The following is a 144,179-nucleotide window of genomic DNA, read 5'->3' as shown; positions in this document are numbered from 1 at the left end:
ATTTTATTTGGGTAAAGGATTATTTTTCTTCAAGGTCCACTTAATCTTGTTGTCCTTTTTCATCATGTCATTAAGTGGTTTCACAACTTTGGTGAATCTTGTGATGAATCGTCAGATGAAGTTTATCTTCCCAAAGAAAGACTTAATTTCCTTTTTGTTCTTGGGCATCTAGAGGTTCATTAGACCCTCCACTCTCTTTGCGTCAATAGAAATACCCTTTTCAGAGATAATATGTCCTAGAAATTTCCCCTCAACCTTGAATGTGCACTTCTTGGGGTTTAAGGATATGTCGTATTGATGATATTATTCGCAATCCTTAGCAAGGTGGATGGGATGCTCACACATGTCCTAGGAAAAAAATGTCAAATCATCCATGTAGATAATTATACATTTATCAACCAAACCTTCAAAGAAGATGTCCATTTCCTTTTGAGATGTGGTTGTTACATTAATTAACCTAAAGGGGATTCATCTATAGGAAAATGCTCCTCACTTAGTAGACAATGTAGTTTTGATTTGGCTGTCGTACTTTACCATGGTCTGCTTCAAACCTGAGCACCTATCTAAGAAATAAATCATTTGAGATCCATTCATTATTTGTAGTACCTTGGAAAATGAAGGAAAAGGATGGTTATCTTTCATTGAATCTTTGTTTAGGTTTTTAAAGTCTACACACAACCTAATTTCCCTACTCATCTTTTGAACTAGGACTAGGATGGCTACCCACAAATTATGCTAGACCAAAAAGATTATTCTTTGGGACAAAAACTTTGAGCCTCTTGGTAAATTATGGGTTTGATTAGTAGATTTACTAGTCCTTTCTTCTATTAAAAGGGCTTGGCATATGGCTTGGGGGGTATAGTGTGGGTCATTACAAATGTGTCAGTCATCAAATCCTTGTACCCCCATATAATGACATCAATGTATTCTCTTAGAACCACGAGAATCCTTTCCTTTTCTTTGGGAGAGTGGGAGGTTCTAATAAGAACATTTTTATCCTTAGTGTATGTTATGAGTTTGACCTTTTCATATTTTCATCCTTCTTTGAGGGAGGGGGTCTATCTTTAACCCAAGGCTCTGAGCCAAAGATGCATTCAAGAGCTATCATTCCCTAGGGAATAGTGTTGGTAGGGATATCTAAGATCTCTTCCACATCATTCTCCTCTTGTCCCATATCATCATGTTCTCCTATCTTCCAGAATTTGGTGTTCAAATACACTGGTGTTGACTAGGAAAGCTAGGATATGTATATCACCTTCAAAGACTAAGAAGTGTCTTATATTGTCAAGGAAGGAAGGAGTTGAGATACCAAAAAATGTTGGAGGCACAAACTTTTCATGGGCTCAAGAGTGCTGGAAAATACAACCAAGGAATTCAAGATATAATTGCACTTTTGTAGGATATAACACCAAAAGCATCAAATTCTTGGATTTGGTTCCAAACCCGATTGTGGTAAGCCAACAACCATTTATCGTGGCATGTGTAATGACTCCAAATGTTGTTTGATAGTAAGTTCAAGTAGCCTAGGTCATGAAGGCAAGTGACTCCCTTTCGTAGGGAAAACAAAAGGTCTAAGACTAAAGCTTTGTATTTAGCTACAATATTTGTGCACTCAAACTATAGTCCATAGAAGGTGAGGAATATTCTTGCTTGTAGGCTAATCAATTTTTCTCTAGCTCCAAACTGGAGTTGCGCTTAGGATCCATCCAACTTCAGGGTCCATAGGCTAGCATCTATTTGTGAGGGTTTTGGGAGTGGGGTAATAGGTGACACTTTTTTAGGTGAAGGCAATTCTGACCTATCTTCTAAGATGGGTGACACAAGAGTTGAAGTTACCTCTAGAGTAAATACTAGGATGGTGTTGGTGAATAGATTTGTCTTTTAAATTAAAGAAAAAGAAAAAAAATATGTTATTCCCAAGTTCATAAGACAAATACAATTTCCCAACAGTTGAAGAATTTTCACATTCACAATTCCTCTCTAAATTTTAGTAAGGTTCAGCTTCCTTGTTAGATTTTCAATCAAAACACTTTGCAGAAGAAGATTACTTTTAATCCAAAAGTAATAAGGCTTCCCATCTATTCTTGGATAGGGGGAACAATCTAATTAATAACAGTATAATAAAAATAAATGCATACAAAGCAGATAACACATAGTTTCTCTATCGCCTATATTCCAAAAAATAAACAAACTTTAAAGATGATCACCACAAGGAAAGAAATATCAAGCACATAAGGAATCATTAAATACTAATTCAATACTAAATCATTATATACTAATTCAAAGCATATATCTTTGAACATTCAACCATTTCCTTTCAAAAGAATAATATTGTTCAAATATAATACTGGAAAAACTTAGAAAATCTACATAAACATAAAGTTTTAAGTAAATAGGTCACACCATGATATCCATCAAAAATTGCCAACCCTTAGCACTACCAAGTTTCAAACTTAAATAGCAAGCTATTTGAGAATCTCCTTGAAAACCTAATTCTCATATAGTTAAAAGTAGTTATGAAAACCAACATTAAAATAGGGTACGTAGACCCAGAGTTTAACTATTAAAAACCATAACTAAAAAATTTTGTAAGTAATTTAATAGAAAACATAAAATATCCATTAATCGGTCAAGAAATTTCCTCTTCCTCCTCATCTTTAGCATCTTTGGCATCACCTTTCCCACATGCCAATTTCCATGTCCTAAATGCATTCATGAATTTAGTCATGGGGATCGTGTTTAGATTCTTGATGCTTTGAATGCATTTTTTCCAAATGTCCTTGTCCAACTTCATTTTGTTCACAATGTCCAGGTAACTTGGTAGTCACAGGGTGCAAGTTCCTAACATCACTTCACTTTTGGCCACTTTGAAGAAGTCGAACAATGTGAGATCAATTTTTTCTTTTACAAACTTCATGTGTTCTTCATGTTGCTTAACCATTGCCTCTACATCAAAGCCTTCTTTAAGGGGATTAGACAAAGGTGAACTAATAGACTAGAAATCCCTACCTACCTGCTCCAGTAACATCTTGAAATCCCTTCCACATGATTTTATTCATGAAATTGCAAAAGTATAGTTGGATACTCTCTAGGCTATGTTTTTCCTTAGAACCTAAATTAGACCTACATCTACATGTTGCAATGGTTCTATTGGAGGAATTTTTCTAGTGCAAACTCTTCTACTTCCACTAGTTGAGGCACTATAGCTAATAGTTTTTCAACTTCTATTTTCCATGTCTCATATTGAACACAAGATTCATCAAGAGAAATCCTTGTTAGGAAAATAATCTCATGCAAATTCTGCATGAGTTTGGCAACTTGACTCATTACCAAGTTGATCCAACTCGATACTACAAACGTCATCATTTTTCCTCTTTTTAAATCTTCTAATAGCTGGTCATTTTCAAGGGCATTGGAATCAAAGGCATTTTGTGACTGATTCTCAGGCCTGAGCTTTGTCTCTTTAATGAATTTATGTATTTAGGCATTTTTTTTTCCAGGTTTTAGCCTTTTCTTCTCAATTCCATCTTTCAGTGATTGCAGCACAATTTGTTTTGTGGATGCCTCTACCTAGTGCTATTTTGTCTCATAGTTCATTACCCCTAAATCTATTTGTGTAATTTCAAAGTTTCTCAAGTCCAATTTGTTAGCTCCCTCTTTATGGTTATAAGTGGCTACTTTGGCAATGCTCCTTACAGTTGCACTGTCAAAAGTTATCCTAGGAGTGCTTTTGGTTCTTTTGGGTTTTGGAGCCTTATTAGTGTATTTACTCACAATATCATCAACAGGGAAAGAAACTAGAACCAGACTCCTTTCCTTATTCATCGAGGCCACAAGCCAATTAGGAGTGACAGCATCCTGTTGTGACTCAGTAGCCCTCTTCGGAGTAGCTGCAGTCTGAACCCTTGGAGGAGATGAACCCATGGTCATTTGAACTCTCTAGTTATTATCAATGAGTTCTCCACCTTGATCTTTGTCTTGTTTGCTATCAACTTGAATAACCTAGTGAGGACTTTCTAGAGTTGATATTTTAGTTGTCTTCCTGCTAGAATGGGTTTTATGCACAAGGGGAGGGTTGTGAACCTTTTTCTCAGAAATTCTTGATGACCTTCTACTAGCTATAATGGGGAGACTAACATTAGAAACAAAATCAACCTTGACATTAGCACGGGTGCCCTTTTTCAATTTCAACCAAGACTTTGTCTTTTTAATCACATTTCTCATTTTTCAATAATATCATCTTCCTCTTTAGAATCCCAATCTATGACAAGGTTTATATGTTTGATTTCCTAGGAAGTTGGAACGTTGGTCCCATCCACCTCTATGTTTGTAATATATATTCCCAACTTCAATTGAAATAGGATAATTTGGGAAATGGTAAGTCTGGATAACCCTCTTCTCTTCACTTCTAATTAATCTGTACAAGCTTCTTTAGCTGAGAATTTATTTATCATAGAGATTAATTGTCGTGCTACTTCTACTAAGATGAAACAATCAAAGGAAAATCTAGGAAGACACATAGGTTCTTCATCAAAACCTTGTACTCTCAAATAATTGAACCTTGGGATTGAATATGTAGGCTACCAAAAGATTGGACAAGTCTTTGAGACTCAGGCAAAAATCTATGTTGCAAAGAACTTTTCATCTCAAAACACAATTTTCTAGAGAAAACATCATGAACCCTTCTAAAATCATCTAGGACTTTATTCTTATGTAATAAAGGACAATAATTATATATGGTGATATCTTCATTCCAGGGTTCATTTGGAAAATGTTGCAAATCTTGAGTGGTAGCTAACATGTACATTAAATAAGATGACATGAAGAAATATTTATTCAGATTTAAAGTGCCTTTCAACTAATCTCTAAGAGAACTAGCAATTAATTTTGCCCAATCTAGATATTGTGAGCTTGTTAACACAATTTGAATATAGAAGTACATTCAATTTTCAAAAATAGAGACATCAGGGAAACCACAAATTCTATGTAAAAGAACCATTATGTCTTGGACCTGAGTAGTCATTAGGCTTTTCTTAAAAAATTTAGAAACCTTGAACCACACTTATAGAAATATTTTGTCCAACTTCTTTCTATGACATTATTATAATCACTTTCCTTCTCAAAAAATCTAGTTGCAAATAAGGTCAAGGTAAGATCAGCAAATTATTGTTCTTCTAGTTGAAATAAGCTAGACATGGTCTCTCTATTGACATCCAACAAAACACTTCCATATTTCTTCAATATATGGCCTTTAGATACATTGTACATATGTATGCACTCTTGAATTAACTCTGGACAAGGAAAAGCTGGAGGTAAAGTGGAAGCCATGAGCAAGTTTTTGTCTAACACTTTATTGGAAAAAGGTTGGGCTAGTATTTCACAAAATCTTTCTGAAACCCCTCCCAAATCAACCCCTAGCAAGTTTGTATTAGCTATTATGGGGGACCTATATTGCAGACTATGAGTGTTTCTAAATATGTGTAATGTGGATTTCATGATTTTAGGAGTTCTATTTTGAATGCAAAAGCAAGGAAACAACCACAAATATGATTCACTCCACGTGCAAGAGGAAAAGATAACTAGAAGATAAAAAGATTACCTAGAAGATGATGACCATTTCAACTATGAAAGAAGGCTAGTTTTCTCTATTTCTCTCATGTGACTGCTTGATTTGAGCAAAAAAAGAAACTGAATGTCTTTCTTTTTAAACTAGAAAACTTTCCTTTAAATGCATTTTGAAAAGGAGGACATGATCATTAATTGTGTAGAGAGTGGAAGTAATTTTCTGGCATACCATGAAGGAAAGATGATAGGGCAGAATGGCTACTAGCATTAAATTAGGAGCCAAGTACTTTAAATGATTACTCCTCTCTATACATGCCAAATTCTTGCTTTTGCACCCTTAAATCAAAACTTTGATGCAACTATTAATGATAATTTTACTTAACCATTGATTGCTTGTACTCACTTTTCATATCATGATGTCACCTATAACCATGTTAATCATGACGAGGCAACCAGTTGTTGTGTGTCTTGTGTGCCACGTGTGCATGCAGCATGTCAAGTGTGTCCTCCAAGGAAAGTTGCTTTAAGGAATGAAAGAAACATTGAACTCATGAACTAGTTCCTTTGGTACAAAATGTTTAATGCAGTTTAGCACTCTTTGAACTTGGTACAAAGGGTACAAAAGGTTCAAGGAGTACAAGAAAACTTGTCAATTATACCAAGATGCCTTTTGAACCACAACAAGATGATATTTCAAAATAAAATGACTTCGATTAAAGATGGGTGTAAGGGAGGACATGGTCAACAATTTAGCTTGAGGGGAAGGTTGGTCAAAAATAAAGTTGAATGGATGTGAAAATTTTAATACAACTTCATTTTTTAATTTGAAAATTGACAAAACCAATGGTTCAAACTAAAAACATGAAAAAAAGAGTGAACCAAAAAATAACAAGTAAAAATGGTGACTCTAAAAAATATGAACTAATAGATGGGTCCCTCAATAGTCATCCCTTTAGATATAATCGTTGGTGGGTTATTTGGTGCAAAAACCTCCTCCTTGTGCTCCTTTTTAATGTTGTTTAGAAGGGAAGTGGATGCTAGGTTAGCATAGGGCTGGCATTCTAACTCAAAATGCCCTTCACAATGAACCCTACATTAGTCCTTAGACATGAGACTAGATAGGGAGGCGTGGTCATGCTAAAGGGTGATATCATGTTTTAACCTAACAATGAGGTCTCGAATCAATTTTTCAACAACTAGGTACTCATCAAGGAACATTCCACCTATGATGAAATCTAGGGTCAAAGTCTCCCTGGTCTAATAAAGGTCGGGTTCAATTTGAACATAGGCTACTTCACTTACCTAACCAAACTTAATAAGAGCTCATGTCATTTGAGGTTCACTGTTAACCTTTACTTAATTTGATTCCCCTCTCCAGGGAAGCCACAAGTGAGAAGAAATAGTAGAGATATACCCATTAAGGGCCTTAACTAATTTTGACTTAATAACATCTTGTAGGTTTTAGGAATGTCTACCCCACTAATATGTTAATGACATTGGACATTCGTGGTTCATGGACGAGCTGGATCTGAATATGTTTTAGCTTGCCTACCATCTTGATGGTATTCTTATCAAGTTGGACTATCATGTCCTAGAATGGTGTAGGGGCCAATCTGATCTTCTTAGAAATGGATAAAGGCATGATGTTACCATAAGCTTTGGAGTCGACTAGGTAGTTGTGCAATTCTTCCCATAGATTTAAAAATTGAGCAAGAAAGGATGGTCCTTAATATTACCCCAAAAAATGGGTGCATCAACATCATTAAAGGTCATGCTCTTTGTGATGACAAGATGCACTTTTGGGGCCTCAACTTGTTGTATGAGGGCCTTTCATTATTTAGGATAGCTTAATAATACATCCATCAAAGACATGGTGGTGTTGGTATTTTTTTATTACCCTTTGAATGTCAAACTTTACTCCCATGGATCCTATTCCTTTCATCATGGATTCATAAGCCTCGGGTGCTAGTCCCTGTGGGGGAGGTGGGTTTATATTAGCATAGGGATCAAGAGCAATACTTGTGGTTTTTGGCAAAGTCAATGAAGTGAAAGGGACCTTGTTGGACTAGTCCCTCATGTTGTAAGCAGCTGGTGATTAGCCTCAAAGGATGAGATAGAATCATCAAGAAAACCCTAGAGGATGGGCTCTCCCTCATCCCCTTCATCCTCTTCATAAAGGATGGTTTCACAAATGAAGGTAAAATTATGAGGCTTCACCAAAGACTTTGAAGATGTTTTCTCAAACTGAGCTTGTTGGTTTGAGTGCGAGATCTGAATTATTTTCTCCAAAGTGGCACATGTGGCTCTAAATGCATTCTCATATCATGTAACCAACACCAATTAGTCAAGGATGAAATTCTACAAGATGTACATAATGACTGGGTCTCATGCTCCCCTAAGCATCAAACTATTTAAGAGAGCACCCTTGCTATTTGGTATGTTGTTCCATTTCCAATTACCTAGTTGTTGGTTGTAATTTCCATTATTGACACCATTTGGACTAGAATTAAATGAATTTTTTTGACCCAAAAATACATTCCACATTTCCTTGGTGAGAGGGTCTGAGTTGTTGGTTTTTTGTTGCTACCTTATCTAATTTCAACTAACTTATGTCACTAGCCATACCGGTCATAATCCTCACTAAGGCTTCCATCTTGACAAAAAAATGTGTAACTTGGTCACAAGACAATGATTACTATGTCTACATACCTATTTTAATGACTGGGGTTGTATAATTCTCCCCACTTGATCTAGCTCCAAGAAAGGCGGGAACTTCGTGATTTGATCCAACCTTTAGGGATGAGTAGGGTAGAAAATTTTAGGGTAATGGAGGTACTACTTTTAGTGGGCCCCAAAGGGGGTATTCAAGAGTCGAGAAAGTGGAAGTGTGTGATGGATAAGCATAGTGGGAGGTCAAGAAAGGCTAAAGTCCTACAATAGCATTCGTGTTGTAACTTTCTAGGTGAGTGGCTCATCCATTCTGAGGTTGGCATGGCAAAAATTTCCACACATCCAATAGACATTGGGTAAGTTCTCCATAAATTTATAATTTCATGGCATTAACCATGGCTAGCGTATCCTAGTCTTGTGTAGGCATTGTCCATATAATGAATACTAAGACAACTTGATCGAACACATCTAGTTATGTCTAAAGGGAAAGGTTTGGTGCAGGTGTGAAGGCATCTAAACATTGTCTAAGGGCACACTAGAAATGATTATTAAAGGTAGGAAGCAGTTCATTTGGTTCTTTTTGAACCCCAATGAAATTACAATGACATAAGGTGGGATCCTCTTGGGATCAAAATGCTAACAAGAAAGCATTTTCAATGTTGCTCCACCCAGCAATGCAGTTAGTTAGAAGATTCAGATACCAATTGAGTTCATTAGGGTTGAGGGTCAACGGAGAAAGGTGACAAGCTACATCTTCATGTTTAATAAAATTTCTAACCAGGAAAACTTTGAATGCCTAGATGTGTTCTTCCATCATTCGAGGACCCAAATGTTGAAACATCGATCATAAGTTCTCGAGGTTGGTTGGCATATTCAGCATTGCCACTAAAGGCATCATGGGTAATCGTTACAACCCAAAGAAATAAAGTGGGTCGGCCAAGGTCCTGATAGGAGCTTGAGACACAAGTATACTCTAAATAGTGATAGGTTGAAATGCAAATGTTTGACCCTTGTTCTTTCATTTTTTTTCTTAGCTTGAACAAGAGGTTGAAGCTCTTCAAGCTCTTTAGGAATTGTAGTTGAACATAGCTTCCTAAGGCAAGCCACAAAAAAGGAGTCAAGTTGATACAGAGTCTAGGGACTAATTTATTCACTAAAAAACCATTCAAGTAGAGCCGTTCAGGGTCCTCCAGTGTAAATCCAAAGGGTGGCTGAGTCGGTGAACTCAAACTTCCCTATGCTAGTTTTTATATAGCACAAAACTGAACAATATCAGAATTCACCAGAAAGCACAAAAGAAATGTTTGAAGGTATCAAGCCCTCCTTTAAGCGTCATTTATTTGTTGATCAGATTTTGTTTTACATTTTGCTAGCAAAGTAATAAATGTCACCCAAAACTAGATGTTTGGCTAATATCACTTGAAAGAGTAGGGTAAAAGGATTCCCACTCCCAAGCTCATGTAAATCGGGTCACGCAATGAAGGAAATAGAAAAGTTGGATGAGAATGTGATGGGCTTATAATAAGGTGGTTTGTCAATCATACGCTTATGTTTAAACTTAGCTATTTATAGGGTCACTGAACATGGCAAAGTGAATATCTTAGGGGGGACCAAGGGTACAAGGAAGTAAAGAACATGAAAGAAAAGAACCTAAAAGGGTTTAGAGATTTAATCTACCTATAGTCTACCTTTTACACCATTTTTATCAATAATACATGTTTGGATGGGGGACTATTTAAACATGTGCTCAATCAATCAATTTAACACAAATAATTGTTGCAAATGAAACTAGTTTTTGTATTTTGACACATTACAGGTTTCAAACTACCTCGATGAGAACAAGACACTTCTAGGGGTAGCTAACTCCCATTTTCAACATGTCATTTCAGACATCGAGCCAACTATAAGGCTTGACCTTTCTTCTACTTCAAGCTCTACAAAACCTAGGCGAGTAGACCTCAGATTCAACTATATAGTACCAGTACAAAAACATATTCCTGAATCTATTAAGCAGATTTAATCCTTAATTCTCCTAATACTTATGTAATAACATAGATCTATAGTAGAAAATAGCAATTCTATGATATTCACAAGCTGAGTGAGGGCGTTCTTTTCAGCTCTTCAACATGAAAGGGAAATACATTTGATTAATGATGTTGAATATCATTAAAACTTCAAATATGCAGCAATATGAACAAGTGATACTATAATTGATCAGTGCCTTATCTATTGGAAAATTTTATGAATCAAATACATACATCTATGATATCCAAGACATATTTCACACACCCAGACATCAAATCTATCCTATCGCTTTGTGAATTAGACATCAATGTTCATTAAGACCTCATTCTCATCAGATATCCTTCTCAAAATAACCAGCAACCCTGTCAAACACATCAAGCATTTACTTGGCCCTTTGTTCCAACAGAAAAACATATATGGCATTCAACTTTAAAGGGATGCAAATGGGGCTCAGCTCTTTGTTCCTAGACCACATAAGACTGTATTATCTTTCCTATTGTTATTCATACAAGAGAAATTGTTGAAAGAATGGTGTCTCAATAGTGAGTAATTTTTCTCCTCAAAACTAGAAACAACACAATGAGAAAGAAAGAGAATGATATAGACAAGAAGAGAATTCCCAGATCTAATCTGAAGATGACATGTGTCCACTTGAAATTCCCTCCTTTGCAATGAAAAGAATCTCTCTAATCTCTCTCTACAACTAATAAATCAAATCCTTGATCATTTTATTTTTCTAATTGAAAATTGGAGCCAAATTATACTAGAATGGCATAATATCCTACAAATTAATCCAATAGACCTTTTTCCAAGTGTTTTTACCAAGCTTATAACTGCATTTCCAACTTTCACTCATTTCAATGAGAAGGCTCAAATTTTACATTTCTACCTATAACATGAACTAGTGAATTCCTATGCAAAAATAAACTCCATAATCAGAAAGTTTATTTTCTCTCGATTTCGGCGATATATAATATGCCTATATTTGCCTCTCAGAAACCTCCTAAAAATTGTTTTCAAAAATGTACCCCCTACTGAAACTATCTGGTTTGCATTTTTTTTTCAAATTTTTCAAAAAATAAAAAATTCTAAAGTGTAAACTTTAGAATAAACCAATCTTCAATTTAAAACTTACACATACCCCATTTGAAAAGATAATTAAAAATTATTTTTTACGATTTTCAAATTTCCCTTTGCATCTCGAGTCAACAACCTGCTCTGACCTTTGTGTCAGGTGGCAGCCTCTTATTCGTCGATCTCTACCACCAAGAGCCATGTGGCACCTCCTGATTTGTCTGCTCATTGTTTCCACATGGTAGCTCCTTACTGGCTCACAAACTACCCAGTCATTGCTTAGTCAACACCTACCTCATCAACACCACATCATCACCAGCCCAGGCCCACTACCACATGGCACCCGGGTGCATTCTTGCATTCCTTAACTTCCTTGCATCTTTATTTTGTAGGAAAGTGCCCACCGCAAGATTAGGACACATGTCATCATCCTGTGTGTTTGGTTGGGAATCATTATTTTGGTGCCACATCATCATGACATCATCCTTGGTCAAAATTTGCTTACATCATCTTCCAACCTGGCCACAAGTAGGGCCCCTATACATGAACCTTGCCTTCTAAAAGCTTGTGTCTTATAGACATTAAGTATAATGTAATGGATATTATTTAAACAATACAAAATACCATGCATAGACAATGTGGGACAAAAACCCCTTTACCATTCTTCCTGCGGCTCTTCCATTCTCCATTTTTTTGTGGCTGACAATGTAATTTATTCTCTTCACTATGGGCTTTCTTCTATATGTGTTGCCCTTTATCCTATTGTAGAGCTCCCCTACCACAGGCTGATCCTTGTGTCATGTTTTCTCACGTGCTCTTCCACTGTTCAACGCATGGACTTCCCCCTTTTTCGTTGTGGCTTCTCCTTCGACCAGCACTATGGTTCCCTTTCAATACTGTTTCTACCTGACCACATAGGGATATCACTGTTTCCCATAGTTCCAAGAATCACGGCGATTCATGCGATTCACGCGATTCGGCGATTCGATTCAAGCCAAACGATTTTTTGTGAATCGGTGAATCGAATCAGCGATAAAGGGTTTATGAAATAAGTTACTCACTAAATTTCAAGGGTTTTTTAAATTTTCCGATTCATGGCCGATTCAATTCCGATTCATGGCCGATTCACGATTTGATTCGGCCTTGCCGATTCCGATCCGATTCCGATTCTTGTTACTTTGCTGTTTCCAATGAATGACACCTTTTATTGTGCACTTAAAAAGGTCACTTGTCATTTTCTTTGTTTCTCATGGCTTTTGCTTCCTCTTATGGGTCTATGATCTTCATTTCTTGGCGGCTCCACTCTTTTAAAACATGAACCAACTGCTCTCCTCCTGCATTGATCACATGCCATGTCCCATTCTTCACTTGGGGCATTCTTCATGTTTAGGAGGCCTCTTTCTTCTTCCCATGGGGTTTCCTTCCTAATGTCTACTGCTTGCTCTGTTTTGTTTTGCCTTCATGTGTATTCCACTAATTTGTTGTAAACATATACAATATAATAATTTAAGTGCACACGATCTTTCATAAAAATCATGTTTCCTGGAAGGTGACAACCATGTTTGTTTGCCTTGTACTCACTAACTCTTCCATGCATAGAATAATACAAATGAGCCTAAATATTTCATGGGATGTTTAGATTCTTTAGCCAATTTACTAAGCCACAGTAGTACGTGGGCAGTTACCAATAGAGTCACAACCAAGAATGTCTTTGTATTCTCTTGTAATCAAAAAAACTGTCATATACTTTTCCATCTAAGCATTTTTTCTATACTCAAGTAGCAATGAAGAATGGTTAAAAGCTATTAGCTTCACAAAACCAAAATCTTGATCTTTAAAATGCTCCAAGAGGTTTCTAAAGTTGTGTAATTAGAAAGATAACTTCCTCCACCACCTACAATGTCATGAATTGTTGCATTGAAAGTCCCCAAATAATGTGTCTTTTCTTCACTGACGTAGAAATTTTCATAAACAAGGTATGATCATTCGTAGTTATGAACATGGCCAAAGAAAGCAATATAAACCTTATATTTCTGCCAAAGTTCTTGGTATGTTTATCTTCCCATTGGCTCTTCGAATAGTCCTTGCAAGGCATGCCATGAATTTGACGAATAACCAAGAACTTGATGTGCAAAAAAAATGAGCCATGGTTGTTTTTGTCTATCTGTTGATGCTAAGCATTTCTCAATAAATTCATATTGCTCAGTTCCCTTATGCCAGTCAAGTTCTAAATCCATAATGCAGAAATGAAACATGCCATAGTCTGTGGAATACCATATCTTAGCATCATTGTTTGTTGGCACATAAAATGTGGTTTTAGCGAGCATCTCACACTCTCCTCTAACCTAACTGTGAATAACTTTTCAATTTTAAAACATCCTCTATTTGCTTTGAAACTTGTCAATCTTGGATGAATTAGTCGGGCCCCAAAAGTGGGTCTAGCTAAAAAAAAATTTGTTTCCAAACAACCGAATCCTCAAATTGATCCATTGCACTTAAGTTACCGAATGAAGTCAAGTTGCACCACAGAAAAAAATTTACAACTCACTTTTACACCTATCTACAAACTATCAACTTTGTGTCAGGAGGTCCTTTGGCTAGCCTAAAAAACTGAACCAAATGGATAACTGGGCTCTAGGAACTGACACACTAATTCTTTGTTCTGCATATTTGCACCTTATCAAATCTCATCTCATGAAAAATTCTCAGTCAAAAGATATTCATTGTCAAAGTTTCCCTCTTAGAACTACCTGCAAACAAACATGTCAGAAAATCATAAAACACATTGGGAATTGGCTTTGAAAGCTGGGCAAACGAACACTTGGGGAAACAAAAACTGAGGTGTTGGTTCACTCTCACAGGGAGAGTATCAATCTATGATTTGGGCTCATGACAAAAAACTATGCACAAACGGAAAGTGATCAAAGTGGGCTACTCGAAATTGTAGATTGGAAACACTTGACAAAAAAGTGGTTTTTTGCAAATGGAATTGACTTGGTAAAGTGTGTAGATGGATTCGTCAAGCCTTAAAAATTGGCACACTTAAAGTATTTTTAGAGTAAAATGTAGTGGTACAATCCATTTGATCTCATGTATCATGGATTTTGAGATATTATGTCACAAACAGGGGTTCTAAAAAATTTGCACTTCTTGACACTAGCAAAAAGTTAGAAATTCCATTTGGAATTGCGTTTGAAAATTGATCAAACGGATTCGTCATAAGCTCAAAATTGAAACGTAGTAATTCTCTGACCTCTAAAATGCAACACAAAAAGAAAATTAGCATTTTGGTCAACTAGGTAAAAGTTATAACAAGTTAAATAGGGCTTCCCATAATTCAGAATAAATTGCATCAGCATGACAACAATAAATGACCAACTTTGAGGGATTCAAAACCTAGTCAAACAGATTCAAAATGAACCAAAATCTAAAACATAGGCTCTTTGATATGGACAATAAACACTCCCAAATCAAAAATTTATGAAACATTATTGGGTGCGAGATATTCAATTGCAAACACAAGCTCCTATTGCTATTTGACACTTAGGCAAAAATGCAGATCTAATGATTGCTCAAAATAGGACTTCATGAAATGGCTCGGAATGACAATTTAACTTTATGAAACATGTAGATGCATTGAATACAAGGTGTTAGAAACATTAAACACCTCATGGGCCTCAAATGGACAGTCGAGTACATGTGCACTTAAAAGCATTTATAGGGCTTGATTTCTCAATGGTACTCAAAATTTGGGCTTCAATTTTGAGTCCCAACAATGGCTCTGTCTGGAGATGCATGTCCCTTGTGGGCATGGCAAGGATTAAAATCTCTTGAAGAAGCAAACCACACAAAAACTTATGTTGAACAACTTTATTGAAAGTAAGAAAACTACTCCTACTATGTACAAAATGATGACCTCGGGCCACTCGAAAGTTTTCAAAACTTCTTACCTCTGTCATAAATCTGATTTTCATCTACACCTTCATGAGGTAAGTTGAAAACATCTCTCTTAATTTTACCAATTAGATTAGCATCTTGAATCACATCGCTTGGCAAAATGAAATATCTTTCTTCATTCTCATAGTGCATATACAAATTAGCATTAACTTCTACCCCGTGCTCACTATGAGAAAACAAATCAGCATGCTCATGTAAACTAGGATCAAGTTGAGAACCATCAACCACATATAATTGATGCATGCTCTCAACCAGAAACACAAATGATTCATATTCTACCTTGTTCAAAAAGTTGCATATGTCAAAACTTTGCAAGTCTCCTTGTGTAACCGGATCTGAAGAGTATGTAAAATCTTATCAATGCTTACTTGTAGTCATGTTACTCATTAAATCAGATTTATCTTCCATTGAAACCTCTTCACACTCAAAAAACTAATTAGTCACCAAATATGAAAACTTATTGTGAAAGTACTGATCTAAACTATGCTAATCACAATCATTTTCTTCATCTAATTAAATGTCAGAATGAATCTTGAACTTATCTCTACAAGAACTATCAACACAAAGAAAATCCATATTTGGATTGACAACATTCACTGTTTTCCTCTTCATCACATGAAACATCAAAAAATATTGCAGCATAACCAACATGAGAAGAATCTGAAACAGCATTAAACTTTCCTTCGCTAACATGCTCTGCATCCAACAAATCATCATGTGCAAAAACATTTGAGGTACTGTTATATACACCTCCAAAGTCTAAAAAAGATTGTTCAAATTCTACCTCTCTTTCCACATCAAACTTTGGGGAATCGATTTAACTGAATGAGAAAGCATTATGAGGGAAAATATGAGGATCATTAGAAACACTTACATGCTTGTCAAAATCACTAGCCAACAAATCTGAGATTTCATCAGAGCTCAAGAAGATTGCCTCACAAATCTTCTCCCAGTTGTGATTATCATCCGGATGACATGAAGAACTTACAACAACAAGATCATTAGTATAATAATCTGGAAAATCAACATTATTATGACATTCGTTCTTATCATGGCAATCACTACCCTTATTGTTGTTACATAATTCCTCAACTTCATATTACTATAACCAAGTTTATTTTCACTTTCATATCCATCTTCCTTATGTTGATTGCAATTACCTAATTCATTTGCATTTGAATCCTTCTCTTCACATTCAGAAAACAGATTATCTTTCTCTACGGATTCATTATATTCATTATTACCTTGATTTTTAGCACACTCATTATCATTAGAAGACATAACATGAAATCTATAATCATCATTTTCCATGTCCTCAATGGATCTTTCAATTTGCAAAAAATTTTGTAATCTTATAGGTGCTGGCCAATTGATTGAATCAAGCACTAGAACATCAAGGAAAACACTAGGCAAAGAAGATTCCTCAAGTCTACAATGATAAGGCATCTCATCAATTACTAATTTAAGCCTTAAATAACATTTTTTGACACTTAAGCCTTGAGCACTTCCTACCTCAATTCTCATAAGACTAACAATCCTTTTGTAGATCAGTTTATTTAAAAGAGCAATGTTATTAGCCATAGTTTCTAAACTTTTAGAATTTGGAAAACTAATCTCAGATCTAAGATCTGACTCCATCAAGTAAAACTTCTACCTCTTCCTTCTAGTGCTGAAAATCACTGAATAGAGGCAATCATGTTTTTAACATTTGACTTCCATAAAAAGAAAACATGAAAACCAAAATACATCAAGTGTTGATGCTAAACTTCGATATGCTATTTTGGCACAGGTGCAAGACTGAAATTCCTTCACACCACTAGTCAAATATTTGTAGAGCCACCACCTCCTTGCTAGAGGATAAAGAAATCACTATTGTGATTCACTTTTACAATTCACTTTCTTATAACAAAATGCTACAAACAAGACTTTAAAACTTATCAATAATTTCAAATTCATTTTCAAAACACTATCAAAACCTCTAGATCTGCCCATACATCTAAGATTCCTTCAACATTTCGCAATGAAATCAACTAAGAACAAATTGGTATAGAGATTTGAGAGTCGTCACTCACTCATGTGAGAAATAAAACATAATTTTTCACTTGACAAATCTAAACCAGACCTTCTACAACTTTTTTATGCACTTCTTCTATTGTATTGAATCTCTTATTTTAAATTCTCAAGGTTTTTCTACCATTCAAATTCAATACACTCCCCAGCAGAGTTGCCATTTTGTTGGTGTTTTGAAATGTTGCAGGTTTCAAATTACCCCGATGAGAAAAAGACACATCTAGGGGAAACTAACTCCCATTTTCAACATGTCATTTTAGACAGTGGGCCAACTATAAGGCTTGGCACTTCTACTTCAGGCTCTGCAAAACCTAGGCGGGTGGATCTCAAATTCAACTATATGGTACTAGTACAAAAACATATTCCTAAATCTATTACACATATTTAACCCTTAATTCTCCTAATACTTATGTAATAACATAGATCTGCAGTAGAAAATAGCAATTCTATGATATTCACAAGCTGAGTGAGGGCATTCTTTTCAGCTCTTCAACATGAAAGGGAAATACATTTGATTAATGATGTTGAATATCATTAAAACCTCAAATATGCAGCAATATGAACAAGTGATACTATAACTGATCAGTGCCTTATCTATTGGGAAATTTCATGAATCAAATACATACATCTGTGATATCCAAGACATATTTCACACACCCAGACATCAGATCTATCCTATCACTTTGTGAATTAGACATCGGTGTTCATTAAGACCTCATTCTAATGAGATATCTTTCTCAAAATAACCAACAACCCTATCAAAAACATCAAGCATTTTCTTGGCCCTTTGTTCCAACAACAAAACATATATAATATACAACTTTAAAGGGATGCAAATGCGTCTCAGCTCTTTGTTCCTAGACCACATAAGATTGTAGATTACTAAGATAGCAGATGAGAATTAGAATGAAACTAAAGAATTTTTCGCTCATTTGTATTCATTTCCTTGAAACTATACATTAAGATACATGAAATCAAAACATAAAAATATCTAACACATCATAACTAGCTATATTATCTTTCCTACTGCTATTCATACAAGAGAAAATGCTGAAAGAATGGTGTCTCAGTAGTGAGTAATTTTTCTCCTCAAAACTGGAACCAACACAATGAGAAAGAAAGAGAATGATATAGACAAGAAGTGAATTCTTGGATCTACTCTGAAGACAACATGTGTCCACTTGAAATTCTCTCCTTTGTAGTGAAAAAAATCTCTCTAATCTCTCTTTGCAACTGATAAATCAAATCCTTGATTATTATTTTTTCTAACTGAAAATTCGAGCCAAATTATACTAGAATGGCATAATATCCTCAAAATTAATCCAATAGACCTTATACCAAGTGTTTTTACCAAACCTATAACTGCATTTCCAACTTTCACTCATTTCACTGAGCAGGCCCAAATTTTACATTTCTACCTATAATGTGAACTAGTGAATTCATGTGCAAAAAAAAACTCCATAATCAAAAAGTGCATCTTCTTTCGATTCTGGCGATATACAATATGCCTATATTCACCTCTCAAAAACCCCTTGAAAACCAATTTGAAATAAGTACCCCTGCTGAAACTATCTGGTTTGCACTTTTTTTTTAATTTTTCAAAAATTTAAAAATTCTAAAGTGCAAACTTTGGAATAAACCAATTTTCAATTTAAAACTTGCACGTACCCCTTTAGAAAAGATAATTAAAATTTATTTTTTAAAATTTTCAAATTTCCCTTTGCATCTCGGGTCAACAACCTACTCTGACCCTTGTGCCACGTGGCATCCTCTTATTGGTCGACCTCTGCCACTAGGTGCCACATAGCACCTCCTAATTTGCCCACTCAATGCTACCACATGGTAGCTCCTTACTGGCTCACGAACTGCCCAATCATTGCTTAGTCAACACCTACCTTGTCACCACCACGTCATCACCAGCACAGGCCCACTGCCATGTGGCACTCGGGTGCATTTTTGCATTCCTTAACTTCCTCGTATCTTTATTTTATGGGCAAGCACCCATCACAAGATTAGGACACGTGTCATCATCATGTGCATTTTGTCGGGAAACGTTATTTTTGCACCACATCATCATGACATCATCCTTGGTCAAAATTTGCTTACATCATCTTCCAACCGGGCTATAGATAGGGCCCTTGTGCATGAACCTTGCCTTCTAAAAGGTTGTGTCTTATAGACATTAAGTATAATGTAAGGGATAATATTTAAACAATACAAAATACCACGCATAGACAATGTGGGACAAAAACCCCTTTTCCATTATTCCTGTGGCTCTTCCATTCTCTATTTTTTTGTGGCCGACCACGTATTTTATTCTCTTCACTACAGGCTTTCTTTTGTATGTGTTTCCCTTTATCCTATTGCGTAGAGCTCCCCTGTCATAGGCTGACCCTTGTGTCATGTCTTCTCACATGCTCTTCCACTATGCAATGCATGGACTTCCCCTTTGTCTTTGCAGCTTCTCCTTTGACCAACACTGTGCCACCCTTTCAATACTATTTCTACCTGACAACATAGGGATGTCACTATTTCCAGTGAATGACAACTTTTCTTGTGCACTTTAAAAGGTCACCTGCCATTTTCTTTTTTGCTCATGGCTTTTGCTTCCTATTACAAGTTTGTGGTCTTCATTTCTTAGTGGATCCACTTTTTTAAAACATGAGCTAGTCGCTCTCCTCCTGTGTTGATCACATGCCACCTTCCATTCTTCACTTGGGGCATTCTTCATGTGTGGCCGGCCTCTTTCTTCTTCACATGGAGTTCTCTTCCTAACATCTGTTGCTTGCTCTATTTTTTTCTACCTTCATGCATATTCCATTAATTTGTTGAAAACATATATAATATAACAATTTAAATGCATACGATCTTTCATAAAAATTGTGTTTCCTGGAAGATGAAAACCATATTTATTTGCCTTGTACTCACTAACTCTTCCATGCAGAGAATAATACAGATGAGCATAAATATTTCATGGGATGTTTAGATTCTTTAGCTAATTTATTGAGCCAAGGTAGTACGTGGGCAATTACCAATAGAGTCACAACCAAGAATGTCTCTGTATTCTCTTGTGATCCAAAAACTGTCATATACTTTTCCATCTGAGCCTTTTTTTTGTACTCAAATAGCAATGAAGAATGGTTAAAAGTTGTTAGCTTCACAAAACCAAAACCTTGATCTTTAAAATTCTCCAAGAGGTTTCTAAAGTGGTGTAATCAGAAAGATGACTTCCTCCACCACTTGCAATGACATGAATTGTTGCATTGAAAGTGCCCAAATAATGTGTCTTTTCTTCACTGACATAGAAATTTTCATAAACAAGGTATGATCATTCATAGTTATGAACATGGCCAAAGAAAGCAATGTCAACCTTATATTTCTACCAAAGTTCTTGGTATGTTTCTCTTCCCATCGACTCTTCAAATGCTCCTTGCAAGGCAAGCTATGAATTTGACGAATAACCAAGAACTCGATGTGCAAAAAAGATGAGCCATGGTTGTTTTTGTCTATCTGTTGATGCTAAGCATTTCTCAATAAATTCATATTGACCAGTTCCCTTCTGCCAGTCAAGTTATGAATCCATAATGCAGAAATGAAACATGCAATAGTCTCTAGAATACCATATCTTAGCATCATTGTTTGTTGGCACATAAAATGTGGTTTTAGTCGGCACCCCACACTCTTCTCTAACCTAACTGTGAATAAATTTTCAATTTTAAAACATCCTCTATTTGCCTTGAAACCTGTCAATCCTGGATGAATTAGTCGGGCCCCAAAAGTGGGTCTGGCTAAAAAAAAAAATTGTTTTCAAACAAGTGAATCCTCAAATTGATCCACTACACTCAAGTTACTAAATGAATTCAATTTGCATCACAGAAAAAAATTTACAACTCACTTTTACAACTGTCTGCAAACTATCAACTTCGTGCTAGAAGGTCCTTTGACTGGCCCAAAAAATTGACCCAAACGGATAACCAAGCTCTGGGAACTAACACACTGATTCTTTGTTCCACATATTTGCACCCTATGGAATCTCGTCTCATGATGAATTCTCGGTCAAAAGATATTGACTGTCAAAGTTGCCCTCTTAGAACTACCTACAAACAAACATGTCAGAAAACCATAAAACACGTTCCGAATTGGCTTTGAAAGCTAAGCAAACAGACACCTAGGGAAACAAAAACTGAGGCATTGGTTCACTGTCATAGGAAGAGTATAAATATATGATTTGGGCTCATGACGAAAAGTTGGGCGCAAATACCAAGCGGACAAAGTGGGCTACTCAGAATTGCAAATTGGAAACACTTGACAGAAAAGCAATTTTTTGCAAATGGAATTGACCTAAAAAAGTGTGCAGATGGATTCGTCAAGGCTTGAAAGTTGGCACACTTAAAGTATTTTCAAAGTACAATGCATTAGTACAATCCATTTAATATCACCTATCACAAATTTTGTGATATGACATCACAAACAGGGGTTCTAACAAATCTGCACTTCTTAACACCAGCAAAAGGTTAGAAATTGCTTTTGGAATCGCCTTTGAAAACTAATCAAACGGATTCATCATAAGCTCAAAATTGAAACGTGGTAAGTCTCTGACTTTTAAAATGCAACACAAAAAACATTTTAGCATTTTGATCAATTGGGTCAAAGTTATAACAAGTTAAACAGGGCTTCCTAGAATTCAGAATAAATTGCATTAGCATGACAACAATAAATGACCAACTTTGAGAAATTCAAAACCTAGTCAAACGGATTCGAAATGACTCAAAATCTGAAACATAGACTCTCTAGTATGGACACTAAACACTCCCAAAGCATAAAGTCATGACACATTACTTGGTGCAAGATATTCAATTGCAAACATAGGTCCCTGTCTCTGTTTGACACTTAGGCAAAAATGTAGATTTGACGATTGCTCAAAACAGGACTTCACAAAATGGCTCAGAATGACAATTTAACTTTATAAAACATATAGATACACTGAATGCAAGGTGTTAGAAACATTAAACACCTCATGGGCCTCAAATTGACAGTCGAGTACATGTGCATTTAAAAGCGTTTATAAGGCTTGATTTCTCAATAGTACTCAAACTTCGAGCTTCAATTTTGAGTCCCAACAACTAGTACCAAAGTAAAAAAATTGTTCAATATTATCCAACCAAAGGAAGATAAAAATAAAAAAGAAGAAAACATCTCAGTGCTTTTGAAACAAAATGAATCCAATAAAAAGCACTCGAAGATTCTTCTACTCAATACATATCTTAATAATACCAACAATCACTAGGTGAAACCATGATTCTTCCAAGGGAAAATGTTACTTTTATTTCTTCTAAAAATTGTATTAGAATAAGGTAATGTTTACATAATCATCAATTTTACCAACCCTTTAGAAGTTGACCTTCTTTCAGTTTATAGACAAACACTAGAACCTCATAGGGTAGGAAAATATCCCTAACCATAATCTACCAACCTACCATCATAATTAGAGACATTTAAAACCACCTACATAGAGGCACCTATGAAATATAATGCAATTATTTTACAACTGTGAAAAGTACATAAAGAGATGGGGAAAGCAAAAGGGGAAGTTCTCATGAAAAATATGATCCTAAATACCTGTTAGAGAAAAAGGTTTATTTTATTTTATTAATTAACTTACTATTTCTCCCTTTTTAACATTTCACTTTATGCACTTATGCATTCTCATTTAATAATTAATTAGTAATTATTAAATAGCATTTACCTTTTAGGTTATCCTTGTACCTTTTAGGTTACACTTTTTGGGTTTTGATCTCCTACTATAAGGATAGATCATTTGTAATTATTTTGTATCTTTTTTTTTTTAAGAATACATTTGCATATTTTTCAAAATAAACCCTTTCCTCCTGTGTTTTTTCTCTTTGTGACAAGTTTTTTAATGTAGGTATTCAAGGGCTTTGTGGATTTGTTTTACATATTGTTCAAATCATTCATGGTATCAAAGACATATCTATTGTAACTTGTTCAGTATTTGGAGAAAAAGGAGAAAGAGGGTTTGACATAATAGATCTAATATTTTTTGGGCATTTTTCTTTGATTTTTGGAGGTCTGATGGTGACAATTTAGAAAAAATAATTACATAGGTGATTTTCAAACAACAATATCTCACTCATACGGACTCCTTTTTCCAAGCAATATTTTTTGTTTTGGAGTAGAATTTCATGATCTACACATTGGTGCAAGTTGTTTGTGATCTTTGCTTCTAAATTTTTATGAGAACCACAAATCTTAATTTTTGCAACTTCAAACGCTTCGTTCAAGCTCATATGGATAGATATTTAGGTGCTAATTTTTTTTAACTCCATGATTCATTGTCTACTTTCCAAATCTAGTATTAGTTTGAAATAATATTGAGTAGAAATTGTACTTTCAACATTTGGTGATATTTTGGCCTACAAAAAATAGGTATTTATGATTCATATCTAAAGCATTTTTGCTCTTTTCTCATTTACACATTCTTTCTAATAGTTGGGGTTCAGTGTTTTGCATTATGGGGGGTGTTTTGTCATATTGTTTATATTATTTACTTATGTAAACTAGAACTAAATTCAAAAACAATTCAAGACCTTCTAAAATAATGACTAAGACCTCTTCTTATCGAGAACTTCTGACCCCTAATAATTATCACACATAGAAAACCTTGATGACACGTCTTCTCCAGTCAAAAGGGTCGTGGTCTTGTTTAGATGCATTACAACCATTTTTACAAAGGCCTTTTGAGGTCATGCAACACAAGAACAAGGTGGATGAGGCAATAGGATTGATTTATTTATAGGGTCTCTAACAGTCTATAGTTCTATCTTGATGGGTACAACACCCTTCTAGATATGTGGACCAAGCTTGAAGGCTTGTTTGGTATAGTGAAGGAGTTTAGGGAACTTTAGATTGAGGAAGACCTTACCTTACTTATACTAGATTTTTTTTCCTTCGTTGAGGACTTCTTGATGAAATTCAAGAAACTGAGATCTTTATTGCAGGGTTGTGGGAAAACGAAGACTGACACTAAGTGTATCTACTTGATTCTTTCTAAGCTTTGTGGAAACTTTTAAATTTTTTCTTCTACCTTCTATTCCACCAAAGATGCTTTGGGTAATAGATTTACCATACCATCTTTTGAAGTTTTTTGTAATCGGTTGACTCGAGAGCAAGCTAAGCTTTTTCAGTTGGATTCTCTCACAAGCTCGTAGAGTCATGCATTGGTAGCTCAATCATCTTCAAGGATGAAGGAGAAGAATCAAAAATCTCATTTTATAGAGTCTCAAATTGATTTCAGCACTCATAGTTCATCTAGGCCACCTCCTCGTAAAGGGGGTAAATCAAAGCTAGAAATAGAGAAATGTGCTTATTGTAATAAGCCTAATCATGATGAGTCACATTGTTATGAGAAAAAGTCAGATGGCTATGCCAAATAGGTTTTAGATTTGATAGCTCTCCTTTAGAAGAGCAACAATGATATTCCTTCTTGTCACAGACCCTCATCATCATCTTCATTTCATTCAGATGGTAAAGATATGGGAAAGGGTCATGCATTATGTGCAACTACTATCCCTCATTTTTTTGGTTGGTTACTAGATTCAGGTGCTTCACACCATATGGCATCTTCTTAGGATTTATTCTCTTCTTCTAAGGCTTCTCTTATTCCACACCTTTTGATGGGGAATAACATTGTTATGACTGTATGCAAGAAAGGTTCTATTCACATTGATAATGGTACATTTCATGATGTACTTTGTGTTCCATCTTTGTCCTCTATCCTTCTCTCTATTTATCAGATTACACATAGTGGGATAGGGAAGACAGTTGAGTTTGTACAGGATTTAGTACATATTAGAGATAGTGAGATAGGCAATATTATTACTACAGGTACTATTGATCATGCTTCCCGCCTATATTCCTTCTCACATTTTGGTTCACCATCTCCACTATTAGAGACTCGCTCTCTTTTTTCAAGAGAGTCTACTAAGGTGAAGTCAGGTCACTTGAACTTATGTGTTGCTCCTAAGACTAGTGGTGTGACCTCTACACCTCCACCTACTATTCAAATTCCATCTCTTGGACAGGATTACCCTTCACAATTACCTATTATTGTAGCTCCATTCATTGAGCCATCTACTATAGTTATTGAGGATATATCAGAGGACACATGTCTCCTCTCAAATGACAGATTCAACACACTTGTTATTCCACCTCCATTCGAGATTCTATTTTAGGATTCTCATGCTTTCTTTTTTGAGCATCAACTAGGACTTCCAGCTGCACCTTACATACATGTGTTTCATCATCATTGTCCATTGCCTTTCTTTCCTTCAAATTGGAGCCACATTGGTATGTTCATTGACAAAGGAATTCTGCCATTTTGGGGGGCTATGGAGTCTCAAGATTCTATTATGGAGGCTTTCATTGTACTTATGAATTTGAGAGATTCTCTTGAGATATTTCATTTGTGCATTCTTTTCTATCTCTTTTTGGAGTAGATTTTTTTCCACTTGGTTTTCTCTATTTCTCCATTTCATAGAAATTTGATTGTGATTTGGTACCTCATCAAGCCTTGTTGTCGGGACCCAAGGTTTCTTTCTTCATTGCATTGAAGTTTCATTGCTCTTTCTACATTGTTTGTAATTGCATTATTACTCATCTTAAGAGGGGTGTTAGAGAAAAAGGTTAATTTAATTTCATTAATTAAATGCATCAACTTGCTTGCTCCAATGTGTCTATGTCGTCATGTTTTTTTTTCTACCTATAGAATGGTAGTACCTTTCCTCCCTTCTTAAGATTTCACTTTATGCACTTATACATTCTCATTTAATAATTAATTATTAATTATAAAATAGCATTTACCTTTTAGATTACCATTTTACCTTTTAGGTTACCCTTTTCGGATTTCAATCTCCTACCATAAGGATAGATCGTTTGTAATTATCTTCCATCTTTTCTTTTCTTGAGAATACATTTGCATGTTTCTCAAAGCAAACCCTTGCCTCCTCTTATCTTTTTCTTCTTTGTGATAGAGTTTTGACATGCAAGTATTTGAGGGCTTTGTGGATTTGTTTTGCATATTGCTCAAATCCTTCACGACCATCTTCACATGATGATTCTCTCATAATTAGTCAATTTTCACTTTGGGACGTCTACCAAATGAGAGTAATTCATTCTTCTAATGATATCAAATGTATTACAAGTAAACAAGGAATGTACAGGTAAAAATGGGTTTTTTTCATCATCATTTGCTGCCCATGTGTGATGTTCAGAGAGTGACACCTATCACAAATAGATTGATAAATATATAACCATTAAATTTTATGTGTTAAAAATTTGGGTGAGCCCACAATAGTGGGTTACACTTTTTTGCCTAAACTAACATTGAACTCTAAATTTTTAAGAAAACTTTCACTTTCAAATGCAAATTCTCGTTTAACAGTTAGGAATTTGAAGATGAAGTAAACTAGAGTCTTTTAAAATTTTGTGTCTAGATTCTAAATATATTTATTTTAATTTTTTTTAAATTAAATTTATTGAATTATTTTTTCTCCTACGAAAATGGGTATGATATCAAAAACCTGATTTTTAAAAAGTGACACTGTTTTTGACACACAACTTTTTTCTACAATAGATATCAACGTGATTCTTTTGAATTTAGTTTGTTAACATTAATACCTAAACCGTAGATTTGGTCTTATATCTTTATCGTTAGTATTTCATATTTTATTTTAGTTTAAAGTTGACATAACACTAATTTAGACATATGTGGCTTTTGACACATGTAACTTATTATATATTTACCCAATTTCAAAAAAAAAATTAATTGAAAGGTGACTCAAATACGGAGACCGTACTTATTTTTCAAAAAAATTATTTTTTTATTTACTATTTTTCCATGAGCGCCGAATATCTCAATTTATTTTTTATAATAAACCTATATTCAATTCACGTTAAAAAATATATACCTAAAAATTTTGAAAAGCACCAAATTCATAGTCATTAGAAAGCTAGTTCAGAGTACTCCAATCATGCAAAATTTTAGGTCTTCAGTGCTCCATTTGAACGTGGTAATTTAGATCCGAAGAAAGGAAATCACTGAAAAAACTTCAAACTATTCATATAACCTTCTATAAAAAATACTTCCAAACTTTCGATAGAAACTAAATCACTTAGCTTCTATCGAAACTATGGGCGATTTAACCGCATGGTTAACAAACCTTCCATAGTTTTGATCGAAAGTACTCTGGTAGTTTCGATCGAAAGTACTCTAGTAATTTGGATCAAAACTAGGGAAAGATAGTGTGGGATCTTGCCAATTCTAATCTAAGCCATTTATATTTATTTGAAAGGAAACTAGAAATGAAACCTATGCTGATAAATTAACAAAGAGATAGATAAGGATTCGGATTTCATACATATAACTGAAATAACTATCATTGTGTTGATCAATCATTGGCTTTCGGAGAAGAGGAGAAGCATTGACATATGCTTAACCTCCCAACCACAGACCTTATATTATCCCCACACAATTTTTAAACAAGAAAGGCCCTCCCTACCCCGGTTAAGCTTGGGGCACTATAGTCCAATCATCCAAGCTTACAGTATACACTCAGCAATAGGAAAGGTTGAGGATATTCCTCCTCCAACCATTGTTCTATTAGTTGGCACCACTAACCTCTTTGTGATAAAAAAAAATAGGCAAGCATGCCTCTAATCAACCTTGGCCAAGGATTTAAATGGGCATCAATTAACCCAATCACCACCGCTCGACTTGACAATAGAGTATAACTTTGGACATTCATGAGATGACTCTTTTTAATTGCTTTCATTTCAAGAAAAATTTGCGAACTATGGAAGTTTTGATCATTTTGTATTTCTTTTATTTATTGAAGGAAACCTCTCCTCTTCACCCATTAACCAAGGCTTTACTAGCCTTTGTGAATCCCTAGAGATTTATCAAACTCTTTGAGATCCTTTCACATGGTCTCATAGATTAATAAGAAATCCATATCAAAACCACATCTTACACCCACATGTACATTGGTATATTGCACATAATGTTCAGAATTTATAACAGAACTCTCACAAGTTAGGATCAAGAAAATGGATCTGATCATAAGCATAAATCTTTCATGGCCATAGGATCGGCCTGCTAGTCTAAGACTCTAAAATATTTGCATATTTGCCAATCACATATAATTGTGTCATATAAGGAATAATAACAATGCAGTTCAATGATCAAGGAAATAGTAATCATAACATGAACATATAGCTGAGAAAACAAATAGGCCCAAGCTCCACTCACATGAGAAGATTACTAGTCATGAGGTGTTGTGTATAGAATTTTTGGAAGAACAAAGAAAGAAAGTTGAGGAGCAAGAAATGCTTTTTCCATGGTCTACTTGTGCAGGATGAAGTTTGAATGAATGGCTCACCCACACCCGTGGTGAGATATAGCTCAAGTCTTATGATTAGTTATCGAGATCGTCAATTCATAAAGATTACTTGGATTATTTTTTATAATCTCATCGGTTATAAGAAATGAACGTCAATTTGCATTAGTCACCAAATTAATGAGAAGGCAAGAATAATATGAAGCTATTTAGTTCATGGTTTCACTTTAAAAAATTAATATTATATATATACCTCAATCGAGAACCCAAAAGAAATAAACCTAATATGTTACAAAGTTTACTAAACTATTTTTTTTAAGTTTAAACAACATCAAAGTAACAATAATGTAGAAGCAATATATACATACACATCAAGAACACATAATCAATTACAAATATAGTTTCAATTCCTCAAGGGTTCTTTCACGTTGAGTCATATTTTTAAAAAAATAATCAATAAATTTAAGTCTCAATTACAACGTCCATAATCATAAAATGAATAAACACATACATAATCATATAAGAAAATGCATAAGTACAACTAATAATATGAAAGCACATCTAATGAATAACATCCACTGCACATGTCACAGAGTATGTGAAAATAGATACAAGTACATCAATATACAATACAATAGCCCGTAGGATCTCAAAATACATGATACATAATACATCAAATGAATAGAAGTCTTCAAGATAAGATGAAAAATGATAATGGTACTATTGTATCAAGGAGCATCCAACAACTAGCAATGTAAGGGGAACCCAAATGGTAAGAAGACACTACCTTCCGACCGCATGATCACCTAATCAAGCTTCCACTCCCATCATGTAAGAGAGATAATGTATGATTCACACATAGGTAATCAAATCATAAAACATCCTAAGCAAGGAATCCTGATAGCCAAATCTACCTCAAGGGTACACAAACTACTAAAGAAGAAAGAGAAACACTCATCCAATACTAACATCTTATACCAAGTCAACATCCAGATACCAAATATAAATCAAATATCGAAGTCCAAAATGATACAACCACCTCCAAACAATGTCAAATGTCACAAACACTAACCAACAGATAACAACAGTCATGAATAAAAGTAAACCACCAATCACTAACTTCAACAATAAAAACACCACAAATGAATAATTGATCATTTATTAATAAAAGTCAATTGTGAACAATAAAAGAAATCCAATCAATGAATAACTCACAATAAATACATCATCAAAACTAACATCCAACAAGTACAGTATTAGAGGCAAAAAAAAATTTTAAAAGTCATGAAAGAGACTCAGGCTACATACTATGAAATGTCATCACATGAGCCAACTCTAAGGTTACTCTGGTGGTCTCTCAAGACCCTGGCCCCTTAATGACTCTATGTGGAACCAAAATACCCTCTCATGATGACGAGGAAACTAGTCATATCTTTTACTAGGTATCATCTCATTCCCATCCTTGGCATGTACAAGCACTCAAGACATGGGTGAGGCAAACATTGCTAACTTATTTTTTTAGTGCATCTTAAGAAAAATGACTAGACAAGATATTTTAATTACTATATTATCACTTGTTACACAACTTACAATGAGTTATCCTGGCAGTCACTTTGGGCCCTAGCCCCCATAACAAGTCACTCTCATAGACATGCACCTAGACTAACTTCCCAAAAATCACAAACCACAATTGTGTCTCATACCATAAGAGTAATATTGATTGAATTTGATTCCATAATAGGCAACCCAAAAATAACATTGGTTCTCAAAACTCAAGTTCTCATAAATGCTCAATAGCATAATGCTCATAAAACATAAATCTCAATTCAAGTCATAAAATTCATCATGACATCCAGTCAAATAATCATAAAAGAAATCTCAAAAACGTCTCTAATTCACATCCTAACTTGGCCAACTAAACAACTCACAAAAAAAAACCATCATAAAAATAAACATCACAACATATAAATAGAATATTAGCAAACACATAATTTTTAACCGCATGATTTAATTTCATCAATTTCTCTTGCTTAGTTTGAGTCATAAGAATGTATTTAGAAATAAAGAAAGAATATACATGTTAATATAAATTGTTGTGCTAATATACTTATTTAAATCAATAAGTATTTAAATATCCAATCTCTTTGTGCATATAAAATATCATGCAATATTATCATGTTATTAATTTAAATAATCTTAAATCATAAATGATTTAATCAATAACATAAATATATATTATTAGATTAAATATTAATATCAATTTCATTTCTAAAATATTAATTTGACTTCTATTTAAGTTCAATATTGACATTTTTGTTTCCTTTAATTCATAATACAACTAGAGATAAAATTATAAATTAAATTAAATTATTTATAATTTCTCTCATAAAGTCAAATAGTTATTAACTAAATGAATACAAAGTGAACTATACCACAACTTCTCTTAAAATATAATAAATTATAAGTGTGTATTTATTAACTTCCCTCTTGCATTAATAATTGTAAAATCATTTATATGGAACTAAGAGTTTAACTAAACTTAAAGAATCACTAATACTAACATTCACTTTTTAACTAAATGACTAGTATTAATTTAAATTTTTAATTTAATTTATTATTATTATTATTCTAAAGATATTTTTATTTTTATTTTTTTAATTTTCAAAATTAATAATTAATTTTTTTTTTTTTTAAATATAAAATAGATCTAAAAATTAAATTTATTTTTTATAAAATTAAAATAAACATGCAATTAGTACTTTCACATGTCTTTGATCTCTCAAATCATACAAGTATGCTACACTTAGTTTTTTAATTTTAACATATTTATTTTTACATGCATGTATAAGTTTAGTTATAACATGTTTTCCTCCCAACTAATCTTTTGCTTTTTTCAATAAATTTTGCAACCAATTCATTTTAGATATAAGAAGAATATTTATCTATATTTAGAGAATTTATGATAATCACATGGTTCTAATGACAAATTTAAAGTTGAAACCCTAACTGTTCAATTTATTATTATTTTTCCAATTTTGAATAATCGAATTTTCGTTATATTAAAACAAGTTTATAAGAATACAATCATAATAATTTTCTTCAATTTTTCTATTATTTTGTTCAGTCAAATTTTTTTTATTAATAAGTTTTCCTTTTCAAAATCTACAACATAATTATTTATTTAACAATCAATACAGTAAATTAATAAGCAATATGCAAACACTCAAGAAGACATGAAGTACAAAAATCTTTCTATAAAATTCTACAATGGGTTTTCAAACCTACCTCAAACAACTAAAATCTTAAACAATTTGTGAACGCATGCAAATCTAGACCCCTTGAAACTTTTAACATTTCTTTTGATCTAATTCCAGATTTTGCTCCCCAAAACCTCTGTGTGTAGAAATGAGCTCAAAACTCTTAATAAAGAGTTTAACTCTACTTATGATTTCTGATTTTTGAATATGCAAAGGCCTCTCCTTACAATAAACTTTTATTATTTAACCCTTTCATGCACATTTATAGAACTTTTCTATTAAAATTTTCTTTTCTTTTCTTGTCTTCCATTTTATTAATTAGAACAAGCACTATTTAAAGCGTAGTCTATTATTTAAATTAATACTAATAATCAAAGCTCATTGTTTAAATGCAACTCTAATTTAATTATTATTAAATTAACAATTATAATAAAGCATTATTATATCTTCAATATTTAAATTATTTTTTAAAAAATTGGTCAAACTACTTAAATTTGACTTTTAAATTAAATCTTTTAAACTAAAGTACATAATTAATTTATAATTAATAAATATCATCATATTCTAATTTCTCTTTAACCAATTTTTTAAATTTAGACTTTTAAATTAAAACACATATTTAATTAGTATTTTAATCAATTAAATATTCTCCCACTTCAATTTTTTTTTTTAATAAAATGATATTTAATAATTCTCAATATTATGTGATTAATCCAAATATTATAATTAAACCATTTACCAAATAAATCACATAGCAAAATCCACATAAAAGACACATTACCAAAACAAACCAAAACTCAAAATCAAACAACATAGACAAAGAGAAACTCGCAAGTGGACATTATCTCCCCATTCTTACCATTGAGTTATTGCGATAGAGCACGCTCATTCTGACAATTCAAAGAAGTCGATGTCTGGTACCTGTAATCCTGCATAAAATCTAAACATACATACATACATACATACATACATACATACATACATACATACATACATACATACATACATACATACATACATATATATATATATAAACTAAACGAGCAATGGCAGGGAGTGGTACATTATGTAGATTCTAAATAGCAGGTGACTACGACTCTCTCCTTTAACCACATCAGACATGTTAGAAAAGTAAAACAAACACACACATCATACACATGCAAGTATGGGGTAAGTACTATAATAAGTCTTGAGTACAAATCATCAAATATTCAAACATAGAAAACTCATCATTAATATCATTTAGAAAACGATCATATTTACTAACTAAAAACTATTAAAACATCATTAATGCGCTAATAATCATAATCATCAATCAACATGTGAAATATAATCAAGTAATTCTTTATTTATATACATGCAATCCAAGTCATGAAATAATCTCATAATTATAAATCCAATACCCTTGAAACTAACACATGCATGAAATAGACATAAAAAGAGTTTGGTAAATATAATGCTAAAGCAAACTATGGGTAGTATGTATATAAGGAGTCAACATGTTACTTGATTATACCTACAATCATACCTATATGTATACGTACATCTATATACGTATGTGATTCGAAGAGAACATATGATTTATCATTTTCCTCTATATGTGCATGTAGGTGGGTGTATCATCGACGTAGCAAGGTGATCACACACACACGCACGTGTGTGTGTGTGTGTGTGTGGGGGGGGGGGGGGGTTAAGTACTATAATAAGTCTTGAGTACAAATCATCAAATATTCAAACATAGAAAACTCATCATTAACATCATTTAGAAAACGATCATATTTAAAAACTATTAAAACATCATTAATGCGCTAATAATCATAATCATCAATCAACATGTGAAATATAATCAAGTAATTCTTTATTTATATACATGTAATCCAAGTCATGAAATAATCTCATAATTATAAATCCAATACCCTTGAAACTAACACATGCATGAAATAGACATAAAAAGAGTTTGGTAAATATAATGCTAAAGCAAACTATGGGTAGTATGTATATAAGGAGTCAACATGTTACTTGATTATACCTACAATCATACCTATATGTATACGTACATCTATATACGTATGTGATTCGAAGAGAACATATGATTTATCATTTTCCTCTATATGTGCATGTAGGTGGGTGTATCATCGACGTAGCAAGGTGATCACACACACACGCACATGTGTGTGTGTGTGTGTGTGGGGGGGGGGGGGGGGGGGGGGTAAGTACTATAATAAGTCTTGAGTACAAATCATCACATATTCAAACATAGAAAACTCATCATTAATATCATTTAGAAAACGATCATATACAAAGAGAAACTCGCAAGTGGACATTATCTCCCCATTCTTGCCATTGAGTTATTGCGATAGAGCGCGCTCATCCTGACAATTCAAAGAAGTCGATGTCTGGTACCTGTAATCCTGCATAAAATCTGAACATACATATATATATATATATATATATATATATATATATATATATATATATATATATATATATATATATATATATATATATATATATAAACTAAACGAGCAATGGCAGGGAGTGGTACATTATGTAGATTCTAAGTAGCAGGTGACTACGACTCTCTCCTTTAACCACATCAGACATGTTAGAAAAGTAAAACAAACACACACATCATACACATGCAAGTATGGGGTAAGTACTATAATAAGTCTTGAGTACAAATCATCACATATTCAAACATAGAAAACTCATCATTAATATCATTTAGAAAATGATCATATTTACTAACTAAAAACTATTAAAACATCATTAATGCGCTAATAATCATAATCATCAATCAACATGTGAAATATAATCAAGTAATTCTTTATTTATATACATGCAATCCAAGTCATGAAATAATCTCATAATTATAAATCCAATACCCTTGAAACTAACACATGCATGAAATAGACATAAAAAGAGTTTGGTAAATATAATGTTAAAGCAAACAATGGGTAGTATGTATATAAGGAGTCAACATGTTACTTGATTATACCTACAATCATACCTATATGTATACGTACATCTATATACGTATGTGATTCGAAGAGAACATATGATTTATCATTTTCCTCTATATGTGCATGTAGGTGGGTGTATCATCGACGTAGCAAGGTGATCACACACACACGCACGTGTGTGTGTGTGTGTGTGTGTGTGTGTGTGTGTGTGTGTGTGTGTGTGTGTGTGTGTGTGTATTCTCATTCCTTGAATCTCGTTTAGCAATGATTTCTTTCCTTCGTCTGCTCCTACAACCACCAGTGCAACATTTTCACAATAATAACAAGTTCCTTCATTTAAATCAAAAATTAGAATATATTAATTGATAAATGTAACAACGGCTAACTACCATTATCAATAAATAAGTAAACATGATAAATAGTTAATCAATTAGCAATACACAAGATTTTAACAAATCAATTTCACATGAAATAAATGGTTAACTATAATTTCTCTTTTCACAAGACCATGACATTTGATAGTTTTAACCAATCATTGCAACGACTATAAACTTATTTTAATTAGGTCAAAATTTGGTATGTAATATACCCTCCCCCTTATGTTTTCATCGTCCTCAATGAACTTTTACAAATAAAATTTAAAAAGTACTTATGTAATCACATAATGTTTTAATTTGAGTTGAGTAATAGAAATCCACAAAGTCCAAAGAATACATGCATGCAAGAACCGGTCACAGAGAAGAAAAAAACAAAGAAGAGACAAAGGTTTTGCTCTAAAAATATGCAAATTATATTATCAAACTGAATATCATAAGAGATGCTTCCAAAAGATCAATCATTTTAGGAGATCAAAAACCTAAAAAGGAAACACTGGGAGATAAATGATATTTAATAATTACTATTTAATTATTAAATGGGAATGTAAAGTGCATAAAGTGAAATCTTAAGAAGGGAGTAAAATTAATTTAATAAATTAAATTAAATTAATTCTTTACTTTAACATCCCCCTAAGATGAACAACAATGCAACTGCAAACAATGCTAAAAGAGCAAAGAAACTCCAATGCAATGCTAAAAGCAAACTTGGGTCCTGGCAACAAGACCTGATGTGATACCCAATCACAACCAAATCTCTATGAAATGGAGAAATAAAGAAAACCTAGTGGAAAAAATCTCTACTCCAAAAAAAGATAGCAAGAACTTGAAAAAAATGGAGTAGGAAATGACATAAGATCACTATATATCAACTCCAGTGGTGCCTTAGCACGTGTGGATCTACCTGTCACAAAAGGATCTTTGTGATGTTTTCCAAGTGGACAAACTTGACAGACATTGTCAGTACAAGAAATCTGAGGTAGCTCAATCACTAACTCATGTGTACTCATCTGTTGTAGATATCTATAGTTGACATGGCTAAAACGCTCATGCCAAAGTTTGCTCAATGTGTTTGCAAGAGCAATAAGAGAAAAACCTATAGAATCGGAGCTCTCAAAGCCATCAAATTGATGTGAGGTTGAAGATCAACACTCTCAGTAGCAACAACCAAGTCAAGATCATGGACATCTCAAATAACCACATCATGTGGGGAGAACACAATTGTCTTTCCAGAGCCAGAATGACAAATATGAAAGATAGACAGGAGGTTTGTAGAAATGGTAGAAACCAACATAACATCCTGTAGTGAACCACCTTCTAGAGAGATAGTTCTTCAACCTATGACTAAAAGCTATGTAGAATCACCAACTCCAATCTGTGTAGTAACACTCTGAGCGAGGTAACCTAATCAGCTGAGTCTGTCATGTGGTGGGAAGCCCCTGAATCAAGAATCCAAGTAGTTGTAGAAGATAAAGCTCATACAAAAAAAGCATGTCCTTTCCCTGAAGTAGCAAGTGGTGGCTTCGGAGAAGCAATACTGTGTTGTTGCATGGCCTCCTCTAAAGCCTGAAGATGTTTCCAACACTTGGAAATTGGATGTCCTTCCTTCCCACAATAATTGCAAGGATCACCTATTTATTTCTTACTCTTGGAGTAAGACTCAACAGACTTAGAAGATTTACCCTTCTGAGAGGGTTTTCGAGCATCTAATTTAGGAATAGGTTTGGAGGAACTCTCACTGACTACTGAATATGTCTTGTGTTTCGGTCTCTGCTTCGACTTCCCCCTAGATGTTTGAGCAACCACTGTATGTGTCTTTGAGCCTGTAATAGTATCCAACTATGTAAGCTTGGACTTCTCTCTAGTCAAGCGATCAAAAAAGACCTCAAAAGTGGGCATGAAAAATCTAGGACCTAAGGCATCCATAGTGGAATGGAAGGTAGAAGAGAAAATTTGAAAGTTTCCTCAAAGCTTGGAGAGAATCAGGTAGATGCACTCCTTATCTTCTTCTCTTTCTCAAATCCCAGTAATAAAGTTCTCTATTGTTTGAACCTCATAAGAACGTCCTCAATAGAGGGGAAAGCGTCGGGTACAAGAGAAGTAAGCTCTGCCTCAATCTGAAGTGCTTTGAACTCGTTGATGGTGCCAAACAAGAGATTAAACTTGTCCCACATTTCTTGAGTGGAAGACTCATTAAGATGAAACTGTAAGTTGTCTGAAACACTCAAAAAAACAAACACATGACTTCTTCCATCTTATTCTTGTGTTGCAAAGTCTGGTATTGACTATTAAAAACTAGGTGCATTATATCTAGACAAGACCACAAACCCTTAGAATGGAGAAGTCGTTGCATATGGGATTTTCATGTATGATAGTTGGGTGGGTTTAGAAGTACTAGACAAAAAGAGGTCTTAGCCATTGTTTTAAGAAGGGGTTTTGAAATTTTTAATATGTTGATATTATTACAGAAAGTAATAATAAAAATACCCCCACAATGCAAAAAAATTGAACCCCAGCTTGTAGAAGGAACGTGTATTCAAGAAAAGAGCAAAAAATATTTAGATATGTATCACAAATACTTGATATAAAATAGGTGAAATGACAGAAAATATTTGTGGAGCTTTTTCCAGATCGAAAAATGGAGCTCCAACGAACAAGTTATGCCCCCTGGAAGATGGAAGACATCATCAAACTTCAAGTGCAAAAAAAAGGTACCAAACTAGAAAAAATTCCTAAAAATACCTGTAACATTTTCTCTCTCTTAATCATTTTTCCGACGCTTTTTTTGGATCAAAAAAAGACCCCTATACTCTCAAGTTATCACCAAAAAAGTGACAAGGCCCTCAAAATGATAAAAAGAAAAATTAAATCCCCAAAAAAAAATTATTAGGGGCTAAAAATGGCCCTCGACCCCCACATGACAATGGCTTGGGTTGGGAAGAGTAGAGGATGCCCGACAGCAATGCTCAAGAGAGGTAGCAGTAGTCCCAAAGCTACGTGGAGCTAGTGGCTTGGTGGAGCCACAGCTAAGCCTAGGCGAACAACAGTCGAAAAGCTGCAATAGTCAGGATGACCACTTGGGGTTACCGCAATAGTTACTAGGATTGCTAGCGGTTTCGGTAACCACTTGCAATTTTTTCAAATCGTCTATAAGCCAAAAAGGTCAAAAAAGCACAAACTTTGATATATTTTTTGTGATTTTTGTCTTGTTTTGCATGTCAAAGGTCATACAGCCCTAGTATGCAAAGAAAATTGCTCCAGGTCAACATTGTCCAAAATTGAAAAACTTTATATGAAAATAGGGGTTTTGACACCTTTTGAATCCAACTGTGAAGACTATTTGGCCTCAAAGTGCTCTAAATATCAGATAACCCCCCATTTTCACTAAAACTACCTAAAAAACACCAGATATATTATGTCAAACCCTCGTTCTTCTTTTTCTCCAAATACTAAACAAGCTACAGCAGCTCTGTCTCTAATACCATGAAAGATTTGAGCAATAAAAATCCACAAAGCCTAAAGAATACCTACATGCAAGAACTTGTCACAGAGAAGAAAAAGCAAAGAGGCAAGGGTTTTTCTCTGAGAATATGCAAATTATATTATCAGACTAAAAAGAATAAGAGATATTTACAAAAGATCAATCCTTATAGGAGAACAATAACCTAAAAGGGAAACCTTTAGAGGTAAATGACATTTACTAATTACTAATTAATTATTAAATGGGAATGCAAAGTGCATAAAGCGAATTATTAAGAAGAGAGTAAAGGTAATTTAATAAATTAAATTAAATTAACTCTTTACTCTAACATTAATCACAACAAGGGGAAATTTCTTGAAAATCTCATTGTGGTCTTCCCAAATAGCGTTATCTTTAGCATGTTGGTCCCATTAGACCTTGCATTGGGTTGTCTCGATTTCGTAAGTGGAGCTTATGCACCTTGAGTATTCTGAGTAGTTCTATTTCCACCACTCCTAGGTCTCATACTTGTAAAAGATTCCAATCAATTATATGTTCATGATGAGTCACATACTTCTTAAGATATCACACATAGAAGATAGCATGCATCCTGGCAAGGCCTGGAGGTAATGTGATTATGTAAGCTATCAGGTTTACAACCTCTAACACCTCAAAGGGTCCCACATATCTTGGGGTTGATTTGGCATTCTTCCCAAACTTAATGGTATTTTTTTGTGATTTAACCTTTAATAGAACCTTTTCTGCTACTAAGAATTCTCTAAGTAATCTTTTTGCATCTACATAGCTTTTCTGCCAATCATTTACTTCTTTCAACCTCTGACAAAATTGAATTACCTGTTCTTCCCTCTCTTTTAGCATTTCTGGCCAAATAATAATTATGTCTTCAATACGATTCCAACTTGCAGAAGTTCTACATTTATGACCATATAGGGCCTCAAAGGGTGCCATCTTAATAGCAGATTAATAGGAGTTATTATAAGAAAATTCTACTAAGGGTAGGTACATCTCCCATTGGTATTGTCGATCCATGCAATAGACTCTTGAATAGTCCTAAAAAACCTAGTTTACTCTTTTTGTCTGGCCATCAGTTTCTAGATGATAAATAGAACTAATATTTAGTTTGATTCCCAAGGTTAGAAATAATGTTTGCCAAAATCTAGATGTTATCTTGGCATCCCTATCAAATTTAATTTTTTTCTTGGATTCCATGGAGTTTGAAAATTTCTCGCACAAACTTGTGAGCAATTTCTGGTGCTCCATCGATCAATTTACCGAGTATGAAGTGAGACACTTTGGTCAATCTGTCCACTACTACTAGAATGGTGTTGTGTCTGTTTTGAGTCATGGGTAACCCTTGTATGAAATCCATAGTAATTATTTGTCATTTCCATTCAGGTGTAGGAGGCCAATTGAGTAATGATGCTTCGCCTTGACTCTTTGACACTCCACACATCCAGCTACATAATTTGTTATTTCTCTTTCCATTCCCTTTCAAAAATATAATGGTTTCACTCCAACATGTCCACAATAGGGGGCTATGTGGAATTCTTCTAAAATCATTCTTCATATTTCCAAAAATTTGGGTATGTGCATGTTGCTTTCGTACTCAATAACCTGTCCTCTTCCAATTCGTAATCTTTTTACTTGGGATCCTATGGATCTCTAAGAAGTGTGTGTTTGATCTTAGTATAGAAATCATCTTGTGTCAAATATTGCAATACTTGATCTTTAAGCCTAATATTTATGATGGCCATAGCGAAGATATGTCTTCGCTAGCTTAAGGCATCTGCTACCTTATTCTCCTTTCCCTTAGTGTAGTTAATTCCAAAATCATAACCTGCTAGAAATTCCAACCATCTCCTTTGTCTGGCATTGAGCTTAGGATGAGTAAAAATATACTTCAAGTTGTGGTGAACTGATCGAAGTTCAAAAGGTTTCCCAATCAGATAATGTCTCCACATTTGGAGGGCATGCACAATGGTGGTTAACTCTAAATCATGCGGGCATAATTTTGTTCATAATTTTTCAACTTCCTTGACTCATATGCAACAACTTGATCCTCTTGCATCAATACACCTCCTAATCCTTCCCCGGATGCATCAATTATAACCACAAATTTATCTTGGGGATTTGGTACTCTAAGTATTTTTCCAATAGTTAACTTCTCCTTCAGATACTCGAAGGTTGTTTGACATTTTTTAGTCCAAATGAATTTCTTCCCTTTTCTTTGAAGCAAGGTGATAGGGTAGTCTATCCTAGAAAAATCTCTAACGAACTTTCTATTAAATCCTGCTAGACCCATGAAACTCCTAACCTCTATAACATTCCTTTCGCTTTCTCCCTTATTTCTCATTCTTCCATATCATTTCTGTTCTTTCTCAAGTCCTCAACCTTAATTGCAAAATCTCAAATCCTTTTCTTACACATCTTTTGAGTTGCATGGTAGATATCTAGTGTGGTTCGATTTCATGCAAAACTCCCTTGATACTTACAAGATTGCCTTGATCATCCAAACATTATGTTGTCTTGGCGAGACAATCAACCTCGGCCTTTTGTTTACTAAGCCAATTGATGCCTATGATGATGTCATAGGACCCAAGAGGTGCTACATACATATTCAATTTTGTAGAGAAATTTGGGAAGTGAACCCGAGCCTTAAACAAACACTGCTCTACCTTAGCCCTTGACTGATTTGCATACTCGATTGTCCATGGTTTTGCCATAAAACTAGACCTTTTTGGAAATCTACTTAACAACTTTGGGGATATATAACATTCGAAGGCTCTTATATCTATTAATATAGAAATAGGGTTTCCATAAATCTTACCCAAAGATCCAATTAGATCTAGATGTTGTTTTGCCTGCTAATTGTCTAGTGTTGCATGAATCCTCTATTGGTAAACATTCTATTGTGGCGATAGTGTAGATCGAGGTGGTTCATTGGTGTTCAACTTGCTAGGGCACTTGTTGCTATAGTGATCCCCACCACAATTGTAACATCATGATGGTGGCCTTTTCTTTTCATTTCCTTTATTGTTCCCATTCATATTGGAATTACCTTTGATTATTCATTATCATTTCCTCTTGGTTTTGGTTTATTGGGTTTGAAGTTCTTAAATTGCTTTTTGTAAGATCTTGAATTTGTTCACTTCGAGTTCCAATTAGTTTTTCTTTTATTATCCAGGATAGAATCATCTCTTTTCGCTTTATGTTCATGACGAACAACTTAATTCTAGGGCTTCCTCCATGGTTCGAGGAGTAAGAACATCTATTGCTCCTCCAATCCTATTATTTAATCCTATGATAAACTTTCTAACTTTTGGGTTTTTGTCTTGCTGATACAGATGTACATATTTCAACAAGTGAGTGAATTTTTCCTAGTATTTGTGTACAGACATATCCCCTTGCCTAAGGCTCTAGAAGTCCAACAGCTTCTGGTTGTAGAAGGTTTGAGGTAACCCTCGATTCTTAAAGATTGTTACGAACTTGTCCCATGTAATTTCAGTTGTCTTGATATTCAGTTCTACCTTGGTGTTTCCCCACCAAGTAGCTGCTTCACCTAAAATATGATATAGTCCCCAAACTACTTTTGAAATTTCATAGAAATTCCTAATCTCAAATTATTGTTCCATTTCGGTTAACCAGGCTTCTACATCCTTTCTGGATTTGGAACCAAAAAACTTAGGAGGTTTGATCTTTTTGATATCTAAAGGTAAGTCATTAACTTTTTCAAGTTTCTTTTGATTCTCAGTTTGTGTGAGTGAGGCTTGATCATTTATTTCACCGTATCTAGAATATTCATCTTCTGTTCTAGAAGGCGAGGATTCCATCTCCTCTTAACCTCGCCCTATCGAGGTTGCCAAATCATTGATTTTATTTTCCTTATTTTCTATCTTTTTTTGCATGTCTTTCAAAACCTGAAGCAGCAAATCCCAGGGAAAGGGTGGATTGTTCTCATTAGTAATTCCATTGTCTCTGGTGTTCCCATTACTGTTCATGTTTCTTATTTTAATTGGCCTGAAAGTAAATACAATGTTCAAGTCAATTTCCTGTTCATACTCTCCCCCTTTTTAAAATTAAAAATTAAAAATTAAAACTAACAAAAACACAAGAATAGTCAAGAATTTTGCTAGTTGCTTATTTATTTACTTAACTTCTTAGCTACATTTGTAGTAGGTTTTATTTACAAAATTTCCTCGTGTGAGGGTATTACAATGAAATACAAATTTATGTCCTCTTCTGGGGTTTCCTGTTCAGTTTCAAGTTTGTGCATATACCGCACCATCAAAGTTTTGTGAAAGAGCATAAGGGGGTTAGTCTGACTGGCATTCCATGCTTTGATGAGTTTGTCCCTATTAGTTGCCTTCCGAGCAAGAGTCCATCTGACCCTTTTCGTCTTCATTTGTTGCAATGTTTGTGTTAAGGTTTCATCATCCCGGGGCATGGAACAATAGTAATAGTCATACTTTGGCATGTTTTTAATCAAGTAGAAAAATATGGGATGTCATGCTTCCTTGCGAGGAGTATATACATCTTGCTACATTTAGATCTAAAAAAAATTAGGTTTACCAATTTTCTAAGTGATGAGCCCGAGCTTCAATGTTGAACCCAATGCTCTGATACCATATGTAACATAAGAATTTTTTTTAAGTTAAAAATAGATGATTTTCCCCTAGGGTTAGGTCTCAAAGTATTTTCCCTATACTATATATAGAAAATTTGTGCCCTAGAATTTATAACCGTTAAATGATCACATAGAGGAAATGGGCATATATCTACATCAAGAAAATATTATCATGATAATGGCTACAACTAAAGATAACGTATTCTAATCAATCTATAATCATTTGAAAGAAATTGCAATTCTAATCTAAGCCATGTATATTTATTTGAAAGGAAACTAGAAATGAAATCTATTCTGATAAATTAACAAGGAGATAGATATGAATTCAGATTTCATACATGTAACTGAAATAATTGTCATTGTGTTGATCAAGCCTTGGCTTTTGGAGAAGAGGAGAAGCATTGACGTAGGCTTAACCTCCCAACCACAGACATTATATTATCCCCACACAATCTTTAAACAAGACAGGCCCTCCCTACCTCGAGTTAGGCTCTAGCGACTATAGTCCAACCATCCAAGCTTACTGGTGTTAGAGTGTCCGCTCGGCAATAGACCAGGTTGAGGATATTCCTCCTCCAATTATTGCTCTATTAGTTGGCAACACTAACCTCTTTGTGATAATATTAAATAAATAAAAAAAAGGCAAACATGTCTCTAATCAACCTTGGCCAAGGATTTAGATGGGCATCAATTAACCCAATCACCACTGCTCGACTTAACAATAAAGTATAACTTTGGACATTCATGAGCTAACTCTTTTTAATAGCTTTCATTTCAAGGAAATTTTGCCAACTATGGAAGTTTTGATCATATTGTATTTATTTTATTTCTTGCAGGGAACCTCTCCTCTTCACCCATTAGCTAAGGCTTCATTAGCCTCAGTGAGTCCCTAAAGATTTATCAAATTCTTTGAGATCCTTTCACATGGTCTCATAGATTAATAAGAAAATCCATATTAGAGGTACAACGTACACCCGCATGTACATTGGTATACTACACAGTGTTCAGAATTTATAATAGAACTCTCACGAACTAGGATCAAGAAAATGGATCTGATCATAAGCATAAATCTTTCATGGCTATAGGATCAGCCTGCTAGTCTAAGACTCTAAAAATATTTGCATATTTGTCAACCGCATATAATACTGTCGTCTAAGGAATATTAACAATGTAGTTCAAATGATCAAGGAAATAGTAATCATAACCTGAACATATAGCTAAGAAAACAACTTAGCGCAAGCTCCACTCATGTGAGAAGATTATTGTTTGTGAGGTGTTGTGTATAGAATTTTTGGGAGAATAAAGAAAGAATGGTGAGGAGTAAGAAATGCTTGCTTTGTGGTCTGCTTGTGCGAAATGAACTTTGAATGAATGGCTCACCCGCACCTGCGGTGAGATATAGCTCTGCTATAGTGGTTGGTTATCAAGATCGCTAGTTCACAAAGATTACTTAGTTTATTTTTTAAAAGCTTGTCAATTATAAGAAATTAACGTCGGCTTCTATTGGTCGCCGAATTGACAAGGAGGAAAGAATAATATGAAGCTATTTAGTTCGTGGTTTCACTTTAAAAAATTAAAATTGTGTGTGTGTGTGTGTGTGTGTGTGTGTGTGTGTGTGTGTGTGTGTGTGTGTCGAGTCGTACATATATGCATGAGAATACCTTCAATCATACACGTATACATACATCTATACACCTATGTGATTCGACATATACGCATGAGATTACCTACAAACGTACATGTATACATACATCTATATACCTATGTGATTCGAAGAGAACATATCATTTATCATTTCCCTCTTTATATATGTATGTATGTATGTATGTATGTATGTATGTATGTATCATTCCTTGAATCCCATTTAGTAATGCTTTCTCCCCTTCGTCTGCTCCTACAACCATCAGTGCAACATTTCCACAATAATAACAAGTTCCTCCATTTAAATCAAATATTAGAATATATTAACTTATAAATGTTAACAATGGCTAACTACCATTATCAATAAATAAGTAAACATGATAAACACTTAACCAATTACCAATACACAAGATTATAACAAATCAATTTCACATTAAATCAACGGTTAACTATAATTTCTCTTCTCATATGATCATGACAATTGATAGTTTTAACTAATCATTGCAACAGCTAAAAAATTATTTTAATTAGGTCAAAATTTGGGATGCATGAGATGTATACAATCCTTTGACCCAATCTATTGTCCACAATTTGACGTCACAAAATTGAGGCAACACTACATAATTTTATCATAAAATCGTAGGCATACTCTCCTTGTTTTAACATATTGGTAAAGCCTCATAAATGCAATTCATTATTCCTAAATTATACTCTATTACTTTATTATTGCATTTTGTTTGAAGCTTTCAATCAAGTTTAATCCCCAAATATTTGTGAGAAATAGTTCTTTTTCTCTAGTTGCAAACACTTTATTTTTGGTACAACTTTCACATCTTTTCTTCATTTTTTTAAAAAATTTTTGTAAATATATTTCGTTCTTTTTTTTTCCTATACTATGATAGCCCTTGCACTCCCACTCATTTCGGTTAGAATTTTTATAATAACTGGGAGGGGGGATGAATCAATTATACAAGATCCAAATGTAACAATTGAACAAACAAACACTTAAATAACTTCAAATCTCAACATTTGCTAGCTCGATCTCTATAGTAAACTTTCAATAAACATAAACTAGCAGTACATTGTCCTTAAACACAACACACTTGTAGAATATAAATATTAACAATAAATCGCCACAAATAATATCCACACAAGTTTGACACTAGGATATAACGTGGAAATCTAATTTGGGAAAAACCAACAATAACATGTCACCAATCTTTCACTCTTATGAAATGAGGTATGTTAGGAGCCAACCCTATTAACAGATACAAAATACACTATTAAATGTGACCTTGTTAAAGGATTTAATAACCCTATTACAATTGGCTTTGTTTGAGGACTTTAGAACATTCCATTAGAATGCCACCTTGATTAAAGGATTTACATACGAGTGTTAGGTCAACCTTGATTAAAGGATTTCAAACTGATGCAATGGTTAGAATGTACCAACAGATTTTGATTTAACAAATAAAACTCACTTTGCAAATACAGATCTTAGTTCAGCTCAGAAGTTGATCCACTAACAAAGCTTCATTGTCATCTTAGTCTCTGATTCGCTTGGCAACCCTTCAAGCAAACCACTTCTCATCTTCTCAACTCTTCTCAGCCTTTTGCTTAAGTTCATCAATCAATAGCATCAACAACTGCTCCAACTTTCAACAACTTTTTAAGATCGGCCCTTGTACCTCCTTAAATAGGTAATTTCGATCTTTTGCCACTTAAACACTACTATAAATCTTAGGGCTTAAACACCACCGTAGATCTTAGGGTTACAATCAGATTCAACACATACAATGAATTTGTCCACCTTCTTGTTCATCATTTTCTTTTCTAGAAACTTCTTCGAACTTCTTCGTGACATCTTGCATAGAAATGTGCAAACACGGTTTCCCTTGATTTAAATGTTTTAGGTCATCCATCATTACCTTCAACAAGCTTTCCATATTCCAAGAAAATAATTTAAATACCAATTCTCTAGTTGCAAACACTTGATTTAAATGTTTTAGTAGCAAAAATAAAATAAAGTAGAGAATTTCCATATTCTCTAGTTGCAAACACTTGATTTAAATGTTTTAGTAGCAATCGAGTAGTCCACTGATCACCGAGTGACAGAACATAGTGTTGGTCAAGGGACATTCTCATAAACTGTCAAAATGATGTCCCTCGACCAACACTGTGTTCTGTCACTCAGTGATCAGTGGACTACTCGATTGCTACTAAATTTTCAATTCAGCACATATACTGATGCTCAATCAATACTCATGCTTGGTCAACACTATTTTTTATTGTCTTATATTGTGGCTTGGTCGAAACTAGCATCACTCGGCATATACTTCAAGTTCCTTAATCTTCTGCTCTATTGCTCGGGCAAGCATATGCATTTGATCACATCTTCAAAGCTTTAGTTCAACTATCTTCTCCACTTGCAACATGATTTAAACAATCATTTTATCTTGTCAAAGTCTAACTAATCAAGTGTCTATTGTAGTTTCTTCTTCATAACTCAAACATTTTTTCTAGGTGCTTTTGCCATGACCAACTTTGCAAATCCTCTTCATCAATCACATAGATATGACACTCAAATTAGATAGCAAATTGTCTCACCAATAAGGTTTGACATCAATGACAACATAGAAGTTTCCAACAATTTCAAGCTAACTACTTAGTCCTCAAACAGAGTTGTTTAGCTCAAGTTGCAAAAGGAAAGGTGGAATTTTTCAGGGAAACAACGTTTCTTGATTAACAATACTTCAAAGTAGGACTTTTTATAGGCAACTATATGAAATAAAATTATTTTTCATATTTAAAGTGGATTTTGACATCCATTTTAAAATTTCAGCTCATTCTAAATTTGATTTGACCATAATTTTTAATGTTTTATAAAAATTAATTTTTTTTAAATCTATTTTCATGTTACTTTATTGAAAACTATAGTTATTAAAATTAAACAAGATCTGTGACATGAGACAACAAAAGATAAAGATAAGAAAATATTAGATTACATGACACCTAAGTACTAAAACAATTTCTACATCCGTAAATAAACGTAACATGTGAACCTATGTGAAAAACGCCCAACTAATATATAATTCAATAATGCACCTTCTCCACTCTACAGAGATGCAAACCGGTTGAAAAATATTGTTAACAAATTAACTCACCGAGCACAGCCTAATTAATGATAAAAAAAAATTCTAGACAATGCTGTCAAAACACCATTGATAAGCTTAAGGGGCTTTCTAATGAATGGTTCATAAGGCACAACACTTGGTGAAGGTTTTGCAAATGGGGTTGCAAGCTTTGGGTTTAACTATGGAGGAAACTCTGTAGTTAAGCGCGCTCGGGCTGGAGTAGTACTGGGATGGGTGACCTCCCGGGAAGTCCCGGTGCTTCACCCCTGTGAGCATCACCTAGATCCAATGAGTGCTAAGTGTTCCATTTATTCTCATGAGAGATGGATTCATGTTGAATCACTACTCATGAAACATGGGTCATCGAGTTTGACTCAAAAATCACACAGTGAAATCCTGATATTCATATCACAACCATTGATAAGTTCAATTGATGTAAACATACAACCACCAAAAATATCATTAAAAGTCTCGCAAATATGGTACCTATAATATTAACAAGCCACCGAAAAAGTGCCAATGCCTCAACTCCACACTGCTATGTTCCACCCAGATGAACAACTACGCTGATAACATGGCTAGAAATGGCCCAAACAAATTCCAACTTTTGATGCATGCTTCTAAACTAAATGAAAGTTAACCTCCTAAAACTCAAATTTCAATATCCAGGAGCTATCGTTTTTACAACTATTCTATTTGTTTGTTATATGAACAACCTTAACACTCTCGTTATTTATAGAAAGTTTACATACATTCTTAAACACAACTTCATGATCACAGATTTTAAGTCTCCATCTGATTTGTGTTGCAATAATTTAACCCACCCACCCTATAATGAGTTTAATAGTGAGGGTTGACAAGATATTGACTGGGGTATATATTTCACCATATTGATATATGTGAGCTTGAAATTTGAAAAGATCGCCCGTTAACATATTTTTTCTTTACACTTAGTTACCAATTCCTTGACTATCAAAAATAATTTCAAGACCACTCCAAAATTCAAATTTGTTCAGAATTTAACAATAGTTGATCAGACCTGTTGAAATTTAAACAATTAAACACTATTTTTCAGAATATGATATACCCTATTTCCAATGCTCCAAACTAAAAATAAGTATAGATGAAACCAACTGGAGTAGCATTAAGCAAGGATGGTAATGATTAGCCTTTCTTAGTTTTGGCAGTCAGATTATCTGCATGAAAAAACTGCGGTAGTATAAAGAAATAGGCCACACAATATGGTAATATGCCCACAGAAATAATGTCCCTGTAAGATGTTTTGTGGGATTCTGATGCATAACGAAAACTAGATATATGTAAGCTATTTTGCTCAAAATATCGGGCAAGAAATAACAGAAGGCTGCAAACGAACATCAACAACCAAGTTTTAAAAGATGATTTAGTCTAAACAAAATAAAATCTAAATGACGTAGCAGATACGTTCAAGATCAAACTTCTAAAGAAATCGATTTCAGAAGCTTGACACAGAACAATCAAAATCTATTTTCTAAGAGAAACATCATTGTCAACTGGCAGTGTTAACAAAACAGCAACAGGTACCTACATAGTTTCTGCATGTGAAGTAGCAAGAAAAATGGAAATCATAAAGGAAAGGTGATGGCCTCCTAAAAAGTTGCTTCAGATCAAGTAGAAGGAAAATGATGAAGAATATTGTCTCTAAACTAATGTAAACAATGCGGCTTCTAAGACTAATTGGGTATCTGTCATATATAGCTAGCCTATTTTATGGAAAAATAATGAACTGCATTACAAGGATGGCATTTAACTAAAATCCTGAGAGTCCTGAATATACATTGAGAGGCAATCATAAAATTTACACACCGGAAAAAAAATAAAAATAATCAATAATATCTTCCTCCTAAGAAATGTTGGAGTGTAATATTTAAAATGACCACTTAAGTGAGATGGGATCAGAGTCATTCTTTTATTAGTGTATCATGTATACACACATATATTTAGTTTTCTATATGTCATGCACCTCCTCTTTGACTCGTACAAGTGGTGTTTGTAAAGTATCTTCTGTGCCGACTACGATGGCAATTGACTGCAGTTTGAATACCATATTAAAAAAAAATCACAACTCAGCATCTATATTTAGCAGGAAAACATATAAATCATATTTTATTTTTGTTTTCCACAAATATATGATATAGAAATGGCACAGAGCAGCACCTTAATAGAAATATTGAGCAAGAAAGTAAGATGAGAGATTGACTAGTTTTACCTCATGGTCTGGTCTTTCCACCTCAACGCAGTCATCTTCGTCATTTAAATTTGCAATGTGTTGTCGTCTGTAGCATGAAGCCCAGGGCTTAAAAGCATCTGCCCAACTTGCATTCTGCAATCACCAAAGCTGATCCATGAAAATTTGAATTCTAGATAATTCCTTTCTGCATATCTAACAAAACTATTAAATTTTCTCCCATTAAAAAAACATCTTATGTCCTTGCAAAAGTATTTATTAAAAGAGGATCTCAATTCTTGTTTTATTGTCTGTTAAGATTTAGTTGCTCTAAACTGTAAAGTTTCTGCAAATTCTGAACAACCAAACTTTACAATGCCTTTATCAACTTGCTGGAGATGATCTTGTATATATCAGACTTGTATGAAGTGTTACTAGGAGTATAATAATTATTCTGAAAATGTTCTTATCCCTGCAATAAATCACATAAGGCAGTAATGTAGAGGAGCAGACTTAATTGTGTATTGTGTGTTCTCTAACCTCATTCTTACCTCATACTTATATTGCACCCAAGAGGCATGTCCTTACATATAGGTCAGCCCTTACAAAGGACATGACTCTTTCTACGTCAGCCCTTATGTATAGACTATTGATTACATTCCATGATCGGCGTCTCCTAGAAAACATGATTAGTTTAGCAATTATACTAACAACAATCATGCAAAAGAACATTATTAAATGCTCCTAAGGAGGCCGCCGATAAGGTTAATCATCCAAGGTTATTAAAGAGGCAAAACCGATTAAGGATATTCATGCATTACAGGATCTGTACGATTTGTAGTTCAGATCAGTCATGATTACCAAAGTTACAAAATTAACACTCCCGCTTAACTTGATAATCATATTGAGAGATAACATATCTAGCATCATCAATTAAGATGAATAAGCATAGATTGATACTCTATATCTATCTAAATCTTCTAAGCATGTGGTATCATTGAACACATGATACTATGTCATATTACTATACCTGTGATATGACTTATACTTGTGATAACAATATTGCATGACATGCAATATACAAGATAAAATCTAGAGAATGATTAAATTCTTCCTTTATCCAAGTTGTGACTCATAGGTACTGGCAGACCTATATCACAATATGACCTTGGGTTAAGATCTACCAGTACACAAGATAAAATCAGGAGAATGATTAAATTCTTCCTTTATCCAAGTTGTGACTCATAGGCATAGAAATGTCTACATCACAATGTGATCTTGAACTCATCCAAATCTGGCAGTAGTTCTCTGTTGTTTAGTACATTATCTTAGATATCGTCATCTCTTAAAATGTCTTTTACACAAGTGTTCATTATCTCAGAGATCGTCACCTCTTAGATAATGAATACAAATGGTGAAGCCCATAACAGTCAATAGCCTAACAATAATAATTTTAACTCAAAATTATTTTATTAATAATTAAAGAATACAAATGTATTATAATTCAACCATACCAAGTCTTTTCTGAAGTGATCTATCTTCATGAGAGAGAGAGGGAGAGAGGTTTGGTAAGAATATCTATTGTCTGATTTGCAGTGCAAATGTATTCTAACTTTACAGTATTCTTGTCTACTATATCTCTTACATAATGATAACGAATTTCACTATGCTTGGACCTGTCATGGAAAATTGGATTCACAGAAAGCTTGATGGAACTCTGACTATCACAGTGAATAGTAGTAGGATTCATGGGTTGTCCAAATAATACTACAACTTTCTAAGCCACATTGCTTCCCGAGAGGCCATTGCTACTACAATGTATGTAGCTTTTGTGGAACTTTGTGCTACTGATGTATGCTTTCTGCATACCCATGATATCATCGCTGAGCCTAAACTGAAACAACAACTAAAGTGCTTTTCCTATCAATAACACTTCCATCCCAATCTGAGTCTATGTACCCATGTAAGTCCACGTCAACTTTCTCATACTTGAGCCCAAGGTTAAGAGTGTCATAAGTATCTCATGATGTGTTTGACTGCAACTAGGTGAATCTCCTTTGGCTCACACATAAACTAACTTAAAGCAATAGCATAGCAAATATGAGGTCTTGTATTAACCAAATACATAAGAGACCCAATCATCTATCTGTAAAGAGTAGAATCTATGGAGGGTGATTTTATTGTTGCTTCCTTAAGTTTGTGTAGATTAGTCTCCATAGGAGAAGACCTAGGTCTACAGTTTCACATTCCAAATATCTTCAAGATGTCTAATATATACTTTCCTTGATTAAGTATGATGTTGTCAGAGTTTTACCATACTTCCAGTCCTAGGAAGTAATGAAGGAGTCCTAAATCTTTCATTTCAAATTCTCTGATTAGATCTTTCTTGCATTGATCTATAAGATGATCATCACCTATTATTTGTAAATCATCAACATATAGTATCAAAATTATCATATCATCTTTATCCTTTTCATAATAGAGATTTGGATCAGCTTCATTCTTGGAGAATCCTAAACTAGAGAAATACTTATCAATTCTTTCATACCATCCCCTTGGAGCCTGTTTAAGCCCATAGAGAGCTTTATTGAGCCTGCAAACAAAGACTATAGGATTATGAGTTTCAAATCCTTCAGGTTGTTCCAAATAAACCTCTTTTGTAATCTTTCCATTCAGAAATGTTGTTTTCACATCCATATGATGTACTTTCCATCCCTTTGATGCTACAGTAGCTAGGACTGCCCTTGCAGAGGTGTATCTAGCAACTGGAGCAAAGGTTTCTTCATAATCAATTCCCTCCTTCTGTGAGAATCCCCTGGCTACGAATCTAACTTTATATTTTTCAATGCTACCGTCAGCAGCATACTTGATTTTAAATATCCACTTAGAAGAAACAACAGATTTTCCTTTAGGCCTTGGCACAATTTCACAAACATTTTTCTTAATAATGAATTGGTATTCTTCCGTCATATCATCCTTCCAAGCTATATGTTTAATAGCATCTAAAACATTTGTTGGTTCTAATTTAGATAAATCACTCACGTTTGTTGCATAACTAGAAAATCTTTTGGGTCTTTAACTTTCTCTGAAGGTTCCAGATGGTGCAGCAAAGTCTTGTGCTTTCTCTATAGTCTCAATAGCCCATAGTGGTCTTTTCTTAGGATTTTGAGTTTCCTCAAGATTAAGATTTTGAATTTCATCTTCAATTTCTTCAATGTTCTCCCTCTAAAACTCAGATTCATGATTTTCTTCAGAATTAGGTATATATGTAGGATCTTCAGAACTAAGGGCTCTTTTGGATGCTAAATCTTCTTCAAATATTACATCCCTACTAAGTTCAATGTTTTTCTAACCAGGTATAAAAACTCTATATGCCTTAGATGTTTCACTATACCCGAGAAAAATACCTTTCCTCCTAGAGGGTTCTAACTTAGTTCTCTTTTCTTTTGGAACATGTATGTATATTGGGCACCTAAATATCCTAAGATAGCTTATATTTAGTTTGACCTTAGAAAAGACTTCTTCAGGAGTTTTATCTCTATGGTGGGAGTGAGGACTTCTGTTTTGGATATAGACAGTAGTACAAGAGGCTTCTGCCCAAAAATAATATTCTAAATTTTGATCAAATATCATAGCTCTTGCTGCTTATATAGTTGTTCTATTCTTCCTTTCTGCTACCCCGTTTTGTTGTGGGTTATAAGGAGCAGTATACTCCCTCTTAATTCTTGCTTCTTTACAAAAATCGTTAAACAAGTCTTAAGTATATTCCCCAACATTATCAATCCTAGGAGTTTTAATTTTGTGTCCTGATAAGTTTTTAGTTGAGGTTTTGAATTCTTTGAATCTCTTCAAGATTTCTTTTGATTCTTTACATTTTAAGAAGTAAATCCATGTTTGCCTAGAGAAATCATCTATAAAAAGTATATAGTACCAGAATCCTCCAAGAGAAGGAACAGACATAGGTCCACATAAATATGAGTGGACTAATTCCAAAACATTGTTAGTTTTTCTAGTGCTATCATGAAATGGACTTTTGGTGTTCTTACCCAGACCGCATCCTTTTCATATGCTTGAATAATCTTTATTCAACTTAGGTAAACCAGTAACCATCTTCTCCATAGTTGATAAGGCTTTGAAGTTTAGATGTCCTAACCTTCTATGACACATTTTGTTTATATCAGCAGCTTCATGAATTAAGGCTTGAATAGGTTCTATGTTTAATTCATACACATCCCTTTCTTTGACTAATCAACTTTGATTTCTTAAATGAAGAGTTCTTAGACCAAGTCATTACTTTACCGTCCATGAATGCAACATTATGTCCATCATCTTCAAGTGTTGTAACAAAGATTAGATTCCTCTTCCTAGTACAAAGAGTACTCTTTTGAAATAGAGAGATATACCCAACTTCAGTTTCAAGGTGCAGTTCCCAATTCCTTTGACTGAATGATTGGAATTATCATATATGGTAACTTCACCATTAACTTCTTCTGTTATTGAGTCTAGTACTTCTTTGTATCATGTAATGTGTCAAGATGATCCACTATCAATTACCCATGATGTGCTTGATACTTTATTTGCTAGTGCAGAATACAGTACACATTTCTCAGGATCATAGTTTTCTTGTTTCCTAGTAACGTTTGTACAATTTACTTCTTGTTTTGTATTCTCAAGACAATTAGATCTATAGTGTCCAAATTTTTTACATTTGAAGCATTTTATTTTGATTACCCTTCTTCTTCTTACCTTTATAGGAATTTGTGTCGAGAACATGAAGTTCTTCATCTTCAATTTTCAATTTTCCTCCTTTCTTAAGTTTCCTAGATTCTTCTTTAAGGCAATCTCCTTTAAGTCTATTGAAGTCTAAAAGATTGTCTCTAGCACTTACTCCTCATGAGAATGTTTTCCATGAATCCAGTAACCCATCTATAGCCATGAGTGTCAGCTCTTTGTCTTAAATTATTGTCCCTATACTTGCAAGTTCATCTCTTAGACTAGCCACCCTTAGGAAGTATGAATTCATAGATTCCCCCTTCTTTATTTGTATATGATTTAGTTGCCTTTTTAGTGCAAGGGTTCTAGTTACATTGTTAACCTCATGCATTTAATAATGCATTCGTCATATTAAATGTTGTATGATGTTTCATTAACATAGGTAATATTTTCATTTTAAATCCAGCTAATATGATTTGCATGGCTTTTTTCCCTTTACTCTGGATAGTTTTATGAGGATCAGCATCAAGTTGCTTGGATTCTTTGTAAAGTTTTTGCAAATAAACAACCAAACTTTACAATGCCTTTATCAACTTCTTGTATTACATCGTCTTCGAGAATCGTCATAATTCTGAATTTCCAAGCAACGAAGTGCTCTTTTCCATCAAACCTATCTTTGGGTCTGATTGTGCTAGCCATTGAAGGTAGGAATTGCTAGATATTTTAAATTTGATTGTGAATTTGCAGAGCCTAGGTTTGACTACCAAAGCTCTGATACCATGTAAAGTTTCTGCAAATTCTGAACAACCAAACTTTACAATGCCTTTATCAACGTGCTGAAGATGATCTTGTATATATCAGACTTGTATGTAGTGTTACTAGGAGTATAATAACTATTCTGGAAATGTTCGTATCCCTGCAATAAATCGCACAAGGCAGTAATGTAGAGGAGCAGACTTAATTGTGTATTGTGTGTTCTCTAACCTCATTCTTACCTCATACATATATTGTACCCAAGAGGCATGTCCTTAGAAAGGACATGACTCTTTCTAGGTCAGCCCTTCTGTATAAACTATTGATTACATTCCATGATTGGTGTCTCCTAGAAAACATAATTAGTTAGTAATTATACTAACAACAATCATGCAAAAGAACATTATTAAATGCTCCTAAGGAGGCCGCCGATAAGGTTAATCATCTAAGGTTATTAAAGAGGCAAATCCGATTAAGGATATTCGTGCATTACAGGATCTGTACGATCTGTAGTTCAGATCAGTCATGATTACCAGAGTTACAGAATTAACATAAACATGTTACATTAAATGCAATAAGTGCATGAAAATAACCGGCTTGCTACTTAATCCATTGAATAATCATAAACTACTATTGTAACCGAATTCAATGCACTAATGACAATATACACAGATGGAGCAAGTAAAGATTCAAGAGACATCTAGAGTAGAACCTTATGACATTTAACTTGCTAAACAATCAACAGCTATGTTCACCAATTTTTTATATGGTGAACATATGAAAATAAAGGATTCTCTATCCAAAAAGAACCATACCTTAAGAATAATTTTATTAAGGCCTATTAATATTAACATGATGACACACCTAAATTAGACAGAGGAGTTTTTATCAAAAGGCTTTTCTAATTTTGGCCTTCAATTGATCTTATCAAATGAGGCAAACTATTAACTTTCACACACAACAAATGCTCTGCTTCCTGTCAGTTCTTGATATAAGATGCAATGGTATGCAATGACAAATCTTACAAGATTGGAAATACTTCAAAAGATAATCATGATAGAATGTGTGGATGTCATAGAAACACAATTCAATCAGAAATCTAGACTAATCATTCATTAAGTTCAAACTTTGGTTTCAAAAGAGTTTCCATATGTTCAGGGTTTCCTAGATGTCAACCTATGATATACGAAACTAAGTATGCCAAAATATTTCGCCACTTGGATCTTGATCAATCAAAACACTTATTGCAAAGGTTATCAACCCTGGGGAGCATAAATTTTTTGGGGGATTCGCTCTATCCATACAAAAACATATAAAAATAAAAAAATATATGCATTTTTACAGCAGTAATTGAGTTCAGAATACACCACTATGCTAATAGTCAAATAACATGGCAAAATGCACCACCAGATTAATGGTCAAAAATCAACTCTCATGATATATATTAAAGTTTCCGTTCAAATACATAGCAAAAAACACCACTAGAATAATGTCAAGTGTCAACAATCAGCAATTATTGATCAAATATCATATGGGTTATCAAAAATATCATCCTCCTTATCCATATGCTGTGAAAAATTACAACTGCAAATAGTGGTATTGACACTAGCATTGGCATTGGAACTAGCACTCTCATGCTCACATGGCTCATAGTCATCATCAACTCCAAGCTAAGTTGCCGGTTTGGATTCCGGTATGGATGCGGGTTCAAGATTTGGGTTCGAAATTCGTCAATATGTTTTAAGCTTGGATTCGGATTCATTTTGGGTTCATCCATACAAAAACATAGGTTTTTTTAAAATATGTATATGTGTGTATATATATGCAACAAAAAATAAATCCATAGTTGAATCTGCTAATACTAAAGGAACATAGCAAAATACACCACCAAATCTATGTTTCAGTTCAATAGGACATTAATTGCATCATTTAGCACTACATACAACTTGATACACTTGCTTGGTCACATGCATGGAACATATTTCCATATCATGGGGACAGTTTGAGAAAGGAAGGAATTGTCAAAAGATAAGTGCAGTTATCTGAATTTTTATTTTGTATTGGTTAGAGCATTTCTAACCAGGCTCTATCAAAAGGTGATACAAATTTGAAGTCCTAGATTCAAATATATCATATCCTTTTAAAGACATTCCTCTATAATCGTCAATTTAGATGTCACCTATTATCAATTTGGATTTCCTTTATAAGCAAGTTTTCATTTTCATACACATGCATAAATGGCATATAAACATCTTTTTTGGTCTTTTTAGTAGTCACAATAGGTTTGAGAGGTCAAAAAAACACTTTAAAAAAATTGTCCCAAGACCAAATTCAGCCCAGGTCTAGACAGCAAATTCTTTAAAATTCGCTGTAAATTCTGCCCGAGTTCCTCTGACATAACTTGCAGCAAATTCGCAGCTTTGCAAGAGAATTTGGAGAGAATTTGACAAGGACCAGACTTTGTACAGAATTGAACCAGACTTTGAGGGTTGCTGGAGAGAATCTGGTAACTTAGACTCCAAGTGCAGCAACTTAGTATGTTGTGGTCCGATATCTCACCTCTTTGTCTCCCCTTCTTTGTAGGCATTTTCTTTGTGTTTGGAGCCACAAGTTTGAATGCAAAAACACTAAGTCCCCTGTATTTTTGATATGTAATCTATTTTCCTTTATTGAGTAGATGGAGTATATTCTCCAATTCCTCTCAGAAGAAGATGAACTAGCAAGGTATCAGAGACAAAATCAGAACTAAAGAATAGAATTATAAATAAAGCAAAAATACCAATAAAACTTAGATGATTTTTTTTTGTAAAACTTGTTTGTGATCAAAAAATTATGGCAAAAGGTTGTAGGTGCAGATATGATTCTCCATGGATGTACCACCAAATACAAGCATTAACCATATACTTTCCCTAAAGACCATCAAGACTTCAATCATTAGTTATTTATGCTTTTAAAACTCATGAAATTAGCCCTCATTGCATCCTACATGTCATGATCACCAAAGTGTGTACAAAGTGCTACCTTGTACCCTTGAGCAACTTCGAGATCTCTATATGGGGCAGCTTTTGTACCAAAAATAAGGAGCTGAGAACTATAATGTTTGGGACTTATGCAAAGGCAAGAAGACGCAATGGAGTGGTCATTTTGTTACATCTTTCTACCTTGATTTGGTGTAGTTCTTTGAAGATTTTTTCTTTGGAACCTTGCTCTCTTGCATTTATGATTACTTTCATCTTCTCAATCATCCAATACCATCATATACCTCAGCCAAATATAGACTCAGTCAGTGAAACTGAGGAGATATTCAGCAATATCCCACCAAATGTCATCTGGGATCATTTTCTTAACCCTTTCTGCCCTTCTAGTGTAAGATTGCCTCCATATGTTCCAAGTAGTGCTGATTCACATGTTAGAAAGTGCCTCAAAACCTTCATAAATCATCTCAACACAATTGTGTTGGATATTAAACAGATTTGACCAACCTATTTCAAAATAAAAATGATTAAAAATTAAATTATAAAGTTTGCTGAAGTATAACATATTTATTATTTAGTATACCTTTAATGACTCTAATTTCAAAAATTGTCTAAATGTGCCTTGTGACATCATGGTCGGTGATTAACATTTGGATCTCCTCGGCATCAACGTACGCCTATTTGATCCATTAAACTATTGCCAACTTTGCAGCATTGTAACATGGGGATGTGTCCCCCACAAAAATCCCAATGTCTCGGAGATGGGGATGCACCAAGGACGGGGGGATGTCGTTTCGGCATCTCTAGCAGCGATACCAATCAGTCACCATTGTGGTGGAGACAGGAGAATGTTCCAGCATCCCCTAAGGAGACAGGAGAATGTCCCGGCATCCCCTAAGGAGACAGTAGGACAAGAACTAGTCCCTTGACTCCTTGAGGGGACTGATGGGCATCCAAAAAATGTGTGATAATGCTCCTCAACTAATTATCCAAGAACCCTACAGTTCATGGCATTATCTCTCATAATGTACACAACATTTTGAGGGGCCCCTTCCTTCACTTGTCCTTCACAATCCACTTCTTTCAAAGGCATTGCCTCTTTAGGGTCATTGCAATATAATTGATAAATGGGCCATTTCTTGCATCTTTCAATCAATCAAATACCTTCTATATATTTCACAGCTTTGTCCAATCAAGTAGCATACTCCTCATAATCCAAACCCTTGTACCCCTTTGGAGCCTTATTAATTGATCTCACCATTTTTTCCCAATAGGGTGAATGTCAATCTATTAGCATAGAAATGTCTAGCAACGTATTGATCAACAATCTCCCTAGCCTCATTGTGAAATGTTGTTTCTAACAGTCCCTTTGATCATTTAAGAGTTACAAATAGTTCTTTAGGCACAAAAAAAAATGGATAGCTCTCTCTAGGTTTGAGATTAGAAGGCAATGAATAGGCCCTCGATCCTTTCTTAATCTTTAGCAATGGATTATATTAAGATATTATCTCCTTAGTTAAATACTTTCTATAATGGTCAACTACTTGTCTGTAGTCTGTCTTTCAGTCTAGAAAGGAATGTTTCCTATCTTGTCTTTTTTGTCTTCAGTCCAAATAGGAATGTTTCCTATCCTGTCTTCAGTTTTGTTTCTAATTTCATCTTTAGTCTACGTTGTTTCTTTTAGAAACAACGTCCTTGTAATTCTTTATAAGGAACACATTTGTTCCTCTGTTATTCAATCAACCATCTGGAAATCTGTTAATCTGCCAATTCTTGAATCTTGTAACATGATATCAAAGCTAATACTTAAATTTCTTCGGAAAAATTTTTAATTTCTTCTTGAAATTATTTGTTTAAATTTTTTCAGAAATTTTTCAATTTATTTCTCTAAAAACCCGCATAGAGTTTTTTGTCTAGAGAAATCTGAATCAAATCACAATCTCAAGCTAGGGTTTTTGAGACTGAGTTTCGAGCAGCACACGTTTACCTGTTTCAAACTTCTCTGCAAATCCCAAATTCGAGAATGGAAAATCACATTTTTTCTTGGGGTTTGTTTCTCATCTACAAAATCATAGTTTTCGGCCGTGATTTCTTCCTCCAAAGCCACAATTTCTACCTGTGGATGGTTGGCCTAAGTTTGCAATTGAAAGGCGTCATTCAAAACCCATGAAAAACCCGTGTTTTTTTTCAAACGAATCTACAAACGGCTCGTGTTTTTTTGAGATCACGGGCAATGTTTTTAAGAGAGAAAACTCAATTTGTTTTGCAAACATCTCCTTGCCTCTGATGTCTCAGACAAAAACGCCTCTATTCTGATCAGAATCAGACAGTTTTTTGGATAGAAAACACCATTTTTTTCCTTTTTGACCTTCATGGCCGTTGACTGGATTTTTTTTCTCAAAACCCTAATTTTTGGGTCAGAAATTTTTATTGAATACACATTCTTGGTGGGTTTTTCGAGATCTCAAATGGGTCTTCATCAATTTTTTGTGGGTGCCTTGTTTTCCATGCCTCAATTTTCAAGCAGACGGATTTGAAATCCGACTTCAAATTCTTTCTGGGTTTTGTATCAGTTCTTCTAGGTACCTGTCATTTTTTTCTAGGTCAGCTAGGAATTTGTCTTGAAATCCATGCCTGTTGAATTTCAATCTTGAAGTTTGTACCTGAATTCTTCGAAATGGCATCTTTGACTAATTTGATGTTGGAGTGCAGCCTACAATTCAATGGCCACAATTATAACCACTGGAAGCAGCGCATGTTAACCATCTTCGAGTACTGTCATTTGGATGAGCTTGTTCTAGGCACAAAGACTCGTCTGACCTCCAACCAAGTCAATAGCACAAGTTGTCGAGCTTCCTTGATCAAGACGAAGCTGCATTTTTCACCTTTTGAATCAATTTTTGTTTTTTTTGGGTTTGTTGATTTTCTCCTTAAAAATCATTTCATGTTCTCTGTAATACCCAAGGTTGCGTGAGATTCGGGGTTTTACCATTTTTTCCACAAAAATGAAGTTTTGTAATTGCAATCTGTTTTTAGTCATAGCACTCTTCTGGGAAAGCTTCTTGGTTTCAGCATTCTGTAGATCCAGGAAGGGTCTCAGTTATCTCAGAATGTTCCGCCATTCATACGTTGACCATTAAGGGAGGGTATTAAGATATTATCTCCTTAGTTAAATACTTTCTATAATGGTCAACTACTTGTCTGTAGTCCGTCTTTTAGTCTAGATAGAAATGTTTCCTATCCTGTCTCTTTTTTCTTCAGTACAAATAGGAATGTTTCCTATCCTGTCTTCAGTTCTGTTTCTAATTTCATCTTCATTCTACATTGATTCTTTTAGAAACAACGTCCTTGTAATTCTTTATAAGGAACACATTTGTTCCTCTATTATTCAATCAATCATCCGGAAATCCGTTAATCTGCCAATTCTTGAATCTTGTAACAGATTATTTGTTGCTTGTTTCCTTACTACTTGGTCAACTTTTGCTTGCTCTTCAATATATACCAGAGCTTTGTTCCTATACAAGAAGCCTTTACCTTTTGGGGTGTGAAGACAAAATTTGATGCAAGCACAAATGCGCTTTCACTTGACTATATGAATTGTTATTTTGTGCTTTGCAATGATGACAAATCCAAGTGTAATCTCCACCTAGAAGTCGTATCACTTTCATATATTTCCAATGGAGGGACAGTGTATTTTGAAGCAGGGAAGGCTCCCATAGCTAGAAGCACTTGTCATGTTTACACCTAACATGAAAAATTCTATAGACAATATGGACAAGCACAAACCAGAAAGATAAAACTTCAAAACAAAATTAGAGAGTTTATTTGTAGAAAACCATGTAATAAAAACTAAAAAACAACAAAAACACCTCTTTTCAATAAATCGTCCTCTACAATCTCTTTGACAACAAACCAACATTACAACTACATAGGAATAGTACAACCACCAGTGTGGAATATTCAACTATCAATCTGTATCGTCTTAAACTAAAAGCGCTTGCATGTTAAGAGCGTTTACCCCTCCAAGTAAGTGGTCTGGGGTCATGTCAAGCACCTTGAATAGGTCTTTGAATGGATCTGGCTGTTTTCCCCGTGTTCTTCTCTCTCTATTTCTAGCCTATTGTTGACAATTTTCTCTGTGAAACTTAGGACTTTGACTTTCTGGGTCAAGGACGACCTGAAGGGTCCAGGTTGAACTCGACCCTAACCTAGGTCAAGGAAGACCTTGACCCCGACCTAGGGTAGGGTTGACCTCGTCCCTGACCCTAGGTCCAATTTTCAACTTCTGAGAGTTTTGAGCTATCGGACTTTGGAAAGTTTCATTCTCCCGCTTCTGGGTAGGTTGTTTCAGGTTTCGGAATGGTACATTCTTAAATTGCATTTAATCTAGGTCCATTTCTAGGGGTTAAGGTTAATTGGGATTTAATTTTCTAATGTCGGCCTTCTCTAGAAGTGTGTGCCCTAGATCTCTATATAAGGAAGCCTTCTTCCCTCATTTTGACATCCACCTACTATGAAGTTTATGCACACAAGAGAGATATCGGACAAACGATTATTCTATGAAGTGAAGATCTACCATCTATCAAGCATTCAAGCATTTCAAGCATTCAAGATCCAATTCAAGGAGGTCCATTGTTAGCCATTGAAGGATTCAATCCCTATGGAGCCCTCTTGTTGAAGATTTCTCCATCCACATTCATCCAAGCCTCTTCCTATGCAAAGATCCATACAAGATTGGTGTTGAAGATCTAATGTCATTGATTTGAGACATCCTACATTCACTCCTACATTCATTTAGAGCATTCGTACTTGTGGATTCAAGGATTTGAATCCTCCACAAGGATTTCAATATAAGCAAGGTGAATAGTTCCATTTACTTTGTTTATTCATATTGCAATTTCAATTATATTTCAACATTGATTCCAGACTAGGTTTGACCAAGGCAAACCCCCCATTCAAACAACAAAACCATTTTTTTTGCAGGAATTAAAGAACAGATCTGGATAACCTTTTTGCCGAATTTGCAGAATCTGCAAACAAAAATTTCGTCGGAGTAGTGCAGGTCAAGGTCGACTTTTTGGGGTACAATTGTGCCCCGGGGTAAGATTGTGTCCTGCTATCTAGGTCAAGGTTTACCTATCCTTGAAAAAACAAAAGTTTTCTAGTTTTTCTCCGTCTTGATATTTCCAGTCCAAAACAAGATGCAAAATTTCTCGAAACTATACACAGACATCAGAAATCAACATTTTCCAAATTCATCTTACTTTGAGGTTAGTATTTGTCTTTTATTCATTCAAAGTTTCAAATACTTATTTTTTAGAGTAGATTATAGGATTTGCTCCTTTCTTCATATTCTCCATTGTTTGATTTATTTGTGCATTGATCAATTTTTTGTGATTAATCAATTTGGATCATTCCTTTTGGGAATTTGGGTTAAGGATAGATCCTATATTCCTCCTTCACACACATTTCTTTCCATCATCCATATTTTTCTCTATTCATTTAGGTAAACACATTTTTACCCTATTCATTTTGGTGAACCCGACATACTTACCCTCTTTTCTTTTGTAGAATTAGATGCCCTATTGTGTTTTGCGGTTTTACATTTCATTTCATATTTGTTAGGTCTTTTCTTGCAGTAAGATTAGATTTAGTTTATGCTCTTGCATTTTAAAATTCAAAAATACAAAAAAATTGCAGTAGTTCTTTCAAAATACAAAAATATTTTTTTCTTTATGTTTTCTCAGTTTAGTTCATTTGCATTGTCTTGGTTTATGAGCTTTATTACTTCTAGTCCTACTTCTAATCTTCTGGTTAGACAAAGTCGTAGACTTATGGGTATCTTTGAGCCTGAGTCTTCTTCTTGTTTCCTTAGGATCCCGGATGAGAATTTGATTCTTCCTGATTCTAATCCTATTATGGAGCAAAACTCTACTCACTCATCTCATGATGAGAATGATGCTTTGAGAGTTCCTCCTGAACAAGTCCAAAAACTTTCAACTAAACTTGATAGAATGGGTAATTGGCTTATTCAAGAAAACCATAATCAAGATTCTATTCAAGCTATAGAGGCTCTTAAGAAATTTCTTCGTGATAGTGATCAAGTTGTTAATCTCTTGCATGGTATTACTCACCTTGTGCATTCCAATGTTGAACCTTTAACTCAAGAAGCTCAAGATTTAGGGTTGACTCTGCCCATTACTAGTGTAGAACCTTCTTATGTTCCTTTCCCTAGTATTCCTACCTATACTCCTTCTTTGGTGACTGCGATGGTTCCCTCTTTTCCTATGAGTGTTCCTCCTGTGTCCCTTCCTACATCACAACCTTCTTATCATAATATTCCTTTTACTTATTCTAATCCTCTGCCAACTATAGTTCCTAGTGTTCCTCCAGTTGTGTCTTCCATTCCTGTAGCTTCATACACTATACCTAGTGTTTCTAATGTCGCTTGTTCTCCTATTTCCTCTAATGATTCAACACTTATCAGTTTGGCTCAAACTGTGTCATCTTTACAACAACAACTTGCATCCTTGACTCAAAACAAGTTTAGTATTCCTACTTGTGACATGGAAAGTCCTTAGTCTCGAGATATCATTCGTACTCTCGTTCCTCGGCAAGCCGATATGCCTCATCTTGAGAATTACAATGGTAAGGGAGACCATGTTCATCATGTTAAAACATTTCAAATCCTTTGTAGTGATTATGTTCATGATCATAGGATTTTAGCCAAGTTGCTTGATAGAACCTTTCGCAACAAGGCTTTACAATGGTTTTGTTCCTTGCCTCCTTATTCTATTGATTCTTTTCCACAACTTGCCAATGCTTTTATTCAACAATTTCAAAACAACATTGGCCCGCAAGTGTCTTTGACTGATTTGATGCATTGTAAACGAAATTCTAAGGAAAAATTGACTGAATTTCTTGGTAGATTTAAGCATTTACATGCTCAGATTTCCTATCTTGTTCCTAATATTGATATTCAATGTATGTTTATTTCAAATTTGCATAAGGACATTAGAGATAAGAGTCTGCGAACTGAATTTACCTCTTTTTAACAACTTTGTGCAGTGCTTCATCATTATCAATTACAAGTGAGTAAATTTGAGAGCACTACTCCAATGGCTCCTGTTCCTATTGATAAAAGTGATGCTGCTCCTAATCCAAATAAAGTTCAAAAATTCAACAAATATGTCAAGATAAAAAAACAAGCAAATGTAGTTGTTGATCAAGTTGTTGCATCTCACAATGTCACTTCTGCATCCACTGCTTTTCGATTAAATTGTACATTTACTCTTTCTGAATCTTTACATTCTACTATGAATAGATTGTTGATTGCTAATATGATTACTTTACCTCCTATTTGACTTCTTTTACCTGCTACAATGGCGTCTAACTCTTTTGATTCTAAAGTTTTTTGTCAATATCATCGTCAGAATGGTCATGATACTGAGAAATGTTATTCTTTAAAACATAAGGTTCCGGAATTAATTGATTCTAATGCTTTATCTATTGATAATTTTGATGGTAGTGGGAATAAATATGTTTCTCCTCTTAATCAAAATCTGCAAATCTATACGAATCCTTTACCTACACATGATACTAATGCTATTGCTCAGTCATCATCTAGGGATATTGTGTATGATTCAAAATGGATGATTTTAATCATGTTGTTAATCAAGTGGAGCATGTTGTTCGATCTATATCTCCACCTCAACCTCAACTTCAATCTCAAGTTTTAGCTCAACCTCAAGTGAAACCTAAGCCTAAATTGAAGCCTCAACCTAAACCTCGACAACAACCTAAGAATAAACGACCTCAAGACCTTTTGATTACCTTTGATGATTCTGAGACTATTAAAGCTCCTGATGGTCCCCTTTATATTACTACTAGGATTTCTTAGATACCTACTCGTGGTTGTCTTGTTGATCCTACATCCTTAGTCAATGTTATTATTGAAGAAAATCTTTTTTATGAAAAGATTGCAATGCGATTTTTATAACACATTGGATGTGTGGATTCAAACTTGTAATGGTTTTCTTTATCCATCATTTGGTTGTATTGATTTACCGGTTGACCTTTGTTGTTGTTCCTACTTCTAATCAGTTTCAAATTAAGCTTGGTTTGCCATGGTTAAACGCCATGCATGTTGTTGCTTCACCTATCCATAAATGTCTTAAGTTTGTTCATGATGACGAAGTGAACACGGTTAATCATAGTTTATATCACACTTCTAGGCCCAGAGATTGTGCTACACTTGACTTCTTTTGGCCTTCATTACCTAATTCATTTTCTTCTCGACCTGATCATCTTTTCTGCTCATATTAAAGCTATAAGCATCGTAAGATTCTCAAGTTAAGTTTACCTCCTATGGATCTTAATCGTGATCTTTTGCCTACACCTTCCATACCTCCTATACCTATAGTTTCTACATCTGTTAATCAAGCTCCTCCTGTTGCTTGTTGGTTTGCTGATAATCTTATTAATCCTCCTATAGAACCTGTGAAGGATCCAGTAATTGCTCCTCCTAGTTCTCAACACATTTCAAGCAAGACAAAGTGTAATCAATCTGCCAATGAACGTCATAAGAAGCATCGTGCTCAAGCTAAAGCTCATAATTCTATTCTTCAAAAATCTTTACCTTCTTTGGATACAACTATGCATGATGTGCTAGAAGTTATTATCAATAATGATGTTAAGATGCATGATTTTGAGGATTCCATTCATACCTTAGACCCTATTTTGATTAATCTAGATGAAGAAGATACTCTTGATGATATTGATGATGTTAATGATGACTATGAAATATTGACATTGACATTGATTTACCTAATATGCTTTCCTCACAAGTGACAATCACACCTAGTATCAAACATTGTGATTCTCAAGAGGATCCTTGTTTGGAACTGGCTATCATTCCTACTATGTTGGATATAGTCCCTCTTGCGAGTTACCCACCTTCCCTAAATGATATACAACAAGATGGGGAGAGTAGGCGATGCACTTGATTGGCTACTCCTTCATTGCAGTTTTTTGTGTGTTAATCTGTTGTATTGTGTTTCTCCCATGATGCGTTTTCTAAATGTTGTTAGATTCTTTTATATGATATTTGTTGCTATGTTGGTGCAAGGTGATAAAGGAATCAAACCTGTTGTATTATTCCTCTATATGTATCTTTATTCTTCAATATGTTGTTTCATGTTATGTTGTACCTATGCTATTGTTCATACATGTTTCCTTGTGTAATCTACTTGGATCTGCGACTTGTTTGCACTGATTCTTTTTGGTCTCTAGGTCGTGGTCCAAAGAGATTCTTCTTCGTATTTCTTATGTGATCTTTCCTCCTTTGTGATTGTAGTTTTACCTTCTTGGGGGAATGATGTCAATTCATTTGCAATAATATCATATATAAATATTATCTTATAATCATACTAACCCCACAGTAGGTAGATCGCTTCTGTGTTCTCAGTATGTTTATGTGGTACTTCCCTTGATTTGTCTTTGTCTAGGGACATCTCATAGTGGAAATGTAATCAGTGGAGTTGCTTATGTTTTCGTTAAAGCCACTGCTCTTGTTAAAGTGTTAGCAATGACTTTAACATGGAGGCATATGCTCTTCTCACTTATTGCACACACGCACTTTTCAATACATATATATTATTTTTCAAGATACCTTTTCTCCCTTTTTGGATTAGTGACTTATCCTTAAAGCATGGATTTATATTTTAGGATCTCTTAATCCCTCTAGTTTCAAAATTTTTGATACCTTAAGGTCGAAGGATTCCTTAAGACTGTATCTCTTTTGCTTTTTGGTTTTACTCTTATGGAATAGAATATTCTTGAGAGTGAATCCTTGATGGGTTGACTAGTGAGTAGCCACATTCACTAGGCAGTTCAATTCCATCTTTCCAATTGCATTGTTTCCTTGTATGATTCACAATGGGACATAAGTTCTCATTGGGCGAGACAATCACACTCTTTTTTCTCTTTTTTTTTTAGAGATGTTTCTCTTATTGTGATCTTGGAGTTGACGAAGACTTGGGTCTCTGGGGGCTTGAGGATCTCTGTCCCTTTGATTTTAATAAGATTATCTTTTCATTATGATCTACTTTACCAAGAGTTTGCATCAAGTCCATACTCTTGCTAAAGTGGGAGCTTAATGTATCATCTTAAAATGAAAGCACTTCCATGTTAAGAGCGTTTAGCCCTCCAAGTGATCTGGGGTCATGTCAAGCGCCTTGAATAGGTCTTTGCATGGATCTAGCTGTTTTCCCCCCGTTCTGCTTCTCTCTCTATTTCCAGCCTATTCTTGACAATTTTCTCTATGAAACTGAGGACTTTGACTTTATGGGTCAATGACGACCTGAAGGGTCCAAGTCAACCTCGACCTCGACCTAGGTCAAGGACGACCTCAACCCTAACCTAGGGAAAGGTCGACCTCATCCCTAATCTCGGGTCCAATTTTCAAGTTCTGGGAGTTTCTGGATATCAGGCTTTGGAAAGCTTCATTTTCCCACTTCCGAGTCGGTTGTTTCAAATTTCGGAATGGTACACTCTTAAATTGCATTTAATCTAAGTCCATTTCTAGGGGTTAAGATTACTTGGGATTTAATTCTCTAATGTCGGCCTTCTCTAGAAGTTTGCGCCCTAGATCTCTATATAAGGAAGCCTTCTTCCCTCACTTTGACATCCACCTACTATGAAGTTTACGCACACAGGAGAGATATCGAACAAATGATTATTCTATGAAGTGAAGATCTACCATCTATCAAGCATTTCAGCATTCAAGATCCAATTCAAGGAGGTCCATTGTTAGCCATTAAAGGATTCAATCTTTATGGAGCCCTCTTGTTGAAGATTTCTCCATCCACATTCACCCAAGCCTCTTCCCATGCAAAGATTCGTTCAAGATTGGTGTTGAAGATCTAACGCCATTGATTTGAGACATCCTACATTCATTTGGAGCATCTATACTTGTGGATTCAAGGATTTGAATGCTCCACAAGGATTTCAATATAATCAAGGTGAATAGTTCCATTTACTTTGTTTATTCATATTGCAATTTCAATTATATTTCAACGTTGATTCCAAACAAAACCATTTTTTTTGCAGGTACAGATAAAAGACAGTGAATTAAAGTGCAGATTTCGACACCCTTTTTGACGACTTGCGGGATTCACGAACAGAAATTTCATCGGAGTAGTGCAGATCAAGGTCGACTTTTGGGGGTACAATTGTGCCTCAGGGTATGATTGTGCCCCGTTATCTGGGTCAAGGTCGACCTAACCTCGAAAGAACAAAAAAAATTTGGGTTTTCTCCATCTCGACATTTCCAGTCCGGAACAAGATGCAAAATTTCCCGAAACTGTACACGAACATCAATCAGCATTTTCCAAATTCATCTTACTTTGAGGTTAGTATATCTTTTATTCATTCAAAGTTTCAAGTACTTATTTTTAATTGTAAATTATAGGATTTCCTCCTTTCTTCATATTCTCCACTGTTTGATTCATTTGTGCATTGATCACTTATTTATGATTAATCAATTTGGATCATTCCTTTTGGGAATTTGGGTTAAGGATAGATCCTATATTCCTCCTTCACACACATTTATTTCCATCATCCATATTTTCCTCTATTTGTTTAGGTAAACACATTTTTACCCTATTCACAATCGTCAACTCTCTTTATGAAATGGCAAACAAAAATATAAGTTCAATGATGGAGAAAAACATTTTTTGTTTTTCATTCACATTAACATAAATGAGATAGGTTTTGCATGGCCAAAATTAGGATTGGAGGGTTGAATTGCAATTTTTCCAAAATAAAGTTTTTTTTTTTAATTTGCAAATTACAAAAGGAAAAACAGATTATGTGCAATGCCTCTTGTTTACCAACCAAGAGTTGGGAATGCAAAGACTGTTAATAGGGATTGTGTGAAAAAAAAGTAAAAACTTAGGTAAACATAAATTAAACTGATTGAAAGTAAGAAAGGAAAACAATATGAACAAGTCAATTATGAAGAAAAGAAAAGTGACTAGGAGGAAAGCATTTTGTAAGAATTTCCCTAAGGCAATATGCCAAGATCAAGAAGCCCAAACAATGGCACAAAGAAGAGAGGCAAAATGATATGATCAACTAATTGAATGGATTCGATAATGATGAATAATACATCAATAATGCTTGAGTACAATGTAGGTATGCTTGTTTATTTAGGCAAGGCATGATAACTAGGATATAAGCGAGAGACAACCTATAACCCACACTAGGTGGAATCAAATGCCCACCATAGGTGGATCATCCTCCATTGTACAATGAAGTATTTGAGACAATGTGAGGATGATAATGTGATAAGTGCACCAAAGAATGTGATAACAAGTATCACCACCCAAAGTGGAATTTCTCCTATACCATGTGCAAGAATAAAATGCAAGCTCCTAGGCATCTAGTATGCAAACTAATATGTATGCATTATCCTAGGAAAGCTTAATTGAAGTGTAATTAGAATTAATTAATTACAGAAGCACATTTGACGATGTTATTTAGGAAGTGCTCCAATGGAATTGTTAAGAAAACACAAATTGAATTGTTATAAATGGTCAATCAACCTATGTAGGGTCGTGTACGTTCAGCAAGCCAAGACATAAGGAAGGTAGATCTAGAAGAAAATGGAAAAAAATTGGGGAATGAATGTTATGACTTATTGCAAGTATATATTACAACTAAAGAGGACAGAAGCCCTCCAAGGAAAAATTTAGATATTTAAGGTCAGAACATTGAATTTCTCTTAGCAAGTTGGTGAACAAAAACTCCTAAATTGGGTAAATATTAGGGAATAATCATTCAAGGAAATTAGCTGCAAATTGGAAGGAGAATGAGAAAAGATCGCGATGAATTCTACCTTCAGAATTATGCCATAAGCTATAAATCCGAATATATAATAAAATTCCAAACTTTGGTTGAAATTATATTTATAAATACAATATAACTATCCTTTTCAATTAAAGTTATTAAGGCAAAAATAAATTAAAAAGTTATAAAATGGGATCGTAATGTCCCTTTATGGGATATTCCTGATCTTTACCTTAAAAGAATAATATCTACTCAAAATTATGATAACTTCATCAACAATAAAGAATTTTTGAATATATTCAGATCAATAAATTGTAGCACGATACTTAAAATCGTTCAAATCATGAATTCTCCAAAAATACTTACAAATTTGTTGAATTAGAGATTTTCATCCCTAACTTAACAATGACAATGCCAAGGGTTTCGTCCTTAAGTTGTGAAAGAGCATGAACATCCAACTCTTGTCCCACCTTTAAGGGTTTTTGTCCTCCTTGACCAAGATTTGGGTTTTTATTCAAACTCAGTAAGAGCATGAAAGAGATTTTGTCCTTCCACTTATCATGGACCCGGAAGCGATTTTACAAAACTTTACTCAAGCTCGGCAAAAAACATGGAGTAGACTTGGCACAAAAAACTCATAATTACACAAAAAAATGAAATCAATGCACTTACAGAATAAAAGTTTAATTTGGTTATTAATTTGTCATAATTCAAACATTACAACTATTATATGACCTTCAAACTCTCAAGACTTGAAATTTCAGTCATTGTGTCTATTGTGTTCAGGTGCTAGAAGAGTCGAGGCTAGGGACTCAAGAGTCTGACACTAAGAATCAGGAGCCATGTGAGAATATGGGCAGAGGTATAGAAGGTAAAATAATATTATACAAGATAATTTGTGCTTCTTTTTCCCTCAGTACACATCACATATTGTGTAGTATGAAAAGGGAATCACCTAAGATCTAGTTTTCCCCAATTCATATGGCACATATTAGAACACAAAACCACCTAAAGACATATCAGATCAGCGCCACCTTGTGGGAGGGATGCTAATGCAAGACTTTTTTGCTTTAAGGGTTTCTATTCCTTTGCTGCTCAGAATCAAAAGAAGAGTGAAAGAGACTAGTATATAAATGACCAAGTGAAACTTAAATTATCTAATCAGACTAAAAACAGATGTAGAGAGAGATTAGGATAGCTTTGAATGCACTTGGAATCGAAATAGGAGAAATGAAGACTCAAATCTGAATTCCTGACTGTTTAATTGATATTTTGAGATCCCGGGACCTGTATCTCACCGCAGGCTGAACTTCACTGCTTTTTGAAGGGTACAGAATGGTTGAGTCATTGTGCACCCAGGTAAAAAGTGACTGTTCCATTCTTCTATTGGAACAAGTTGCAGACTGACTGTCCCAATGTCAGGATGCCATAAAAGTTTTGACAGTTGTTTTTGGGGTCTTCTACACCTGCAAATCTGAGAAATGTGTGTGGGTGGCTATTTAGGGGTTTGCCTTGGTCAACCCTCATTTTGGTAATTTCCACCTTGACCCAATGTCACAGAGAATGTGTGTAGTGCTCATGAATCTAGAGAGTGTAAATTTCTCTGAGCTGAAATGCATAAATGCAATGTAGAGATCTACCCTACTGTGATAGAGTAAATCTTATACGAAAATACAATCAGTGTGTGAATGGAAGTATGTAATGAGTATAGGTTTGAAGCATAAGTATGTAGATTTGAAGATAACAAGAAACCATACCAAAATCCAAAGAGGAAGGATGCATGTCAATCAACAGTTGATCATCTCCTAGTCCTCATCATAGTCTTTTTGTAGCTCCATCACAATGTTGAAAATGGATTGAATGCTTGAATGCTTGATAAAAGATTGATGCAACATTGATTCAAAAGTTCTCACTTCATGGGATGTCTTCAAATTGGGGCTCCAACCTTGCAATTGCTTTAATCTAACCAAAATGATGTGTGAGGCTTTATTTTATACAAAATCAGGAGATAAAATCAAGAGAACCAACTCTAAATCTTTATCCTCCATCGAATCACCAAGACAGGGACCCAATTTGAATTTGGACTCAAAATGAGCCATTCTATACCTCCTATTTTACACCCAAAATGAAACTATGGATCCCAGACAGTAGATGCGGGATAAGATGTGACAGACAATTTAGAGGTTGGGATAGAATACCGAGGCTGCTAATATTAACAGAGGGCCTAGGAAATATAAAGAGTTATTGGATTCGAGGAAAAGATGGGAGAGCACACCTAGAAATAAGGGCTTACCTTGAGTTTAAACAAGATTTAAGGAATATTTGAATTTAGGTATGCAATAAGTGCAATTATTTAGTCCTATCATGCAAGCTATAATGAAAACACACTAAGGAAGGTGCTAAACAATAGTGAGATATTACACCACTTAGGTGCTTACAATTTACGACGGTACACATATATATTGGATTATATATCCACTATTATACAAAACCTCCTAAATGATCGATCTAAATATAATGTGTTGTTTTAACAACTCGTTATAATAACAAATAATTATTTTGACACCTAGAATAGATAGGTGAGTTAGTATTAAAACTCCTTTTATTTTGAGGCATCACACAACATTATTCAAATTGGCATACACTAATAACTAATAAGTTGTTTCTCAGAAACTTAATATTTATTACACCTATGATACTGCTTTTAATACCTATGTGAACACTAAATCCCAACACCCCCCACTCCCCCCTCCATAGTATAATCATGGGCTGAGAGTACATCATAATATTTGATGACCACACACAATGGCTCACCAAACACTATTATTGAGTAGGGACAAACACATTTACTCATGTCAAGCAATAGTAGAACAAGCCTCACTACACTTTTGTGCTTCCATCCAAGGACAGACACAAACATACCTACCCATGGAACCAAGGATAGGGACAACCACATCTATCTATGGTCTTATATCAAATTTCAATAGGGACAAATACATCTATCAAAAAACAAGGTCATGAACAAGGACATAAACATCTGCTCACAAGAATTATAATTGGGGCCAAACACATCCAATCATAATTGGCAACTCCTGTGACTGGGGACAAATACTTCCAATCACTTCACCACCTCATGAATGCGGGAAACCACATCCATTTACTAACAAGTTAACAACCAAGAAATGTAATTGGGGACATACACATCCAGCCACAATATAAAAAGTTTGAGAACCAAGTCCTTCTTGTCGCATATGCAGACACCATTGTAGATCACTGCCACCTTGGTCACAAATAATTTGGAACAGTTACCACTGCCACCCAGAAATCAATCTTGTCTTTAGTCATTTTGGCACAAGTTGTTTTATCACTGAAATGATGTCACAACCTTGTCACTAGTGACTGACAAGAGGCAGCTGAAAGTCATCCCGCCTCCAATGCTGCCATCCTCCAGTAAGTTTTCTGCTTTAGTGAATGGCAGAATTGTTTTCGAAGAGCTCATGCAGATTTTTGAGCAGCAGAGCCAATTTATAATAGCAATACAAATTCTACAAAGAAGTACTGTGCTCAGCTTCCAAATATACCCATTAACAATAGCACCTACAACAACCTTTTGATCATATTGAGAACATGTTGAAGATTTCCAATAAGCTGGATGATGAAGATGTCTAGGTGAAATCTAACCATACTATGCACAAAATATGTTGAAATCTCAAAGTTATTCAATCATTATATTTATTTCCTAGGGCAAAAATTTGTAAAATATTTCGTTTAGGAAAATATTAATTTTACACCGCTTTAATAATACATGATGTATTCATGGAAAATTTGAATCAACTTAAATATTGTAAACTGTTGAGCAAAAATTTGCCGATGCTAATGCTTTTTCAGTCACTACACACTGCATATGCATAAATTGCTTGTGAAACTTCCTCAGTTGATAAATTCAAAGTATATGCTACATGAGATCTCCACAAATATTTGTCTTCAGCATCTCTAATTATTTGTATTTTTCATTTCCAGTATGTTTTAACTTGTATCGATAGCATGCACTTTCCTCACTGAAGCTGGAGAAAGAGAAGAAATAAAAAAAAAACATGGCCATAAATGTAATTTCCAGATGAAAATATGTGGTAAAAATAACTAGGGAAATGTAGAACCTTAAGCCAAAAGAAGAACCCTCGTAACAGCGACAACTTCTCTTCAGGTGAACAAGTTGATTCTATCTTTTTAGCCAAATCTGTTTCATTTATACACAACATAATAGAGTAGTGCATTATAATTCCGTAATTCCACAATAAAAGGGTAAAACTCTTTGATGCCATAAATTGGATTCTATGCAGCACGGAAGTAGATACATATCAAGTTATAACCATGCAGGCTATCGCAAAAAAAAAAAATTGCACACAAGATCATGAAAGTTTATCCATAAAAGAAATACCTTTCTTTTTCATTTGCCCAGATAGTTTTGGAATATTTACTTGCCTTTAAAAACAAATAAATAAAGTAAAAGACATTTATGCTTTGTGATAGCATCTTAGATATTTATTTTCATAATCCCAAATATAATGACACATCGTACAGTACGTCTCTTTGTGGATTAATTTCAATACTTGTTCACTGCACATTAAGAAATTAAATTAGATGTACATGGCTAGCATCAAATGCAATCTTGCTGAAGAATATGACAACTGAGCTTATCCAACAACAACAAGCTACATTCAAACAAACCATATTTACTGTTACTTGTTAGACCCCCTAACCATCTAAATGTTACCATGGATTCTCATATTATGACCTAACCAATTTCATGCATAAATTTTGACTGGTGATCAAATGGTTCAGACTTTCTCAACAGCATGATTAAAGCTATGACGATAACCCTACCTAATTATATCAATTAACAAAAGCCTATACTTCTTTTGAATATAATCAGTTGTGAAGTCCATTTCTTAGGCAAATGCATTTGTGAGATCCCCGATTCAGATTGGCTCAGTTTTCTTGTTCCATACATTAACTATTTCAGCAAACTACCTGCATGAATTGCATCAGAGATATACAAATTCCACTCTATTTTTTAATTACTATGTGATTTACTTCTATATCATTGAGTCTGTCACTCTAACTGCAAAGTACACAAATATCATTAAAAGTGATATCAGATTGATGATTGAGCAGTCAGCCTGCACAACAAAGAAAAAGATTGAGATATAAGATATGAATAGCAGCAATAAATCTTTGAGTTAAAAAGTCCTCAAAATTTCCCACACTTTTTTGGCTTCTACTTTGTTGCACCTACCATTTTGCTCCCTACTTTTTCGCACATGCCTTTTTATCCCTCTGTTTTGCCTTGTATTTTTTGACTAACTTTAAAGTTCTATACTTCCACCCTTAATTTGCTGACTCTGACTCCAAAGGTACTCGACAAAGCTAAAAAATTTGAGTCAGCAACTGAGAAAGTACTAAAAATTAAAATCTTACAGAAATAAAAAAAATTACAAAATTCCTAGGTTACCAAGTTCGCACCCTGAGCCCTCGAACCAGGTTCTGGTGTGAAGCCAGTATAGGTGCATCTAATTCATGCTAGGTATGCACAGGCTGTGCATCCAGCACTGTGGGTACTAACAGATCTGCGCACCCCATAGTGTTTGTCATGCATCCTGTGCGTAACCAGTACGAACCCAGGTGCACCCACTGGGTACCCTAGTGAAACTACTAAGTACCCAAGTGAACCCACTTTGTACCTGGGAGAACCCATGGCCCAAGTTAAAAAAACTGGGCTCAAACTTGATTTTAAAACATTTTTTTATAACATTTTATTCCTAACCAAAAAATTCTGTAATATGCAGCCACTTAAATTCCATAGATGATGAATTTTTTGATAATCCCTATAATGATTGATGAACATTGAATCATGTTTCGTGAACTACATTTCCATTTTGTTATTATGTAATTCAATGTAGTGATTTTTATAGAATCATGAACGTAGATCAATGATCAAGTATCTAAACTTTTAAGGTATATCTTTTGCATTTGGCATTGATCAATGGTCAAGCATCATCCTATGAAATGATTTAATTTTGCAATTTTGTTGACTTCTCTGTTTTTTTGTAAACACACACACACACACAAAAATACCTGTACATAACAAAATGCAGAAAAAAATTACATGTACCTAGACCGGTAACTTAGCAAATTCAATTACAAAATGTATTACATTATAAATTGACATCTCGAAAGGAAAAATGCATTGTCTCATAGCAAAACATGGAAAAGTGTGTTTTACCAGCATTTTACCCGCTTAGGCATTTTTACCCACATTTTTCCTACATTAATAAAAACTTAAGAGTTGAACTTGTTAAAACTTTCCTAGAGAAAAAAGGAGCATACTCAACAACTCAGATAGTTTTCGTAGAGTTTCCAAAACATGCTTTAACCCCTGTTTTTTAGATAATGTAAATTTTTGCATAACCTTCCACACCTTGGTTAAAGACTCAAAACCTCAATTCAAATTAATTTAGGCGCATTCTTAAAGACTTAAATTAAGAAATCAAGCAATCTAGAAGATAATCCTACATAGTCTAATAATGGAGTTTTAGTCAATAGTAAAACTTCCACTCAAACCTGATGATAGAGGTAAAGATATATTAAGATTTGCACTTTAATGCAAAACGTCATGCAGAATACAATTTAATATAACCTTCAACTTCTTTTACTCAAATTGTTTATAATATTGTATAAATGATAAATTGTAACCTATGTACCCCAAGAGACAAACCCTCTACAATTTTTGACATATTTCCTATTGGGGAAGTATCTCAAAAATAAAAATTAAAGGAACCTCATCAAATTATATAAAAATCAAAGTGTACATATTTGACTATGCCAAGCCTTAAAACTATTAATCCAAACCTTGGAGAAAAAGACATACGTTTTAGAAATTTGCAGGACAACTCAAAATAAAAAATATTTCTCATAATGCTCTCAAAGTTTGATCAGCCACTGGTGAGGAGGTGAACCATAAGAAATGAGGTTGTGGTTGTTGAGAGCCCAATTGGTTTTACCTACTACTACCCTATTACATTCTCTACGAGCATAGCTTAACTTAACCACCTAGAATTTATCCTATAAGTTGTGAGAATTTATCCTATAAGTTGTGAATCTTATCCAGCTCTCTTACTATTTGCAAATTTTCGCTACAAAATCTCTAAGGATCAGATGGCAAGTTGATGATTGCCTTTAAAACATATCAAAGTTGGCATTTTTGCCACCCAAGTTTGAGAACCACTTGCATACCTTTATAAACAACTTTAGTCTTTGCTAGGTTATTAGTTGTGTCCCAATCTTTCAACAAAGAAAAGGGCGACAAGTTTATCTAAGTATTGACCCACGCCTCCCATACTAGCCTAACCCAAATCACCCCTTGAAGCACCATTAGTATTCACCTTACCATAGTTTCAAGACTCTACGAGTCGAGGATTGAGTCCAACAAAATGGATCTTTTGGCCTCTAGACTCGAACTCGACCAAATCAGACCGAATCTAGGCTGACTCATTGAATCGGCTAGACTCTACTGACTCAACGAGTCCAAGCCCAAGACTCGATCATAGCGGACAAGCTTTATAAAGTGGAAAAAAACATATTTTAATTATTGTTCTTTGACTTTTTAGGTTTTTAGGTTTCCCTCAAAGACAAAAAGCAACACTCTTTAATTTCCAAACACAAGAAAGAAAGGAAATAATGGATTAGTAGAAAATATTAAGGTTTTCCACTCTATTACCTTGGTTCTCCCCTAGACCTTGTCGGACCAACCTAGGTACAAACTGGTCCCTAGTCCTAGTCTAGTTTGCATGTTAGTCCAAGCAAGGTTCGAAAGCCAAGGACCAAGTTCGAACTAGGAAGCTGGAAAAGTGGACCTAAGCGAAGCATGCCCTAACACGTTTAACCATGCATAAATTTTGATGAACTGGGACTTGCGGACGTAATTTAAGTGGTTTTTTTACAAATTTTATAATGTTTTGACATCTTTAACCCTAAAAGTTGGTAGAAAGGCTTATGTTGGCCTCTAATTCTCATTTGTGTTGTACATATAGGTTATTTTTTCTTGAGCAAGACCAAATAGGTTGTTGAGCAAGAGTTTGGTTGTGCAAGGAGGTGGAAGATTGGTTGTCTTTTGAAAGGTAGTCTTTTATCTTTCTTGATCCTCTCCATATTGAGACTGAATTGTTCCAACATAACTTCAAAAAGATAATAATTTGCATTCTCTTTTACCATTCAGTAAGTAATGAGAATTGTTGTGATCGGAATGTTGTTCATCATGTTGGAATGATAGACCTTGTAACCAGTTAATATAGAAGAAAACTTCACTTCAAGATCAACAATATCATTTAACGTCATTGCCCTTTTGTGCCATCTCGATTTGGTCAATCGAAGGACCTCATCTTGTTGTGCAATTCTTAGGGTTGGTACCTCAATGGTAACACACAATCCAATTACTACGTGTATTGCCTCCTTGGTGATCTTCTAGGGCCAATCGAACCACATAACTTGATCATGTACATGGCTTAGAACATACCTCACTTGTTTATCCTCAAAAATCCTTTGGGAAATATACTACATTTGCAAAATGCTTATCGGCAATAACCTTATGTTCCTCCTTCAGTACCAAATTATCATCACATAGCTCCTTATACAAGTCAAAAATCACTGGCTCCCAAATTTTCCAATCTACAATGGATGTAAGCTCTCACAGCCTCAACATGCATGACTCTATAGGGCACACTTGATAGGGATCTAGAGGATCATCCTCAATCAACTTAAATGGGTTTTTTTGAACTTTGGTCGAGGTCTCTATTACATCAACACCAATGGTGTAGCCATGACTAAAATAACAGATTTAAGCCTCAAGATCTAATGAATACCTTTGCACTTTCGAAACTAGGGTGTCTGTCAAGAAAACTTGAACATTACTTGCTATTCTTCACCAAATCACCACAAATGCTTCTTTCCATCACTTAGATCATCTTAACTTGCTCAATTGATCACTTTTGTTGCTTTGGGATGTTCTTTGAATGCGTAAATGACAGATAAAGCTCAAAACACCTTTTATCTACTTCCACAAACTAGCTTTTAATGCATCATCAATTGAGTATAACCATGCATCGCTTAACACCTAAGGTCGTACTTCTAGTACGTAAAACTTCATGCAATACAACCAAACTTCACAACATACCTCAATACATCATCATGCATCTGAATATGTAAATAGATCTTACCGCACATTCTTCTAACGGGTCTGCAATTGATTTGACAATACTTGCTCTCTCTAAGCCAATGCAAGCTTACTTTGTTGATGAGTTCTCCACACCTGATGGAGATGCACATCCTTCTGATGGTTTTCTCTCCTCCTTTTTCACCCAAACTTGGTTCATCTCAGTTCTTGTCTCTTCCACTATAGCAAGCTGCTTGCACTTCTAATCATTTGGCTTGCTAACCGGTTGGTTTCCATGGTTATTTCTTGATCTACAAAACCTTGCAATGTGTCCAATCTAATGGTAATGAAAACATGTCATTCCGCTAGCTGTCCAAGGTCTAGCATTTCCTCTATTAGTCCTCAATCTGCAGTTAATGGCCATGTGGCCATAATTATGGCAATGTGAACATGTGACATTCTATAGGTTCTCATTTTGACAAGGACTTTCTCGATTCAGAAATGATCCCTGATTATTCATCCTTGTCCTTCACTCACTTGCTATATGACCATACTTATTGCAATTGTAACAATGACCATCAAAGGCATTAGGTTTGTTTCTGCAAGCCATGGCAATGTGACCCATCTCGTGACAAATAGAACATGTGGAAGTACCAAGAGTATTCTTGCAAACATTTGTAGTGTGTCCTACTTTCTAACAATTAAAACAAACAAGTTTATAGGATTTCTTACCAAAACTTATTTTGGGTACCTTCGGTGAAGACTTAGCATCTTGCTTGGTCTTCTTGAATCCAAATGATTCTCCAACTTCATAACCGGTATAACCAAGTCCATCTGTCTCACCGTACATTCTTTGACTCCTAATTTGTTTGTCAAGCTTTGTAAAACTTCCATTAAATTTCTTTGACAAATCATTTGCAGTCTTCAGGTCTCCTTGCAAGCTCTCATTCTCCCTTGCTAGAATTTCATTACTCCTTAACAGATTATCAAGCTCCACTCTAAGTTCTTGTTTCTCCTAATTGGTCTCTAATAGATATGCATGCGAAGTTCCAACCTATTGTTCAAACTTGAAAATTTCATCTATCTTATCCTTCAGGGCTTGATCCTTAGCTTCTAGGGCCTCCTTTGTTGATTTCCTTGCTACCATTTGTTTACCCATCTTGATGGACAAAGTTTCCAATTCCCTCTTTATATTCGTCTTATCCTTCGTTATATTTGTCTTATCCTTATGTAGTTGTTCATTTTCGTGTGACATGGCTTTTAAGGCTTCAGATTCCTCAGATTCACTATTGTTATATGCTCTCAATTGATCCTAGAGTTCTTTCCTCTTGTCTCTTGACTTCTTGAGTTGTTCCTTCGGCTACTCAATGCCAATGGCATCTTTAGACTCTACAAGTTCGTTTTGAAGTTGTCTCACATACCTAGCTAACTTTATCTTTGTCTTAAGTATCTTCCTCAAGATGTTAGACTCCTTCAAGGGAACTTGGCTCTAATACCAATTCTTAAGGCTGGGGGGGTGGGGTGAATCAGTGCAACCACAAATTGAAAAACATAAACAATTATCTTCCATAATATCCAACATGCAATGGAAACTAATGCATAACAAATAAAGTAATTCAAGTATCCACACATGAGACAAAATTACACCAAGATTTTTCACATGGAAACCCTTGGTCATAGGAAAAAACACAATGGGAATTAGGACCCACAAATCTCACTACTACAGTAATAAGTTTGCCCTTTTAGGAGCATTACAATCACCCAGTTAAGAGTATTTATAGCTCGATTAAAAGATATTACAAATACCTATTAGGATCTACCACGTTAAGCGATTTCAAACGCCTAAGAGTCACCTGGTTAGAGGATTTGTTCTTTGCACCAATTAAGATCCTGCTCACCCCATTAGGAGTGACCTGGTTAAGGGATTTGACTTGCCACTATGTTAGAATCAACTAGTGAAAATGATTTGATAATAGCACCCTACTGCTTGACAAATCCGATGCGCTTCACTCTGGTTACTTTTACAACACTTGCATACTTCTGCATTAACACCTTTAAGCATCACAATTTGCCACAACATCAACATCATCTTCAATCTTACATCTCTATTTATGCTTGTCTTAAAGCGGTGGACAAACCCTAAAACGTATTACTAGGAGTTAGCTCCACGAGCAATTCAAATTTCATAAGCAAGTGTCAATACATTGATTTATGTGCCTTGATGTCGACCCCACACAATCCCATAAGAAAATAATCCATCGTTTGACTTTGACCCTACCAGAGTCAACATAACTAACTTTGTCGGCTACTCTGTTCTATCTGCTAACACCAATCCAACTTACCAAATCTTTGTCTGTACTTCACTCTAACTTCACTCTAGATGATGCAATTCAAAACATAGACTGATATGATTTTGATGACACTTCCATATCAACTACACACTCTAAAACATCAAAACTCCTCATCGCACATCACAAATTCTATAATTGGCTATCCAATTACCGATACACTAACACTTCATAATCATGACTGTTTGATTTATTCCTCTATTGGTATGGTTGATCCATCAACTCTAAAAGACTTTGTTGCCAACGATGACAACACTATAATGATTATCCATGCATTTTGATGCCAACAAACTTCCCAAACATCATATTATGCCAACATCATAACCTTTCATAATTACCACTCTTTGAAAGAGTCGCAACCCTTCATCATTGTCCTTTGAAAAAGTCACAAACTTCACTAATTAACACCCTTTGGAAGAGTCACAACCTTTCATCATCTCTATTTATTGAAGGAACCAATTTCTTATTTTCTTCTCATTCCTCATTTCTCTCTTATTAAAGATTCACACCTTTCATTATTTCTTCCTTTCTCCCTCCTTATCCCCTTTCAAATGAAATTATTTTCTCCCTTTTATATCTCATATTTGAGGGAGTCACAACTTTTCTTTTGATGAATTTTGACCTAACTAATTTTATTAACTAAGTTACCGATTTGGATGCGGATTCTAAAGTAGATTCTGGAAGTGGGTACGAGATGCAAGGATTTTATTTTTTTTGGTGATGCGGATGCAAGAGGAAACGTGTGTGTGTGTGTGTGTGTATTTTAAAATATATATATTTTTATTTTTATTTATTTTTAAACAAACATATATATATTATATAATATATGCAAAAAAATGCAAGAAATATACAAAAACAAATCATTTGATAGTATGACTCTGGATCTATGATGCTTAACCCTTTATCAAAATTCAAGATATTTCAAAATTCATATGATATATTAATATGTGCTTGTCCAACATTAGAGTTTAGTCTTAGACAATAAGTCCAACGTTAGAGTTTAGTCTTAGACAATAAGTTCAAGATTCCAACAAAATAAAAACATAGTTAATGATTGAAGATTCAATCAACTTGCATTGAAGTCTGGCTCTGAATCATAGGGATTCGCAAGAAAATCCACATTCTCATCATCATCTCCAACTACCGAAAGATCATTTGAACCAAACATGGTTCCACTTATGCTAGATGCACCACATGCCACACTATCATCATCACCGTCTCCAATTGTAATAAGATCATTAAGTGTTGCATCCAAATCTACACACTCAAGAGCTACATCTCAAAGCTTTGTTGCCCCTTCCTTGTAATGATCATTCTTACGTGACAAAAGACGCAAGCTGGTGTGGACAATGACCAAGTCCTCAACTTTCTTGGAGCCCAACCGGTTGCACTTCACTGAGTATGTACTCCAATTCCTTTCAGCAACAGAAGAACGAGCAACCTAGATAGTTGCCACAAACATACAAATGAAAAGCAAACTAATTTTAAATAATGTGTGAAAAATAAATTCTAGAATGCAAGTGTAAACATTAAAGTTTAAAAGAAAACTACAAAACAAAATAAAAAACTTACTTGTGATAGGACCTTGATTGCAAGAGGTTGAAGATGCTTGAAAGGTTGACCATACATGTACCACCATGTGATAGCTCACATTCTATTTTGGTCCTTAGTGCAAATGGAGAATGCCTTAACCCCTAGGCAAACAACCCAAATTCTTCCCTCACTTTTCCGTGCATTTCTTTCGGTGGGAAGAGTCTTGTAAGAGCTTTGTGACACCCCTCAACAACCTCCTCATCTACAAATGGTCCAACTCTACCCAGCATACCAACTACCTCCTCACTATAGTACCTAGGAGATAAGGCATATGCAAGAAGGTGCAATGGGGTAGTCATCTTATTCCAGTGATGGTGGATAATTGCTTGCACTTGTTTGCATAAAGCTTCGCATTGTGTGGCGTCACTCTCATGTGCTTGTATAGAATGTTTTACCTTCTCAACCATGGTGTCCATGCCATCATACACATCCCCCAAGCAAGGTGTATCTGTATCAGCAAAATGAAACATAGTCATGATGGGCTTGGTGAAATCCAATACATATGCCACACGAGCCCACAAACTCTCATTCAAGATCAAATCCCTCATCCTTTGTGCTCTATCTGAATTTGAGATCTTCCATATGCCCCATTGATTAGCAATGACCATTTGGCACAATGCAACTTTTACCTTGAGGAGTCATCTCATAACAATTGTATGAGATGCAAAACAAGTCTCAGCAACCTAAGCAAGTTAACAATATGACAATTGACAATATAATTATAAATTTAAATTTCTAACTAACTTACAAATCCATGAAATAGTAATTTTAAAAAATCAATTTATCTTCAGCAACTCCAATTTGGAGTATGTTCTAAAAATGGATTGTGACATGTGGTGGTTGGTCACAAACATCTATATGTCCTCCCCCTCTTGGTACATTTTCTTCACCCAATCTATTTGAGTGTCAATCCTCTGCATGATCAAGTTAAGGGAGTGAACAATACATGGGGTCCAAAAAGTATGCTCAAACCGACGCTCAACTAGAGCACCCACACCCTTGCAATTTTTGGCATTGTCTGCGACCACCTATACCATATTCTCACTGCCCACCATCTCGATGGCCTCAATGAGATTTCTAGAAATGAATTTGGAATCCTTCACTTGCCCCTCACAATCAACAGCCTTCAAAAACATTGCCCCTTTGGGGGAAACTGCAATCACATTAATCAGTGGCCAGTTTCTTGTATCCTTCCTACCATCTGACACAATAGTTAGACCCAAAGTTTTCCAAGATTTTTTGATTCGTTCAAGGTCTTTCTCTATATGTGTCTTCTCTTGTTGCAATAGAGTCGTACACACCTTTTCATACCACGAGCTTGTGTAGTTAGCTAGTGATTCTTTGATTGCTGCCACCATTTCCTTCCAATATGGCGATCTCACCAAGTTGAAAGGAAGCCCATTCGCATAGAGGCAACGTGCAATAGCTTCATCAGCGTGGTCTCTTGCCTCCATTTTAAATGCGGTGTGCAATGGGCCTCTTTTGCTGGTTGAAATTCCCACTTCTTCCTCATCCTCTCCTAGCATAGGTACTTACAAGAATGGGTGTTGGGAGGATGCAATTGGTTCAATGGGTGCATGCAGCTTACTCTTTGAGGATGGACCTTAATAGTATCTTTTTTTTTATCTATTGATCGATGCATCAGCAGCTTCTTGTTCTCTTACAAATGAAAGTATTTTTGCACTAGTCATCCCAATACCATTTTTGCCTTTGCACATTCCAAATCCTTTGCCAGAAGGGCCCATAAAATGAAGCTTCACTCAGTAATATGAGCTATTGAAAGGTTTTCCATTGTTACTTTGACAATAATTGCACTTCTAATAGCATGAGCCACCTCTTGAAACCTATGACATCCATGTTGTATGTCTCCACAAAGGAGAACCTATATCAGTTTTGAAATTATCAGTCCCTTCCTCTCCTTGGCCCCCCACTGAACTTTGACCAACACTACAACCGGTATCCATCCTTGCCTAGTTTTTTGCAACCTATTCTATAAGAAAATAAATAAATTTTAATTAGCTCCTAACAACTCTGAACATCATGCATACAAGTGGAAAGAAGTGAGAAAAAACTACTAAAATAGATACTCAAACTTGCTTCTACATATCTTTCAAATAAAAAAAAATTGAAAAAACTCTTCAAGAACTTGAAAAAATTCATCAAAAACTCTGAAAAATTCATCAAAATACTTGAGAATGGGATTGATCACTTACCTTGAATGATTTAAACTCCTTTGAGAAAGTTATCTCTCCCTCTTCGATCAATGCTCTTCGAAAATGCTGAACTTGGCTTCACAATAACAATGCAAACTAGAGACCAAATGAGAAGTGGATGTAGGTGCAAACAAAGCTCCAAAATGACTTGTGAATGCTTCAATATTCACCTTTTGGGTCATTTTAGGGTATCATAACAAAAAAAAACCTTTAAAATGCAATTACAACAGGTGTTGAATGGGCAACTTAAGTGTTTTTTAATGTTTTTTAATGGTTTTTTTTGCCTTTTTGGTTGTTGAGCCTCAGATGCTCCCAGATGCATCCGGAAGCCCTGTGGAAGCTGGCCACAAGCTACTAGATGCGTTTGGAAGTTGGGAGCTTGCGGCTAGCTTCCAGCCAACTTCTGCAAGGCTTCCAAACGCATCCGAAATCCATCTGCATCGGATGCAGAAGCCTAGCCTGGATGAGACGAATTGGTATCCTAGAATTTTAATCATGGATATGTTTAATTTCTTTTAGCTTTAAAATTTGAATTTTTATTTTTATTTTACCCTTTAATTTTATTATTATTTGTTTATTATTAAATCCTATTTCAAAAAGGGGACATTACCAATTAGAGTCCCAAATGATATCAATTAGAATCTTGAACAATCTATCGATCTCCTCCATGCAATCCTTTGACCAATATAGAGGGGAGATTCCCCCAAGAGATCAAAGTCCTCCATGTAGACTTTCTCTAGTCTAATGGAAAGGGATCCAAAATGAGGCACTGTGTATAATGGGAAAGGTGTTGTATACCTAGGAGGCTAGGATGTTTGGGACTAAGAGACCTAAAAGCTCATGGGGCTGCTACTGCATCCAACTGGATCTTTAAAGCCATTCATTGCAATGTGCCTTGGCAAGTATTGATTAGAAACATCTTGAGATCTTCTATCAAGTAAGGTAAAAGATGGAATGGTATCTCTTTTTGTGACATTCTTATGAGGGATTTTGACATCAAGGTATGTTGGCCTGCCCATATACTTTGTGGCAGATAGATCCCTTTGGTGGGGCGTGCAATTTAATGGTGAACCCCTTGCCCTCGCCCGAAGCTAATCTGCAAAGTATTCGGACTCTCTTGGGATATCACTTATCAAGGATGTGCTGCTCATTGACAATCATCTTAGATCTTGGGAAGTCTTGAGTTCTAAGAATGGGATTCCTCCATCTCTAAAGATAACTTATGCTTTGATTCTCAAAGTTGGCTGTTTTTCCCAGACAAGATCCTACACAGTGATTCTTTTATCAGTCAGCTCAAATGGCAAGATAGCTCTAATTTTATTGATGCATTGACTAAACAGATTTACAACGTGATGAAGAATGTTTCTTGTATTCTCCAGTGGTTAAACCAGTACTAGAAACTTCAATGGCTGGAATCAAGGTGGTATTTTGTTCTTGACTAGATGTAGCATCAACCTTTAGAACCTAAACTAGCCTGTTTCAGATCGACTTTGTTACTCGATAGACTTGCCCTTGGTGATGTGCTATCCTTTGTTCGTGTTGTATCCCCTCTTTGCTCCATTTGCAATGTGCCTGCAATGTCTTGAGTTCCAATGTCAAGTACTGTCTTGGTCCTTCAGCAATAAAGTCCATCCATTCTTGTACTTGGACCAAGTAATGAAGGACATGCACCATATGCACCAAAATGTCAAAGCTAATCACTCGGAACAAAGAAAAAATACATACAGGATAAGTAAACCAGAAAAGAGGAATTGACTACCCTTTTATAATTGATCCGATGAGGAGATGCTTCCTTAGAGACATGACCTTGTTTCTTCACAACCCTTCTCTATAGTAACATTCTTTCATAATATGAATCACTCATCTATGTTTCTTCTTAACTAATGTCTTAGAAAGACTAATTGATCACCAACAAAAAAAGCTATGATCATCTATTAGTACATGTGTTTTCATTTTTTTGAACTATTTTAAGACCCTAAATAAAAGTATCTATGACAAAACTATCACGAATAATAGACCCATATCTGTTACTAAATATCTTCCCTAGCAGCCACACATTTAAAGTCAAGCCTATATTTTCAATTAAGTGTCATTGTGGGAGACCTAAATTCCGGAATGGTGTTTGGTTCTGTTAGTTAGTATGTTAACGTGTCAGTTAACTACTGGTTTATAGATTTATACCAAATACCCTATTTCGTAAGTTGATTAATAACACGTGCTTTGGTATTCTTTTGAATTGCCTTCATATATCCAGGAGTCCTCAAGAGAGACTTTGACTAATCAATAAGTAGTCGACTTTGTAACATTTAACATTTTCTGATTGAATCCGCTGATGGCTCTTTATTTGATGATAATAGTTTATATCCCCTCTTTGCATATACTTGATGCCTTGGTTTATAGATGATTAAATATTTTATCACATCTTTACTATTGTAGTCACCTAATACTCTTCATCAACTAGCTAATGATCTCATTTCTATGTTACTTTATTTCTATGATCTCATTTTTAATTGCCTTTTAAATATGCCTATAATTGATACAATGATGTCTTTGATTCAAGGAGAACTTCGTGATTTACGAGTTACTCATTACAAGACAGTGCCTGCTCTGATACAAACTTCTAATAAGTGTCATCTTTCTCCAATTTCCTTGATCGCCATATAATCCGTCATGGGTGTTGCATCAGCTCATCTCTATATGTATCTTCTTGTAATCATGATGGGATATATTAAATGCATCCCTTGATTATATTGTTTTGTAATTTCCCAGGCATTGACAAGAGATGAATCATCCAATTCCCGATATCAGATTATTAAATGGGATTCCTGATGTATTAATAGTATGTCAGAGACAGCCACATTCAAAAAGGAGTGGATACTGGTTTATCATTTATATTAGTTTAGGAAAGGTGAAATTCATTGTATGTTTCATGCCTTGAGAGATCAACAAGAATGCATTCTTATATTGTCATCTATGAATGAAGAGATGGAATTATTGGGGCGTGCCTTATCTCTTTCTAATCGCACCTTTCCCTTGTATCCAAATAGCCATTGTCGTCACTTTAAACTATTATTTTTGTGCCACTAATACTTTATTGAGTCTTAGTGGATATTGATCTTTTGTTATGTCGGATAGTCATACCTTAACTACAAATGTTCCAAATGTCGGTTGATTCGTGCATGGTATTTTCTGCTAATACAATATTTGCCCTAAGAATTATCCAGCCTAGTTGATAAGTCAATGAATTGATATTTGAGTGATATTTTTTATTATTATTATTACTTAATAATAGATTTACTATCATCAATTCATTTATATTATTTATTGTATGAATTATATAATATCACATTATTTATAATTATATTAATTATATATCATATCATTAATAATAGAACTATTGATTTATATGTATTAGTATTATCATTTATTTAATATTATCAGTTTATTGATTGAATCTTCTTTCGGGGGGGGGGGGGGATATCACAATGCCTGAGTCTGCTGAACATGTATTTTTGCTGGATATGTTGATGTTTTAGATTTCAAATGGAACAAATTCTGGGTTGTACTTTCTGCTGAGATCCTTTGGTTCATTTCGAATAAGAGCAATGAAATGTTTCCCAGGCTAAGAGAAGGATGCTTACTGAATTTAATGCTAAACTCGCATTATTTTATATAATGCAGGTTTCAGCTACTCTTGAAATACATAAAAGTAGATACATAATCCTAGTACAGAAAGGTGCTCTCCTGATTTATAAATCAAACATTAGATCTGCACATTATTTCAACACCTATAAAGATATGATGGATCAGAAAGAGCTAGAATTTTTTAATCAGTTCCTGGGTGAAAAAGGCATTGACAAAGAAGCAATTAAGGCTAAGAACAAAGAACCAAAACTCCTAGGTGGGAAGCTACAGCAGCAGTTCCACCTGCAGTGGATCCTCCTCTTGGCACTCCTGAGAAAGAACCAGATCAAATGCAGCAAAAACATAGTAGGGTCATGGGATTCTTGATGACCCGGTTCTCTAATAGCAGCTTGTGTTTATTACTCTTAGACTCTAGCGGATATGTCACATAGTGGGGTCATGGGATTCTTCATGACCCGGTTCTGTAATAGCACCTTGTGTTTATTACTCTTAGACTCTAGCGGATATGTTATTTTTTGATCTGTAAAAGCCTTGGTTACCAATGTGCCCAGTCTAGGGCCAGAGACAGATGCCGAATCAGATGTGGATCCTCTTTGGAAGCGCTAAGGATATGTAAATTCTATTCAAGACAGCAAACCCTCCAACAGATGGAACAGAGAAGACCAGCACAAGGTTACTTCACCACCAGAAAAGCTCAGTGCAGTAAAATACGTAATAGGTAGAATGCCAAATATTAATTGAATGCCGTCAGAAATATTAATTGCTTTTTAGTATACGAACTGGGTTAATATACTGTCAGAACTATTCTGGGTTAATATACGAACTGGAGGGATTTAAGTACATTTATTTTTTTGATATTGCTGTAGAGCTGTTTATTTTATTTGATAGTATTAGTCTAAAATCATTCATGTACGAATTTTGAATGTTTTCATTTGTGTTTGGTCATTCGTCTTTGGGGATTCATACAATTCTTATAACTTATTTTATAATATGAATAATAAATAATTTGTATTATATTATATAATATATAATATATTATGTATAGAATATTTTATAATATATAATATATTATGATATTATATATATAGAATATTTTTATAATATATAAACACATCCAAATGCACCCAAAACTTCTTAAAAAAAATTCACGCATCTGCATACCGGATTCTTGTACCCATATCTGCATTCACACCCGAATCGGTAGCTTAGGTAAGAACAATGTAAATGCATAACAGATAGAGCTTATAGTAGATAGCTTAGGCTTACTTGCTTTGATCATGATACTCTCAGACTTCTGATATTATACTCTTTATCTTTTTTGAACTATGTTTAACATTAAAAAAAAAATCAATACAGTACGGTCATAGGGTTTCACTTTTAGAGGATTACAACTTTGATGCCACTTTTGCATATAGAAGAGAGATTCCCCCAGAGATCAAAGTCCTCCATGTAGACAAAAAAAATTATTATTATTGTTTTGATTTATTATTATTTATTTATTAATAGATCCTATTTCAACAAGTTCACATTACACATTGTGACTTAATTGAATGGAGGTTTTGTATTCTCTAACCTTTGTTCAATATTTGTAATTCCTTTCATAGATCATTGCCTTCATTTGTTGCAATATAAATCATTTAGGTTTTTGAAGAATCTTGCTATTATTTCCCAATATTGTCAAGTATGCTTTTCACATTATTCATTATTGGTATAGAATAACTATCTCTTGTTCCTGAGGTGCATTTCTTTCTACAAAGGACTAATACATATGGACACTAGCACAGTGGTCTCATCACCTTTGAGTCGCCCTATAATCTATGCTACATATTTTCTCCAGATTCTGCATCATTCCAAGTTTCTGTTTTTGTTTCCATTTTTCCCAAGTTCTGTTGCTGGAGTCTCAATTCTTCTAGATTTTCTTAGTCCACCAGCAAACCATAATATTTCATCCAGGGAATGAATAATGTTTTGAATTAGGCAAAATACACTCAAATAAATCATAGTCTGTTTATTTATTTGTTGTGAGTTACAAACTTACAGTTATGTGCATTATTTCTTTCCAAAGACTTGGGTCTTTAAGGGAGATCAACTTTTACCTATTTCACTATTATGTTTCAGTCCATTACCTTTGCAAACATATCTTTCCTAGTAAGAGGGAAGGTTGTGTGCCTAAACACAACATAATTTGTCATTGACGTTTTATCATTCCCATTTTTTATAGTGTGTTTTATGTCCTTAAAAACTATATACCATATAATGTCTAAGGTGGCCACTAATGTGATACAGAGCCACATGCAGATGGAAAATGATCAAGTTTTTATATCCTCCTCTTATTATGAAGAAATGTTCGTCCCTTTCATAATACATCCATAAGCATCTAATTATATGACCATTAACTTTTATTTGGAGAAATATTTCCTCCACTATTTACACGATTTACATGGCATTCTCAACTTTTGCCTGTGCATGTGCCCACAATCATATTTTTGGATAGTTGCACTTCCTTGTCTTTACAGATAAGATACAGTTTTCCCCATATAGTCTGTTCAGTTGATTATTTCTATTGTTCAGATCAATCTCTTATTTGCGGAACATGCTTCATGCTGGCCTACTGTATTTTCTGTAAAGATGTTCTGTACCTACTAATTATTAGTGACCAAAAGCTTTTACAAAAAAAAAAAGATCTTCATCTTATACAAGGTGCAGCTTTTCAACTTAATGACCCACAAGTAATGTAATCATATGTCATGAATGTCCAGAATGAAAATGGAGATCAGATAGGGTACGATAATTTTTTTCTTCCATTAAGTGTCCTCATAGGTGTTAACGTTCTCTCCAGACTCTAGTTTTGTTGATGCTTGGTGAGGAGATATGTTTATACAGCATCATAGCTACTAAGGAAGAATGAGGTATGCTGTTAAATATCTCGTCTTCTTCCATTTATTAAAGGTCATATTCCATGTTAATTCCACAAATGAGTTATATATTGATACTAGAATTTAAGAATAAAGACAAACATTGTCATTTGTATTATCAAATACAAATATATTGTTCTTTGAACCATTCAGACTGGAAAACGAAACTTAATCATTTAATAAATAGTAAATACAGACTCGAAAGTGGATTGAAGTAATGCACATTAGCAGTGAAATGGTAATATAGTGTCATTCTGACCTGGATGATAATCTAAATATGATGAGCCTTCTTGATTGGTCTGTACTTGAACAATGCGATGGCGTGTCTGCCGAAGTTGTACAATAGGCTTCCGGCAACTCGCAGCATTCCACAAGTCATGAAGCTGTTGTGTATTAAAAGGCTCTTTAAGAATAACCTCAAGATTTTTCTTAAAATCTGCTGATTGAATCATATTTCTGCTTTCAAAAATCTCAACATCATGCTCCTGCACAAAATAAGCCATCATCAAATACATGAAAGTGTAACAGCTACATTAAATTATATTCTTACAAGTTAAAATTGCCACCCATTAGATGAAGTGCACATAAAACAAACTAAAGTGAAAGATTGAAAGATCTAAGTACATGACTAACTTCATTTTAAAGCTGAAGTACACCATATAGTCACTTACATTAGGACTTGATGTTTCCCAGAAAGGTTCTTCCTTGACAACATGACTAAAATTATTTTGCAAGGTTGTTTCCTCTGACTTGATAATTTGATTGGCATTATATTGCAAGGTTGCTTCTTCTGCCTTCAATACTTGACTACCATTGCGTTGCAAGGCTGCTTGTCTTTTCCCAGTCATCTTTGCCTGTAAACTTCCTGAAACATTCATCTCCATTGCTCTTTTCCTTTTCTTTGCTCCCTCTTTTTTGTTATCAACATGAGACTTTAACTTACTTTTTTTAAAAGAGGACTTTTTCCTCCAACTAGAAGTTGATTTCGCCTCACTAAAAAAATTAATGTCCAAAGATTGATGTATTCTCTGTCCATCTTCTGCTTCTTCATACTTGATGAATGCTTCAGCACCATCTTGTGTCTTTTTCAACTGAAAAGCATAGGATACACCATCCTGAATAATGTTTGCAAGAAAAAACTTGTAGTCTTCATCTTCCATATCAGTTTCAATTTTGGCATCTCTGCATGTATTTTCAGAGTCAGCTACTTGAGCTCGAAAAGCTAATGGAAGCTCAAAGTCTATGTTCTTTTCCCAAATAATATCATCAGTATCACTGCTAAATGCATTGCAGAGAGCAGGAAACAAAGGCATAAAATCAGGTAATGTTTCAGAATCCGATACACTAGAAAAAAATAGAGTTTTCTTCATTCCAGGTTCTGCTTCTTGACTCAATGAGCCATCTGTTGTTTCCAGTAATCTTGCTGCCAGGTAAAAATGTTTCTGATTAAACATAATTAAGAAATCCAGCATTAACTTTTGGCATCTTACACATGATATTAAATAAGAAATAAATCATCATGTCACTGAAGAACAACTAAATTGGGCCATCAGTAATATTTGCTGCCTGCCGCTGAGCTTTTTCTTCTGTTTGATTCCAGCTAGCCAACGGCTACAATGAATTCTAGAGAGCTTCTGCATTTTCTCTTCAACTATAGAACCCTATTGTTCTAATATAAAATAATAGCAAGGACATCAAATCAGCTGTGACTCTGCCATTCAGCAAACAGAATGGACCATTACATACTAAAAATTCACAGGTCCTTCATTAAATGCCAAATTTTAAGTAATATATATCAAAAGTTATAAACCAACATGTGAACCCTAGAAAAAAACAGTGGCTCCCTTCTGCTTGCCAAATTGGTTTCCATGAATTAATCACAGAATTTGGTTATTTTTCCCAAATAGTTTAGATTCTAATAAATTTTAAATTACCTAGAATTCCATATTTTGATAGCGGCCATAGAGGTAATAGATAATGTGAGTTATAAAATTACCAGATTCTTGACCTAACTAACTATAATTCTGGTATACGACCCTGCACCATCAGGAAATCTCAACAAACAAATGCACAAAACTCATAATTTAATGATTTTAATCCATAGCAGCAAGTCTTTTGGGGTGTCTTCAGGCATGTAGTGCCGTGGTTTAAACACTTTTTTCATGAAGTGGGCACCAAGGTTCAAACTCTGCTGAGCCACTGTGCTCACAGGCCTTGTGCATTTGCTGGACCGTTGAGCTCGTGGGTTTTAACAAGTGAAGTACAGGGATGAGGTCCACCATTTGTGGCCTTGCCAATTCATAACTCTAGGTTAAAAGTGTTTCACATGAAGCAGGAAGGCATGTCATGCCAACATCATCCACGCATTTAAGAAAAAAGAATGTCTTTTGGGGAAAACTTGGCAAACTAAAAGTAAAAGATATTTTGAAAAAACTGGGATCTAAGTAAGAAATAATTGGTAAAAAATCAGATTATTTAACAAGAGACAAAAACAACTTGTTTTTTGAAATTTGAAGGCATTTCCATAATATGGAGATATAGAGAGCTCAAGTTACTCTAGTGACTCTAGGGCTCGGACTTGGCCAGCCTTGGGGTTTTGATAATACTCGGAGAGTTCAATCATGATACAGAGCTGACCTAGAAAGACTACAAAAACAGAACCACTCAAGTTAATTTCTTGTGTAACGATGGAAACATCTTATTTTATGAAATTCGATATATGTACAGGCCTTATGTTCTGTTGATCTGGGCTACCTTTTCAATCAGGCCATTGACCAACAAATTGCATTCCACGTGATTTAATGCTCCAACCTTATACCCACCAGCAAGGGCTTAAACCCAGGACCACTGCACTGGCACGGCCTCTCAAAAATATTATAGCACACATTATTATCATAGTTTTAGAAAACACGCCTTTTGTATTTTTCGGGTTTTCGCAGGCCCGTCCTAATGCAGGTGGCCTGTAGATACAAGGAACTCTTCCTCATTAATCAGTTTCTTGTTTCTTGAATCTCGGTGCCTGAGTCCATCCAGAGCCAAAGTTAACTTGAAAAGTCTGGCTACCATGCTTGAGATAATCCATTAACTCATACAAATAATTCAATATAGTTTTTGGGATAGTTTTGAGCTAATTTAGGTTCATCCATACTTCTTGTGTACTGGATGAATAAAACCCATCTCTTCAGAAAATTCACTCTGTGAGACCAAATGAATAGCATCAAGACAGATGATCCCGAAACAGACATAAGCCACCTGGTATATAGAATTTGCTACCATGGCCTATGGCCAAGTTCAATTCTAAGAGATGAACGTGCCTAGTACGCAGATGCTTGCCCTAGGTGTTTAGGGTAGATAACTAGAAGAAAAAACATATCCCTTCCCCGACTACAAGAATAAACTTGACACCAAACAGATCTCTTCAGCTTTGTACCCATACATCAGGACCTCGACTCATATATCATGTTCAATACGAGGTAAATTAACAGAATAATGGCCCACAGTTGGACAACCCAATTCGTAATGAGGCAAGGAAATTTATTATCAATGGTGCTCACATTACAGAAAATTTTCATAATATATTGTTTTGAAAACTAAATTTTGTCATGAATCACATCGCTTAATAGCTGGAGCACATAAATTTTGAAAAAGTTACGGATGGCCTGATTCACATATACCCATTAATTTTGTGGTACTAGGAAAAGAAAGACATTAAAATTGACACAAAGCCCACACCTAAAACAGTTGAAGCAAGTGGATTCTGAACATCCGCATGAAACCCAATTCACAGAAATCCATAAAATTTGTAATGCTGGAGAAACTAATACACTAAACCATTGAGATGTGGCCTTACACTCACCTGCAAACGTTATTGCCCTCCTCCTTGCTGTCCCAACGAACTCGCCGTTGTTTAAAAAGCCCGGAAATTTTAGGTTCAGGTGGGTTCATGATTTTTGTGAGGGAATACGCATGTTTTTCATGTGAACTGTGGCTTGCCCCGTTCTTTCTCTTGCCACCCTTACTGTTTTTTAATCGTTCTCTTTTTAGTCAGGGTTGCCTCCGTATATATATTGCCACCCTGAAATCTTCTCTTCCCACTTGTATCAATTAAAACAAGGAACGAAATGCCCGCATCCCGAGTTAGAGAAAGATGAGCAGAGTTATAAAAACGATGATATTATTCAGTTTCTGGTATGAAATCATGCATTGAAATCTTTAGAGCATCTTCAACAATGATTGCACATTGTGTAGTTTATGCCGTGAAACTACGCATCCTGCAGCATTTAGAAGCTACCTATTATTCATGCTTTCGTTTTATTAAATGTAGAACGCTTCTTGGTAATTTTGTAACGGTGAAATCTGTAAAATTTGTTTCCCTGTCATTTAGTTTTGTAATTTTTATAATTTAAAATTTAAGGCATTAAAACAAGATATTTAATGAATTTGTTTAGTTTTTAAGATTGGCAGCAGAAATTATATTTCGCATAATTACAAGTTTCAATTTCTGTTCAAGATTCTTAAGTAATTACAATAATATGTTTTGGTACTGAATTTTGTATCTTTTATGCTATTTTTATGTTGATTTTGGTAGTTTCGCTTTTGCTTATACATTTTTGATATTAAAGCAAGTGAAAATTGGGGGGTTGGCTCTTAGTACAAAACAATGATTAAATCATTCAGAGTAGAAGACTAGAAACTAAACTAATAGCACATTCACGGCTTTGTCCCTTAATATCAAAAAAACATATTCCCCAAACCAATATTGCCTATCAGAAAAGTATCTGACAAAATATCACAATTACAAGTAACTAAAGCAAAATTACTAGCAACTAGCATATGGTTATTCCTTTTAAAAGACTTATAAACATACTTACCATATCCACTATAATTACTTAACAAAATAATAAAGTTTGTAAGGCCCATCAGCCAGTCCAAATAAAGTTGGAGTATACTAGCAAATCCAGAGAATAGAATGTAAAACATAACAAAACAAAGACCTAAGCTTTAGCCTTGTCCTTTCCCTTTTTCATCAACAGGACTTTGGCCCAATCATCAACAAGGAATCCATATAATTGCTTTGAATCCCTAGTGTCAAGACCATCTTCTTCACTTTTTTGGTGAAGCAATTGAAGCGTGGTGGCAACAACATGGGTCACCTTTAGAGAAAACTTAAACAGAGTCCTAAAACTCTTGTCCAAAGCAGTGAGTTGAGCATTGAGGGCCTCCATCTCATGTTTAGTGTCTCCAACCGAACCACTCAACTCCTAGCAACCTGCACATTTTCCTTTAGGCACCTCCAAATCCTATACATACATCACATTAGGGTTAGCAGCAAACATTTCCTTATATTTTTTTCTCCATCCTCACAGGGAAGGTAGTTGTCATTGGTGAAGTATCTTTGGCAACATGAGTAAGAGGGATGACATTGGAAGTGAAGTCAACAACATTCATTGTGAAACTTGTGGATACATGAGTGGTGTCCCAATTGACCACCTTCCTCTTCTTGGTTTTATCATCCTTAGATTTTGAGGTATTCTCTTTCGTCTCCACCTCAGTGTCACCATCCTCTATTTCACCTTTTCACTCATCTCCTTCTTTTCATTGGCCTCCAACCCCAACTCCTCCTCTTAACACCCAAATGTTGTGATGTGGAGCTGCTCCACATCACAACATTTGGATGTTAAAGAGGAGGAGTTGAGGCTCCATATCACAACATTTGGATGTTAAAGAGGAGTCAAGGTTGGAGGCCAATGAGAAGAAGGAGATGAGTGAAAAGGTGAAAATGGGGAAGGAGGATGGCTAATCTTTACCATTCGACAATCTGTCTCATGGGTCGATCGTCATTTGGTGAATTGTGCATGTAATGCAAGTCAACTGCATCGCCAAATATTTATACAATTTGGGTCCAACGCCCGTGGTAGTTGCCCATTAGTTATCACATGATTGGTCCAAAAACTTAGTCTAATCACCAATGTAATATACATCTTGGATACATTTATTTTAAAAATTTGTCATCCTTTGCATGTTGTTTCTTATTGGACAATGTTCTTTTGCCATTACTACAACCGATTAATTTTCCCTTGGGTTGGACATTGCCTACCATTTTCTCAATGTGTGTTGACCACCAGCCCCATTTAGCCAACTGTTTCCTATTGTGGGCTTGCATAGGAAGATGTGTTTTGCCTACATTTGACATTCCCGCTTGTTAATCTCGCGTAATTTTCCAACGTAGATTGGACTATAAGATATTATTATTCTACAAAATTCACTCTTTTCTGGTTTGGAGACTGACATTTATTATTGTTGCTAAAGTTTCAGAGTGCTAAGTGCATTTCCCATTGACTCGTGGACCGTGGTTTTCATAAAAGGTAAGTGATTTTTAATGTAGTACTGGTACTGGTTATTTTTTACTGTCTAGTGTCCATTGGTGACTAGACATCTCACATGCTAAGATAGGTCTATAAATTTTATTGGGTAGTACTATAGCAGTAGTACCCTTTTTATGAGAATGAATCATATTATTATTATTATTATATGTAGTCTAAGTAGTCTATTGCCATAATCTTTAACTCGTCACTTTTGAGTCTTTTGTTCAACAACTAAGTTGATTTGTTTTTTATAGCCTTCATCGTTTGCAATGTCAAACACGAGGGGTAATAGGGGTTTCGATAGGATCCCTAATAGCCAAGAGAGGCCACCATTACCAAAACGTAGAACCATATTCGCATATTTTGGTGGTGAAAATGTTGACAACCTACAAGATTCACAAATTAGATCTCAAATGCTTATTGAAAAGGGAGATTCATCACAAGTTGGAGACCACATTGAAGAAGTTCAAGTTGGTGAACCTGATATCTCAGTCGAGGATGAACTTGAACATGATTTGGAGGAAATTCCCCTGAGTAGGGAGTCACAAATTGATATTATAGACTTGGAGTCAGTTCCAGACCAGTCGGGTGAGAAAACCAAAAGTGATTCCATAAATCATGTTCATGCACAGAAGGGGAAAAGAAAATTGGAATGAAAAAAAGATTGATCTCATTGGGATCTATCCAAAAGGAAATTTCTATTAGAATGGGTGGAAAAGTATTGGTTCATTGAACTAGTGGCCAATTTAATTGATGGTGCACCTCCTATAGAATGCAGATGTAAGATTTGCATAGAGATAACAAAGAAGGAGAAGAGGTTGCAACTTAAACTCGATACCATAGAAAGGCATGTCAGTAAAGTTGACAAAAAGGAAACTATAGATGGAGTTGAAAAATCTGGGCTAACTTGGAAAACAAACACAACTATCTACATATTAGGAATGCTAAAATATACAAGTTACACAAGCAAATACGAGAGAATCATTCTACAATAAAAGGTTCCATTGAAGATTTTATTGAGAAAGCAATGGAAGTGCAAAATATGGGAAAAGTTGTTCAATTAAGTGTGATCTTTTATATGTTGAGTAGAGGGTGCCCTATGACAGACTACCCTTCAATTACTGGTTTATTGCACTTTTTAAAAGTTTGAAATTATCTGAACAGTCACTGATCAGTAAACAGCGGGTGGGAATGGGCTAGTTATCTTGCATAGGTTGAAAAACAAGATATGAAGGAAAAAAATAAAACACTCAAATTTCATTGCATTGTCGCTAGATGAAATTACAACAATTGATAATACTTCCTAGGTGTGCATGCATGTTTATATTGTAAACAATCATTACCATCAACCCTTTCTACTATCTATTGCTAAATTGAATTGTAGTGTGACATCCAAAAATTTATATGTTTTATTAAAGAGTACTCTAATTGATTATGGAGGTATGAATAACATGGAGATTGCCAAAAAGTTGGTGTGTGTTAGAGCAGATGGAGTTTCAATTATGCAAGGTCATAAAGGTGGTCTTTGCAATAAGATCAAGAATGATTTGGACATCTATGTTATTCCCATTCACTGCATGACCCATCGAATGAATCTAGCTTTTGGAATTGTCAATAATTTTGGTTGTGTAAGTAAAGTGGAATCATTAATCAAAGAGATTTACCAATACTTTTGTCAAAGTCCGAAACAAGTCTAGGAATTTCAAAACTTTTCTCAAGGACTTACTGATGGGAGGAAGCTTCTTAAAGACAATGATACCAGATGGATCTCTTTGGATGGACAAGCACATTGAATATTCTCTAAATATCTGTCATTTCTTAAACTAATTCACTTTGTGCAAGACATATTCCCTCAGCTATATTCAAGTCTAACCAATGTTAAGATACTCTTAACTTTAGCAACTATTCTCCCCATGCTACAAGACATGAGAAATATTATGAAAAAGGTTTTGTTGGTTGTTTTTTAGACTACTAGGTACCTTAAACCCAATAGGAGAAAACATAAGTCAAAAACCAAAGTAAGGATTAGCCAAATCCTATATTTAGTATGATCAATCCTAGCTTCTAGACTAAATTGAATAGGGTATAAGAATACTCCCCTCACTTTAGGCTTTGTAGGGCCAAGGTGGGCAAACCTTAGGAATTTATTTGATAAATTTTATGATACCCTTCTTTTCAAGATTATCCCTTAAGTAGAAAAATGGTCATAATCTTCTTCTTAGATTGGTAATAAACTTCTTAATGACAATTTGTAATCAATAGGAAAGCAATTACAAATAAGGGTTGACCAACAACTTTAGTTCTTCATTACTTCAAATGGAAAATTGATTTTGATTATCTTGCAATTATACAAATCATCAACTTGCAACTAAAATTAAGTGATTAGTGCCTTATCCATGAGTATATAGAGTCGATACTAGCAATATTGGACCTATTTAACTAACTTGTAATTAAATTTGTCAATAGTAAACTCTGAACTTCATTATTATCATATCCCTCTCGTATACCCTAAACTTTAAATCTTATTGAAAGAAGTTACTTAATTCCTTGAACTAAATGTAATCAATGTGAGATATAGAATCTATCTAAATTGTAATAAACTAAAAGAACATTGCTCATTCCAATTTCAAAATCACAAATATGAAAGAAAGAAGACAAAACTCAAATACACAGGTATGCATAAATTCTCTCTTGTATTAATTTCCTTTGAAAACAAATACAACACTAGATATAGACTCACAATATAACTCAGAACTTGGCCATTTGATCATTCATATTCATTATTCTCTCAAGTTCACAAGTTTGAGCACATTCATATAATCACAAAAGATTGGACAGACTATAAAATAACATAAATTGAAAAATGTACAGACTTCCGACCTCAACTCCTCATCCTAGAAATCCTCAAATAGGATTGCAACAAGCCACAGATGGGAAGAGGACACATGTCAAAACTTAAATGGATACAAAAGGTGCAAAACATGCCCAAAAATTTATACAAGACATTCCTTAGTGTTCGATCAAAAAGACGAAGTAGTTGAAAAAGTCAGTAGGTGAAAATTTATGTCACACACTTTAACTTTACTCCCCTTTGTCCTCTTCTTCCATCCGCTTCCTCAAAAGTTTCAAAATTTGATAGGCCTATTTATGAGAGTTTTATCCTTCTGATAAAGTGATCAATGTATTTGATCTTATCTTTTAATCTCTTATTTTCCTTTAACCTTAATAATGTTTCAGCTACTTCCTGCCGGCAAGGCCTTTATTTCTCCCACCGCTTCCCACACACAGATCTCTCTCTTGGTGGATCATTTTGAAGTTTTGACCTCCTCTAGGTCTTTGGTGGCTTTAGTCCACCTAGCATCCATAATGTTTTAGAGTCGATACCAATAGTCTTGGACCTATTTAACTAACTTGCAATTAAATTTGTCAATAGTAAACTCTGAACTTCATTATTATCATATCCCTCTCATATACCCAAAACTTTAAATCTTATTGAAAGAGGTTACTTGATTCCTTGAACTAAATGTAATCAATATGAGATATAGAATCTATCTAAATTGTAATAAACTAAAAGAACATTGCTCATTCCAATCTCAAAATCACAAATATGAAAGAAAGAAGACAAAACTCAAATACATAGGTATGCATAAATTCTCTCTTGTATTAATTTCCTTTGAAAACAAATACAACACTAGATATAGACTCACAATATAACTCAGAACTTGGCCATTTGATCATTCATATTCATTATTCTCTCAAGTTCACAAGTTTGAGCACATTCATACAATCACAAAAGATTGGACAGACTGTAAAATAACATAAATTGAAAAATGTACAGACTTTCGACCTCAACTCTTCATCCTGGAAATCCTCAAATAGGATTGCAACAAGCCACAAATGGGAGGAGGACACATGTCAAAACTTAAATGGATACAAAAGGTGCAAAACATGCCCAAAAATTTATATAAGACATTCCTTAGTGTTTGATCAAAAAGAGGAAGTAGTTGAAAAAGTCAGTACGTGAAAATTTATGTCACACACTTTGACTTTACTCCTCTTTGTCCTCTTCTTCCATCCGCTTCCTCAAAAGTTTCAAAATTTGATAGGCCTATTTATGAGAGTTTTATCCTTCTGATAAAGTGATCAGTGTATTTGATCTTATCTTTTAATCTCTTATTTGCCTTTAACCTTAATAATGTTTTAGCTACTTCCTGCCAACAAGGCCTTTATTTCTCCCACCGCTTCCCACACACAGATCTCTCTCTTGGTGGGTCATTTTGTAGTTTTGATCTCCTTTAGGTCTTTGGTGGCTTTAGTCCACCTGGCATCCATAATTTTTTTGGACTCAACATAAAATTTGTTCAAGTCTATTTCTACTCTAAACAAGGAGTCAATCAACTTATTATAAGGGGTATCAAAGCTATCTTCAAAAATTTCCATAGTGGCCTCTTGAGTCAAAATGACACCAAAGGAATCGAACCATTCCTGCCAATCCCTCACTATATTAGTGGCATCAAAAATTTGTGGTATGTAGGGCTAAATTCCCTGAGATAATACTTTTATCTTCCCTTGTATGAATTGTAGTTTGCTAGTAAAGAAGCCAATTAGTTCTTTGACTAACTTTAAGCCCTCCTTTATTGTGATTATTTTATCAGGAAAATCTAGATTTTTAGCCATCAATACAATAAATCTCTCTAAGAATTATGTATATGGCCCCCACAGATTGAATGTGGGTGATAGCCATAAAAGTGCCTCATTGCAGAATTGCTCAACACTTTGTAAAGAAACATAAAAAATATGAGCCTGTTGTGATATATTCTTCAGAGTTTCAACCCTGTGGTTCATCAAACTCTTAAGGACAAAATTGTCCTTTGTTGAGTTGGCGGAGCATCAATGCTCATTCTGCTAGGCTCTTTTGTATCTTTTGCCTCTAGCTCATATGTTTGCGTTGGGGCCTCAATTGTGTCCTTAGTTGGTTGCACTTAATCTTTTTGTTCTTGGCTCTACTCTATAGTAACTACTTTTTATGTATTTACAAGTTTATCTCCAAGAGATGCAACCTCAGTCTCTAGTGCTTGGACCTTAGCCTCAAGCTCTTCAATTTTGTCCTTGTATACATGGCTTTTCCTAAGCTCATCCTCAAAGAGCTTCCTCACATCAATGTAATCATGTATAGACTTGGGAAACCCGGTCTCTATATCTTCTACCTTGGCCTCATTCATGAAAGAAAAATGTTTCATGGCCTTTGAGATTTTTATGCCTGATGTGCCCTGTAAAGTCCACATAACCATGTTGCCCTATTATGTGCTTTGCACATCCATCAATTTAGGCTTATTTGATGTAGGTGCCATTGCCCAAACTACTAGAGACTTGGTGTTAATGTTGAACCATGTTCCTCTATGTAATCCATTAGCACCATATGCCTTATATGAGATGTCATTCTTGTCTCCTTATTTGATCAAGCATAAATGCTTGGTCCAAATCCCAACTGGGTACCAGCAACATTCCACTCCTTTGCACGAGGTCTCTTGCCTCCTCTAGAGTCATGACTTTTCTCTCAGGATCATAGGCATGTAGTTTCTCAACTAGTTCTAATTTTTTCTCATTTAACTCTCCTAGTTTCATCTTCAATACCAACTCACTCTATTTTATTTTATACAAAAAACTTTTGAACTTAGCTGATTTAATGAAATCATCATCTTCCATAAATTATTGGGCTTGGATGATCCTATCATCCAACCTTGCTACTACTAGTTCCAAATCTGTGAGTGTGCTCTTAACTACCTTGACCCTGTCTTGTATATAACTTTTCCTTAAGTCAACAAAGTACTGATTATTACTAGGCAGAATTTGTAGTGTTATTTATTTTACTTCTGTAGGGATATGGACAACCTTTTGCCTCTTATTCCCTTTTGTGACCCATGATTCCTCGATAGGCTCATCTTCCTCTATTTTTGGAAACACATCAGGCTTAGGGCCATTAGGACACACCATCTCCTCTTCTCCCATGGGTCCCTCTGGCATTTGGGTCATGATTTCAGCATGGTCATTGACCATCTTCCTAATCTTATGAGGATAGGGGATATCCATATAAAATCCCTTAAAATTGAGATCCACTCTCTTCAACTCCCTTTCTACCCTCAAAACATCATCAAGTTTTGCCAATTTATCTATTGCCTCCCCCTCTTCAACAATATTAGGAATAACATTCTCCTGGGGTAACTCCTTGGTACTTGGCAACACTTAATTCCTAATTTCTTTGAGGGTAGTCAGGGTCATAGACTCTATATGGTGATGTTGACAAATTGTAATGGTGGAGGAAAGAATGAATATGGTCGATCTAGGGATTCTTTTCCAATTGAAAAGTATCCCACCTTAAAACATCTACATAGAAAAGTGCCCATATGCCCCTTGGACTATAAGTACTCTCAGTTGACCATAACTAATTGCCACATGAATTCAATAACACCCAACCTTGGAGGAATGAATTTTGGCAATATGTGGGGTGGTTGGGGACAACCATATACTCTCATTAAGGAGAAGGTTGGAAATAAGAAAATATCCCTCCAATTATGATCTAATCTCTTACCTTCAAGGAGTAGGTCTAGTCTCAAAAGACTCTTCGGGATATCAAGTGCCTTAAAGTAACATGGATCTAACATTTTCATTATAACAATACTAAAATTATTGAAAAATGAGACCAAATCAGAATAGTGATAAGAAGTGTCCCATACCCATGTCCATAATTGAACTCATAGCTCTCCATTAGCATTAGAGGTGTGATTAACAAAATCTAAACTAAAATATCCCACATTCTTCTATAGGATCAAATGCATCAACAATGAGTAATGAAGGAAACATAAATTCTTCATTTCTCCACTCTGGGCTAGCTTAATATTCTCCTTCATATTTTCTAGAATGAACTTAACATAATCATATTCTCCACCATGATAGGAGTCTTACACATCTTTGGCAATAATAAATTCAGCTCTATACACCATGTCTGATCCATCTTTGCCAACCACCTTGTAGACACCATACATTATTTTCACAAAATAAATCTTGAATTTATCCAAAGGCATCACTTTTCCACTTTTTTAGGGTAATCACACAACTCTTTAGGTCCATGGGGATATGCTATAGCATTGACTTTCCTGTGTATGCCTTGGTGTTTCTATCGAATTTCTTCTGTAGATTCTCCAAATCTACTAGCTCACTCATAACATCATCCAATCCAAATGCTTCAATGAATGAGGCATGGTCCATAGTTCATAGAATAGTTCCATCTTTCCTATGGAATGGTTTGGTACATGGATTATATGACTACTACAGCTTTCACCAAATCCACATCAACAAAAACCTCTAGAAATATCAAATTTGCCAAGTTCTTCTTCCAAGGGTTGCAAACAGGGATCTTCTTCTCTCTGTTATGGTAGAAATACCTAAAGAGCTCAAAACCCATGACCCCAGGGCATGTAGCATCTATGCACAATGTATATGGGTCAACAAAAGCATGATCATATGTTGCATTTGCATTTGAGGATTCTAGGAATAATTTTAACCATTCTTTGACAAACCAGTTTGGTTTCTTCTATCTTGTTTTTCCTCCCTTGGAAGTGGAGGTTTTTGCAATTTCCATGTTTGTTGCCTGAATCTCTTCAACCTCCTTATCAAACATTCTAAACTAGCTAGAAAACACTATATGAACTTCACTCTCAGGCATTGAAAATAATTATCTGTATGCATTGAAAACTCTACAATTGCTCAAAAACTCTTTCTCTGTAAATGGTAAATTATAATTGATTGATAGGATATCTTTATAGCTCGATGCATATTATCAATGTTCATCTTTTGCATTGATTCTTAGCATGCTTGAGCCATAAAATCAACTTAATCTATCACCTCAAGGGAGTGTCGTCATTATTATTCAATGTTGTACTTTTTGTTTATTTCTTAAATCTCATTGATTGAGAACCCTGTGTCATTTCTAGCTTAGAAAATAGAAAATATAATGTCAACTTAGGGTTTATGATTCTACGATCGACCCTTGAGTCAAAACCCTCATAATATCTTAGGTGGGGAAGAAATGCCCTTTGATCTTACGATCTCATGAAGTCAAAAACCCTTATCACAGTGTTTCAAGGCTTGGAAAAAATCTCTACGATCTCATGATATACTGGCTACTGCGACATCAAATCTTTATGATCTCATGAAAAGTGGTTTATGCTACATAGTGTAACATCTCATCTCATCTTTCTTCAACTTACAATCCTATGATCGGGCTCAATTGACTACTTCGTGACTTCAACAATCATCTTCTTTACCCCTACATGCTACGAGAGATCGTTACTTCCCTTTATCATAACATCACCAGCCTCAATTTTTACTTCTACAATTTCCTGATGCAGTGCCTATCGTAGCATTGCAACACCCTTTTACTACTCTTAAGATCTTATAGGACATTGATTTTCATAAGATCGTAGAATTGAATTTGTCAGATTGCAAACATATGTAAAGACATTTTCGGTCCCACCAACTTAATGTGGCATCCATCTTGTACACTTTGGATTATTTGACCAATCAGGATAGAACACTTGTCACAATTCTGACTTGAACTACCAACTTGCTTTTTTGTTTGTTGCTTTACAATCTTATGACAAGCCACTAATCACATGGTCATAATTCCTCCATTCTACTTTTACAATACCCTGACTTCCTGTCTATCGTAACATCGTCATAAGTTAAAACTTCCATGAGAAACCTACAATACTACAACAATAAGATATCTTAACATTAGGGAACCTAAAAGATCACTCTACGATCCTCCACTAAACCTTGTATCGTAACATTAGGAGCAAGAAAAAAGAAACCTTGGGACTAGATGCCAAGGCCACATGCATAAGATTGGAGCTCTGGAGTTTGAAAATATAAAATCTCTTGCCTAAAAAACTTAGGATAAGGGCAAAAAGGTTACATTTTTTATTAAAATTTTAGTGGCAAGATAAGAATACAACCCTAAGATACCTGAATAAAACCCTAGGGCAGGATTTTCATTGTTTTAAACTTGGGTAGAATGAAATTTGTTAGGGTTCCTTTTAAAAATTTGAAATACACAAGACACAAAACCATAACAATGCACACAACTTTAGATCATTTTCACAATAAGGATCAAAATTTTAGTATAGTGAAAATGAGGGCTATTAATGGCTCTATCTAGGGATGATGGATACCAGTATCCATGCAAGAATTCAGATTCTTTGGGTAAAGAAGACCACACACATGACAACCTAAGACAACTTTCCTGAGATTGTACAAAAAAAATTATACATATATACAAGGACTATTTACATATGCATAGGAAATTACACAAATGTACAAGGATATACAACCATAACTACTGTTCATGGAAAATAAATACCTTCAACAAAAGTATTTTCTTCAAGAATTGTCCATGAATTGGCAATTCAAGAAAGTTACCTAATAATTCTTTGATGAAGTATGAATCCTCACCCCAAGTAGAATCAACCAGATAAGGGCCAAGCCATTTGGATCAAATTTTCCATGCTTGCCTTTATCTTCAATCCTTGCATTCCACATTAGGACAAGGTCATCTAGTTGAAACTTCCTAGCCACTGTCATCTTATCATACAAATGTTTGGTCTATAACTACAAATTTATGTTTCTTGCAAAGGCCTCTTTTCTGGCTTCAATCAATCCAACTAATTCATCCATCCTCTCCTGCATATCATCTATGATATCTTCATCATACATTTGGATGTAATTATATAGGCCTATGAGGTTATTCTAAGGCATTCTAGCCTATGTTCCATATACTAGGTCAAATGGTGCAACACCAATTGCCATTTTTACTGTCACTCTACCAGCCTAGATTGCTAACTATAATTTAGAGTCCCAGGCCTTCTTGTTGTCTTCCAAAGTTCTCTTTATTATCTTCAACGAGCTCTTATTTGTAGACTCAACTTATCCATTTCCTTGGGGGTGATAAGGTGATGAAGTTGACCTAGTAATGCTATATTTGTCACAAAAATTAATGAATTCGTCAGATCTAAAACACTGAGCATTATTAGTCACTATTTTTTTAAGATATCATTGTAATGATATTATTCAGAAAGAAATCATTTACCACCTTACTTGTAGCTTTTCTTGTAGGGATAGCTTCTACCCATTTGGTAAAATAATTAGTTGCAACTAGTATCCATGAGTAGCCACTACTAGACTTGGATGATATTTCTCCTATAAAATCCATTCCACATTCCTGAAAGGGTGCTTGAACCTCAATTGATTTCAAAGGCATGTTCCTAGAGAACTTTAACTTTCTAGCAAATCTTTGGCAATGATCACAATTTCTAACTAGGACTTGGGTATCTTTAAACAAGCTAGGCCACCAAAAGCCTACTCTCATGACCTTGTGGGTAGTAGTTTTTTCCATAGTGCCCACCACATACCCCTGAATGCATCTCATTTAGTACTTTTTCTAATTCTTTTTTTTAGCAATGCATTTCAAAAGTATACCTTCAAAATTTCTCCACCACAACTTGCCACTAACAATGATGTATCTAACTGAATGTAACTTGACAATCCTCCTTTCATTATCTTGTCAAGTGTGGTGGAGCCTGCATATGCTATAAGTAACATACTACATCTTTATACTAGTCACATTGATCCATATCACACGTATCAGAAATGAAATCTTCATTTACAACATTAATTTAATTAGCATCTAGATTTAACTAAGCCATTAGTTTAGCTAATCTTTGTCCTCTTACCAATTTGGTGATTTGAATATCTATATTAAATTCCTAGATCTTGTTGATCCATCTACACCTTCTATTAGACACCTCTTATTGAGGAAAGATATCCTTAACTACTACACTTGGTACATAAGAAATAACAAAAACACCTACCAGGTAACATCTAAAAGCTTTAACAACTTTAACAAGTGCATATGCTTGTTTCTCATTTATCTCATACTTTAGTTTTGTAGGTTGAAGGGATTTACTAAAAAATGTTATAGGTTGTTCATGCCCATTTTCATTTTTTTGTAATAGAATAGTAGCATTAGTATGGAAAGATGCAAAGGAAAAAATATGCATGGGCTTTTCATAGTTAGGGATCCTAAGGACTGGTGCATTCTTGATAGCATTCTTAATTTCTTAGAAAGCAATAGTAGGCTCACCTTCCCAACTAATAGTTGCTCCTTTCTTAAGCATTTTTGAGGTTGGTCTGCTGATTTTAGAAAAATTTGTAATAAATCTTCTTCAGAAATTCACTTTCTTAAAGAAGGACTATATACCTTTAACATTCTTAGGTCTTGGTACTTTGTTAATGGCTACTACCCTTTCAGGATCAATTTTGACCCCTTTCTTGGATACAATATGGCTAAACAACTTTCCTTTTGTCACCCCAAAGGTGCATTTCTTTTCTAAATGTTTGCAATGATCTTCAACCTTCTATGAATATGCAGTTAGGTCATTGTAATATACAACCATAATCTTATCAATATACTCATTAAAAGCTACATACATGGCTCTCTGAAATGTTGCCCCTAATTGATTAGACCAAAGGGCATTCTTACATAAACATATGTTCCCCATGGTGTAGTGAAGGCTATCTTAAATTGTTTCTTTTTATCCACCAGGACTTGATTATATCCAAAGAAATCGTCCATCATTGACATTAGCTAGGAGCTAATAATTTGTTGCAACATGGCCACCATGTTAGGTAGTCCATAGTTATTTTTTAGGGATGTAACATTCAAATTTCTAAAATCAACACAAAGCTCGATGTCACCATTCTCTTTCTGACGAGTACTAGATTAGACACCCAAGAAGAATGTCTAACTGGCTTAATTATTCCCCCATCCCTAAGCTTTATGAGTTCTTCTTGCATCTTAGGAGCTAGAGTAGGATTGACATATCTCTATTTTTTACTGAATGACTTGACTCCCTCCTTGAGAGGTATGACATGCTGAAAAAGATCTTCTCTATAGGCTTTAAGGTCATCATATGAACACATAAAGACATGTCTACCTTTACTCAAAAAATCTATCAAGGATTTTCTAATTGTGTGAGATAAGGTCTTACCAATGTATGCCTTTTTTGGAGATTCAATAGTGCCCAAATTAATTTCTTCTAGTTCTAGAAGCTTGTTATCTTTGATGTATGCCTGCACTCTATCTTGATTATCAAAGACACTCTCAAGCACTACTAAACCTTTGGGGACCTTGTTAGTTTTTAGCTGTAAGATTTCTTGACCAAAAATGGTCTATTTTCCATCTACTATTTCCACAAAAGTACTACAATCCAATTCTTGCCATCATATTTAACCTAATTAAGTGAAAATTTTAAAATGTCTTTATCATCTTCAAAAACTTGTCAATTTTCTACATTTTCAGGAATAGAAGGTTGATTATGCACTTCAATTGCAGATACACCAGCAAATGAAATTTCATGATCTTTCATCACAAATTAGATTTAGTTTCCCTCCAGAGGAACTGCTCAAAGCAATGTCTATTGTTTTTCCTCAATATTGGTCTCTAAACTATCCAAGTGATTTTTGAAGAAGGATGACAACTTTGATTCAACATTTTTGCAAACCCAAAGTAATCAATGAAGTAACTATAAATGGAATTTTAGATGAGGCTCGACTGAGAGATCAATCATATTCTTTTGTAAACATAACGAGGGGATGATATGATCTTATGGAGAATCCAAATGAAGAGGGAGTGGTAACAAAGCTTTGGAAAAACCTTGGTTAGAGAAATCAGTTGAGAGAGTCAATAATAGAATATTTCAAGCTCACTGATTTATGTTTGACAATTGTATTGGGCTTAGTGGAGGATGAGAGAGTTTTCAGTACTTTGGGTTTCCTAAAGTCAAAGGTTAGAAACAAATTAGACAAAAAATTGGATAGTTGTTTAAGATTCTATAATTCTAGGTATGAGGTAGATATTTTCCCTTATGACAAGGCTCTCAACATTTGGAGAAATAAATGTTAAAGAAGAGGGATGGCCAACATTTCAAACCTAAGTAGCAGTGGTAGTAGTAGTGATAGTGGTATTGGTGGTGGTAGTGCCAGTGGTGGTGGTAGTGGTTCGTGTCCTAATGGTGGAAGCAATGAAGATGAAATTGACATTGGCATGCATACTGACTGTGTATCTGAAGGAAACACAATGAAAAATGAAATGTTATATGCAATAAATGAGGAGGATTTTGATGATAGTGATGTTGAGTTGGTCCAGGCAGAGTGATAACTATAGCGGCTTCTCAACTTCAAGTTCTAACTTCTGTGTGAGTCAAGTAGTAGGCTAGTAGCTCTGATACCAATTTGAATTCAAATTAAATTATGTGCTCTAGTCTTATCAATTTCTAAGACTCTATCTACTAATTAATTACATTTCTAGAAGTTAATTTATAGCCTTCATTCACTATCCTTTTATAGATGCTTAAATTTATTTTAAACATGTTGATGTTACAAACTTATATGTTGAGATTTTCATTGAAACTAGTTTTTACTTTTGAGTCTACACATGTTGAGATTTTCATTGATTCTAATTTTAATACAATAATACATGTTGAACTTGAGATTTTCATTCATTCTAGTTTTTAGACATTTTTATATTGTCATTGATTCTAGTTTCTTTAAGAAATTGTAACATAATGCATTTAACATAATAAAATTTCTTTAAAAAAAATTGTATTATAATGTATAATTATAAATCAGCCTATAACATAATACATTTAACAATTACAAACAATTAAAACCCTTTGCAAATGACTCAATGTCAAATGACCCTGAATTTCCTTTGCAAATGACTCAATGCCAAATGACCCTGAATTCCCTTTTATAGATACAAGGGAGCAACAATAGTTGTAGGTTGGTTTGTAATTGTATATATAATCAGATTATTACTACATAATACATTATGTGTGTACAATCACATTACACATTGCCAATTGTATAGTTTTTTCAAGTAGGAGAAGGAAACAATTTTCCATCTACTCTATGTAGTAATCATATGCCAACGTCTGGCTATCTAGCTATTCTGATGTGTTGGCTCTTGATTCCTATAACAAGTAACATTAAACAAAGTTGAAATTAAATCCAAAATTTGAAATTAAAGAACAACAAGTAACAAAATGATTATAGTACTATCACTTACTAAGTTGTTACTTCTTAGTGCTATTAGCTATAACCGTCATTAACACTAAAATTGATAGTTTGAGAAGATGACCCAACTCCAATGATGTTCTTTAGGGCACTCCATTATGCATCATTTGAAAGCTCTATTCTTTTGAGGTTGTCGCTAAATAGTTGTAACCTCGTCAACAATGAATACTTCGAAGAAATATTTTTATATGAATCAAGGAATTTATCTATAATTACATTCATTGTTGATAGTGGTTTGATGTAACTTGCAATTCTTTCTGGAGTGGTTTCCTCAGAAAACTTGTCTAAATCATAATTCATAGTGTTGTGCAACTTTTTCATGTAATCTTCTTTTCCAATGAATTTGTCGCCTAAGTAAGCTGGATTTGGTAATCCAACATTTAGCAAGTTCAATATCTTATGATTCATCTTCATCAAGTCTCTGGAAGTAGATTTTAGAGTTTCATCTATTTCCATTAATTGTTCACAATTGTGACATGCAGTAAATGTCATTACAAATGCATCCAAGTGGTTGTTTATTCCTTGGTTTTCCAAATCCTTGTCATTGGATATCTGTACTTTATTCAAAATTTGTATAGCAAGATATTTTAAGGAATTAGTGAAGATACTTCTTTTAACCTCAATGTCTTTTTTCACATTTTCAAAGACAACTCTAAGATTTCTATTTAAAGACAACTCTAAGATTTCTATTTAAATCAAGCCATTCAAACAAATTATCACTGTTCTTCATTAGTTTCTCCCAATTTTCTTGTTTGATAAACTTAACCATGTTTGTTATAGTATCCTTGACATGATGGTCTTTGAAAAATGTCATTATATTTCATCCAATTACATTCTCCATCTTTTTCTTCATTTCACTTTTTTTTCTATATTTCCTCTAGTTTCCCTTGCTAATTAGTTTCTCTCTTCCTCTCATCCTCCAATTTCTTCTTCAAATCTTGGATTGTCTTTGCAGTAGTTATCTCTTTTTTCTTCTTTTCCTCGAGTTCCCTTTTCAAATCATGGGTTGTCTTTATAGTGGACTCCTCCTTTTTCTTCACATTGACTAATTTCCTTCTTCAAATCATGGCATGTTTGAGTAGACTCCTCTTTCTTTGCATTCTCCAATTCCTTCTTCAAATCAAGGATTTTCTTTGTAGTTGACTTCTCTTTTTTTTTTTGCTTTCTTCAATTCCTTCTTCATATGGTGGATTGTGTTACTATTTGTAGTTGTACTAGACTCCATTTTCTTTGCATTCTCCAATTCCTTCTTCAAATCAAGGGTTGTCTTTGCAGTTGACTCCTCCTGTTTCTTCATATTCTCCAATTGCTTCTTTAAATTGTGGATTGTGTTTGCACTAGACTCCTCTCTTTTCTTCTCATTCCCCAACTCCTACAAATTATCAATTATCCTTACCTTAGACTCTTATTTTTTCTTTTCATTCTCCAATGCCATCTTCAAATTATGGATTTTTTTTTTCAGTATAGGAGTGATTTTTCCTTTCATTCTCCATTTTAATCTTCAAATTATTATTTTCTTTGACAACAAAGTCTAAGTCAATTTTCAATTTATTGTCGACCTATGCACTACTGTCTATAGAATTGAACAATTGTGTAGTAGAGGCTTTTTCATGCTAAATTCTTTTTTTTCACTCATCCAATTCTTTGGTCAATTTTTTTAGTTGTTCATTCATCTTTTCTTGCTGGACAATTGCCTATGTAGAAGAAGAATTTTTTATCCTATTCTGCAATTCTTTAAACCTATTGTCTGTTGCTTTCTCCTTGGCCTTCACATTATCAAGGTCTACCTATAATTTTTCTATTTTCTTTGTAAGCCTTTTGTTTTCTCTCTCCACTTTCAGAAGTGTAGAGCAGACCATTTTTTTGCTCTTTTGATATATTGATTTTGTCAATATTTTTCACTTTTGAGAAATCCATTTGAAGACTGGTAACTTGTACATTGTTATGATTTATTACATTTTTTGGTGGATTATTATCTGTAGCCAAGGGCATAACAACCATGAAGTTCATCATTTTGGTGTTTGAATCATATGTTGGAAATATACTATTAGTAGATCCCAAACGTTCAACAATTGCATCACTTTTAAAAGTCTTCTTCTATTTCTTTTTCTTGTCTGATCAAACTTTGATGCAAACTCCTTTAAACAAAATTTTGGGTTTGCTAATACAATTGAGTATTTGAAAGGTGAATTATTAGTTGTATTATTGTATGCTCCTCTAACTCTAGTTAAACTCACTCCACCTACAATTGTATTTTGAGGATTGCCAACATTCTAAAGATGATCCATTCTAAGTCCTAGCATTTTAGGACTATTTTTAGGGTATTGTACACAATCTATTGGTGCATACATTGGTGAAGTAACAATTGACATTTCTTGCATTGTAATTGTCATAACTTTTTACTTTTTTGCACAAGGTTCATCCATGCTAGTGTCAATGCTAGTGCCAGTGAGATCAACTACAACTGGATTTGAAGATTTAACAAATATTGTGTTGGGATGACCTTCAAAAGCAAAAGTATAATGTTTTTTTCCCTTTCTAGATGAATCATCTTCGATCTCATCTAAGAGTCCAATGATTGGTTTACTTCCACATTTGGGTGGGTCTGGTATTGGAACGAGATTCCAAATCCCTTCACTACTTGCACCAATGGGCCCTATACCTACATAACCCATTTTTTGTATCATAGTTGCCCCTTTATTATATGTTGGTTTAATAGAATCACTCATTTGAAGATTAATAATATGCCTGCCCCTAGTTGACCTAGAATCTTGAATACCTTGAATGTCTCCATCAGACTCGCGGTCCTTCTATCTTTGACTATCACTGTTACTACAACTACCAAATTCATATAGTACAGTTGGATGCTATTTATTCCAATAATTGTTGAAAATTTCATCTTCCTCAATTTCATCAAAACCTACTGAGGTCTTTGGTTCACCCAAATTTTTCCTCATTTTTTCAAAAATCAGTCATCTTGGTTTAACACCATAATTCAGATTTGCATGTCTCTTTAATTGCTTTCGCATAAAACTCTTAGAAGGTTGAGATGCTTTCTTGTAGAAATTAAAATATGTTAGAGACTTTGATTTTTGTGACTCTGATATGTGCAATGTCATAATTTGGGATGGCAATTCTTGCATTGAAATATTATTATCTGTTGCATATTTCTCCATCTCTTTCTTAACCTCATCCCACGAATTCATGTTTTCTAACTTTTCTATCAATGGCATCTCCTAATGTTGATATTTACTTGTAGAGTTCCCATTGGAAATAAGTCTTATTTTTATTATGTTTAGTGGATTATAATGTTAGTTTGTGGTGATTAATTAGGGAAGTAGTGTACATACTTCATAAATTCTTTGGGGTTCTGAAATTTTATTTTGGGTCGTGGTCGATATATGGCCGACATGTTGTAACCCTAAAGTGGCATAAAATTACTTGTATAAAAGGGCTTAGGGTTAGGCATTTTTCATTAAGTTGTGATGCAAAAATTGGTTCTTATGGTGGTATTGAGTTGTAAGGGATTACAAATTGTAATCAGGTTGTAATCATTGGATTGTAATAATATCAAACTTGTTGTTTGCTGGATGTAGCCCAAGGATTGGGTGAACCACGTTAAATCTTGGTGTCGTGTTTTTTCTTTTTTGTGATCTATTATTTTCTATTATTGGTTATATTTGTATGTAATTGTTATTTATGTTCGTGGTTTAATCCTATCAAGTGGTATCATAGCCTAGTTGTGTTTTTCAGTTATAGTCTCATGGTTGAGTAGGAGTGATGATAGACGAGGGTAAGCTGAGGGTTGACATGTTTAATGGGTAGAACTTTTAGTTATGGAAGATGCAAATGGAAGACTATCTTTATCAGAAAGATTTATGGAAACCATTGGAAGGCAAAACTAAGAATCAAGGATCTATGTCAAATGACTATTGGGATCTTTTATATAGAAAGGCACTTGAAAGCATTCGATTATACATGGCACCATCAGTGAAATTTAATATTACAAAAGCAAAGACGATGGAAGAGTTGATGCAAACCTTAGCAAAACTATATGAAAAGCCCTCTACTTCAAACAAGGTATTTCTCATGAAGTATTTATTTAATATGAAAATGGTAGAAGGTGGATCTGTCGTAGATCATTTAAATGAGTTTAATACTATTACTAGTTAGTTATCTTCTGCGGGTATCAATTTTGACGAAGAAATTAGGGCTCTCTTGATTTTGTGTTCTTTTCCTTAAAACTAGAATGGCTTAGTAATGGCTGTGAGTAATTCTAATCCTGGATCTAGTACCCTAAAATATGATGATGTGATCGGTGTTATTTTGAGTGAGAAAAATCATAGGAAATCCTTAGGTGGATTTACATTAGGAGGTTCTTAGAATGCACAAAGCAGAGGCAGAATGACTAAGAGAGGAAATAATTTTGAAAATCATGGAAAATCAAGAGAAAAGTTAAAGGGGAGGAGGTCTAAATCGAGAGGACCGAATGACTGCTGGTATTGTAGGAAACTAAGGCATAAAAAGAAATATTGTTGGACTCAAAAGGAAAATGAAGGAGATAAACTAGATGGAGAAAATGAGGCAAATATGGTAACAAATCTGAAGAGGATGCTATGTTTATATCTTTAGAAAGTGTTGATGATTCATGGGTTTTAGATTCTGGTGCTTCATTTCATGCTACACCTCATAGAGGTTATTTTATTGATTATGTCCAAGGGGATTTTGGGCTTGTTTATTTAGGGGATAATGAACCCTATTAAATTGTTGGAAAGGGAAAAATTAAGATTACATTATAGAATGGGAATCATTGGTTACTAAATGAGGTAAGACAAGCTCCAAGGCTGAGTAGGAATTTAATTTTAGTAGGATAACTCGATGATGGGATTGTGTAGTTACTTTTAATGATAAAAATTGAAAGGTTTCAAAAGGTTCCCTTGTAGTAGCAAAAGGTGTGAAAGTAGGCACCTTATATCTTTATATAGGTCATATTGTTCCTTCTACTTTAATTGTTTCAGAGAAAAATGAATGTTTGAGAACAGTTGCTACAGTTAAGTAGGGAGAACAAATAGTTGTTGTATATTCTACTACAACGTTGTGGCACAACAAACTTGGGCACATGTGTGAGAAAGGTATGAAAGTACTTCATTCAAAGAAAGTTTTACTAGGTCTAAAATGTGTTAATATGGATTTCTATGAAAGTTGTGTATATGGAAAACAAAAGAGAGTGAGTTTTGTGAAGACTGGGAAGGAAAATAAAAAGGAGAAATTAGAGCTTATGCATACAGATGTATGGGGACTGGCTCAGGTATCTTCCCTTGGTGGCTTTCATTATTGTGTTACATTTATTGATGACACAACTAGAAAAGTGTGGGTTTATTTTCTTAGACATAAATCTGATCTATTTCAAACTTTTAAGAAATAGAAATGCTTGGTTGAAAGTGAAACTAGTAAGAAATCAAAATGTCTCAGATTGGATAATGGTGATGAGTATTGTTAGGATAAACCACAGACAGAAATAAAAACTACATGCAAATATAACCAATAATAGAAAATAATAGATCACATAGAAATGAACACAAGGCACCAAGATTTAACGTGGTTCACCCAATCCCTGGGCTATGTCCACCAAACTGCAAGTCCAATATTATTACAATCCAGTGATTACGACCTGATTACAATCCGTAATCCCTTACAGCTCAATACCACCGCAAGAAGCAATTTCGCATCATAAAATAATGAAAATACCTAACCCTAAACCCTTTTATACAAGAATTTTATGCCATTTTAGGGTTACAACATGTCAACCATATGTTGGCTACAACATCGGCCACGACCCAAAAATACTAATTATGAAGTATGTACAGTACTTTCCTGATTAGTCACCATAATCTAACAATCTCCCACTTGGGGACTGATCAAGTTCCACGCTAAACAACAATCTCCCACTTGGAGACTGATCCTATAGCAATACCACTACCACATGGGGTTCCCGTTGGATCAAACCACCCTGGACTCTGTTGTTCTTTGATTCATGTTCAGTCTAAAAGACAACCCGAAGTTGAAGAGGAGTTCAACTTCTCCCTTGTTACAACCTTTGTCAACATATTTGTTGGATTTTCATTGGTGTGGATCTTCTCCAGCTTTAGCTTTCCATCCTCCAAAATTGATTGAATGAAATGGTAGCACAATTGTATGGGTTTAGTCTTAGAATGTAGAGCTGAATTCTTTGCAAGATGAATGGCACTCTGACTATCTGTGAAAAATAATTATCCTTCTAAGGATGTCCCAATTCTTCCAAGAAGAACTGAAACCATATCATCTCCTTGGTTGCCTCTGTAGAAGCAACATACTCTGCCTCTGTAGTGGATAGAGCATTAATCTTCTGTAACCTAGAAACCTAGCTCACAACTGCCTTTCCAACAGTAAAGACATAACCTGTAGTACTCTGCCTGGTATCGATATCCCCTGCCAAATCTGAATCAACATAGCCTTGTAAATCAATAGTAGAGCCCCCAAAGTGTAAATACTTATTGGATGTTCCTCTCAAATATTTGAGAATCCACTTGACAACATTCCAATGCTCAAATCGTAGACGACTCATATACCTGCTAACGACTCCCATTGCATGTGCAATATCTAGCCTAGTACATACCATAGCATACATCAAGCTTCCTACAACTAAAGCATAGGGTACCTTAGACTACATAATCATCTTTTTTTTTTTCATGTTGCTGCAACAGATCTTTGTACAACACTTTCTCATTGAATATGACATCCCAACTTCTAACAATTTTAAGATTTTCAAAATTCCAAAGCCTATAACCAAATTCATTAATGCCATATACAACAAAGACACATTTCTTTGATTTAGCTTCTAGCTTGGTTCTATTTTCAGAGTCTATATGAGAAAAAGCTTCACAACTGAAGGTCTTGAGAAAAGAATAACTCACCTTCTTACCAGTTCATGCCTCTTCTAGAATACCACAACCCAAAAGAGTAGAGGGGCCTCTATTAATCAAATATACTGCAGTATTGATAACCTCAACCCACATGTGTAAGGGCAACCCAACATGCAACCTCATGCTCCTTGCGCGCTCCATTATAGTCCTGTTCATACATTCAGCCACTCTATTTTCCTGTGGAGTCCTTAGAACAGTTTTCTATCTATGAATACCATTAGTAGAGCAATAATCTTCAAATTCATGATTGCAATACTCACCACCATTATCAGATTTAAGACATTTTAATTTCTTACCAATCTTATTTTCAACCAAGAATTTCCATTTCTTAAAAGTTTGAAATATATTAGATTTTTGTCTAAGGAAATAAACTCATACTTTTCTAGTTGCGTCATCAATAAATGTAACATAATAATGAGAGCCACCAAGGGAAGATACCTAAGCTGGTCCCTATACATTTGTATGCACAAGCTCTAATTTCTCCTTTTTGTTTTCCTTCCCAGTCTTTACAAAACTCACTCTCTTTTGTTTTCCATGCACACAACTTTCATAGAAATCCATATTAACACATTTCAGACCTAGTAAAAATTTCTTTAAATGAAGTACTTTCATACCTTTCTCACTCATGTGCCCAAGTTTGTTGTGCCATAGTGCTGTATCAAAATCTATAGCAACTATTTGTTCTCCCTACTCAACTGCACCAATTGTTCTTGAACCTTCATTTTTCTTTGAAACAATCAAAGTAGAAGGAACAATATGACCTGTACAAAGATATAAGGTGCCTACTTTCACACCTTTTGCTACTACAAGGGAACATTTTGAAACCTTTCATTTTTTATCATTAAAAGTAACTACACAACCCTCATCACCAAGTTGCCCCGCTGAAATTAAATTCCTACTTAGCCTTGGAACATATCTTACCTCATTTAGTAGCCAATGATTCCCATTCGGCAACTTAATCTTAATTTTTCCCTTTCCAACAATTTGATAGGGTTCATTATCCCCCAAATAAACAAGCCCAAAATCCCCTTAGACATAATCAATGAAATAACCTCTATGAGGTGTAGCATGAAATGAAGCACCGGAATCTAAAACCCATGAATCATCAACACCTTCTAAAGATAGAAGCAAAGCATCCTCTTCAAATTTGTTACTTACCACATTTGCCTCCTTGTCTCCATCTAATTTATCTCCTTCATTTTTCTTTTGATTCCAACAATCTTTCTTTTTGTGCCTTAGTTTCCCACAGTACCAACAGTCGTTTGGTCCTCTTGATTGAGACCTCTTCCCCTTTGACTTTCCTCTTGATTACTCACAATTTCTAGAGTTACTTCCTCTCTCAGTCGTTCTGCCCCTGCTTTGTGCATTCAAAGCACTTCTTGATGTAGATCCACCTGAGGATTTCCTACAAGTTTTCTCACTCAAAACAACACCGATCACATCATCATATTTTAGGGTACTAGATCCAGGAATAAAATTACTCATTGCCATTACCAAGACATTCCAACTTTTAGACAAAGAACACAAAATCAAGAGAGACCTAATTTCTTCATAAAAATTTATATCCATAGAAGATAACTGACTAGTAATAGTATTAAATTCATTTAAATGATCTGCAATAGATCCACCTTCTGTCATTTTCATATTAAATAAACACTTCATGAGAAATACCTTGTTTGAAGTAGAGGGCTTTTCATATAATGTCGCTAGGGTTTTCATCAACTCTTCTGTCATCTTTTCTTTTCTAATATTAAATGCCACCAATGGTGCCAAGCATGACTAAATGCTTCCGAGTGCCCTTTTGTCCAAAAGATCCCATTCAACATCTGACATAGATCCCTGATTCTTGGCTTTGCCTTCCAACGATTTCCATAAATCCTTCTAATACATATAGTCTTCCATTTGTATCTTCCATAACTGGAAGTTCTGCCCATTAAACCTATCAACCCTCAGTTTACCCTCATCTGTCATTGCTCCCACTCAACCGTGAGATTCCCACTCAATTGTGAAACTTTCCTACAGAGGATAACTAAAAAACAACTAGGCTCTGATACCACTTGTTAAGATAAACCACAGACATAAATAAAAACTACATGCAAATATAACTAATAACAGAAAATAATAGATCACATAGAAATGAACACAAGGCACCAAGATTTAATGTGGTTCACCCAATCCTTGGGCTATGTCCACCAAACTACAAGTCCAATATTATTACAATTTAGTGATTGCAACCTGATTACAATCTGTAATCCCTTATAGCTCAATACTTTCGCAAGAAGCAATTTTGTATCACAACATAATGAAAATACCTAACCCTAAACCCTTTTATACAAGTATTTTATGCCATTTTAGGGTTACAACATGTCAGCCATATGTTGACCATATGTTGGCTACAATTTCGGCCACGACCCAAAATTTTTTTTGAGGCGATGCCCCGAACCCACTAACTATGAAGTATGTATAGTACTTTCCTGATTAGTCACCATAATCTAACAAGTATTGTAGTCATGAATTTGAAGATTATTGCTCCACTAATGGTATTCATAGACACAAAATTGTTTCAAGGACTCCATAAGAAAATGGAGTAGTTGAATGCATGGATAGGACTATAATGGAGCATGCAAGGAGCAAGAGGTTACATGTTGGGTTGCCCTTACACATGTGGGTAGAGGCTATCAACACTATTGTATATTTGATTAATAGAGGTCTCTCTACTCCTTTAGGTTGTGGTATTCTAGAGGAAGCATGGACTGGTAAGAAGGTGAGTTATTCTATTATCAAAACCTTCAGTTGTGAAGCATTTGCTCACATAGATCCTGAAAATAGAACCAAGCTAGAAGCTAAGTTAAAGAAATGTGTATTTGTTAGATATGACATTAATGAATTTGGTTATAAGGTTTAGGATTTTGAAAATTGTAAAATTATAAGAAGTAGGGATGTCATATTCAATGAGAAAGTGTTGTACAAAGATCCGTTGCAGCAACATGTGAAGAAAGAAGATGATTATGTAGTGTTGGATGATATTCCAAAAGATGATGTTCCAACCATTCCTCATGATGTGCAACTACAATAACAACAAATACCACACACACCAATGAATGTTAGATGATCAACAAGGCAAATTAGACCCCCAGAAAGATTTTCTCCCTCTTTGTATTCTATTTTACTTATTGATGCTTGTGAACTTGAATGTTATGATGAAGCTGTGCAAGTGGATACTAAGATTTAGTGGGAGTCTACAATTAAAGATGAAATGGACTCTTTGCTGAGAAATAAGACATGGGATATATGTAAGTTTCCTATAGGTAAAAGATCTTTACAAAATAAGTGGGTTTACAGGTTAAAAGAAGAGGATGGAGGTAAGAAAAGATTTAAAGCCAGGTTAGTTGTAAAAGGATTTGCGTAGAAAAGGGCATTGATTTTGATGAGATATTTTCTCTTGTGGTTAAGATGACTTCTATTCGTACTATTTTAAGTATTGTGGCTACTGAAGATTTACATTTAGAGAAACTTGATGTTAAAACAACCTTCCTTCATGGTGATTTGGATGAAGAGATATATATGGCTCAGCCACAAGGATTTGAGGTCAAAGGTAAGGAGAACTTAGTGTGAAAATTGAAGAAAAGTTTATATGGCTCGAAGCAAGCACCTTGGCAATAGTATCTAAAATTTGATAGTTGTATGCATGAGCATGGATATAGTAGATGTCATTCAGATCATTGTGTTTATTTAAGGGGTTGGATGATGACAGGTACATTATTTTATGTTTATATGTTGATGATATGCTTGTAGCTGGGTCTAACATGGGTCACATTAAGGGGCTGAAATGATAGTTAGCACATGTATTTGCTATGATGGATTTGGGGGTAGCAAAACAAATCCTTGGTATGAAGATTTGTAGAGATAGGAAGAACAAGAAATTGACGCTATCTCAGATTGATTATGTTGAGAAGGTGTTGCAATGTTTCTCTATGGAGAATACTAAAGCTATCAACACACCTTACTTGGTCATTTGAAGTTGACTAAGGAGATGTGTCCCAAGACACAAGAAGAGGAGGAGAAGATGTCCAAGGTGCCCTATGCCTTAGCTATAGGAAGCTTGATGTACGCTATGATATGTACCAGGCCAGATATTGTACATGTAGTGGGAGTCATTAGTAGGTATACGAGTCATCTAGGAATTAAGCATTGGAGTGTAGTCAAATGGATTCTTAGATATTTGAGAGGAACATCCAATAAGTGTTTACACTTTGTGGGCTCTACGATTGATTTACAGGGCTATGTTGACTCAAATTTGGTAGGGGATATTGATACCAGGCAGAGTACTACATGTTATGTCTTTACTATTGGTGGAGCAGTTGTGAGTTAGGTTTCTAGGTTACAGAAGGTTAATGTTTTATCCACTATAGAGGCAGAGTATGTTGCTGTGATAGAGGCAACAAAGGAGATGATATGGCTTCAGTTCTTCTTGGAAGAATTGGGACACCCTCAGAAGGATAATTATTTGTTTACAGATAGTCAAAGTGCCATTCATCTTGCAAAGAATTCAGCTCTACATTCCAAGACAAATTACATTTAATTGTGGTACCATTTCATTTGGTTTGTTTTGGAGGATGGATAGTTAAAGTTGGACAAGATACATACAGATGATAATCAAATAGATATGTTTACAAAGGTAGTAATAAGAGAGAAGCTAAACTCTTCTTGAGCTTCAGTTGGTCTTCTAGACTAAATAGGAATAAAAGAGCAACAAAGTCTAGGGTGGTTTGATCTAGTGGGAGCCCCATGTGGTAGTGGTATTGCTACAGGATCAGTCTCCAAGTGGGAGATTGTTGTCTAGTGTGGAGTCTGATCAGTCCCCAAGTGGAAGATTGTTAGTTTGTGGTGACTAATCAGGGAAGTACTATACATACTTCATAAATTCTTTATGGCCAATGTATGGTTGACATGTTGTAACCCTAAAGTGGCATAAAATTACTTGTATAAAAGGGCTTAGTGTTAGGCATTTTTCATTAAGTTGTGATGCAAAAATTGGTTCTTGCTCTAGTATTGAGCTATAAGAGATTACAAATTGTAATTAGCTTGTAATCACTGGATCATAATCATATCAGACTTGTTGTTTGGTGGATGTAGCCTAGGGATTGGGTGAACCACGTTAAATCTTGGTGTCTTATGTTCTTTTCTATGCGATCTATTATTTTTTCTTATTGGTTATATTTGCATGTAATTATTATTTTTGTCCAAGGTTTAATCCTAACATAAAATTCTAGTGACTAAAAAATCAAAGCCAATTTTTTTTACATATTCATTTGCCACTTTGAAAGATTTTCTCTCAAATGTGAGGCCTTCGATTGCGGAAGGCAAGGAAGGAAATATCATTTTTTTTTCTTTCTAGTGAAAAGTTTATTTGCACTCTCCATCAGCTATACATATTCCAGTGTGAAAACTCTTTCTATAACATGCATTGGAATTTTGCACAATTTAACTGATGAACCATAAAATCTTAACGCAGTGTAGTCTTCTATGAAGAACTAGTCAACCAATTGAATTTGACTTCCCAGATGAATACAATCTTTACAAGACATAGCCAATCTAGGCATCGAAGTGCATGTAATTTTTTGATAAATAGATGCCAAAAAGAAGTCTACAAAATGGTTGTAGTTATTATTGTTAGCAATCATCCTCATCTTATGTGTCTACTCACATACTGGACTTGGAGTCTCTAATTTCTTGTGGGTTTTCTCATCAAACTTATAGACCTCAATATCAATCTTGTTGTTCTCTATCTCAAATATTGGGTGATGCTTTCTGGTAACTTGTGAACCTAAATGTCTTCATCATGCCTGTAGTTGTACTTTGTTTAATCATTAGTAATTATTCTTGCATAGATTCAATAATGCGCTAGACACAATTATATCTTACTTTTACCATCTCAATTGACTAACCTTGACAATGGCTATTATAAATCATTTCAAGAACGCTGACCCCTACTTCCTTGTTACCATCCAATCCTAGAAAAAATGATAACAAAGAAATAGTATTATGAACCCATGGCACAAAAATATCATACTGATAAGGAGGCTTATGGTCTTTGTTTAGTGTAATAGTAACACTAGTATGATGAGTAGATGACTTTGAGTTTATTAAACCCTTAATATATGAATCTTGAAAAACTCCATCCAGTTTGTCATAAGCCTATGCTAGTTTATCTAAGTCAATGCATTCGTTAAAGCTTTTTGGTTTAACCCCTAGCCCTAGGTCTAATAGAGTAAAAAATTCACTCTTAGTTATGGATAAAATTTCCTCCTAAGTGTTTTGGTTTACAATTGCCTTTCTATTTTCATCATAATTCTTAGCATATAGCATTACAATTTTAGGGCAAGGGAATATTTGGGTACAACAAGGTTTTGCTAATCCAATAACTAAATTAGGTAGTTTATTTGTATGTGCATGAATAATTTTTTTATATTTGTAATAATTTCTCCCCTTTTGTGGATCTTTCCACTCATTAAATAATGAATGTCTAATTCTCATGATTCCTAAATCTCCATGGATAACAAGATCAAAAGTATCATGAAATTCATCGATGAAACCTGGGGTTTGTAGTATTTGCTTAAGTTCTATAATGTCTTTCTTTTCCATTATGCTTACACTCATACTAAAAGTTTTTTTACTTTGTTTTGCCCATGCCTGCTAGTGGTTATTACACAAAATTCTTCTTCAAGCCCTATTTAAAAAATTGTAAAGTGTAAATGTAAGATATTAAGAATCAAGATTTCTATTGCTGCGAATTGCACTGCAAAAAAAATTGAAAAAATTGAAATATCTAGAATCAAGAATTGAGATTTGATAATACTAGTGCTAGCAGATACTTAGATAATTGGTGTTGTCCTATGATACTCAAGTTTTACACTTTCAGTCTTCAAAACACAAAATGAAATTCAGTTAGTATTTGAAAAGTTGAAATTTGAAAAGCCTATAGTATTGGACTCTCGACTTCGAGAAATCTGAACTTCATACTCTAAAAACATAAAAGGTTAATAGTTAAAAGTTAAAACTTAAGTATTAAGTATTTAATGGTTTTAAGTTCTTTACTAGTATTATGTACAATATACATGTAAACGACATCAAGACTCAATAAAGTACATAATTATAATAATAAAAAGTAAAATTAATCACATTAATATACATTTGAATTTTGAAATTTGTTCATTTTAAATAAATAAATTAATAAAAATTGAACTTAATAATCAATATGATTTTTAGGTCAATTTGTGAAATGTCATTGTTGTTGTCAAGAGTCATCCAGAATCGTGAGGCTTGTCAAGGACACAAGTCCTTGACACATGTCATGATTCTAGATGTTTCTTGATAACAATGATAGCATTCCCAAAATTTGCCCAAAATTCATCTTGGTTTGTTGATACGTCTTTTACTTAATAGTCGTCGAGTTAGGTGTAACTAATTTTTTTAAAAAGACTAAACATAATTATTATTACTATTAATTGAGTCCTGACACTTAATCAATCTTTGCAATGACTAGACACATGTCATGATTTTGGATGAATCTAGACACATGGGAAAACATTCTCCATATCGATTTAAAATTCCAATTGGGCTATCGATCTTTCTTTTTATCAACAATCGACACTCGACCATAAGTTATAACTAAAAGAGAGTATCTTAGACTACACTTGTGTTGATTTTGGGCAGTAGAATGTTTTTACAAACATGTGTCAAGATTCCATATGTTTCTTGACAATAGTAATAACATTCCCAAAATTTACTTGAAATTCATCTTAGGCTGTCGATCTTTCTTTTAATCAATGGTTAGGACTTGGGACTCAGACATAACCATAACTTATAAGAAAGAATCTTTGATTACACATGTCCCAATTTTGGGTAGAAAATAGAATTTAATTTAAATCTTTTAAAATTTTGCCCAAAATAAAGTCGCGGTCATTGATCTATCATTCATTGAACGATCCAGATCAAATCGTGAGTCATTAAACCTTTTGCATGACTAATATTAATTATTTAAATTATAATTTATCTTATTGTTGCACAATGCAAATTAAAACTTAAACCACAAAGTACAGTAACCAGTTGCAAACATACAAATTATTTGAAGTTCTTGACAATTTCCAAAATCCATGATTTGGATGAATAAAATTAAATATGTAAAATTAATGAAACATCAAATTTTTAAAAATATAAAATTATAATTTGTAAATTGTAATCAATTATCATTCATCAATCATTAATTGTTTGATAATGATAACTTGATTTAATAATTGTACCATTTTTACTTAATTAAAATTAATTTAGATTATAATCAATATTTGCTAAATTGTAGTGATAATTTAAATTTAAATAACCATGCATTAGTACATTTTAGCAAATATGTGACTATGAGCATATGACTAAAATTGATCACATTATACTATTTTTTTATAATTTACTATTGTAGGTGACTAAATAAGTGACTAATTTAATCATCTGGTAAAATCACAAGATCAACAAAATAAAAGTCACTAAATAAACTACCAAATAAATGACTAAATATGTGAATGTGAAATTAGTCACTAATAATTAGTCCCCTAAACCAAAGTGACTATAAAAAGTAGCAACTAAATGACTAAATAGTTTGTCACCAAATCAATCACCCAAACAAACGAGTGAATAAGATATTATTACTCCTTTAGAATAACATTTGATAAAATAATCATAGATTAATACATAAATTAGAGGTTCCATTTTACTAGAAATGCTAGTTTGCTAATAAGATATTACATGGGAAATCCATCTACACCTCACTCATGATAGAAATCTAGGTTTCAAGAGATTTTAAAATCAAATATTAAATATTATAAACACCACTTAGATATATTTAGGATTAGAAAATAAAAATTAAAAAATTTAAGAACTGGCTCTTTGTATTTTTTTGGGATATGTACTAATATATGTATTTTTTGTATAGTAGTTTCAACATCATTCAAATTATATAAAGTACCCCATACTGGCCCACAACCAGTTATTAAAGGTTAAAAATAAGGAGGAAACATACATACATAATTACCACACTTAATTCCACTCTTTCCACTTATACCATTGGGCTACATAGGCATACAAATACTAATGAGTAAGACAAAATTGGACCAAACCATATTAAGCGCCTTCAAGAGAACCAAAACATCACACAAAAGAAACCAATATGACATTCACATGAACTATAATGTCACTTGTTATCTTTGATATATGTGATTATATATACTTAAGGATAGTAATGTGATTTTTGTAAGTACAATGATCACTTAATATATCAATTAAGTATAAATATGCAATGAGATAAAATGACAAGGTTTATAAAAATGACATATCTTGATCTCCTTGATCTCTCTTTATGCAGATGCAAATATATTCAATTTATTCTTAATGATGTCATTGTTAACTTAAAATATTTTTATAAATATATAAGTAGTTTTAATATTTATTATAGAAATTTTATTTTGGTTTATGTTTTATGTATAGTAGAAAATGGGAAGCAATGAAGATTGCTCCTCTTCTAAAATGCAAAAACTGAAAGGAAGATGATGCAATAGGATCAAGTAGGGATTTAAGAACTCAATGAGTGAAATAATTATTTAATATAATTATGAATAAATGGAAGTTTGATTTGAGTGGAAGTGATATGATGATACAAAATAGGAGGTTAAATAAGAAAATACTTTAGTTTATGAAAAGATTGAATGATGTAAAATAGTTTGGAAGTTGTAATGACATGAAATAGGAATCTAGAAACTATACCAATTTTTTTTTGAATTTGAGGGAGACTTTTGATGTACAATATTCTATGTTCATTTTATCTCTAGGAAGAAAAATGGTGGGGCATTCTATACCTAGAGGTTTTATTCAAAACTTTGATAGTTGACTATGCAAATCTTGAATTTTCTACAATAGTTCCAATGATTGGACCACCTATTCTAGCATTAAACACTCTCAACATCTTATGGTAAAAGCCATGAAGTAGTTTCATGTAGACTATAATCCCACCTTTATAAAAAAGAATTTAATTAATCATGTTACTTTTCTTCATCTCTTCTTCTCTCATGTAGGATATTAAAACTTCAATATGCTTCCAATCCTAATATCCATCTCAAAATAAATTCTAATTAAATAAATTTAAAAAGATGCAAACTAAAATATCATAGATGAAATGAATTATAAAAAATAAAGAAAATTTGTATAGTAAAATAAAGGAAATATATGTACTAAAAAAAAAGGAGACTAGATTCTAATGTACATGACATTAAATAAAAAAGCAAGAAAAAAAAACAAATTGTATAATTTTAAAAAGAGAATCATATAATTAAAAAAAACATTAAAGAATTAAAAATAATTTATTTAATTAAAAACAATGAGAATTTATAATAACAAAAGAGCACACTTGCCGACCATGGATTCTTTTAATTTTGTGAGGGTGTAGTGATTAAAATTTTCCTCAAAGCATGGGGTGTATTCAACAATTGAATTTTTCTTGTGAATATCATTTGCACACAACAGAGAAAATTCATTGGCACCAAGCTGAAATTCATTCGCACCAAGATGAAAATCATTCACGGTTGTTTGTTGTATTCATGGGCAAGTGGAGTAATTGAATGAGAAATGAGATTTTTGCAGTTTCTTTACCAAGTACACTTATCTTATCTTTGTTATGTCTTTTTGTATGTTATTGCTTAGGTTTTTTTTTGACCCCCATAAACACTATTTCAGTAGTGAATCAAGCAATCCAAAACAACCAAAACCATTCATTTTTGTAGTGGAGGGTTTGATGGAATGTATCATTCCAATTTTATAAATATTTAATTTTCTTTCATCATAATCTGAGCTAATAATGATTAGATTATTTCATCGTGATGTTTCCAATTCTATTCTACTTCTTCTTCGATCAAGAATTTGTGATTTTGGGCAAAAACTAGGGCACTTACAAAAATGGACATTTCAATAGATATAAATCCAATATAGTTGATAGACATCCAACTAGAAGAGAACAACATGCCCAATGTCAAGACAACAAACTAACATAATGCACAAATCTAGATTACTGGTTTTCTTTACTTTAAACTAAGTAGCAACATCATGAGTTATTCTAATGGGGATTGGTAATACACTCTAAATTGAGCTTTTATGTTCCAATGTAGATGGATACAAGATAGGTAAATGGAAAACCAAGCCACTTTCAATATTCTTACAATAGGGGATCTTATACACTAAATTGTTAGGTTTCTCAAATGACACAAAAATCTTTTCTTTTCTTTACCTCTTTTTCCTTTTTTTTTTCTGAGTTTGATTTAGATGAATCATAGTTGTTGAGTCAAACTCAATCCAAACTTCATGATTCTTATTAATATATTTTTCTAAGTAGTGAATGATAAAAGCATGCAACCCATAATGGGGAAGCCATAGATTCAATTCTAGATGGATGCATGATAAGCAGTTAATGCACTCTGTACACAACTTTTTGTTTTGCTAGGTTCTTTTTTGAAAATTCTCTATTTCTTGTTTTTAAAACCTTCTCAAAATTTTTAATTATTCAATCCTAGTAACAATGGAATGAAGTTAATATTGTTTTTTTTCTAAAGGACACTTATTCATAATTGTTCCAATAGTACCCACCTTGGAACTCACATGCTTCTAAAATATTTAACTGTTTGAAACTATCTTCTTTGCTTTCCTTAGTTTATGATAGCTAGTAACCATTTGACTTCAGAATGACATCTCCCTTTATGAAATAGGCATGATACCTAAACAAGATGGGTGCCTATTAAAAAATTCATTAGAATCCTTTTTCTATTAAAATATAATAGAGTCTTGCTACAAGCATTAAGATTTAGTAAAAAATGATACTTCGTATTCTAGATCCAATAGCTACAAGTAGAAAATAGTAAACTAAAACTATCCAAAAATCACATAACAAAATATGAAATAGACATAATACTCATCATTCTAATACACCTATGAAGGATCATCAATTTTTGCTCCATCAGACCACATAGTCCACCCCATTTATCCTTCCATTATTTGTCTCTTTGCCTTTCTTGATTTTGCTTTGATGAAATTTGTGATGCTCACTCCTGGAGGTGTCACCCTAATAGGTACAGGTTCTATTACATGTGCTATCACAGGTACTTTTGTGGTTTACATTAATTTTTTCTTCAACTTTTCTACAAAATGTTGGATACAATTGTTCAAATTGTGTGTTGTCTTTGATGTCACACAAATGTCATATCAGTCATCAGATAGTCTCCATCAAGCTCAGAAGGTCAGCAAGGCAAAGGATAGTGTCTACCAAGCTCAAAAGCTCAGCAAGGCAATAGACAGTGTCTACCGAGCCCAAAAGGTTAGTAAAGATAGTTTGCAGTGTCTACCGAGTAGATAGTTGATTACCGAGCTTTCAAGGTAATCAAAGAAATTTAGTTCTTACTGAGCTCACTCAATAATCGAAGAAAATGTGACAGAAGCAGTTCTTACCAAGCTAACTTGATCATCAAAGGGAATGTGGTATAAATAGTACTTACCAAGCTCTCATGAAGCAATTCAGTTCTTATTGAGTAAACTCGGTAGCCAAAGGACTTTAAGTATATCGCAATGTTAACCGAGTCAAGAAGGTTAACTCAAGAAATTTTTGGAAGCAGTATCTATCGAGCAGGGTTGGCCAGTAAAGGATTTCATTGTTTTATGAAATAACATTTATTTGTTTAGAGTAATATCTGTAGCCAACTGATGTATGATTTATTGGTAAATGTAACATTTGAATGAGCCGACTTGACAATCTAAATGGTATAAGTAAAAGGTCAAGTTACACATTCTAAGAATGTGGAAGATGCAAGTGTGTAATTAATGAGATATGAAGATTGATTATTGTGGAAGCAAATTTGAAGGATGATCATAGATCATTGAGGAGTAGTAGAGTCATATTTGATCAATGAGGATCTAATGATGCTAAACAGAGACCTGTAGCCAGTAAATTCAGTTGCATCTTGTTCAGGTCAATTCATTGTTGCATTCTAACCATTGTAGTAGTGATTTCAAATCTCTTAACAGAGTTGGTTTAACAACCATTTTGTAAACCCTCTAACAAGGTGATAGTTCAGTTGAATTGTTCTAAAGACCTCTAGCAAGGCCACTCCTAACAGGGTGATTAAATCCTCTAACAGAGTCACACATAATAGTGTGTATTATAACCTTGAACAGGGTTGGCTCCTAACAGGGCTCACTTCAGAAGAGTGAAAAATTGGTGACTAGTTACTTGGTGGTTTTTTCCATATTGGGTTTTCACGTTAAATTTGGTGTCTCTTGTGTTCACTTTATTTTTAGTTACACGCATGAATGCTTGAAAAGAAAGTAATAGTTTAATTTACCAAGTTACAGTATTTGTTTATCGAGTATAAGCAATAACTAGATCTTTAAGACATCTAAGGGATCTGTGGATTAATTTTTGTTAGTAACTAATTCACCCCCCTCTTAGTTACTCTATCTTTAATCCCAACAATTGGTATCAGAGCTATTGGTTCTTAAAGGAAAAGATTTCAAGGATCTAAGCTAAAGATCAGGATGTCTTACAAAAGGAAAATTCCAAGACTTAATAGGGACAACTTCTCAGCATGGAAAGGATTGATGAGGCTTCATCTGGCTTCTATTGGTGATATAGGGCTGAAGTACCTTGATGAAAAATATGAAGAACCTTCTGGTACATTATCTGTCAATAATATTGCTGAAAAGAAGACCCCACAATAACATGATAATAGATATAGCATCTACTCTGAGTTATGAAGAATTTAATGACGTCAAGGATTGAAAAACTACCTTTGAAATGTGGAACAAGTTGAAAGAAATCGATGAAGGAGATGATAATGTGAGAAGAGCCAAAGCAGAAAGTTTGAGAGGACAATTTGATCAAATGAGGATGAGAGAGGATGAAACCATTGCAAAGTATGTTGAAAGAGTTAAATCATGTGTTAGTGCAATCAAAGCATCTGGAGGAGATATCAGTGAGGAGACATTTATAAATAAAGTTCATAGAACTCTACTTCCCATTTATGCAATTAGGGTCTCTACAATTCAAGAAAGGAGATGTGAGGCAAATCATAAAAAAAATTTAGAGGCCATAGTTGGAAGATTGACCGCATTTGAGCTAGATAACTATGACAATTATGTTCTAGCTGCCAAGAATGTTGAATCAGCATTTGAAGCCAAGCTTTCACTCAAAGAAAAAGGGAAAAAGATGAAGGATCCACAATCAGACAGTGATGAAAAATTAGATCAAAGTTCAGACAGTGATCTTGAAGTGGTTGAAGCTCTACTAGTAAGAAAATATTCAAGAGGCAAAGGGAAATAGAAAGGTAAGGTTCCTCTAATCTATTTTTCTTATGAAGAAATTGGACATATTGCTGTCAGGTGCCCAAATAAGTAGAACAAAGATGAGAAGAAAGGTCACAAGTACAATGGCAAGAAAGACCTCAAATCATTCAAGGATAAAGGTAAGAGAACATGTTTTATGGCTAAAGATTCTAATGATTCTGATGATGAAGAAGAAGATGAAATTGTCTACATTGCTGTGAAAGATGAGTCAAATAATGATGAAGAAATGACACTCATTTCTCATATGAGTAGAAATGATACATGGATCATAGATAGTGGTTTTTCTCATCGCATGACTGGTGATAAAACTAAATTTGAATACTTTGAAGACTATGATGGTGGCAGTGTAAGATTTGGTAACAATGAACCTTGTTGTATAAGAGGAAAAGGAAGAATCGCACTAACCAAGGAACTTGTATGTGATAATGCATACTAGGTAGAAGGACTAAAGCATAATTTTTTGAGTGTGGCACAACTACTCAATAATGGATTCAAAGTAGAATTTATGCATGGAAAAGCAAGATTGTTGGATGGCAAAGAAAAACTGATTGGATCAGGCACTCAAACAAAAGGTAACTTATTTTATCTTGAACTTGGTGAATGTTCATGTTTCATTGCTCAAATTGAAGAAAGTTGGTTATAGCATAGGAGGTTGTGTCATGCAAAATTTGACAACTTAATAAAAATTAGTAAATTCAAGAAAGTAAGAGGTATTCCTAACATAAAGAAACCTGAGGTTGGTCTATGCAAGAATTGTCAAATTGGTAAAATGGGAAAGACTAGTTTTAAAAGCAAGAACTATTAGATTGAAGAAGTTCTAGAAATTGTGCATAATGATTTGTGTGGACCTATTGGCATTGAAAGTTATACTAGTGAAAAATTCTTCATTCTGTTTGTTGATGATTATTCAAGAACGATGACTATCATGTACCTTAGAAAGAAATCAGAAGCATTTGAAAAGTTCAAATGGTATTTGGCCAAAGTAGAAAAGAAAATAGGCAAAAGACTAAAATTCTTAAGGTCTGACAGAGGTGGTGAATTCATTTCACATGAGTTCAATAACTTTTACATTGAAAGGGGAATAAAAAGACAGGTTTCAACACCTGGAACTCCTGAACAAAATGGAATAGCAGAAAGAAGGAACAGATCTATAATGGATTATGCAAGAACCTTAATGATTGAGAAAGGCATTGCTATCAAATATTGGAAGGAAGCTATCAGCACTGTAGTTCATACCTTGAACCAAGTACAGCTAAAAAAGGACTCATTCAAAACACCCTATGAGTTGTGGTATGGCTACAAACTCAATGTAAGTTATCCAAAAGTATTTGGAAGCAAATGTTACATTTTGAAAGAATCTAGAAAAGGTAAATTTGATGTAAAAAGTGATGAAGGAATATTTTTAGGATATTCTTGCAAAAGCAAAGCATATAGATGTTTGAACTTATCTACACACAAAGTCATAAAAAGTGCACATGTGAAAGTTGATGAGTTTGCAGAAAGAATAGAAGAAGAAAGCAAAAAGGAACTTGAAGACTATAGAAGATTTGTTTACATTGAACCTGATACAATGCCAAGTATAGATATTAATTAGGAATCCTCAACTCCAAAGTCTTCATTAACCGAGTCACAAGAAGTTCAAACTGAGTCAGCATCTATCGAGCTGCAAGAGCCTAAGTTGCAAACAGAAGCTACCGAGTTAGCATCTATCAAGCTCGGCCAACCAAAATTAGAACTAGAAGTAGAGACATAGAAGGATAATAGTGCATGTCATTCAAAAGGAAAGGAGCCCGTGTTAGCCAAGTATGTCAGAAAGCATCATGCACCAGATCATATCATTGGTGATAAATTAGAAGGAACAATGACTATAAGTAAGTTGAAAGGCACTTGTTTACTTGCTGATTTTGAACCTAGAAATGTCAAAGATGCACTAGACAATGAAAGTTGGATTGAAGCTATGAATGAAGAGATAGAATAGATAGAGAAAAAAAAAACATAGACTCTTGTACCAAGACCCAAAGACAAAAATGTGATTGGAACAAAGTGGGCATTCAGAAACAAACTAAATGAAGATGGTAAGGTATCAAGGAACAAAGCTAGACTAGTATGCAAAGGATACTCTCAAGAAGAAGGTGTAGAATATGGAAAAAATTTTGCTCCTGTTCCAAGATTGGAAGGTGTCAAAACCTTACTTGCATATGCTACATTCAAAGGATACAAAGTTTATCAGATGGATGTCAAGTCAGCATTTCTCAATGGCATATTGGATGAAGAGGTTTATATTGAACAACCTAAAGGTTTTGTTGATCCAGACAAGAAGGACATGGTCTGCAAATTGCATAAAGCATTATATCGTTTGAAATAAGCCCCTAGAGCATGGTATGAAAGATTGCATAACTATCTTATTATGATTGGTTTTCAAAGAACTAATGACAACAACAGTTTATAAATAAAGAAAGGACTAGATAATAAGATTGTTTTGGTAGAAATATTTGTAGATGATACTTTGTTCACAAGAAATGATGATCTTTGCAAAGAATTTTTAGAACAAATGAACAAGGAATTTGTAATGTCAATTTTTGGTGAGATCAAATTCTTTGTTGGTCTTCAAATTTAACAAAGTAAGAATGGCATCTACATCACTCAATCTAAATACATCAAGGAAATACTAAATTTTTTTGGTATGGAAGACTACAAACCAGTTGGGACTCCTATGTGTACTGGATTAAAACTCACCAAGGATGATGAATCAGACATTGTATAGATCTATGATTGGAAAGTTGCAATATGTAGTACACACAAGACCAAAAATTGCCCTTGCAGTAGGAATTGTAGCAAGATTCTCAGTAAAACCAACATAAAATCACATGATGGCAATCAAAAGGATCATGAGATACTTAAAAGGAACTGAAGAATATGGATTATGGTATAAACTCAGAGTAAAACTAGATTTAAAAGTGCTCACTGATGTAGATTGGGCAGGAAATATTGATGACAGAAAGAGCACAAGTGGAGGAGCTTTCTTTCTTGTAAAAAGGTTGGTTTCTTGGACAAGCAAAAAACAAAATTGTACATCTCAATCCACAATATAGGCTGAATATGTTGCAACAACAGTAAATTGCTCAAACATTGTGTGGTTTAAACAATTATTAGAAGGTATGAAGCAAGAAATCAAAGAACCAATTGTTATGTTTTGTGATAACACAAGTGCAATTAACATCTCCAAGAATCTAGTGATGCATTCAAAAACCAAGCATATTGCCATAAAATATCACTTTGTTAGAGAATTGGTGCAAGAAAAGGAAATAAGATTATAATATATGCATACAAAGGAACGAATTGCTGACATATTCACAAAGCCTTTACCTAAGGATGCATTCTTGTATCTAAGAGGTAAGTTAGGGATCATTCCCCTATCTAAAGCTCACTAAAATATAGTTTTAGTGATGCATCAACAGAAACATAATTGAAGATCTATTAGCTGATGCAACAAACCAATGAAGACATTGCATATGAATTAGTACATCAGGTACAATGCTATTCAGTTGTTTTGAGTTATCTTTGGCATGTGTTGTCAAAGAGGGAGAATATACTGCCATATCTTTCTAAAATTTGAAAAATAATAAGAGTTTGTGTAAGAGGGAGAGATTGTTATGAAAGAGGGAGTTTTGTATTCTATCATTAAAAGACTTGTTTTCAAAATTCATTCTGCTATGACATGTTGTGTTGCCATCAATGCCAAAGAGGGATATTGTTGGATATAATTGTTCAAATTGTGTGTTGTCTTTGATGTCACACAAATTTCATATCAGTCATCAAATAGTGTCCACCGAGCTTAGAAGGTCAACAAGGCAAAGGACAATGTCTACCAAGCTCAGAAGGTCAGCAAGGCAATAGACAGTGTCTACTAAGCCCAAAAGGTTAGTAAAGATAGTTTGCAGTGTCTACCGAGTAGATAGTTGATTACTGAGCTTTCAAGGTAATCAAAGAAATTTAGTTCTTACTGAGCTCACTCGATCATCGAAGAAAATGTGATAGAAGCAGTTCTTACCGAGCTAACTCGATCATCAAAGGGAATGTGGCAGAAATAATACTTACCGAGCTCTCATGAAAGAATTCAGTTCTTACCGAGTAAACTCAGTAGCCAAAGGAATTTAAGTATATCACAATGTTAACCGTGTCAAGAAGGTTAACTCAAGAAATTTTTGGAAGCAGTATCTACCAAGCAGGGTCAGCCAGTAAAGGATTTCATTGTTTTATGAAATAACGTTTATTTGTTTAGAGTAATATCTGTAGCCGACTGACGTATGGTTTATTGGGAAATGTAACATTTGAATGAGCCAACTTGACAATTTGAATGGTATAAGTAAAAGGTCAAGTTGCAAATTCTAAGAATGTGGAAGATGCAAGTGTGGAATTAATGAGATATGCAGATTGATTATTGTGGAAGCGAATTTGAAGGATGATAAGAGATCATTGAGGAGCAGCAGAGTCATATTTGATCAAGGAGGATCTAATGATGCTAAACAGAGACCTGTAGCTAGCAAATTCAATTGCATCTTGTTTAGGTCAATTCATTGTTGCTGTCTAACCATTGTAGTAGTGATTTCAAATCTCTTAACAGAGTTGGTTTAACAACCATTTTGTAAACTCTCTAACAAGGTGACAATTCAGTTGAATTGTTCTAAATACCTCTAGCAAGGCCACTACTAATAGGGTGATTAAATCCTCTAACAAGGTCACACCTAATAGTGTGTATTGTAACCTTTAACAGGGTTGGCTCCTAACAGGGCTCACTTCAAAAGAGTGAAAAATTGGTGACTAGTTACTTGGTGGTTTTTCCCATATTGGGTTTCCACATTAAATCTAGTGTCTCTTGTGTTCACTTTATTTTCACTTATACACATGAATTCTTGAAAAGAAAGTAATAGTTTAATTTATCGAGTTACATCATTTGTTTACTGAGTATAAGTAGTAACTAGATCTTTAAGACATCTAAGGGATCTGTGGATTAATTTTTGTTAGTAACTGATTCACCCCCCTCTTAGTTACTCTATCTTTAATCCCAACACAAAATTGGCCAGTCCAATTGTGAAAGGTGTTCTTTCTTCTTTTTTCCTAGTCTAGGTGTATCCATTAGTTATTTCCTAAATCAAGACATGTTTACTTTCATCTTTCAATACACAATCAGAGTTCTTTATAGCTAGTCTCATTATGACTATTACCTGGCAATAAACATCATAGGCAATTAACCTCCTCATAGAGTTAGTAAGAAACTATTTTCTACCATTATAGACATTGTTATTCCAAAATTTCCATAAGACAAAATTTCACAAGAAATATTAGACCAAAAAGTGTTAGCGTCTTTTTTGAGAAGTGAAATACAACCATTTAGGATTTCCTAGTTACTAACATTGTGATTAACAATGATACCAAATATATTCCACATCTTTTTAGCAAATAGAAACTCAAAGAATATATGTTAAATAGTATCTGAAAGTGTACAAATAGGGAAGATATTTGTATCCCTTAAGGAGATATGTGTTGGGAGCTTGAGAAGTTACAACTACCAGATAAAACACTTTTTCTTTAGCTCAATTGGTCTATAATGTAGATTGCTAAGGGTATTATTCCATGAGGGTGGGTCCTAGTTAACCATCTAGGAATAATTCAAATGAAGAGATTGTCACTATTATCATAAATGCAAGAATAGATTGTCTTATCTTTTGTATCGGGGAGGATGGATCCATGAGGTGAATAGTAAAGGATGAAGTGGTCCTTAGAGTTTTCACAAACTCTAGGGAAGGATGAGGCTTTAATAAACCCCCCTAAGAATGTAAAATGTTCTCATTTGAGTTTGTGTCATATCATATTTATCACATATGTCACTTAATGGAAATAGTTTCCCTTTAGTGATGATATCACTGAAAAATCCTTATACCCTTATTTCCCCACTACTTGGTTGAGCACCCTTATAATAGAGGTAGTGGTTTGTCCTTATGCTTCAAGTTTCACTAGATGGACCTCTCACCACATAAAATTTAATTTTGTTAATGATATCATTATGAACAATGATATGTCTTAGTTTTTCCCAAGCTTTTTAGATGGTTTTGAACACAATTAATCCTGTAGGCTTCAATGGGAAAAGCCTATTAACAAGGTCATAAAGTAAGAAGCACATCTAGTTGGAGTTTTGATGAGGAACATACGAAGCAATATAAAATTTGATGAAAAATTTTCATGGTTCATTGCCTTGTAATACCTTAAAGATTCACTTATCTACCTGAGATGAGCTTTGAACTCTTAGATCTTTGAGGCCAAGTTGCCCCTCGTGCTTACTTTTAGTGCACCAAGACCATATGACAACATTCTTTTCTTATTCCCCTTTTCATCTGACCATCATAATTCTCTATTTTTCTTCTAAATATACTCATTTGATAATTGTTAAACATTCATGCAAATGTGTAGAATTTTACAAGAAGATAATATTTTGATACACATGCATTCTATCTACTAGGGATAAATGCTACCTATTCCATTTCTTCAATCTTCTAGTCTTTTCCTTGACCCAATTTCACATATCTTTGATATTTGGACTGATACAAATGGAATGTCTAGGTGTATCATTTGGAGCTTAGGCATACCATATAATATTTATTAAATAAAGGAGGTGGTTTAGATTCCCAACCGAGCATAATAGAATTGGCCAAGGAAATATTGCTACAAGAGGCTTGATAAAATGAATCTAGTTTATTAATCAAATGAGTAATATTATCTTCAATCCAATTTAACAAGTTTTGTAGTGTAATCAACAAATTGGACATTAGTCAAATCCTCTTCATTGTGTAAGACAATGCCATGAACTTTAGGAGAAATGAGGTTATCCCTAATATGATAGTACTTTGCATCAACAACAATGATGAAATTGGCTTGAGCAAGTAGGCATTCCTGTCTAATGGATCTAGAGCATGTACAATATTTAGACCTATAACCATTTACTTCCACACATGCTCTAATATGTTGCATTAGAATGCCAAACATATTGTAAGTCTTCTAGGAAACCTAAATTATTTAAGCATCATAAAGATAAAGGTCCTTTAAATTCTATCATAGGCCTTTTTAAAGTTAATTAGCATAATATGCCTCTTGGTTAGGCTTCTTAGCTAATTACAAAGACTCCAAGAAGGTCAAAAGGTTTTCTAGTATATACTTTCCCTTCACAATGTTAATACTTCACATGAAAAATTAGTCAAGTGTTTCTAGTTTGGATGTTGCTGTGTTGCATTCCTTATATTTTTTGAGTTGTTCTAGTTCTAAAGGTTTTCAAATATCAAATTACATAAAAGCATTTTGGCATTTTTTTAGATATTATATATATTGTTAAATCTGGAAAACTTAATGTGTAAATTCTGGCTATGCTTCATCCTTATTATTCTATAGATATTACATGTGCCAATATATAGGAATTGGATCTGTTGGTCATGTTTTTACCTCATGTTTTAAAAGCATGCTTTGCTATGAGTTCCTAGTTCTTATATGCAAGTTAGGTTTTGTTATTATGAAAATTGGTTACCCTAAGAAAAACCCTAATTAGAACAAAATTTGTGCCCTAAGCAAGCCCTTTTTGGTTGTATGCCTTTATCTTATAAATCGAGCAGGATGAATCATTTTTGAAATAAGTATTTTTTTTGGGACTTTTTAAAGAATTTCATTTTTACTTCATTATTCCCCAAAAGGTTCCTTACTGTTAGATCTTTTTAAGATCTATGGTAGTTTTCTTATCACTATAAAAACTTGTGTTCATTTTACCTTGTGCGACATAGAAACCAAGTAAGTATTACAACTAGGACCCAGTCAAATAAGCATGATTTTAATGTGTATTGCTTGCGCTATCAGATCTTTCAAGATCAATGGTGGTCGTTATGTCACCACCGAGAATTGCAAGATTTTTACTGGTTGTGACATGGTGACCTCCCACAAAAGAGAAACACGACGAGGCCAAAAGTAAATACAGTGTTGTAAATTTTGTCTATCATTAATAAGCCTTGCCATCATTATGGAACATCAAATGTTTTAGGTGCAATAAAGAGTGAACCATGAAATGAACGCGTGTTACTTCATGATGCTAGATTTCTTCAACATATGGTGGTTGCTATGTCGCCATCAAAAATTATAAGAACTTCACCGGTTGTGACATAGCAACCTCCTATGAAAGGAAAAACATAGTGGGACCTATTTTCAAAAAGTAGTGCCAAAAGGGTTAGTTGTTATAAATGACCATGCCATTATGCCAATTTAGTTTGATGTCACATGCCACTAGGATTTGCACTTAGAAGAGGATTTGTGTTGATTGATGCCATTTGATCTCCCCTAGATTGACGGTAGGTGCTATGTTGCTATAGGAACTTGCTCAACTTTTAGTGCACATGACATGGAAACTGAAGGAAACATAGAAGGACCCAACATAGTTACAATCAAATAATTGTAAAATCTTCATCGTCTGATCAAGGTCATATCAACGATGAGCACATGCTTGCAAGATGAAGTTACTCAAATTTTATGTGATGCAAG

General features: G+C 34.3%; 1 protein-coding gene and 2 pseudogenes across 5 annotated transcripts; all 3 read right to left on the bottom strand.

Moving 5' to 3' along the window:
- Positions 1-12,990: 12,990 nt before the first annotated feature.
- LOC149550129 (nucleotide pyrophosphatase/phosphodiesterase pseudogene) lies at positions 12,991-13,824 on the bottom strand (annotated as a pseudogene).
- A 6,537-nt stretch (positions 13,825-20,361) lies between these two features.
- LOC149550128 (nucleotide pyrophosphatase/phosphodiesterase pseudogene) lies at positions 20,362-32,921 on the bottom strand (annotated as a pseudogene).
- A 1,923-nt stretch (positions 32,922-34,844) lies between these two features.
- Positions 34,845-98,017, bottom strand: LOC149550127 (uncharacterized). Of its 5 annotated transcripts, none has more exons than XM_089793252.1 (6): positions 97,524-97,752; positions 94,339-95,086; positions 93,927-94,152; positions 75,903-75,982; positions 50,498-50,611; positions 34,845-35,283 (listed from the first exon to the last, which is right to left on the bottom strand). In XM_089793252.1, exons 1-6 carry the CDS (start codon positions 97,610-97,612, stop codon positions 35,254-35,256), a joined length of 1,287 nt encoding a protein of 428 aa, XP_089649378.1. In that variant the 5' UTR covers positions 97,613-97,752; the 3' UTR covers positions 34,845-35,253. The 5 variants fall into 5 exon arrangements, with proteins under 5 accessions (XP_089649378.1, XP_089649381.1, XP_089649379.1 ...); XM_089793255.1 differs by lacking the exon at positions 34,845-35,283 and adding an exon at positions 50,034-50,317 and having other exon boundaries at positions 94,339-94,849; positions 97,524-98,017; XM_089793253.1 differs by lacking the exon at positions 34,845-35,283 and adding an exon at positions 50,034-50,317 and having other exon boundaries at positions 94,339-95,090; positions 97,524-97,980.
- Positions 98,018-144,179: the final 46,162 nt, after the last annotated feature.

The sequence above is a fragment of the Cupressus sempervirens genome, chromosome 7 (assembly GCF_028749045.1).
Source record: "Cupressus sempervirens isolate cs-2001-9-10 chromosome 7, ASM2874904v1, whole genome shotgun sequence".
Lineage (NCBI taxonomy): Eukaryota > Viridiplantae > Streptophyta > Pinopsida > Cupressales > Cupressaceae > Cupressus > Cupressus sempervirens.
This window is presented reverse-complemented; position numbering and strand designations above follow the sequence as displayed.

Excerpts from the sequence above, each read along its gene's own strand:
- LOC149550127 (XM_089793251.1), bottom strand. The coding sequence starts at position 97,612 with ATGAACCCACCTGAACCTAAAATTTCCGGGCTTTTTAAACAACGGCGA. Across the intron at positions 75,983-93,926 it reads ATATTTAGATTATCATCCAG|ATTTGGCTAAAAAGATAGAA; the intron begins GTCAGAATGACA and ends TAAATGAAACAG. Across the intron at positions 50,612-75,902 it reads GGTTCTTCTTTTGGCTTAAG|AATGCAAGTTGGGCAGATGC; the intron begins GTTCTACATTTC and ends TGGTGATTGCAG.